The sequence below is a fragment of the Catharus ustulatus genome, chromosome 8 (assembly GCF_009819885.2).
Source record: "Catharus ustulatus isolate bCatUst1 chromosome 8, bCatUst1.pri.v2, whole genome shotgun sequence".
In the NCBI taxonomy this organism is placed as follows: Eukaryota; Metazoa; Chordata; class Aves; order Passeriformes; family Turdidae; genus Catharus; species Catharus ustulatus.
The window spans coordinates 15,144,404-15,278,527 of NC_046228.1; the positions used below are offsets into that span (position 1 = coordinate 15,144,404).

Genomic DNA, 134,124 nt, shown 5'->3' on the forward strand with positions numbered 1-134,124 from the left:
TGAATTTCAATTAAATATAATTTTTCCCATCAGTATTCACAATCTATAACTTTTCATGATCGTGGTCTTTTGAATTTCAAGGAAACAGACTGCAAGAAATTCCATAAAAAAGAATTAAAGCAATGGTCCAACAGAAAACGTTCTGGTGAACCAGCTACTGCGTATACCCAAGAATCTGAGGGTAAGTGAGGGAGACAGGGCAAGGTCATCTGAGTTAACATAAAGTAGAATCTGATTTTGAAGTACCCATCATTCTTACAAAATAGCAATGAATATAGGGCACCTGCTGGGTACACTAAAAAAATTGTATGTGAAGACTGAAAAGTGTTTTAAACAGTTAAACTGGTACTTTAACTAAAAGAGACAAGATGAATATGTCTAATAATGAAAAATTAGTGTCAAATTGCTGTAGACTTTAAAGTAAAACAGAATCTTAACACTTAATGAATTTTCTGAGTAACACTGCATATGATGTCTATGATGATTCTTGTGTCAATTCATCTCCCCTCACTCAAGGACAGTCTTGGTAAAAACACTCTGTGTGTAAGAATAAGACATTGTGTGTTTGTGTGTACACACATATACATGTGTATAGGGAGGAATAAGGCAGGACCTCTTTCCTCTAAACTCATGCCTTATAAATTGTAGAAATACTCACTTACAGTGCATTGTTCTTCTACACACTTTGTACTATATACATTTAACCACTAGTGAATAGTGAGAGAGTGAAAAAAGAAAACAAAGCCAAACATATTTTAAAAAGTACAAACATAAAGTTTCAAAACTGAAATTAAATTGGTCAAATACTTTAGTGCTTGGGTAAAAGTGCAAAAGTAAAAGTGTAAGCTTGAATGTAAGAATAAACCTGTAAATACTGAATCCTTTGAGGCAGAAACCATACTGCATAGTGAAACTACTATGGGACACTAAAGTAAACACAATGAAGAAAAGAGCTCACATACATCACTTATCTGAAATTAAGATCTGATACAGGTGACGTATCCCATCAGTGAAACAGTTAATACCAATCAAAATGTATGAAAATGTGGAAAAACATTCAGACAGTGAGAAGGAAACCTCAAGGGAGTTTACTGTGTCTAATACCTAGGTCCTGCATAATTTTTAGATCCTATGAAGACCAATGATGCACAGCTATCATAATCATATTTGGATTACAGGCACGGAACAATTCAGAATCTTCCACAGGACAGAACTAGAGAACCATGAAAAATAAGACTAAGTCAGCAATAGTAAAAGAATTTGCTTACTGTTTTAAGAGCAACTATGAGAAAGTCTCACAGTTACTGTCTTTTTCTTTTCAACAAATTATGCCCCTCTCTTTCCTAAAGGCAGAAACACAGGACCTCACAGCTAGCAGAGTAGAGGATGAGAGGTTTGTCACTTTGCAATTCTGAAACTCTAGCCCAGATAACCAAAGGTAAGAATGACATCCTAGATGCTCAATTTTAATGATAAATCCCTGCTGCAAAATTTTTAAAAATTTAAAATCCACCAAATGGGTAACCTGGCATTAAAACTTGACATTAAAACCTAGACTCATAGCTCATCTGTCAGAAAACTTCAGTCAGTAGCCAGAAGACTAGAGTTTATCCCCAGGTAGGTCATGAGTCATTTTATAGCTTTCTACCTCACATACACTCAGAATCACAAAAAAAACCCTAATACAGCAGAGTTGCATTACTCTCATACTAGATCAAGCAAATATAGACTGATTCTGTTCCATTTTTCTGACTTCTCTTGATATGAGTGAGTGCACAGAAGGAATCAAAAAGGGGTAGTGAGGAGAGCTTTGGAGAACTGAGGTTTTACATTCTGAAAAAGAAAAGGCTAAAGGAGAACACAGTTATTGCTTTCCAATATGTTAAGGAGAGGTGCAGGTAGGAGTGAAAAAAGCTCCCCTCAGAGATGCACGGTGAAAGGACAGGAGGCAATATCTATCTATCTATCTATCTATCTATCTATCTATCTATCTATCTATCTATCTATCTATCTATCTATCTATCTATCTATCTATCTATCTATCTTTAAGCACTGTAAAGTTTCCATGAAAAGTTGTAGAATTCCCAGTTCCTGTAGCTATTCTAAACTCAACCAGACAAGTGGCTGAACAATGTAACCTGACTTGTAATTCAGCCCTGCTGTGTTCTGGGGTGGGTCAAGGTGACCTTCAGTATATGTCACAACCCAAGTTTTTGCATAAATCTAAGTTGCAGCAGATTTAGACTTCACTACTACTATCATCAAGAGTGAAAATACTCTCTAGGGGCTGAAGAGGTGCATGAAAACAGTTTCCTGACTGAAAAATGTATTTTGAATATTTCTGCCAATTCAGGCACTCTTAGAGCAAGTACATTACTCCGACCTGTGCAATTTGTGGTTTCTCTATCTAGATGACAGACTGCATCTTAAAGGCAATCTCATGACTAATACAGGGAGAACACTCTAGTTGTACTGTCTCCCAAGTGGGACAATATGATTTCTGAAAACTTCCCAGCAGTGTAATTTCTGAGAGAAGGTGTGGACAGCTTCCACTTGATATTTATATCAGTGCAGGCTTTAGATCAGTGGGTGATAGCACCATTTATAATATCTGAAAAATTCCAGCCAGCACTGATCAGATGCTTTTTATGTTTTCTTCCCTACTGTTTTTGATATAGGTAGTGAAAGTACCACTACTATATAAGAAGAGAAAAGAAGCACTCTAAAGTGAAAAAAGATTATGAGCCTGCTCCTTTTACCACTAGCACACGGAGTGGGAAAATAAATGAGCTGGCTATAGCCCTGGGAAATGTGGAAAATGTGGTGAACAACTGGCCTGCATAAAATTCTACAGTAAATGCAAGACAACACTTACTACCAAAAGCCTGTAGGCCAAATTCAGCTGCTCAGTGGTCAGTAGAAATTTGCTGCACAACTCTGGGCAGTACTCTTGGACCATTGGACATATTAATCATCAGGTGAACAGGCAGCAGTGTCAGTTTACTTCTGGAAGTAATATAGAGTAAATATCGATAGAAGATGGAAAAGGAAAAATAAAAATAAAAATAAAGAACACCAGTGAAGATGCATGACATGGATGAAGCCACTGTATGAAACAAACCGGCAGCAGCTCTTTTTTTCATTTTGGAGAGTTGTAAAAAAGTTCAGATTTCTGAAAAGGTCAAGACATGGCTAAACAGAGCACTCAGAGCTAAATACAAAATATTGCAAATTCAGACCTCTTAAAAAAATTAATAAAAATTGGGTCTGTCATCTTTAAAGGGTCATGAGGAGCTTCAGTGCCCTCATTCACAACAGCTGGAAGCAAGCCTATTCATCATGGCCCAGCCAGCCACTGCAACATAGCCAGCAATAAAGGCAGTTCTTAAAGACAAGTGAGCTAGTGCTGCTGGGTTAACACAGTCTTTGTTTGATGAGTTATCAACCCTGCACAGCATCTCTGCAAATCTGTGTGAAAAAAGTTTATCAAGGTGCAGACAATTTTCTACCATTTTGGCAAATTAAAGTCTGATTTAATAATAGTTCTCAGCTACTCAGGCTGGTTTTTTTGCTCATGTTCTTGAGTACCATGGATGTAAATTTGTATTTACATGGGCCTCCTAAATTATAAACTTGTATACAAAGGAAGTAGAGTTCCAATAATTGGGCTGATCTTCTCAGCAGCATGCAATCCAAGTGGGTTTTTAATATCTTACATTTTATTTCTGCTTACAGAGATTTCAACTTTAAAGAGATTAGTAATAGGTTTAAAGAAGCATTTTCCCCCTATTTATAATTATAGCAAATAAGATTTAAATTTTTAATGTTGCAAATATTTATTTATGTATTTCAAAATAACTTGGAAGCAGCTCTCACATCTCATCACAGCTCCTAATTGTCTGCACAGAGGAGAAAGAAGTAACAAAATTCACTCCTTTCACTCCCCAGTCCCACAGGGGCAGCAGAGTGAGTAACAAAAATAGAAGGCTGAGAGCATGGAAGAGAAAAGTGCAATGAAGCACAGCTACTGAAAGAACACGGATGGGTTATCTCATTTCTGCTGAAGTGTCCTGCCAGCTGGTGCTCTCTGGCCTGCTGTCCCTGCCTTCATGGGGGCAGCAGTGGCTGGTGTTTGATGGGCACAAGCACAAACCACAAACCACATGGTCTCAGCTGGCTCACAGCTCAGAATTTGCAGAGGGTCTTTCAGCTCCTGCTCCTGAGCGGAGTCAGCCTCTTAGACCAAAGTGCTACTGCAGGCATCACAAGCTAACAGCTCTAGAGATGGTTCTCAATTCCCTTCAGAGAAGGGACCAGATCAGTCTGGAACCCCCAAAACATTGAACAAAAGGCAACCTGCACTGAAGCAGGGAGTCTAAGAGCCATCCACCGCATTCTGCATTCAGAGCAACCCGTAAAATTGAAACTACCATTGTATTTCAGACAATGTGATCATCTGACTCATCTTTCCTGTTTACAAATAAGTTTAAAGGTAGCAGTCACATTGTGGCCAGTAGGACTAAAAACTCTGGAATTACTCTACTGTACACTGACTCTAATGATGTCAACAAGTAATCTTTAGGAAATTTTGGCTACATCTTTGCCCCTTCTGTTTTTCCTCTACTGTGGCAATATTCTAGGGTTTTTATTAAAAAATAATGACATTTTTAAGGTTAATAATTTGGCTTTCTTCCCAATTTAAGTATGTGAAATATAATACACCATATTTTTCTTAGTTTTTCTTCCTCAAGGCTGAATGTACGTTTGGTACATTGGACAGGGGGACAACACAGTTAAATAGGGATGCAAGTTCATTGTTTTCCCTACTATTATTTGAGGACATTCATTATGAAGGTATGTCACATTAATGAACAGTGTGGTTCATGCCACCTGCGTAGAAACATTATCAGCAACAGCAGCCCTGCAGGTCTCAAAATTTCTTGTCACTTTGGAATGTAGAATCAAATTAGCAAAGCTGTGCTCAAAGGATGAGATTCTGTAAGCTTTTAAACATCTCAGACAGAAATTCGATTAAGATTAATTCAAGCCAAGCAAGCAATTTTAGAGGCGTTGGAAGCAATTTCCTTTCACATCATGGTTGTGTGCTGCTGACATGAATGCCTGGAGAAAAATGTGCTAAGTTACCAGAAACAAGATCTTACTATGGAGCAGTAACTATGTATGTCCTTGTAAGTTTAGCTTTAAAATATTAGTACTAAGGTAACAAAACTTGTAAGAAACACACAAAATATTCTTCATAAATCATAAATAAATTTACTCTAGTGACAGGGCATTTCAAATACCACAATCACATTTTCAAGCTGGTTTGTGTCATCGGCTTCTAAAGGTGAGACTCTTCAAAAGAATTTGCTGGATGAATAAGATTTAATCTAATGCCATTTAAGAAAAATGATAGCAGTGCTCATCAAATTATTAGTGCACTGGTAAAGCATTTTGAATCTAAATCCTTCACCACTTCCATTTATTTTATGATGTTGAAAAGGTTATCCTTCAAAAATTGTCAACCAATTCATATAAAAGATTTAATGTTTTAAGGATAGATAAGACGAAAACATGTCATTATATCTTTGAAAGAAGATTGATTGTAACAATGGTAAAATTATCATTTTTCAGAAAATGGAAAAAGAATACATGGTTTTCACTTCAGTCTCAATTCAACATAGGCAGCCTAAAGCTGTGTAATTATTTCCAAGACATTAAAAAATTCAAGGGAAAAGAGACTGATTTTTTTTCCTATTAAAATAATCTTGTGAATCTAAACCTAGGAATGCTTTTTATCCATTTTCCTTTTGTACACATACCCCCATCTCTTTGGGTTTTGTTCGGTTTTGGTTTTTTTCAGTAGAGAGAAAGAATTCCACATGTCTAACTTAAAGGTACTGACAAGTTGTTCCATTTTCTTAGTCACCATTCAAAGAGTTTTTGAAAGTGGTGGGTGGAACAAAACAAAGGATGAATAATAAAAACCCAGCCTAACAGCCTGACAGTCATTCCCACATAGACATTCCCATTCTTATGCAAAACGGAACTTGCTTCCAAGCAAGGATAAGTGACCATGCAAAGACGAAATATATTGTTATAATGACCCTAGGCAGAAAACAAACAGTGTTTAGACAGAGCCTGGAACATCATAGATTTACACACAAAAAAAAAAATCGAACTGCTTCCTTCTATTAGGAGAGAAAAATTGAGAAAATGAGAGTAACAACCTTTTTTAACCTTTTTTTTTTTTTTTTTTTCAGCTGAAACAAGAGGACATGAGTTACTGATTCATTTGAAAGACAAGTTCAGGCAGCAGCTAAAATGGGCAATGTTACATACTGGTGACCAACAAATTTATGGGCACAAGGAAAGCAGAAGCAGAGGGATTGAGTCCCAGGAAAACATGAATGAGTCAATTTATTGTTTGTATTCCCCTGAATTCTCCTCCATCTTTATTTGATAAATGCTGTTTGGTTGAATCCAATTTTCTTTCTAATTTATGGGGTTTTTTTTACACTGATTCAATATCCTTCAGTTCCACAATGTTACATCTTCTTAAGCAGTGTTAGGAGTGATTGCCAACTCTACCTGTTCCAGGCTCTCTCCTGTGAGATTTTTTTCTTTCACTTCTACAGAACTAAGTAAAACAACAAGGAAAATATAAGCAGGAGAAACAGAGAAGTAAAACCATTAAGTACACAGTCTTAACTAAATAAGAGCAAGAATGAATTATATCCTTCCTCAAACGTTTGAAGGTTGTGAACACCTAAAAATGAAATCCAATGGTGAGAGAAATAGTATTCCTGATAACTTCTTGTGGCAATACTGATCAATACCATAGGAAATACATTTGCTTTATACTAAGAACCAGCAAAGTGTAAAGGAAAACAACTAAAGGATTTCCTGGTTCCAAATTTCTGTGTGCACTCTTTTCTAAATTCTCTACATTTCCTTGTGTGGAAGCTATTCCATCATTTTGGTCATCCTGCCTGTCTCTCTCAGAACCTTTTCCAGGTCTACTAGATTGCTTTTGAAACAGGAGCAGAACAATCACATAATTACCAGGGTGAAAAATGGATGTAGAGTCTAGAACTTTTATGTTCTTTGTTTTGTTCCCTGACATATTCATGGACCTATAATCCCCATTTCTTCTCTGTTGCAATGGCCTGTTCAGAGCCCATTATTTTGAATACTAGGACTTTTCACTTCTTTGCATGATTTTACATTTATCTGGGTTGGATTTCATAATTTTGCTTTTCAGTCTTGTGTCTTGGTTTAATCTTCTGAAATTTCTTAATAGATCACCTTTTTCTTTAATACCATAAATAGCCAGTAACCAAAAAAGCCAACAAAATATTTTCATATAGCAATTTGGGAACACTTTGGAAAAGCACAAACTCTTAGAGGATTCTTCTGGTGTCCTGCCTCTACTGTTAAAACATTTCATGTGGAAATAATTTCAGTAATTCCTACCCTGCAGGTGAATTTTCAGATGGACACAGACTGAAGTCCAAGCTAAAACTTAAATGGAAGAAAACAAATTTTAGTCGTCATATCTCTGTTACTCAAGTCAGCTTTTTCATCAAATGCTGATTTCCACTTGTGCTTTCATTCTTATTTTCATCAGAAAACACAGACAAGCTCAGTAAAACTTATCTGAATACACAGCTTAAGGAAAGGGGAAAAGACAGAATTCTGTACTTGGCATCTTCAGACCAAGATGGAGAAAATGTTAGAGAGCCAAGTCCTTGACTAAAATTTACTCACAGAACTAGATGCCCCCAAACCTCCTCTACTCTATAATGTTTTCATCAAATGTATTGAGAACAGTATAAAAAAGGCAAAAAAAAAAAAGGAAAGTTTTTATTTACAATATACCACATCAATCTTATAATATCACATTAAACTTTGTGAATCATGACATGTCATAATAGTGCTTTGTAATAAAGTAAAGATATAGAAATAGATCAGACTGCCTCAACATATTTCCTTTCAGTAAAAGTGTTCTAGGACCAGAAGCAGCCCTATAACCTTAAATTAACTTGCATGAATTGGAAATTAAGGATTTGAAATTAGATAGGCAACCGAATAAATACACGTTCTGTTTAACATGAAAATCCTCTCTAAGGAGAGTCTATTTTTGAATAAATGTCAGATTAGATGTAACCAAAACCTTAAAAAATTTAATATTATTTTCTGGTTTAATTTTTCCAAGGCCTTCATACTCAGTGGTGTGGAAAAGTGACTAGTACAAGATTTTGATGTGTCTTTGCCTGTCAAAACAACAGAACAGCTCCATGTGTGGAACAGTTTATACTGTAGATACTGTTGATTGAGATGCAGAGTCATCTATGAGAAAAATGATCTGTGATACGTGGCAGAAATCTGTTTCTATTTCGATACATGATGAAAAATCAACATGAGCATCACTTCCCTGATCACACAAAATTGCCAGGTTGATTTTCAAGTCATTATCCCTGTAATCAGATAAAAAGTTTTCAACACCAAATTTGTGGTCCCTTGATCACTGCGTGTCTAAACAATTCTAACAATACATTCTGTTTAGAATAAATACTTGTACCATCTGCACTGTAAATGAATAGGAAAAAATTGTTTTAGAACACTACCCTTCACAAGCTTCCACCGACTGACAGTATTCCTCCAAGAACTCTGCTTTGCTATGAACTCAGGGAAGCATTCCTCAGAAGTCAGTTCACTTACTCATTTGTATTTGAGGCAAAGACTTTGCTCACCACTGAGATAAGCAGTTTCTACTTTAATACAGGGAAAATATGCTCTTCAGCATAAAATGATTCAGACAAAGTGCACAAAAAAGATTGCTTCATATATTTTGAACTTAAAAATAAAGTCTCCCAAGTGTTCATGTTCCTGAGCACTTTTGTTAAACAATGCCACAGTAGATTCTAATCCTAGCTTAGATGAACCATATATTTGTTCAGCAGTCTGTGCAAATTGTTTTCTTTTATGTAAAAAGTTATAGAAGATATAGTAAGGAAAATTCTTGGAAAGATCAGATTTGTTTATAAACGATATTTGACTTTGTCAGGGAATTACTAATTACAGGGGGAAAAAAAACAAAGCAAAAACATCACAAAACCCAATTCCCATTTTTCTCTCATTTCAGAGGCAGGAAGGAATGGCTATTTAATACCCAGAAGTAAATTTAAGCCCTGTGTAAGCATAAACTTCTCTATCCATAGTGGCTTCCATTGTAGTAACTGCTCTGAGTGAATTAGACAGATAAAATTAGATATAAAGTTTATTAAATTATAAATATGTGTTTAAAAGTAGTTTTGAGACGTCAAGTATATTTATATACATTGCAGACTTATATTATCAACTGCTCATCTCAGTTGCAAGAATGAGCTAGATATGGTGGTAGTGGTGGGAACTGGTGCTCAAGCAGCAAAGACATAGACTGGCCTGAGGAGTAAACTGTTGGAAAACTGCTTCAAATACCTTTTTTCCTGCCTTTGGTCAGCCAGAAAGAACTGGGTTTTGGCTAACATGCCATTTTTATCTCTTTCCCTGGTACAAATAGTCTCTTGTCCCTGGCCTTTAGAATTTTCCAGGTCTGTTTAGTCCTATGAACTTCCTCCTGTAGATGTGCTCTGGAAACCACACTTGTTAGGCCTCTCTGGTTGTGGTCAATCAACTAAAAACCCACTCTTGCAGCAAATAAACCATTCCCTGCCATGTCAAAGCAGCCAAAGCCCCAATGCACATGTCAGAACTATTCTTGCTTTCTTCCCTCATAACAGTCTGTAAACACATATAAATTTAAAAAGAATATGTGTAGGTGAGAGAAATGTATTGTGAATTGCAGACATCATGAAACAGAGACATGTAAGAATTCCATTCTGCAGATCAAAGCTCACTCTTGTTGTTTGTTCTTTGCAAGCCAGAAATAAAAATCTAACATTGAGCTTTATTTTGAGCATAGCCTAAAATTAGATGACAATTGATTTCTGCCATTAGAAATGAGCCTTCATGAAAGCAAGGGGTTTCCCAGCAGTTAGGATGCTCAGATATGGTCTCAGTTCAAATATGTTTTAAGCCATTAAATATTAGGTTGATACGGGACTGTGAAGTATTATAACACATTGCCAACCTTACGGTTCTAACTTTTTTAGAAGACCCACTGGATTATACAGAAAAAAGTCAAGAATCACCTTTTGCAGATAATTTAATATACTGTGGTACAGAATGATATACTATATACAGAATATTCAGTGATAGGTAGAATGCAAAATATTCTGTGTAGCTCTTCTTATATGTTGAGACACAACCACGACTGTTTAGGATCATCCTGCTTATGTTAAGCTTAGAATATGGAACACTAACAAAACTGTTAGAGGCACATGTGAAGCACTTACAAAAACTGTAATGTGAGAAAATCTCTAGCCACATACAAACCATAAATGTGTTACCGAAAATTGCAGCATTTGTCTTCCAGCTTTCATTATCAAAGCTGTGATTTTCTCAGCATGTTCACTGGCAAACTGCACTGCTTTGAAACTAATAAAGTCAGTAGCACTCTGCTATCCATGGTATTACGGGAAGAATACTAAAAATACTAACAGAGTAAACTCAGACACATCCGTCCATGAGCAAGGGATTTCTGCCATTACACTTGCCATTTCTAGGGAGAAGGCTTAATCTTTAGTAGCTATGAACAGTATAGATTTTATATCTGCAAATTTCAAAAAATAAAATACCTCTAATAAAACATGTTTGGAAATGTTCCCATCTGCTTCAGCTGACAGTGGATGTATTTCCAGATTTTTAATACGAAATATTTACCAAGAATATAGAATTTGTCATGTGTTCAGGAAATAAATTGTCTTCACTGCACCACAAACCAACTTACAGCCATACATTTAACTGCAGATTACTTGTAACTACTTTTCACATACAATATTTCCAAATGTTGAGAGTACCTACTGTGTGCTTTAACTTTTAGAATATAATTTCTGTTTATGAATAAAGTGTTATTTGAGTACTCAAAGTTACAAGTACATTATTATTGCCCAAGAACTTCAGAAAAAAGCATGCATAAATCATGTCATACAATGTCCAAGACGCAACAAGTCTCTCCTAGCTACTCTTGAAATGAATAATAGTGTGTGCACGCCATATTAAACATTCTCTTTTTACACCAACCATGGATTTCTCTTCCCCCACAGAACAGGACTTTTATTTATAACAGGACATGCAAGTTGTACCAGTGCACATATAAACTAATTCATCCAGCTCTGTAAGATCCGGCCTAATCTCCAAACAGGAAACAGAGTTGGGTTTGCAAGAAAATATTTAAACATTTTCAGAACCTGAAAAACACCATTACTTAAATGAGTGTTTTGTGCAAACTTGCCTATCTCATTTCCTATCTGACAAACAAACTTTATAATGCTTCCAAATACAGTGGTCTAATGCTCAAATTCTAATAGAATAAAAATTTTAATTAGAATATCGTATTTATAGTGTATTAGAGAAAAGTGACTAAAGAAATTGATCCATTAGACCACAAATCTTTGTTGAAACCTTTGCTGAATTTCTTATAAACACCTACAGAAACATTTCCCAAAATATTATTTTGATTGCTTGAAACTAGAAGAACACTTTAGGCAAATGGATAGGAGTGGTTTAGGCAGCTGATGAGGGGGTTTATAGAGAGCTAAATTCACTCAGAGTAATATAACTGGGCAGCTCATCTCCTTACCCACCAGAGGTGATCACAGCTCTGCTGTGTCTGGAAGCTTGCAGTGGAGTTAGTCTTTCAGCCAAGCAGCTGTAGTCTGTCACTGTTACCACATGTCTCCCCGGTATTTCCCAGGCCAGTCCTGGCCCAGACCCTTGCAGAGGGTCAGCCCTTCTGGAAGCACTCAGAGGTGTACTGAACATTCACCTGAATACACACACGATGTTCCTGTCTCCTCCCCTCATTCTGGCCTCAGTGGTGTTAAAAGTGCAAGACATATTGTTGGCTTTTTGCAAACATTGGGATAAATGCTATATGTATAATGTTAAAATAGCTTTTCTGTATGAATATAGGCTTTTTCTTATTTTCTTCTATTAGCAGAAGTTAGACATAAGTTTTTTAGAGATAGTATGCTTACACTACCCACTTAGTTGAGATAACAGCCCTCAACTGTATGATGGGGACCCTGCAGCTGACATGACAATTATCAACACTCACTGGCTGCAAAAAGCTGAGACCACCACCCAAATTAAAAGATGATAAGAAGAAAATTAAAACCCCAAGCCAAGAAACAGGAAAGCTCTAAAAAGGCGGACCCAAGGAGTGGCCATGCTAAACAGTTCCTAGAAAAATTTTTACTATACATAATGGACTATAAATATGCAACAGGTTGATGTATTATAGAAGGTATGTAAAGGGAGGTTCCCAAAGCAGCCCTGTGCTCTTGGCAACTTGCCAAGCACCCGGCCATTTTAACCCTTTGTTTTATGTGTATCTCCTACTGTCTTTTTATTAAACCATTTAAATTTTACCAGGACAGTGAAACGTGTTTTTCACAGTGGAATTACTTCAGCCTGACACAGAACACCATGGCACTGGTAGCTGTGACCTCTTCTGCTCTGCATATATTCTCAGCATGAATACAAATGTAGAAATCACCTTTAAAATTACTGCTCTTTGTAAGCCTTCAACCCACCAGGTTTGCCTAAGATTTGTACTCTTCATACACAATTCACTGCACTGGCCCATGTACTCCTGATTGTAACAACACAATTGAAAACTGGATAGCTAAATTTAAAAAATAATCATCCCCCCTTCTCTTTGTTAAGCAAAGTACAGATATAAGAATGATTTCTGCTAAGAATAAAGTGATATGCTACAACAAACAGAAATTTCAAGTTATGTTAGGTAGAGTGACTCATCAGCTCCTAAAACAGAAAGATTTTCCAAATATTTCTAGAGTCTTAAACTGAGCAACAGATGAAAATAGAGCCCCTATTTCTTTTAAGTTGTGAAAGCCAACCTTAAATGTATCTTAATGGAGGTGCATTTTTACAAAATATCTTCCTTTGTTGTTTTTTGTGACAATTTTATTGATGTTTTATTCAATCTGCATTTATGAATAAGGGTTATGATTCTTTTAAATGGCATTTGACTAATACTTTTATATTGTCATGATAAGAAATAGTTATTATTCTTTTTTATAGAAGAATTACAATGTACTTCTAATTAGCATTATAATTCTTCTTAAAAAGGAACATTGCAATGGAAATTAACCTGTGAAAATACAGAAAAGGACAATCTTCAAGACTGCACATCTACACAGACTTCTCTAAATTTATTTTTTTCTTTGGAAAAAAGCAACAATGCCTTAATAATAATTGTAAAAAGAAGGTTCAGAAATTGTAAAAAATAGGTGCAGGAAAGACACCTTCTCCAAGCATCCTAACAACTCAAGCAGAAGATTTTTAAAATTTCAAAAGAAAGCAGACCTTCTAGATTCATGTTTCTGATCTAGTTGGAGTTTCATGAGCTGAATAGGAAACAAAGTGCTGAAAGCTTCAATGTCATCCATTTTTCAAGAAGAAAACTTTTAAAAGCTATATGAAATAGGTGTTTTTACTAATGTATTCAATCTTTTAGACTCAGTTGAATACTGTGATTATTTATCTTTTTTTATTATTCCAATTTCTGCTGAAGTTACCTTCGCTGTAGGAATTGCTGCACACCCAGGTTTGCAGATTTCTATACATCTTTTTCAGAGTGTTTGTGTGAACCTTCTTCCTTTAATTCAATTACAGACACTGCCAAAATGTGTCTATTTACATGCCAAAAATCAAAATACTCATCACATAATTTCTATTCTACTCTAAAGCTTAGTATTTTTCACACACCAAATTTCAAACAGTGGTATATGAGCCAGACCTGCCTGCAGAAGGCAGAAAAACAGCTGCATGACTGAAACTATTTGCCAAAAAAAGGCCAAGTACTGTCAGCTTGCCAAATTCATTGTTTTTGTGTAACCTGAATGCTTCAGCAGAAGGCTGTGGGAAAATCTGTAGCCAGCCTCAACTGTAAAAAGAAATCACCATCTAGTTTGTAATTTGTCTCCTGCATGCAACTTGCACTACAAAGGAATTGCTCTGCAATCATAACTATTCACTGTCACAACAACTTCATTTCCTTTCTATTTACATGGGAGAAAATCCAATCCTCCAAACACTGTTCTCCTTACAGTGTGACTCCACAGATCCCAACTGTAAAGGACTCCAACCCCCCTCTTCAGGGAGTTGGTATCATCTCCATGAGAAGAGAATATTTCTTAGTTTCTTTTGTGCATTCTAAACACTCAGTGGTGATATTCAACTCTCCTGCAATGATTATTCTTGCCCACATTGTCAGAAATATTCTTCAGAACCCCTAGAACTAAAACTTTCATTTATTGAGCTTCAAAAAGAACAAAAAATGACAGCACACCTAAAGGTCTGAAATTTCTTTCAGACTAGCTCTTGTATAGGTTACAGCCAGGAAATCAGACACCTGTATTACCCTAAAAGTTTTCTCCATTTGATTCTCCAGAATTACTTTAAATCAGTTTTTCAAAAGAAACTTTGCCCAGAAAATAATACTTTTGTCAGTTCAAACTGGTATGACATGATTCCTTGTCAAATTTTCGGTACAAAATAATTGGGTTTACAGTTTCTGTCTGCTGCCTCTACTTTAACAATGATTCATTTTTCCTTTTCAGCCACGGAAGAACAATTTAAAAATTCTGTATGGGTTTCATTTTTTAATAGAATATGTTGCTTTATACTGAATGTTCTTTATCTGCACAGCAGTGATAACAACATCTACTCAAATGTTACTCACTCACTAAGAAGCATTCAAGGCAATGAAGTTCTGCTGGCCTGCATGCTGCTGATTCTACCACCCTTGGCAAGGGGAGGAACTTCTGGCCTATCCTACAAGGAAATGTCATGACTCCCAATTTAGAGAACAAGCAACATCTGGAAATAGTAATTATGGAAAAAGCAAGATGAGTTTTCCATTATAAAGTGTTTCCTTGTCATGGTTAATCAGCAATAGTAAAGAAATAAACATGAACAAGAATGAAGTCTGGCCTGGCTTTAACAGAATGAGAAAACAGCCACTGACTTCATTGAAGTTGATATTTCACCCAGGACATGATTAGACACTGATGACCAAGAAATCAAAGTAGTGTTAAGTTATACAAGATAAATGTACAATGCACTTTAAAAGCTACCCTAAGCCCAGGTTTAACCTGCCCAGTCATTTCAGCTATGCAAAATGAAACCAGCATAACTGTTACCACCAAAACATAGGTCTTTTACCTTATTTTGGCCATCAGGTTTCCCTCATGCTAATTTTCTTTTTGTTTCCCTACCCAATCATATTCCAAACTATTTTTCTGCTCTTTATTATGTTTTACATGTTTCAGACGTTATTTTTTTATAGAATAGTATGTATAAGTACACACAGGTGACAAAATTCCCCAAGTAGCTACAATTCTGAATTGCAAAAAACTGCCTTTTTCTTCACATGTGAACTCTTTACACATAAGACTCATCAAAGCTGATTGACCTCAGCTTTGTTAACACGATTAACTCAAGGTGCCCAAAAAGGGGAGGAAGTATAACCCCAAACAGTAACATGAGGGAGAAGGGAACAACACTTCCTTGAGCAGATGAAAAGTAACTTGGGTAAAGATCAAAGAAATAATTTCTTGATAAGGTCGCAATTAAGTCTTTAATTTCAAAAGCTTTTTTACACAATTTTTCAAATAATTTTTAGTTTATTTTCAGAGTCCTTCACCCAACACGTCTGTGAATAAATTTTTTCATAAAGGAGGTCAGAAACAAAAGAGACAATGTATTACAAATGCCTTAAAAGAATGAAAAAGTTTTCATAAAATCTGCATTAAAAATCAGATCTAAATTCTTTAAGTTCTACATTATTGTGTGACATCACATGCAGCTTGTTTTTCCATTTGTTGGGTGCAACTGGCAATTCACATTTCTCTGGTAATTATATGCCACATAAATATTTTATGCCACAATAATTATGCAAACCCTATTTGCCTGATAGAGGCTGCCATGTATATAAGTACATTTTCCTTCTCTCTGTAGGGTAATTTGAACAACCCAGCATGCCTCGATCAGCATAGGAAATGCATGCATTTTGTATGTATCCATGATATAATTCCTCTCAAAAATTACAAATTTAAATTATTGCATCTTTTTCTAGTTAGGCTTTTGAACAAAGCAGAAATTCATGCCAGTATTTTATATAAATGTATGCTCTGAGCAGTCAAACACTGCTCTTGGAAGTATAAATTTGAATATTTTACAAGTTTTGCAGTTGGTACATCACATGTGAAGTAAATGAATTCCCATGGAAAGACTTCATTATTTTCTTAATTTCTACTGGGAGTCACAGAGGTGCCCTTTTCTTTGTCTTTCACAAACAATTAACCTTTTGCCATGTATGCAATTGGCTGAGAGCAATCCTAAGTGGTTCAGAAAATAATTTACAGCAGAAACTCTACAAAGTTAATTAGTATTAGTCTAAGGTTATTCATATATTATCAACCCAAGAAAATGGTCATCATGACCCTCATGGAACTTTAAGCAACAGCTGAGTCTTTTCAACATCAGCTGCAGAGCATAAATGCTAACAGGCTCAAGTACAGACACAGATCTTTTAACCATGGCCATTTTAAGTCTGAATGTTAAAACTTCTGAAAGTACAGGTATATACAATATTGCAAAGTAGTTAACTCTATGCTATTACTCACTTCTTATGTTAAACAAACCAGAAACAAACAACCAAAACTAGAAGTGCTTTCTCTTCATTTTATCTGAGAATGTTTTTCCTTGTTCTCATTTTTGGAGATTGTTCAGATTTTACAGCTTGATTCTGCCAAAAGATTAAGCCCCTTTAGAATTAATTATGAGCATGACTACTTCTAAAGACAGAATCAAAGCATAAAGAACACAGTCTCAATTTTCATTTTGGTGAACCAGAAAGGGAGCTCTCTATGTGCTTCTTATATTACTTGAAGTGCACATTATTTGATTTCCAAATAGCTGCACTGCTAGCCACGTCTGCAAGAGACTGGAGTGTTATGGGCTAGTAACTCAAAACGTTCCCCAGTTGTGAAGGTACCAGAGGGCTTTAGTGGAGATGGGTTCAGGATGGAGGAGCTGACCTTTTGGGCATTTGTATTAACAGCTAGTCACACTTCCTTTCGGCACCTATGGCAAGTGTGTCCACCAGCAGCCAGTCTATTATATGGAATCACTTTCTACCATTGTATGCCTTAGGTACTCAGTTATATATAACTGACAGTCTCACTTACAAAGTAGACTTACATTCACTATTTGGGGACATACCTGTGTAAGTTTCTGACCAACTAAAGGTCGCTCAGAAATCCTAAAATACATTTACAATGGCCAACAATCTTCCTGGGCTCCCCCCAGACCACAGTGTCCAAACGTGGATATTTAATGGGAGCTCTGATTCGTTGGCTCCTGCACATGGGCACAGTTTTGCTGCTGAGTACAGACAGCAGATGGTCTCCAAAGAGCCATGGCCAGGCCAGGTCCAGACTGATTCCATCGTGGTGTCAACACCACCCACCCTGCTGAATGCTGTAAAGGCCCTGGCACTGCAGGGCAGGAAGGACAATGCTAGAATCCTTGTTGCTAAGGGCAGGGAGGAGCAGGGGAACAAGAAAAACACCTTCTGCGTAGACTGCTCCTGCCATGGCACACAGGCATGTGTGGCAGCAGAGGGTGGGGCAGCCCCTGGAGCACAGAGAGCCATTTCTTCATTTCTTCAAGGTGCCAAACACCAGGGGCCAACCTGGCCTCCTGCACTGCTCAGCCAGCAGTGCCTGCCATTGCCCTAGGGCCAGCACAGCCCACAGAGACATGGCCACATCACAGGTCTGAGCCCTGGAAACAGAAACAGTTTAGGACTGGTTTTAGCTGGTATAAGGCTTCAGATAAGGAAGACATTTGAACAGGGTAGTTATGAAACACTGGGTCAGTGGTACCTTGGGTGCAAGCCATCACCACAGTTTAACAGCAACAGTGGATACCTGACTGAAAAGGTTTTTGTCTTTGGAATAGTGATTTATTCAGCAAAGGTCTCCAGCCTATTCTGGGAATCAGTGGGAATGAACCAAGGTCCCTTTTGGCTTTCTAATCCATCAGTCAGCAAAGTCTAGTTAAATTTTAGCATGTGAAGAAGTGAACTGGGTAGCTGGTCAAAAGAGCTCCACTCTGCAGATGACTTAAAGTTATCTTGTGGAAAATTTCTCACTGCTGATCTGAGAGCCTCTGATTCTTTCTGCAACTCACTTCATATCTCAAAACCATATTACTGCTTAAATAACCTCTACTATAAACATTGTCAAGCTGAGTCAGTATCTCTGTGGTTGCTGGAAAGTAAAAAAGCCTGATCCCCGATTAAAGAAAAACTCAAAAGATCTGCCATATTAAATCATTGCTTTGGAGAAGAATAATCTCATTTTAAAAACAGTGAACCCTCAGAGATATCCTTGATTCTCCTGAGTTTTTAAAGACTAAGTATAATAGGAATTTTTTGTACTTTTTCCAGTTTTAAACTGAAGAGGAAATTGTGATTTTGAAAGTTAAACTTGGAATCTAGTATAAAGACTTACATTCCACTCAAGTTCAAAAACCAAATTAACAAAAAAGACAATATAAAGGAATGAAAATCGAATATAAAAAAAAAAAGAGAGAGAGAGACACAGTAGATCAGCAGAACACAGAGCATGTGAAATGAGAATGGTGGTTTGGAAAGTTGGCAAAAGAAGATAAAATTATGTCTTGCTTATACTTGTGCAGACTGGAGATATTTGCACATGGAATAATTAGGTCTTTTCTTTCTTTTTTTTTCCTAGAAAACTTCTCATTTGTTATTGACTTATAGAAGAATATGAACATTTTAACAACAAATGTCAATGGTTTAACAATTTGACTCAGTGTAATGAAACCCCAATATAGCAACTTTGTCTTAACTTGGTAAAATTTGTTATTTTTCTGGTTTCAGACAGTAGCTTCTTTTGTGAAGCTAAGTGAAAATGTGAAAACATGCTGGTATACCAAAGGCAGAGCACTGGCCAGTTGCAAAAGGACGAACAGCAACAGGATGAACTAAGGAATATCTATTCAGATTTCAGAATAAATAATTCAGGGAACAGTTAGCAGTCACTGTAAGTAAGCATAAGAAGTCCCACTGATGAGGGTGGTTTTGGCTCTAGTCCTATAGCTTTAATCCTACCATTTACAGTCTGAGCTTGGGCCTCCAATCTCCAAGCTCAGCTCTGTGAAAAAAATGAGATTCTACATATGTCCATACATTCTGAGATTATCCATAGTTCATGGAGTTTATCCATTTATATAAATGCCAAGTTTGACACCTGCCTGTTTTGTTCCTCTGCTTTTCTGAGCAATACATCATTGCAGATTATGGGTAACTGTGCTATTATCCACCTAGAAATCTAGGGGGGGTTTAAGCTTCCTTAAGTTTTCATGTTTGCTTTTAACACTCCATCAAACATTTATTTTACCTCCGAGCAAACATATGTTAAGCATAAATGTCTATTTTACATAGTAGTACAAGGGGAAAGTATTATTTATTGATAGTAAAAAAATCTCTTGAGGAAATAACCACATATTATTTCCTGGCAAAATCATGGTAGCACTCTGTCTGGATTACACTGCTAATACTCAGGAAATCCTTGTGAAGTCAATACAAATATTTTAAAATATTTATTAAAATACTCAAACACACTGCAGATTGCTTTGTTCCACCACATTCCACCTTTCAATCCATTCACATCCAGTTGAATCAGATGGAAGGAAGATATGTGTCAGGCTTTCTAAATTACCTGTCAGAATGAGGGAAGAAGACATCAGAGAAAGAGAAGACATGACAAGACATGGCTGGGGAGTGCACTGTAGTCCTTGGAAGAAGATTGAGGCCAAACTACTGAAGTAACAAACTGGATTAAATATCTCTTAATGTCACAAAAACTCTCTTTCCTTATTTGCTTAAGTCAGGGGACAAAGATAACAACAGACAGGAGTTTTTTGAGAGGAAGTCAGCTACAACACAGTGGGAATCACAGAATCTACAGCATAAATGGAGATACTGCTAAATGGATAAAATGTTAAAGGCAATGTAAGAATAAAATTTTCTTCTGCTTAATAGATTTCATAATTTGTGTTTTCTTTCATCAAAGCAAATGTATTCTTGTGCATTGTGGTTTATGTATGCTCTTAGGGGACACCATGTGCAGCAAAATGCAGATAAAGTAGATTACTGTAGAAAAGTTAGTGCAGAAGCACTAAAATGAAATGGAAATGCAGATGGTATTAAGTGTATCTTCAGACAGTTGACTCTGAAGGGAATCTATACTTTTGCTAGAGTTTTGTAAAAGGAACTTGAAATTTCTGCTTCAACTCACCTAAGGAGACTTTCATTAAAATAGACGTTCTGCTGGGTTGTCAGTTACCAGCCAGAGTTTTCTATGGATTCATTGAAATCTGCTAGTTTTAAGAATTCTAAAGTGTTAACTAAACTAAGTATTGTAAAGACTACACTATTATTTAGATTTTACTATTACTTGAAATCTGTGAACTCATAAATTTCCTATTTGTGGCAAAAAATTGCAACTAATTTTTCTTTCTTTCTTTTTTTTTTTTTTTTTTGGTAGCTCTTTCTTTTTTTCCCAGCTGCTTTAACATACAGGTATTTTTTTACTCCCTAAGGCCCTAGGCTCCTAACTTAAATTTAGCATGTCATAGAAATTGTGACATGATAACATTTTGGATGACTAAGCAAAACAAAGCTCCAAGGTTTCTATTCATAACAATGCACACATCTAGGAACATCATGCAGAAAGTTATACACAGAATGTCAGGAGCCATTTAAACAAGCAATTTCTTCCTGGCTCTTTATTTAATGTAAGATAGTTGCCAAGGAGGTTCCCATTTTCTGAAGTATTGTAGAGACAAGCACACTGGACCAACTCCTTCAAAGAACTGGAGCATGAATACTTGATGTCTGACAGTATTTGTACCTCTCTGGTATTCTCTTTCCACCCATCATTATCATCAGTTCATTGCCTCCCCTCAAATGTGAGAGAGTACATCCTTGTCTATCTGCCAAGAAAAAGTCACCCTACAATGTATTCAAAGTGATTTATGAGCTGAAAGCAAAACAGAGGCACTGAATAACAAACACAGATACATGCAGCAGTATCATTTAATCAATTACATTGCCCACTCTTATGGTGCACTTGTGAATTATGTTCTTTTTGCATGTATAATTAGAAGGCAGAACAGATGGTGAAAGCTTAGTTTAAAGGCCTTAGATAAAGTCTTAAAATAACCATTGCTGCCAAGTGATCATTCACTGTACCAGGATATATTTTTCATTAAGCTGTATTTTTGCCATGGTCTAATACACTAGATGGTAATGAGACTGTGAAAACATTACTCTCCAGGGCCTTACTCTACCAGAGTTCATTGTAATGGAATGAGAACATGGAGTGGAAGATTGGGGGTGGCTCTAAGGTACATTGCCATAGCTCATTTAAGTGCACTCTAAGGAATGATGACTGAACAATCAAGAGGATCATCTCTGAGAAGCCAGCACTACTTTGAGAGGAAGGAAAATTATATTCTACTATGTAAGTATTAATGCTTTAGGCATGTTCTCATATATGGACATTTATCAGCATGGAGCAAAGAAAAGTATTAAAAAAGAGAATTATGCCCAATTCAGTAAAGATTCTAATAACTAAGGGCAGAGGATAACATCAACCCATCTTCCTATAACTCTGTTCATATTTTTTTCCTGTAAGTGTTTTCAACACTGTACAGCACAACATTATGTATTCCATTCATGCTCCCTGAAGGTCTTAGTTTTATTATTTATTTATATCCAAAAGCATTTGTAAAAGAGGTTTGGTGGTATTTAAAATACACTAGCTACTTCTCCCTGGCTTCATTTGGAAGCAAACCTGTGCTTCTGTATGCTTGTCTTTTTGTGCTTGTGTGCAGTCCATTCAAAGCAAGTTAAGGAAAGATACATTCTTTCTAGGAAATAAGTAGGTCCAAGAACCCATGTAAAATAGCTGTAAAATAGGTATTTCCTCAATGCCTAGGACAGCTCCTGACTGCTTGACACAGTCTAGCAGCATCACAGAGAGAATCTTTGCACAACTTTTAGATTCCCACAGCACTGCAACACTGATGGACACACATCAGATCTTGCTGGAACAGGAAATTTAAAAATGTAGTAAATTAGACTGCAATTCAGCCGCTGACTTCTATCTAGGTCAGCCTGGTGACATGTGACCTTGTAAAAGATGCAACCACACCCTTGGAAAGTTCTATTATTACTGCAGATGCTGAGTATTTGATCAATGTGTTCTTTTAATAAAGGTTTTTAATAATCATCATCATCATCATCATTACCACCATCATTAAATAGAAGGAAACAGAGAGAGTTGACATGTAGAATTCCTCTGATACCTTTTGAGTCCATGGTTACATTATACTACTGTTGCAGTCCAGCTCTATAGTGACTTTTTGGAGCAAACTTCCTGATTATTCCTACTCACCATATTTCAGCTTGCAGGGGACGCACTCCAGAAAGAGGGCTAATAAATCCCACTTATTAATGCCTATTGAGTCTGAGGGAGCCAAGCAGGCAGAGATAGGAATAATTTTCAAATATATAAAGTATGGAAGAAAAGAAACAAAAAACAACTGGAAAGTACTTGTGGACTCCAACTGAAAACAGTATTTTACCATACTGAGACACTTCTCTATGTTAGAACAAAAATCTACTGCATTCTTAAAGCCAGAAGCCCTGGAATTTCCTGTGACAACTAGAATGCCAAATAGCTCATAATAATTTAAATTTAACTACTTGCTGTAATAAACACACAGTTTGTATATGTATGTAATACTCTCACCACAATAGTACAGTTTCCCTAAAATATCTTGGTAAACAGGAATTGTTGTTCTGAGATAACTGCTGTTCTGTTTCTTTACCAGCTGAAAATTATACACTGTATTATTTATGTTGCATTAAAAGTAATACAAATAAAATGCAATCAACCTGTCATCTTTCACATTTAAGATATCCAACACTTTATTAGCACCATGATCTTCTGAAAAATAAAAAATTAAATTCTAAACAAAAATCAAGGGAGGTAGCCAGCACTCATGACTTCACTGCCATTGGCATGATACCAAGAAACAGAAACTGTTGCCACTTCTTTTAAATAAAAAATCTCTTTGCAGACCTTAGAGAATCAAGTTTTATGCATGCAATAAATAATGCAGCATTTTGAAGCGCTAATTGTAACTAATATGAAAGCCACAGAAAATCCTCCTCCATAACTAGAGGTAGATTGCATAAGGCTTATCAATTCCTTTGATCCCATTTTAATGCTGCATTTGTCTTTGCAATGGAGGGTTCTTGAGAATCTTAGATCTGCTTTGACTTTGCAATGTGACATTTTAATCTTGAAACAGATTGAGAAAATAGAAGGACTTTTGTGATCACATCAATGAAGACACTGCAACCTGCACCATACCTAAATCTCATCCTACACTGCAAGAGAACTCCCACTCTATCCTGCCAGTTGAAGCTTTGCAAAATAGCAAGGTTGACTGCTTGGTGATTTGAGATCTGGAGAATCATGGCCATTGCTTTTGACACTTTATAAGCCTAACTTTGCATTTTTGTTTGTATTTAGCTTTATAGCAACTTGCCGTCTTCAGGCCTAATTTATTACGGCATTGTTTTAAAAATTTTCATTTCTCCAGCTCTTCTATGTCCATTTCCTGGTGTCTATCATATAAAGACAGCCTTTCATCTTGGCCTGTCAATGGCCAGCACCTCCACTCACTCCCCAGAAGGAGTAATTTTTAATGAATTATATTATTGCCTCACTATGCACATCCCTGTTGTTCCTTGAATTTGACTCTCTTTTCTGTTTTCCCATACCTTCCTCCTTCATTTTAAGGATTGCCAAACAAAATTTGTGACATATTCTACAGATTCCCAGCAATGGAGATGTATTTGGCATCTCCACAGCATCACCAACACCTAGGATTCAACACACACTTCTGTTTCCTGCCAAGTGTAAAAACCTAAGGTTCCAGATTTACAGAGTGCAACTTATATTAAGTAGTATTTTAAAAAACCCTGGTCATATAGCTACACTTTATTTTTTGTTTCCTCAGGATGAAGTGTTGCCTTAATAATTTAGAAACTTTATTGCTGATACCATTTTTATACCTTTTACATTTTTGTCAAATGGGGTGAGTGCCATTTTGCTTTTAATTGCTGTTAGGACAATCATTCGATAAAAAGTCTCCTACATTTTATAAAATTTCAATTAGTTGTCTTTTGTATCCAAAAGCTGTATTTCCTTTATATATACCTAGACTTATTTCAGAATTACATGCCTGAGTAAACATAAACATTTCAAAATTATTTCCAAATTTTTATGCATTTCTTTGTGTTCTTTCAGTCATCACTGCAACCTAGGACTCAAATGAGGAGATTTAAAGTACTGGTTTTTCCTACACTGTCTATATTAGTCTCATTTGGCTGTAAGTTGGAGACCTGTGGTCAGTTTCTGATCTTAAGCTGTTGTGGGATTTTAGATTTCTTACAAAGCATAAAGCTTAGCTCTGATGTCTCTCAGAGCATTCCATTCCTGGCCTAGTACTGCTTCTAATCTTTATGCTGGCACTTGGAGGACAAAGTCTTTGGCAGCATTTGCATGTCCTTGAATGGATGCTGATACTCCACTTATCTTTCTTTAACACCTTCTATCCCTCAGGCACTTTTATTGTTCTTAGATCATTTGTCCAATCTCCACTACCAGACATTTTTCCATCTAAATTCAACCAAAAAACATGAAAGCAGGTTTATTTTTTCTGCCAAAGGTTGTTAAGCTTTTATTTTTCTCTTTAGTACATAAGCAATCCTGTATCTAACATTCAGTCCAAATATGAAAAGGAGAAGAGAGCTGCCAGTCTGGTTATTAATATTTAAAGCTTAGGTCCATTCGGTTAACTGATCTTTATTTCTGCTAAGATAGACTGTTCTTTTATTATCTTGATATTGATACCTTGGGCTGTGCTTTTATTTCTTGCAGCAAGATAACTGTGAACCTATTCAAAATCTTTTTTTTTTTTGACAAATTGGAGCTCATAAAAAAGTATTGTTGCCTGTGACTTCTCTGGAATATTTTAAACTATTCATATTCAACAGTCGAGTTCATCTCTGGTTATACAGAGGAGAACTGAAAAAATACCTGCACCCCAATTTTTAAAAACAGGGTACAGAATAAACCACAAGTCCTGAGAGATTGAAGCAAAACCTAAAGCCAGGTCTGTATGACAAAATATATGGCTCACTTACGTCACACAAAATGGGTTACAAGAAGGTGCTCTTGCACAGGTAGTACAGCTGGAGAAACCATATGCAGCCATTTAGTCCCTTTTAGTGCTTTGAATATCAATACATAGGATATTTTTCTTGCAATGTTGCACCAAGAGCTGCTATATCCACCCTTTTTTAGTGCTTGTTCTTGCGAACGTTTTTCACTTTGCATTGGATCATTCAGTTCTGCCGTAGATAACTAAATGTGTTAAAACAAAGATTTGTGAGGCTTGTGTGAATTACCAGGCTTAAGGATAAAAACCTCTCTGCTAATGGATACATGGAGTGAAGGTACATGCTCACAGGTGTGAGCAGTACCACAAAGAACACTAGACTGATGAGCTTGGTCCAAAGAGTTAAAATGTGTTTTGTCTGTAGCATTCATCCATTCTTATCTGTGGCCTGAAAATGGATGAGAATATGCTGGAAAACTGAAGAAAAGAAATAATGGCATGCAAGGACAGCGCAGAATAAAAAGCTAAAGAGCTGTTCTAAAGCAATGCAGAGACCAACAATGAATGTTCTTGCAGAGAATTACAGAAGCCCAAATCTTCTTGAGCAAGAGTTCCCTTTTTACTTCAGATTATTCCACAGTGCAGAAACATCAGTGCTGTGGTAACCTCAGGAGGGCTTATATTCCCTTGCAAATAAACACTGCCTTTTAAGATACTTAAACAAACAGAACCTGCAAGTTATCATTAGCACAAATGTTATTTTGACTTGTTTAACAACAGATTATGATAATTTCCTTCTCACAATGTGGAGAAAAAGAAAAGGTTTAAACTGAAGTAGAAATACTGACATTTTGAACAAGTTTCCTGACTTTTTAGATATATGGCCAAACATACACTTCTGCATACTTAACACTTGGTTAAATATGTGAAAACCTCTTTGAGCTTTCCGTGAGCTGACAAGGAATGAAAGGAGAGTTGTCAAAGAAATTTCTGCAGTACAGTAAATTACATATGGATGCATTTCCCAGTGCCATTCCCAGACTTTTACCTCTGCCTCTGAGCTGTCACACTCAGTGTTGGGTAAAATAAAAAAATTGCTTTCTCTAACTGCTTAGAATGCATTGAACAAACAATGTGAAAACAGGATACTCTAAATCAGGAAAAAAATAAAACATTTTATTTTACAAGGGCTTGATTTTATAAGTTTGGATTAAGATCTTGCAAGGGCTATCATGGCATTTAGAATTCAAAAACTAGTGCCTATTTTTCATTTTTATATCAATGCAGCACATTAAAAATTAAAAATAGCATCAACACAAGATTACGACTATATTTTTAAAGATGCAAGTCTTCTTTATCATACATACATGTGAATATACATTTTTCATGTGCATGATTTTCATCCTACAAGCCAGAAAATACAGCCAATTCCAACAATGTCACAAATTGCAGCATCATCACCATCACGAAAATTCAAGCGCAGAAACCTCTACTGTAGAGAAGTTTATTCAGCTATGCTCATGCTGCTTTGAAGCATCTCATAACTGTTGAGGATGATTGCAGCAGCCTGTCAGTGACTGGCTTCAGCAAAAGCCATCTGGATGGGACATGGCACAATAATTTTCCTCCACCATCTCAAAACATACTTGCAGCTGAGCTTTTCCTCTTTTCAAGATAAGAAAGTAGTTGAATGCTTCTAACGTAATAGATTGTCAAAGTCCAATTTATTTATTCCATACAGTATCTGAACATATTGCATACCACATAAGCTCCACAGTTTACATTTACCAACAGATGTTTTTCTTCCTGGAGCAGATGGTATATTGAGTGTACTGTGATATAATTCACATTTGCATTCTCAGTTGTGAATGCTAATGCATTCCATAAACAGAGGTTTGTGTTTTGATAAGGTATTTTTAATAACCATAGCATCTCTGTATAAATCAATTTGTTTGATAATACAATCAAAAAAAGCAAATTTCTCTTTTCACTCACACAAAAATATAAGATTTTTCTTATTCAAAGGTAAGATTTAGAAAAAAAACCCTAAGAATAAAAAGAAAGTGGTCAGCAAGATAACAATTTTTTATTAAATTTGTCTGATCTGTGCATACTTATTCTGGTTTTGGTTATCAAATACTAAACTTCAAAGTTAAATAATTCTTACTTTTGAAAGAATTCTAAATTTTCTAAGCTGTGAGCTAATGTTGAGTAATACATCCTTATCAACAAAACTAGATGAAATTTCTTTATGAAGTCCTCACAGGCATTAATAAATTTAAATAACTGTGAGTTGAAAAACATGTAACCAGATAATGCTAGTAAATTCACTATTCTTGGACATGATGATGATCCTGCTAAATAAAAAAAAAAAAAATTTAAAAAAACCAACAACAACAAAAACCCAAATTATTTTGGATTTATACTCAATTTACATTATTTTCCCATTATTTTCTAGAATATCACTAACAAGCATCTAGAATGCCCTGCTAAATAACTTCCTAAAAGGAATAGAACAGATAATATGTGCAGGTCCCACCAGTATTCTCCTTTTATATTATCTAAGGTATATTTTCACATACATTAATTCTCTATTTGTTTACTTTCTGACCATGATTACAGGTTTATCTCAATTCTAACAGATCCTATTTTCAGGTTACTTTTTTCTTCTTCACACAGACATTGCAGGCACAAAGCAGTTCTTTTACTGGCACAAACATGCCCAGCCTCCTTTAAGGGCAAGAGCTCTCATTGGTTTAAAATCAGCCCAGAGTGGCTGAAATGGGTCTCCTGATTCAGAAACCCAAAGCCTGGTTTGTGCTGGGTGAGAGCAAACTCATCCTGCTAAATGCAAATCAGTCATTGCCAAATACCGTGCTGCTGTTGGGTATCCTAATAGTTCTTACACAGTTTGCTTGGTTTTGCACAGAAATGCCTAAAATGTTTAATTGAAGACTTAAGGGCTAAGAAAGTGTTATCCAAATAATGAAAAAACCCGGATTAAAGAAAGGACATAGCAGTGAAAAGACCTCTGCTTGGATGAGGCACTGCAATTGGTAATAATGCTTTCTTAATTAGCTTTGTATGGGGATCAAAAGCTAAAATGTGACCTGTCTTACAACCAGAAATCCATACAACAGCAAGAAAATGAATCACACATATAAAAAGCTAAGAATTTTAGGCTTAAAATTCTGTTGCCTTAGAGAACCCTGTGGCATACTATGATTGATATATCAGCATAATTTGAGATTGTTGTCTCTGTCTGCTTTTAGATGAATTATTTGCAGTAAAATTCAACTAGCACTCAACATCATATGCCTGTTTCTGTGATCTTTTTGAAGAGCTAAAAAGGGAAAATGAACAGTTGTCCTGTTGCAATAAGAGTAACTGTCAATCTTCTTTGCTTCTTTTAAAAGGAATTGCTGAGATTACAGATTCTGCAAGATGGATACTTTCAAAGATACTATTCCCCTTTCCCAACAGCAAGAAATCATTATCCATAGTAATGTTTTTTCACAACTAGACCTTTGAGATAAATGCTTCTCATACTACAAGTCCTTTGTTTTTCTTGACATCTATTAATTTAATATACTTCAGCTCTCAGGTGATCCTCCATTATTGTTTTACAAATCTTATGACCCTATCCTAAAACTTGTAAGAGTTCATCATTACTCATTTCTGTTATTCTTTCCCATTTGTCTGTGGTAATTTGTTCTACCTTGTGCATGAAAGCTTTTATTTCAGAGATTTTTTGGTACCCACCTTATTTAGCATGAGAAATATTTGCTTCTAGGGGGATTTAATACAACTCACTGAGGTTCTTCTTTTGACTTCTTAGGGACTGGAATAATTGTAATATTAAGTTCATCACTGTCAGCTCTGATAATCTTCATATCTATTCATCCCTCCCTTATATTAGAAGAATGTTTATTCTCTGCTCAATCCTTCTTTTTAAAAGCTTGTGATTCTTGATTTGCTGGTAATTTTGTATGATCATTAAACTTCAGTTCAAATGTTTCTTGGAGGCTTTTTTTTGTCTTTTGAAAGCTTTAATGTGTAGTGATTTGTTATCTAGTGTAGACTGTCTTAGCAACCATCTGTCACTAAATTTCAAAGGGAGTGGCCCACCCATCTACAGTTTCCTTCTCACTTGGGTGTTTTCGAAAATCTTTCCCTGTATACATACATGTACCAATGGGGCTTGCATCACATTTTAAAAATATATAGTTCATTAGGCCCCTTTATTTGTCCTTCAGATATGTGTCCTTGTCCCCCCATGAAATCAAATCTAACTGGGGGTAAAGGGTGAGATTAATGGGAGAAAAACCCCGATCTTCCTTCTGTGATTATGATATCGTGTCTGAAAGGACACTGATATTTATGGTATTTGGCTTCTTTTTCAGTGTTGGTATTGTGAAGGATTTAAATTAAATCATCAATCATTTGTCAAGAGCTCTGCAACAGCTACAGCCCTGCAACCAGTCTGTAAGGGTTTCCAAAACAACCATTCCCACTCTTCCAACGCCAACACAAAATATACTTTCTAGCAGTCTTTAACAGCACATGGTAAAAGGACAAAAGGCAAGAATTATGTCTCTGATATCTTAGTTTAGTTTAAAACACAAAAATCCAATTCATATATCTTAATATAGTTTAAAGCAGAAACAAAGGATTTCAGGATCACCAGAAGCAGTCGATCCCAGTTATCTTCTGAATATATTTTGATCTTTTACATGTCAGAGGAGTGCAAAGGCAAAATTTCCCCATCACTACATGTTGAAGTGTGGGACTTACAGAGCAGACTTATGGAAGCCACAGGCCCAAGTGATCTTTCAATCATCCTCCTACCTAGTCACACAATTACATAACCACTTCAAACTCCATTTTTGAAGTTAGATCTGCCCAGCTGTGAAGAAAATTCCAAATAATCTCCCTTTTAGTGGTTAGAAAAATGCAAAAATCATTATTTTCTTTTAAAAGTGCTGGGATATGATTTTTTTATTATTTGCTTTTTTCCCCCTAAGTGTTGCAACCACAGAGTCTGGAATATAATCTGCACATCCCCAGCAGAGAAATCATTATTTTTTTAGAAATAGAGACCTTTCTTGCTATTTTCGTTTGTATCTTAATGCACAGCTTCCTTAAGACACTGAAGCTGACAGAGGACTTAGAATAATTTGGACATAGTATGAGTGTGTATAGCAACAAAGACATGAAATTATGCTACTCTTGCTAGAAAGGCTTAATTTATTTAATAAAAATGTGCCTCAGTTGGTTTCATATAAATATTGTTCTCTTAAACCTCATAATGGTGGGAAACGGTCAGGAGAGTTTGCCATTTCCAAAAATCCCTTTGAATGAGCATGTTGATTTTGGCAAGAATGAAACACAAAAGGAAATATACTATTTACTATTATTTTTTGCTGCACAGTCATGAAGGAACTGGAATCAAATGTCCACAACCATTAAAAAAAAAAAAAAAGCAGCTTGGTTTTCAACCGGTGTGTTTATATACTAAAACACAAAACTGGGAGACTTTGTACTTACCCAACACACGTTCTGCCTCCTTCTCTCCTCAGAGTCAGTCATCACATGCAGATGGGATTGATTCTCATCAGCCAAGTGACTTCCCTGAGACACCTGGGCTTCTGGGGTGTGGAGTCCAGCATCACTCCCTCACATGTGGAATTTCTGTATCACCATTAGTACTTGAGAATAGTGTTTGTTTGTTTGGAGGCACCCATTGAAAAATAGTGCTAGATTTTGCCAATAATACACATTTATTGAAGGAGGCATTAAACAGCTTTCTAAGTTAAGTATTCTGAAGGGGGTTGAACAGCATTGATGGGGAAAGCCTTTTCCAGTTACTGTTTGACATTGTGCAAGGTGACATGTCTGGTTGGCTCTAGTGGAGGCCCTTAGCTTAGGGTGGCACTACATAAATTTTCACAGTATTCCACATAATAGCTGGTGCTATCAAGGATGTCCTATAGTACACCTAAGGAGCCTCTCCAGCAAAAACAAGTTACATTTGATGCATCCTGATTAAAGTAAAAGACACTTAGTGCATCTGCACAGCAGGGCTAAAAGACTGCTTGGTCTTCATCTTAGGGAAGGTTTCCAGAGCTCTTTGTCTTAATTTACTTATGTGACTTCAATTAACCTCTTAGACCCAGGACCTGATTATTTTAACTGCAGTTGCCAAAGAAAACTGTATAATAGGAAGTAATAACTTTTCAAAAAGTGAAAATATATTTCATACCAAGGAATAAGATGGTCTCACCTGAGAAAGCCAAACAATTCTGCCCATAAACTGAACAAAAGACATTTCATTTGGGGAATCTAACATTTGCAAATCTCTGTGTTTGGGTTTTTTAACATTTTAGAGTTATTTATGCAAAGTAGCAGCAGTTCTCAGTTTTCCAGTTATTTTGCAGAAAGTTCATGTGGCTTCAGTTGTAGGAGTATTTAGGTTGCCCAAATTTGTAATTTTGTAGAGCTGTGTAGATAAAAATAGCTTTTACTTCAGTACATTAGTCCTTTAGACATTAACTGCATTATTACCCACCAAACTAAATACATCTCATTGCCTTTGCCTTAAGAAATTATTTGATCAATCATCTATTACTTCAAACCATGGAAAAAAAAGTCAGTGGCTTTACTTTTCCCTTTCTTCCCCAGAGACGGAATTACTTATTAATTCTTAGAGAGTTAGTTTGTAGCTACTCATCAAACCAGTGATCCTTCTTTACTCACTGCTTGCCAAATTGCCTTGGTGTAGAAGCAGAGGAGGGACAGACATTTTTAAAAAACAGCCTCCAGGGACTTTACAACTGAATTAGTTTGACATTATTTGTTTGTGATGAACAATAACTTACCACTTTATTTTCCTCTAGGTGCATTAAAAATACAGTCTATTAATCATTTTAGCAATTTAGGAGATATTAAGTGCACTGATCTGAAATTCTATCTTCCCTTGTTCCTATTACAATCGTTGGTGTGTTCTTGTTACAAGTGTTTGCCCTTTCCAGCCCCTCAGGCCTCACCTGTCCTTGATGGGTTCAGATTTGCTACCATTGACCCCAACAGTTCCATCACACTGGAGGGACTCCTCACTAGCACACGGATCCAGATATGCTCAGCTGATAAAGGCTTTATTTTCTTTAACCTGTTCCATCCCAGCTCTGCTATGACTCTTATCTTTCCTAATTTTAGTCTCAGCTGACTGGTTTGGCAGATGCTATCAGGGATGATCCTGCACACTAACTGGGGTAGCAGTTCTCCAGGGAGGGTGTGCACAAGAGAAGTCATCTTCTTCATGGTCAAACCATTCTGGTCATCTAAGATGTCCTTCTCTTTAACACAACCCCTCATTTATCAGGTCCATATTATTTTATAGTAGCTGATTCAGTGAGCAATCTGTAAGATGTATTCTAAATAAAGTTCAGAAAAACTGGGGGAAATAAAAGAATAAAGTGATATGCTGATTTCTTCTAGTCTTGGAGGAGCTGACAGAACTTGTGTTGGTATCTTTTTCTCTCCCAGGTGGTATAATTATAAGCAATGCATAGGCACCCAAGATGTGAGTTATTTATTTATGTGGAATTCAGAACGTTTGATATTTTGTGTGTGTCCTGAAGTTTGCAGAAACAGCACAACTAGAATGTATAATTTCTGATAAATGTTGGCCAACTAGAAAGAATATTCAGAGAGGCACTATAACTTTTGTTTTCTTCCATTAGGACTGAAAAATGTCACTGCTACTCAAGTGCCAGCATCCTGATGCAAAATACAGAGAAGATACTTCATACATCAGCACAATAAAGCAGGAAGCAGTCTCAGTGCCTTATAGTTAGAGCAGTTTAGGAAGCAGCATTGTGTTTTCAGCTCAGTTAGCAAAACTGCACTTAAATAGGGTGGTTTTATTGACACAGGCAAGAAGCAAATTTCTGCCATTAACACATTTTTCTACCATCCTGACTGAGGTTCTGGAATAGTTTACAACATACAGTCCTCTAAAAGTCTATTCCCCAGTTGAAAGTAATGAGTAACAAATAAAGCATACTTTTTTTACAGTAACAAAGACTGAGTATGGAAACCTTTACTGTCAGTAAAAGCTGTTGTGCACAGCCCTGTCATAGCCATTGTTTCCTCATCATGTCAAGAGGTGTAGTCAGCCTCAACAGAGGAAAAAATTCCAGATTTTTAAGGAAGAAAATTTTTGGACCAGTCCTGGTGTTCTTAATTACCTTTACTCTCAAAGGATGAATGATCAGTAAACATCTTCCTTTCCTAAAGCACTGAATGGCTCTGTTTATTAAAGGATAAATGTCTTACAAATACTTCATTGTCAATATGGTCACAAGAGCTACCTGGACATTTTCTGAAACCAAAATATCTCATAGGGCTTTTATCAGAAAGCCCCTCACATCCTAGATGAATTTCTGACTGAAGAGAAGGAACACCACTCTAGAGCAGCCAATAGCCCAACAGCTCAAGTAAAATCCCATTCCAATGCATTCACACTTAATAACAAATAAATTTCCATCTATTTAAATTGAGCAGATCTTTTGTCTTGGAGCAGTCACCAGTCTGACAGTTAAAACTCTTGTTTTCATGCAGGTTATGATTCAAATTCCTTATTGAGGACCCTTTCTCCATATAACCCGAATCCTCTTTATTCCAAATCAGTACAAATAGTATTTTTCTACACAACTGAAGATTGCTACTGAGTTATTCTGCTTTTCCTTTCAAAATCCTTTCCTGTGAAGTGTTTTTTAATTCTCACTGAATTATCAACTTGTTAATAAGTTTTGCAGAATGGTGCCCTACCTGGGAAAATATTACAACTGAAGCCTCAAGTTGCTGAGACTGCAAAGTGGTTACTGCCTAAGTCATTAAGCCTTATATACAGAGCAGTTTTATCCACGGATTCAGCAAAATACATAAGAAATTCAGTTAAAGACCAGCATACATTTCAGTAATGTTTTGACTCAGCTCAAATGTTTTGAATTATTTATGTATTGTTGTAGCTGACTATTTTAAAAAACAAGCACTGTTTGTACTAATGTTAAATTCCTATCATAAGCAAAAATCTCACCAGTTCCATGTTTTCCCCCCAAAACAATCTCTGTCTTACCAGACCCACTAGAAACTTCAAAACCAGAAAAGACTGGAAAATATTATGAAGAACTTAAACTCTTCTAGGAACATTAGCATGTGCAAATGGCTTCTAATACTTATTTAATTTTTTTTGTTGTCATAGAGACACATTATATATGTATATATAACTAAATCAGACTGCAAGGTGGGCAGAAACATTGCAGCTGATGAATTTACACTGGCAAATAATTTTAAGCATTCCTTTCCCATGGTTCGACATAATCCAAGCCAAGATGCGCAAAGATTTCTTCCTCACTTCCAGCTTTGAGAAAGATCCTCTGTGAAAAAAATGAAAAAGAAAGTCAATAAGGGTGTTAGAAATTTCAATTGATGTTTTTTGCTATTGAAAAGAAGCTAATTTTTGAGAGTTCTACTCATTGTATCCTCTGTAGAATACACTGTCTTCATCAGTGTGCCTACCCTGAAATGCAAAAGCAAGCTAAAAAAGAATTTTAATGCTGTTTGATGTTTTCACTTTTAATGACTAGCTTACAACTTTGTTTTGAATTACTTTTTCAAGACCCTCAAATCCAACTTGCATTTCCCTTCCATGAGGGTCAATAGCAAAACTTCCTTCATAAAATCATAAATGTTTTTTACTTACTATAGTAATGTTCTATATAAGTGCATTCAAACTGATTTGATGGTGGCAGTCATTGTGTATAGCCAAGCGTTAAAAGCATCAATTAAAAGCCAAGTTTTCTTTTTATTCACATACACTCCTTCTGAATGTTTTACAGTAAAATGCATTTTTGTTTTTCCATGCCTGCACTTCTGATACTACAGGAGATTATTTTTGCACAGGAACACTCACAAGCCTACCTCCTGTATGATGGCTGATTTAATAAAGTACATAGCCTTATGAATTCCCTCCGTCAGTAAAGTACAATATTAATTAAAAACTGCTAAAGTAGGTGAATATTAAAACAGTGAGAACCTCACAATTTGGCAAGAAAGAATAATTACTATTTCAGCAATTCCTGAATAATTTGAAGTCTAAATCAGTGTTCAACTCTGAATAATCAAACTCAAGTGTTGTGAAAACTTCAGGGTTGTTTCTAGATTTACTCTACTCTGAAAGAGGAGATGCTGTCTAGAGAACCCACTGATAAATTTCTTTGAGTAAGGAGAATCTCTGGCAACCACAATGTTTAGGAATATGTGCCAGGTGCCAAGCAGTGCCTCCAGGAGGGCTGAGCTGTCCAGCACACCCATGGGAATGGGTCAGGAAGAGGAGTCCATAATTAGATCAGAGTAGACCCATGGTATGGTGGAACAGATTTTAGCACCAGAGATTCACAGACGAGAACTGAGTGATTAAAGTTGTCCCTGCAACAGCAAAGATTACCTACAAAGCATAGAAAAATAATATCCCTTTTTTTCCCTAGGAAGTTCAAATGTGATATTCTGGAATAAAAGGAACCTACAAATAACACTGAACAGCAGAAATACTGAACTTTTTCACATAGAAAGGAGAAGAAAAAAATGGTAGAAAATATAAATTGAACAGAATAAAAGAAAAGGAAAGAAGACATCAACAACTGCCCATTGAATAACAATACTGGGGACATTTCGCTCCTCAAGTGTCTCCCAGGATGACAGGATTTTAGGGATTTTTTTTGCTATTTATTTTTTTTCTTTTAGTATTACTAAGAAAAAGAGGACAATCCATACACCTACATTACAGAAAAAAAATGAAACAAGAAAAAAAAAATCTTACACTTGTAGACAGATGTTACAGACACTCTTTAATAGAAGCTCTTCATATCTCTGGGACCCCAAATTATATTCCATTTCTTTTGTTCTGTCACTTTATGTTCTCCTGCAAGCTAAACTCATTTCATTTGCTTGACAGGGAAAATTTCTAATACAAAGTATTTGATGCTGAATACCATTCTCAGTAGCTACAAGCAGTGTTTCTAAATGAATCTCTGGCTGGTATCTGCCAACTGCTTCAGCAATGTAAGTGTTATTAATGTTAATCATAACCTATGATTTTCCTTCTATGTCAATCTATGCAGAGCTTATACAGTGGTGCAAATTTGATTATTGTATTCACTACCATTCTTTCTTGCTTTTTTCTTTTTGCTCGAGAGAAGTAATGAACTGCTTGCCTAGTTGTGATTTTATTTCATCTTCTTACTAATATTCTGCAGATCCAAAACATGCCCCATCAGCATCCATCAAATTTACAAAAAAACAATGCTCTGGAGCTTCTGGTACACTCTTCTCTTATCACATTTAATCAATTCTGTCATTTCAATGCATGCAAATATTACATTTGTGGTTGTAAACATTAACTACACCTAATGTAGAGCAATTGCCATCCAAATGTTTTCTTAAATGAATTGTTACCTCTTATTTTTCATTTTGGCATTAACGACCAATAATACTTTCGATGCAAGAGAAGCAGAGAGTGAAGGCACAGAGCTAGCATAGCTTTATGATTTCCTAACTATCATGGCCTAAGTTCATGTATGTTATACTTCTACTTGGTTTCATATCACATTTTAATATGATTAATCCAGCAAAACAAAACCATTACTTAATAAAGCAGAATTCTAGTTTTAGTTAAGTAAATCAGCATTAGCGAACAGCACAACCTTCTTGAAAGGCACATATTTCACTGTATTCCAAGCAGACTGATATCCTACTGTTTATTACCAAATTGCTTGGCAATAACTGTGTGTTGCCCAATACCAAAATAAATAATCTATTACACTTGAGTAATACTATGAATAAATCTTAGCCAGTCACTACAGCATTTCATTACTATGTAACCCATCTCAAAATGAACTTCGAAAATTAATTTTCTAAAAGAAACCTAAATATAAAAGTCAGTCACATATTGTCATTGATGAAATGGAATTTGATGGTTCTGAACCAGCAGAATCTGCTGCAGAGTGAAGTACTCCAGGTTTGTATGTATACATGAAATTCACTATTCCAAAGATGAGACATGGTGGAAATTTGATTAATTTCTTTCTTTAAATCCTTCTAATCCTTGGTATTAGCTGAAGAACAAGAATTAAGTATGAAGTTTCCTAATTGATTACTGGCATAATTCTGTTTTATAAACTTTTTGAACATTTGTTCTTGAATAAGTCACAGCCGAATTGTGCCCTTAAAGACAAAGTAATTTCCTTCCATATCCCATTTTCCCTACTCTTTTCAGAGTCCTGTACAGCTGTAATTCACGAAGAATGCAGTCTTACTCTAGCAAGATTTCATGATCCTTTTGAAAATTATAACATTGTGTACAAGGCACATCTCTTCCTTTTGCAAATTACCCTGAAGGACCATAAACACCACGGTCTGTCTGGACTCCTGATGTACAGTAATTTCACTATTATAAGCCGCACTGAGTATAAGCCGCATCTCTGGGTGTCAGCAACTTTTCATTCTTTGTCCATACATAAGCCACACCTGATTATAACCCGCACATTACAATACAGAGTGTGATAAAAGGTATCTATTCTATCACCATCTGTTGAGGGTGGGGGCAGTGATCCTTATCTCAGTGGCAGATAATCTGCTAACGGGCCATCCATTGAAACCAGGCGGGGCATTGTTCTTTATCTTTTCACAACCCATCCTTCCTCCAGAGAGTCATTTTCTGCTAACGGCCCATTGAGTCCCACTGTGTGACTGATAAAATTACTGCATCCCATTGGAAGTTGCTCCAGGGGGAAGAGCCCAACATTTCTTAACAAAATAAAAACAGAGGTTTTGGGACACTAAGGGAGCCCCTTTCTCCACTGGACTCCAGAGGAAAACCGGATTTCTCCACATCACCACTGGACCTCCAGAGGGAAACTGCACCTTGTACAGGAGCACTGCTCCAACTGAATCACATCTGCAGGAGGATGTAGCCACCATTTAATGGGACTGCTGCCAACACCCTGCCTGACGGGGCGTCAGGTTGTACTCTGACTTTGTCAGGGTTTGGCGTTTGTTTCTTTGTAGTACTGTATTTCTATTTTAATTTCCCTAGAAAAGAACTGTTATTCCTAATTCCCATATTTTTGCCTGAAAGCCCCTTGATTTCAAAATTACAATAATTTGGAGGGAGGGGGTTTACATTCTCCATTTCAAAGAGAAGCTCCTGCCTTTCTCAGCAGACACCTGTCCTCCAAACTAAAACAGCAACTTTTCATTCTTTGTCCATATATAAGCCGCACCTGATTATAAGCTGCACTTTGGGTTCGGACCAAAATTTTAGTCAAAATGGTGCGGCTTATAATCGTGAAATTACTGTACTATTACATTAAATAAATTGGGGAGGGGAGGAAGCGCATGAAGGTTATTGCCAACAGTATCTTGTTAACAGTTTACAAAACACTCTTTGATACTACTTTGCTTCTAGACAAGGACCTGGAATGTCATTAACATACACATTTATTCTAACCTTTGCTTTGTGTCCAGGATTATGTTGCATGCTTTAAAATGGCAAAATCTTACAGAAGATGTTTAGGGATTTTAAATTGAATTTTTGTCTTCTATCACTGATTTTCATATTGTTTAACATGTGACACATATTCAAATCAGTTTAATTTACTTAATATTTCCTTTTCTTCTAAAAATTATTAAAGTGGAGATATAATGACAATATGATCATATCTAACTTTTTAGCTCTACCAGTACACTGAATGATAAATACCAAGCAGTCTAAGCCCCCATCACTTTACATCTCACATTATCGCAGTGGCCGTAAGCAAGACAATGATAAATGAATAACAGAAAAGAAGAGGACAGAATGTCATTTGCAAACTTGGAACTTAATTGTTCATTGTGCTTGGACAGAGTCCATTCTAAAAATAAGATTTATGAGGAAAGTCAGTTGTAGATGAATGATGAGAGCAACAAGACTTGCTTAATCAGCCGTGGTTGAAGATACCACAATGCACCTTAAATTTCTTACACATGTATTTGTCACTTTAGTGACATCTTCACAAGTCATCACTTAGTCAATTGAAGAGTTTTAATTAAAGATAATGGGGATAAAAGAAAAGATGATGATGCTTACATTCCTTGCAACAGCTTCTTTAGATATGAAAGGCCATGACATTCAGTGAAGCAGTGCACCATAACATCAGACCCACAATTGATAGAACATACCTCAATGGTTTATCAGACTAAATGTACAAAGTTATTAAATTGGTCACACTCCCTTTTTCTCTGATCCCATTTGTTCAAACAGTATTTGTATCCTTGAAAAAACAATTAACAAAAGGGGCTTACAGGAAGAATTGTGAAGGCAGAAACATAAGTAATCCATCATATCTTCCACATGACTGCCAGTGGGAATGTAATATGTGTTTACCAGGCCTGAGTGTTACCCCACCTGTTCTCTGCCCCTGGGCCAGTTCTCCAGTTCAGGTGTTGATGCACCACCAGGGCACACGGCACAGCAGCACTGCAGAAACTTTAGGAAGAAGCTGTGTTTACTAAATCAACCTTTTATGATGTATACCTGACAGTATGGCTATACATTTAATTATTTTGTGACTTTTGGATTATTTTGACCTAAACCCCTTCATACCAAACCAAAAAGATTCAGCTTGGCCAAGCACTACATCAAGGAAGTCTGTACAATCACATATCCACAAAACAATGCACTGCAGTGTTTTTGCTTCATCATTTCCTGAAATTCTTAGATTGACTGCAGTTATCTTCTGTACTCAGTAGTCCTATTTTATCGAGTTCAGTGAAAGGTTCTGACAATAAATGGGTACAATATTAAATCAATTCTCATCTATAAAAATGTTGAAATAGTCATATACTGAAATAAGACCAACAAATGCAACCAACACTTTTATGGAAGAATGCTATAGCAACCACTGTTAAAGTATTTTTAAACAAACAACTGTAATATATACAATTTTTTCTTGCTATATGAATATTAAATGTAATATGTGACAATAGCCTCAAGCAACTATTTCTAATCCACAAAATACTGATGAGAAAAGAAATAAAAAGACATATGGAAGCTTGTAGTCACATTTTAATTCATTGTATGATCAGAACTGCAAGAAAATTTTGGGGCTTGCTCTACATTATTCTTTAAAAACAGAAATGAGGCCTGTCTGAAAGGTAAGAAAAGAAAGAAACAAAAAAACAGAGACCAGAAAACAAAAAAATAAGTTGTTCCATCAACTGCTCAAATTTTACAAAGCTAAAAATGTGTGGGCACCCACCTAGTGCTTTATACCTGTATAATTGCATTTGCTCACTATTTTTGAGAGTTACAGGTGCTTGTGACTGACAGTACACAAACCCAGTGAGAAGAAAAGGACGTCTCAGTGCAAAATTAAAGACATCCTAAAGGCTTTTCCATTTGGCTACAATGAGCTGCATGGATTTTTGGTGAACCTTAGCTAACAAGCCTTAGGAAGTCATAAAAGTTCAATGCTGTTTTCCACTGGGATGCCTGAGCTGCCTCATGAGCCTGAACACCTCCATTAGCTCACAATAAAAAGTAACCTTGAAAACACAGAGGTCATAAAAAGTTATCCCCTAGAAAGGGAGGCATAATTTCATACAAAACCTTGAGTTCCAAAGCCAACCACTGAAAGTGTTGAATGGTGATGTCTAAGTACCCTTGGATGTGACAAGTTACAAGCACCCCTGCCAAAGCAACTGAGTCAGGAAAGCCCAGGAGAGGACAAGACAGACAGGCAGAGCATATGTTTGTTTCAGCTTCACACTTACATCTTCTCCCAGAAAGGTCAATCAGAAGAGAGGTAATCAGATTACACAGACTGATTGATGAAAAATTATCCAAATTCACTCCATGGGACAACTAATTGGGCATTCTATTTATTGACAATTAAGTTATTGCAAGTCCCAGAATAAACACTTTGAGCTCTGTATATCCTTGATCCCCATCAAATTCAATTAGGCTTATCCTGGAATCATAAATATGTAGATGCTACTAATATTTTCTAAAAATAAGCAAAAAAACCCCAAAAAAAAAAACCACAGGAGAGGACAGAATGGAGGATAGAATGGAGGATCTGTAACAGGGTAGAAAAAGGCTAAAGCCAAACCTGGATGGGTGAATTATTGAATGATTGATTGGGCATGACCTCCTCCTCATGTGCCTCCTATGTTCACAGTTCTTACCATACCAAACATGCTGATGAGCTTCTGCAGTTCAGCACTTCCATATGGAGAATGAATCCAACACACATAACAAAACAGGGAGGTAAAACTGAAGAAAGTAGTGAAGAGAAAATTTCAGTGGAATTTGAGTTCAGACATTTCTGAATTGATTTTTTTTTTCAGGTAGATGCCAACTCAGACTAAAATATCTAATACAATGACTCAGAACATTTTAATCAAGCCAAGATTTATAGAACCACACAAATTTACTCCAATCACCAATCAGTAAAAAAGCAAACAAGGACACCTAGAACAGAGCAATAGTCTGGATAAACTTATTAGGGTCTTAGTTAAGACTCACAGCAGGTTGAATAAAAAGCTTAACCTGTTTTTGTTTCCTCTGAATGGATAAGTGGGTTAGTGGGTTCTGACAGGAAGGTGCAGGCAGTGCCTGGAAAGTGACTCAGCAAAAGGAGAGGCTGCAAGGAAGGGAGCAAAAGGATGTTGCAAACTTTGAGCTTTTCAATTACTCCCTGTTAAAAAGTTGTTTACTTGCAAAAAGATATTCCCACCTTCCTCATTATCAAAAGGCAATCACTTTCTGGAGTGATTTTTTACAGACCAAACTTGTTGATTAACTGGTGCAGACAGGAGCTTGAAAAGGTATAAGCCAGAAGATCTGAGGAAACCTATCAGAAAATATATAACTCTCCATAACAATAGCTAGGAATGGATTTCAAGGAAAATAAGCATTTTGCTGACATAATTATCATGTGTTTTAGTCTATATTTGAGTTTAGTAACCTAAAGACAAACATCATTCCTTGGTTTATATTGATTATTCTATCACTTACAATAATACAATTAATGTGAATGAAAGCTAGCCTCTCCCAAGTATATTTCTTTAAAATCTTCCCTAAATACCTAGCTCCATGCTATTTTCTACCCTTACCATGTGGAAATTGAGTCACTGAGCATCACCTTAAGCAGAAGAGTGGGCTGTGTTTTATATGCTGTATGCCAAAAAGGAATACATATGGTAACAGAGAGAAATTTTTACTAAAATTACTAAGAGGAGCCCAGAGCCACCATTGACACTTAAAAATCATTGACATCAGTATCAGAATTTAGTGGTATCAATGTTAAGCCACAGGAACTATAATTCCATTTCTTTTTAACCAAGGAAGGTGAATCTCCTTGATCTCTCCACAACCAGGTGCAGCCCATGCACCAGATTTCCATCTGTCATTCAGGTCTGTCATGCTGTGCCAGGCAGCTTTAACTCCAGCATCACAACCAGCTCCACTCCCTCTCTGCTGACCTGCCATGACCAAGGTGAAAGCAGGCTCTGAAAACACTGAGTAGGAAGCCAGCAATTTTCCCTTCCTTCTCTATGCTATTGTTAACTTTACAAGAATGAATGTTGTACATCTTTGGTGGAAAACATAAATCTGCTCTGAGCTTCAGCACAGCAAATAGCTTTGCAATTTTACACCACTTACAGACCCAGAATTTTGTAAAGCAACTGTGGAGAAAGCTTTATGGAAGATCCATAAATTCCTGCAGTGCACTGACTGACAGGAGGTTGAGTGCCTTCAATGGACAATCAAAGTATGGGAATACAATATAACACTGATCTGTAAAGTAGTGGCTACTTCTCTGAAATCTCCAGCTGATCATCAGGTAGACAAGGTGCTCACAAGAGTCACTGTGTTCAGTAACCCTCACAGCAAGCAAAATGATTTTAAGGAGAGGGTGGAGAGAAAACAGAGGAAGAAAAAAAGGCTAATTAAAGCAATTTCCATATAAAAATGCATACAATCCTGTCATTATGCAAGAGCTTCCAAGTAATTGTACTCAATGCTTGTCTTACATAGTATGAACACTGCCAGAAAGTACCATGGAAAAATGAAATTTCTTCATGGTCCTGATATTCATACTGCTATCCAGCCTGAGAGGGACAGCAGCTCATTCCCCCAGTACTCTGTCAGACAACACTCTCAACATGAAACATTGCTTAATGAAAAAAACATTACAGAATCAAGCCCCAAGGAACTGTGTAGTAATTACCCATCAGAATTTAGCTTCATTATGGTCAACACACATTGTTTATACTTTGTGGATAGTTATAACATCTGACAATCTGCCTCCTAGTCCTTTCCTAAACAACATGGTTTTGCAGGTGTTTTTCCTTCTACCCTTTTCCCAATCTTTTTCATTTTTTTGAAGAGTTTTGTTTTTAAGACTGGCTATTGGTGATTTTTGCTTTGCTTGTAATAAGACATTTTACTAAATTTTTAAGCTATGTTTATGAATGAGACTATCAGCAGCACAAACAAATTTATAATTATAGAACACAAATGCTGAAGTACTAATTGTGCTAGAAATGTGAAGTATGTCAACAAATTCAATAATAATATCCCACAACGTTTGCAGACACTGTGCATTTTTCATTTGACAGTATCATAACAGTTTTCAGTAGCAATAACCTGAAGTTTCTCTGACAATATATTATCTCCACATGTAATTTTAATGTTTAACTGGTATTTTCTGCAGTAATATTCACATCAGCATGCCTGCCTTAAAATAAAAACTAATCTGTTCCTAAGCCAGCTACAAACAAGATGATAAATAAATCAGAGACAAAAAAATTACTTTTGAAATGACAGCATAACAAACCATGATTGAAAAAGCAGAATTGCAAGCATTACCATTGACTTGATACCCCCAGGCAAAATCATGTGTAATGGTACTGATGCAAAATAATGCAGTGGAATTTATTCTAATAATTCTGGGCATGAGTAATTTTTTACTTTAATAGAAGCCATAATCATAAATTCTCATTTCATTTTACCACTGGACATGTCCTGTGCTTTTAATCAGAAATACCAGACTGGAATGTTTCCCTTAAATTCATCTCTGGCTCTCGTTACAGGTTTATTGATATTCAATTCTGAACAGTAACAAGTAAATTAATCAAGTAAAATAGAATAATCAGGCTAATATTAGAATATTCTAGGCAACTACCCAAGTATGTCGTAAGACAGTGTAACAAAATATCTTCATGTTTTTTACCTGCAATCTATTTACTCCAAGTAGTTTTAATGAAGGAGAAAGAAAAAGACCAATGCTGAAGCACTGACAGTTTGAAAAATAAAATATTAAAAAACATTATCAGTTGACTTAGCAGAACTTACTGAAATTTAGTTTGTAAACAAAACCATGTTGTACATGAAATGGAACTACTGTCTGTTTAAAATGACAGATCTGTGGTTACTTTCTTGCAAAACACCACATTGTTATGCATCCAATCTCCCATTACAATTTTCACAATAAAAAACATTCCACAATACTTTGCCATCCAGATTAAAATGTTTTCAGTTTGGGGCACAAAAGTGAAAGGAAACTTGGAACTTCCTATCTGACAACACAGGCAAAAATTTTAACATATTAAGTAGCACACTGTTGTAAACAAATACAGATCAAAAACTTATTGTCCCTGCAGTTCTCCAACAACCTCTGCTTAAAAATATTCTCAGGGATTATTTCCTTTTTCACTTTAGCAATACTCACATTTCACTTTAGGCCTGTGCTATTTACAGCAGCTTTGTAAAATACTGTTGGATTTTTTGAATTTTACCTTATAAAGCTTCGTAAGAGTGAATTAAATTAGAAATATGCAGAATCCTGGATTTTATGAAACTCAGTTGTGAGTAATTCATACGGGGGTTACTATAAACAAACCACTTCAGAAGAACTTTATTGGGATTGCAAAATCAAAGACCTGCAGTTTAAGAAATCCCAGAATGTGGTAGATTGAATTTTGACCTCAATTCAATTTTCCTATGTTTATGCATAGAGATTTCATTTCTTCAAAGAAATGCTGCTTACTTCAAATCCTGTAAGACACTTAGGCTTTGTTCACTAGGCAGGAAATGTACTGTGCCACAGGGCTAACAAATATTTGCTGACAGCACTGACACAATCTTGAGTTGCAGCCCAATGTGGGATCAATCAGTCCTAGGAAACTGAGCTTTTATAATCTGCATCTGTTCTAGCTCTCTGTCTTTGCTACTCCCCTATGCTAAATTGTTGATGTCTGCTCTCAGATTTCCAATGTAATTCAGCTCCTCTCCCACCATATCTGGAGTCTAGTGAGATGTGCATGGTTTGCTCAGTTATTTGGGCAACAAAACCTTTACCTACTTCCTTTGCCAGCTTAGAACATTAGCCTGATGAATTTAATTTATTTTTCAGTCCATCAAACTTCCAGTTATATCTTTTTTCTGTCATTCAATTTTTGTGCCCCTTTTCAGCTGTCTCTACAACCAATATATATTCCTTTCCACAATGGAGCTGCTAATTCAATCTACCCTTTCCATTCCCCATGCTTTTTCCAGCCACTCTGCACTTACCAAATTTGTACATCCACCGTCCCTTTCTGATTCCCAGTTCCTATGCCATTTTCCTCTCTGATCCTCAGCTGCTTCATTTTCCAGTTTCCTCTCTACATAGCTTCTTCTCAAATTAATTAATTTTTTCTTTTGACAGAAAATATGAGACTCAGTAACCTACCCCACATTCGACAACTTACCCCAGCATACTGATTGAATAATTGAATAATTGAATTAAAACAATTGAAAATTATTGGTTCTGTACTGCCCTAGAAATTAAAATTACTAAAAAGGAATAGTCAAAATATTCAAGACCTGCACTTACTTATGCATTTTGAGAGATGTCTTTTCATTAGCAATACAGGTTTCACTGGACTTCTCAAAAAACACACCGAGCATAGAAAATGACAATTAGGTACCTTTATCTGTGTGTTAGATGTACAGCTTGGTATTGCAACGAGATTAGATTTAGCTAATTACATGAAAACTTTGTAAAAATGACCAATCATATGCTGTATGAGAAACATTTAAAATGCTGAGAACACTGAGAAGAATGCTTTGTAAGAAAATGCATAATCATTTTTTAACTTACCAAGAGGTAAGAAAAGTAGATTATTTTAATTCTTAATTTTAAAAAATAGACCAGGTGTAAAAAAAAAAAAATCACCCAAATTACATATGCAATTTCCACTTCCCTGAGTGAGAAGAATTGAAATAAATGGAAGTATCTGCATCTGTTTACAATGACTCAGTATTTAATTGCAGTAATCTTAGAATCACAAAATCAATAAGGTTGGAAAAGACCTCTGAGACCATCAAGTCCAATCTGTGACCCAACACCACCTTGTCAACCAGACCATGGAACTGAGCGCCACATCCAGTTTTCCTTCAAAACACCTCCAGGGATGGGGACTCCATCTCATCCCTGTGCAGCTCATGCCAAATCACCCTTTCCATGAAGAAATTCTTCCTGATTTCCAATCTGAACCTTCTCTGATATAGCTTGAGACTGTGTCCTCTTGTCCTGTCACTTTTGCCCAGGAGAAGAGGCCAAGCCTCACATGGCTGCAACTTCCTTTCAGGTAGTTGTAGAGAGCACAGTGGAAATCAATATTCTAAATGTTGGATCTTTATGTTTACTGTAGCTTTAATCCAGTCATTGTTGCAGATGTCTAAAGCAAACTTTGCAGCTGCAGCATGTTTAATTCATCAAGATGTTCTCAAGGCTGATTATATCACCATTATAACTTTATAATTTTAGAGCAGCATCTGCCAAATAAGACTATAACTTCCAGTTTTTACAGAACCATAAAAAATATCTCTTTAACTGTGCAAGTAAACTTCTGCAAACATCTTTTTCAATGTAAGGTAGTGAGGAGTAGATTCTCTTAGATTATACCAAAAAACAGGCTCAGAGACTGTAACTACTGAATACGCAATTAAACACTGAATATCACACAAATTTATGTAATAAAATGAGGTCATAAAATCATGGACAGCTCTTCCTGATGATACAGGTTTTTGAGAAATAATGTGTTGGGCAGTGAAAGGAAAGAATACCTGCTTGAAAAACAAAGCTGGCTTTTTATGAGGAGACACATTTACAAAGTTCTGGCAGTGCAGGTGACCGCCCAGCCACCTGCAATCAGTCTGGCTCAGAGCAGCTTCTGTCCTCTGAGCCAAGCCACCACAGGAACATATGAACATTACTTTTTGCAGCAGCATGGTCACTTGTTTCAAAATAAAGGTCACAACACAGATGCAGACCCAACCAGAGAAAAATTTGAATATTATGAGGGAGGCTAGAAGCTCAAGGATGTTGCCAGGCATGGCTGGACAGGCTGCCTCTGCAAACAGAGGTTGTTTGTGAAGCAGGTACTTGGGCAGAAGATGAGCAGTAGCAGAACTCAGACACTCTGAAGCCAGCTCACCAGAGCATTACTGTCATAAAATTGTCATTTACTGGGGCTGTAATCACACCTTCATTTGGCTTTACAGATATGTGCTAAGGCAGGCAGGACAAGCCCTGCCTGAAGAGTCAGTCAGGTATTTTGTAGACAAGAATTCACTCTGCAAGTGGCAGAGTGATAAAAGACTGTGAAATACTTATGGTGACAATTGAGTGTCTGTGAGCTTCACAGTGTGAAAGAAATCCCAGGTTAAATTTCCCCTTTCATCCTTATTATGGTTTCCCAAGAAAAAGTAAACTTTCTCTTAAAAAAACTGGGATCATAGAGTCTTACTAAATTCAATGTAACTGCACAGCACTTAATGGTTTGCAAAGCTGGGTCCCTTTATGAAGTTTTCAGAGCATCTTTTGAGAGGTGGTTATTCAGAACAGTTATATAAACCACCTCTCTTGTTATTCAACAACTAAATAACATTTCATGCCATTCAAATTCACACAAGGTTTTTTAAATGCAAAATTGTCATCAATCACCAATCAGTCATCTGTATAGTGTCATATTTTTTTCAATATTTCTCTAATGGAAAACATTAAGTGACCTATTTCCCATCTTAAATTTACATAGGACATAAAATTAATAACTACTTTCTGCCTCGATGACTCTTCAAAATAACACTGAGCTCATGATCCTTCTCTTACAAAAAGAAATAAACCTACAATGTCAGTGCAAGAACATTCATATGCTAATAATTCAATTAATCTATTTTACCCTAAGAACTCCATCTATTCTTCAACCAAAAAAAAAAAACATTTTTAAAATGCTAATTATTTACATCACTTCATTTTGCTTCCATGAACTGCATAAAGCAATAATTGGACTTGAAAGGGATTTCCTGGAATATTTTGAAAATATATGGGTTTATACAAGCTATAATTCAAAATTTACAAGACAAATTCAATTCTCTGATCTCACACCTGGCTTGAGAATTTCCATTGGTGAGTGGTGTATAAAATGCAGGAGAGAGACACTTTCTACATGGCCACAATCCAGTCATGAAACCATTCTACATGCCATCCTTAGAAACCTCTTGACAAGAAACAGGAATAGAGAAAAGTTCCTGGAGCAGTTTAAGGCATCCAGCCCACCCCATCCCACTGCTCATTCAGCTCATATGCTCCCTTCCATGCCCAAAAGATGGCAATTTGAGGAAATTTATCACTCAGAATTTCTAGCATGGAACTGTTGAAGTTAATTCCTGTTTTATGCTGATTCTATGTAGCTGCAGAACAACAAACAGCATCAAGAAAAATAAATATACTCTGAATGAAAGCAAAGAGCAATAGGGAGCCCCACTGCAGCTGAAACTGTAACAGTGAGGAAGTTTTAAACCTCAATCTTTACTGTAACTCCAAGGAATAGTTTACAAATAGTTACCAAAATGTACAAACAAAAAGATGTTTATTTTCCTATGGATTTTGAAGTATTTGGGAATGGTGCTGATTTTTAATTAATTAAGATAAGGAAGTTTGGTTAGGAAGCAATAGTGAAAAAAAGTTCATCCATATAAGTGGTAGGGCTGGGTTTTGCAGAGAACAGTAGATTTTTCAGAAGCATCTTCTGTAGTTAAGTTTAGAATATCCTCACAGCAAGCTATACTGAGAAAGATGATGTATGGATTTGGCTGGCTGAGAATCACTAGAGTGCAATTTCCCAGGATTCCCTGAGAACAGAGAGTTCTAGGGAAGAGTATTTCTACCTAACACATGTATAGTCACACAAAAATTATATCTCATTGAATTTTGAACAGATCTAAACAGCAAAACACTCATGAATTTCACTTTGTTGGAATTTTCCTAGTCACTCATCCTGGGTGTTCCATAAAAATTATGCAATTACCAAAATATCGCCCTGAAAAAATGTCACAATCCAGGCACTTAAAACAAACCTAAGCTTATTTGAGCTCCTGCCAGCTTGTACATCTTCTCAATAACCTGTCTGACAGGGTACTGAGAGTCTGAGTTCAAATAAGACATTTTAAGTATTTCAGAGCCAGTGTCCCCAGCGCTCATTGGCTCCATGGGCCTGGAGCAGCCAGCCAAGTGAATGCCTCAGAGTTTGCAGCCCCAAGAGCTGTCTGAGCTTTGAAGGTTTGGAACAGTCTGATCCATGGATTTTTTTTCAAAGCAGAGATTCAGAAAGAAATTTCTTTAGCAGAAAGTGCCAGCATCTTGACTTTTCATACAACAGACCAAGCAAATTTTGAATAATCAAAATTCTCCATTAAATCTTTGTTCTCTCTTCTAGTTATAAAGACAAAACACAGGGAGATCAAAATTCTTCATTAAACTGAAATAGCTTTTTCTTCAGTGGTTAACTACTTACCATTACTGCAGGTTTCCATCATGAGAACCAGGTTTTACTGCTGTGAAGGCTAAATGACTGCTTAAAACTACAGAGAAGATTTGGCTACAGAGTGACACAAGTTGCAATCCAAAAGTCAAATCTCTGGACCATCCTCCTTCCCCTCTATTACAACAACATGTGGACACTTAAGCTCACACAATCATGACTTCATGCTAAATGTCACAATTCCTTCTTGTGCTGCCTTTTCACAAGCCAAATTAGGGTTACAAGAGGGATCAGAAAACACTGAGAGAACAGAGAGTACGACAGCCTGAAAGATGCTTGTGCTCTGATGTCACACATCTGACCTGGTACGTGACCCCTTGGCTGCCTGCAAGCTTGTCATTCTACCAGCCAGAGTCAAAGCCCAGTAACAGAGAGCCCAGCTTCAGATACCCTCCACAGGGCCCTTCTGCATGAAAACGTGTTCTACTCCAGCTAACAGCACCACAGCTGGTACAGCCACCAACAACCTCTGTTCCTGCATCTTATTCCAGGTTGATGACATGGAAAGAGGGCATTCATACCACAAGGAGAGTTCCTTTAAGAATAGAAAGCCTTTGGTTTGCCAGCCACTTTAAAAATCAGTTTCAAGATAACAAAAGATTAAGAGAAAGTAAATCACACATTTCTTGCATTTTCCTATAAACATATGATAATTACTAATCTAAAACAGGTTTTTAAAAATAAAACAGGCTTTGGAGCTGTATCTTCTTTAGTTAGATCCACTAGATCTCTCTCACCCAGGTAAAAAGCTGGCAGGATGTTGTCAAAACTTGCTAACAATGCCCTAGTATGCACACTGCTAGTCCAAAGACAATGCACATTGCACCCAAACATTTTTTATTATGGGTTAAGGGATAATTGCCTCCTAATCCAACACAGGAGTGTCAAAAACAGATGTTCTGGTTTACAAACAAAGGACCTGAATTTTTCTGAGGAAGAGCTTACTGTTCAGCTGACCTAACTAATGCTTCACACAGAAAAAATATTTTTTAAAATTTTTTTTAAAACCATTTCCATTTTTCTTACAGAGCATATTGTTCCTTCATGAATAGGGAAATTTTTACAACGAGAATTTTATTCTCCCGTTCTCAAAAATGTCATGCCATTTGTAGCAGCAATAATACCATAAGACATGGGGAATGAACAACTTCTCTCTCTTCCTTGTAGCTGATCAATGAACTCCATTCTGTAAGAGTGGGGATCTTAGTAAGGTTTGATCTCCAGCTGCTGTAAATCACAGGAACTACATACCTCAGCTTGGTACATACAAGTGCTGATTTCCATACCTTTAGTACACAGGCTACAGACACACAGATTCGGACATACACTTATCTTTTTTATGTAAAAGAGGATGACAGATAATTGGTAGAAAAATTTCAATTTTTTTGTCACAATTTTCCTATTAAAATGAGATCTACAAAATGCCCTTCTTATTACAGAACTGAAAAAATCATTAGTTTGATAATTGCACGCTGTCTTCCAAAACCAACAAATATATGAAAAACGAGATTTACACTAGAAAGGAAAAAAAAAAAAAAACAAGGCTGAGGAATAATTTCACAGTGTAACTTTGTAACGAGTCCCTGGAGAAAATTCCTCTTCCTTTTGTTCCCATCTGCAAAGCTATGTAATTGATTCCTAACTGCTGTGTTAATGCTCCCATTCCTGGCAGAATCCCTTTGGAAATACATTAAAGTAAGCAGGACTCTCTCCTGCTGCAACCCTTTGAACGCTGGAATCTGGGATTCTGTGACACGCGCCACATTTCAAGCAGTGGGCTACAGTGCAACCATCTGTGCCAAGGGGCTGATAAATATTAATACAGAAGAATAAAGTATACTCAATTATATATTGAAATGTAGAGTAAATCAGAAAATTGTTTTCTTTTGTAATGAATGACATTCTCTCACAAGAACAGTTACATTCCACCACATAGAAATTAAGTAAGAGCAAATAATATTTGCTCTAGCATAATTTATTAACTTCTTTGATTTGAAAAATGTTAAATTATGACAGACAAGTGTCTTTTAAGGAAAGGACTTGGTCTCCTGCAGGATCAAGAAATAGTTTGACTCTTACTGATCATCTTATCCCTTTTGTTGTACACGCGCACAGACTAACAAAGGAAAAAGAATGAAGCAAGAAGGCTTTGGTCCAGCTCCCAAATTGCCCCCCAGTCAATACCACAGGGACTGTTGGGGTTGTCTGCCAGGACAGGGCCAGCACCATAAGATAACCTCTCCAGCAGACAAGGAGAGAAACACAGAAAAGATGAGTTTCAGCTTTCACATATAGTGCCTAATTAACCTCAATTAAGGTTGTGTTGAGGGATCTTGAGCAGTTTGCACAAGGGATATCTGCTTCCTGATTTTCTTAGCTTTAAGAAAGGAAGATCTCCTCTCATAAAGAGAAATATATTTATGAAATACAAACGTTCATGTTCCAATCCAATTTTATGAGACAGTATAGATAAAATACCCATGTTTTTAATGTTCCCTACGAGTCAAATAATTTTAAAAGAAAAGCACAAGGATTTCAATTAATTAGATTCTCTGCTCTTCATAGTTTAATGTAGAAAATAACCAACAAAACAAGTCTAAACATTTTACAATTTAGCCATATGTTCCCTTGTGTAAAACTACAAATCATTTTTATCACTTACTTTAAGCTTACTACTCTGATGACCCTAAAAATGAATCAACCTTGGCAGCCATACAATTTACTGCAAACTTCTCCTCTTCCACTGTGGGCCATCAAGTTTCACAGACAGATACCATTTCTGTAATCTGCACATTTCTGATCTTATTACACACTGGGTGGCAGTATGGAAAGTTTTTGTTCAAACTGTCATTTGTGGGAAAAACTTAATACAAAATTGTAAAGTTAAAAATCATTTTAAAATCTATTTTAATGTAACACATAAGATTATAAATATTAGTATACTTGGTACAGAGTCATCTCCCTGCTTCTTGTTAGAATAGCACCACTTGAAAAAAAGAGACCGTGTTAAGCAGGTTATTAATTCAGTGATGCCTGGTCTGAAATTTTTCTTATTGCATATTTGCCTTAGAAGTTTCATTCTTTGTGGAAAAAGTTAGCTAATGTAATTTAGCTATTTCTGAGACTGCAGAAGAGACAAGAACAGTATTCTGCTGTGTCAACATATTAACACAACTTCTTGTGTTTGAAATCTGCAGTGCATCTGTGGTTTACAGAAAAAAAAAATTTGGAAGCAAACTAGCTGTGTTTGGAATTAAATGAGAAATGGCAGACCTAGATATTTGGGGGCAAGGTGGGTGATGACAGACATTTGAAAGCAAAGTCCCTCCCTAAAGGGACAACTGACCCTATCCTGTGCCTCATTTGATATATGGATATCACAGATTAAGGACTTTGTGGTCAAGACAGTTGAAATTTTCCCTGAATATTTGGTCTGGATGTTTTGGGTTTCATTCAGTCTGATTTTTGGTTTGCTGATTTTTCTTCTTTGCCTTTGCCAAGAACTCCTCCCTTATGATAAATTTTCTGAGTTTTGCTTCTCAGCTCTCTCTGTAGGTCCATTCCTTCAGTTTTTGGGCAGTACAACTGAGGAATTGAGGAAATGTAAGTTGAAGCTCAGACATGTAGACAGTCTGGAGATTAAGTTACAGCTGATGGTTTGGGGAACCACAACATGGGTATACACATTTCTCTATATTTTTCAAATTTGCATGGCAAACACTCAACAGAAGAAACTTAAGGCTGGACACTGAAAATGCAGGACTCCTGAAATCAATGGATGTTTAAGACCTTAAATCTTTTTCTGCCTCAGCTCTTTACTTGAAAATTTGGGATGACAAGAGGACAAGTTTATCTTCCCAGAAGACACTGTGAAGATAAACTTATCATTTATCTGTGAATCATCCTGGTTAATCTAGTCAAAAACACATGTAAACTCACTTTTTTTTCCCAGAAATATTTTAATGGTATGTTGGTTATAAAGCCTAAACATAATCAAGAAAAATTAATACTGGTTGATGTTGTTCATGAAACAACAGGGATCCATTTTGCATCCCTGAAAGCCTCAGAGTTCTGAGTAAAAGTAGCAGATATAATGAAACATACTTGTACATCAAGAGGCAAATTTTGCTGCTTACAAAAAATAACATTGGCATTCCTCAAATTCTTTGGTTTTCCCTAGTGCCATTTTCTGTTACACTCAAAAAGCTATTGAACAGAGCACACATTAATGTGCAGATAATAACACCAACCATATTATCTTAAGGAAAAGAGTTTATAGTTTGAATACTTTCAAAGACAGGCAGGAATACACTGACATCATCCCTGGGTTTGTGAAGAAATGTCCTCTTTAGACACATGATAGCATATTTATCTACTATTGATTTCATGTTTTCTTCTGAAGCATCTAGTATTGACAGTAGCTGGCAATTTAGTCAGGATATCTGACTAAATGGATAATTAGCCCGATAATTTCCCCAGGTTTCCATGTGAACTGAGGATGCTAGAGCAGCATCTGGACCTGACAAGCACAATGGAGAGAGCTGAAATGGAGTGATGGCTTCTAAGATGCACTCCTGAATCTTAGAAAGAAGCAGTGAGAAAATGCTGCATGTAAGCAGAGGTGCTAAAAGCAGTCTCTGTTCTATAAGGAATATATAGGAAAGATTAATGTAAAATCTTGACATGGTACTTTTGCCTTTCCCTGTAATGACATCAATAAGTATCTTCAGTATTGATTTTTGCTTATTATTTAAATGGCCTAATACAAATACAGACATTAAGCCAGATAGATGCAGAGATCAGTATAACTGCAGCCAAGGGCTTTTATACCAGAAGTTAGACCAATTACTCCCCAGGCTGCCACGCCTGGCTAAACAGAATTCCACACAAATTTCTGAATGCAGGGCTTCAAAAGCAGGATGATCCCTAATCCTACTTAGTGTCATACCCTGCAAAAACTTCCTCAAGCCTTCTAACTGAGCCTGTACCACTCAATATCCCCTCTTCCTTTGCAATGTCAGAGCAATAAGAGTTGAAAATGTGCTGGGGACACAGAAATTATCTCTCTTGAAATGGAACAGTGAAGTACCTCTTTCAAATACTCAGATGGGTTGTTCTCAGTTTTGTGAAGGCTGCACAGTTCCTATCAAACACAAATGTCTAATTGATGTTTCTTGTTACATTTCAAGAATTACCTCACAATTACAAAAAAAAAAATTATTTCCAGATTTCCTTGTTCAGATTTAATCAGGCTGCTCCAGTGAAACTACATCATGTGAAGGAGGAACTGTTTAACCACCAAATGGATAATCAAGCTAAAATATTCTATATACTTGAATATAAAAAATTAACTGGAAATGCGCACTCAGAAATAAAAACACATTAGCTTTATCTCTGAGAATAAACAGTACCTTTCTCCTGTCATATAATCCATGGTTATCCAGTATCATCTTCCTTTCATGGGCAGCATACCTCCGCAAATCACGTCCAAATTGCTGTCAAAGGCATAGCAAATGTCAAACATATGCAAAAATATCAAATGCATGCACAAACCAAAATTATTATCCTTTGCACCTTCTAACACCAAACCAAATAATAAACTAAGGAGTAAAAATTACCTCTATTAAAGGAATATAGTCTGATAAAATCAATCATCTGAAAGGAAATGTTTTGATAGGGAATCATCCATCATTTCAGTCAGTTTACTCTGAAAGTAGTTGGGCACTGTACAAGAAAGTAAAACCTGTGATGGGCTCCCACAGTCTGTAGGTGAATTAGCTCAACGGGGAGCAGGAGCTCAGTGAGGCAGAGAAAAATGAAGTCATTGCCTACTCATCCAAAGGGCCTCACACTGTGTGTTTTTAGTGTAGGCACCTATCTACAGAGTTGAGAAGGGCTTTTAACTTCCAAACACTTCCAGGATAAGAAAAGACCCCAAAGTCTGCAGAACTTAATCCAAAGTCCAAATAAATACATTTTGTTATCTCAAAAAAGTGACTGAAGTAACTCATAAGCTCAGCAGGAGAACACATCAATTTCAACATTTTGTCTGGTCGAAACCATCCTGCTTCCAATTAACCTGAGCAGGAGAGTGGCAAAGCACCAGCACTGCTTCCAGCACATCAAAAAGATAATTCAGAGCTGGCTCTGAAGTTATCCATTGTAGCATGTAAACACTCCCTAAAAAATGAACACCAGAAGGCAAGCATGTAGAACAGATTAAAAAATAATTCTGTCTGGAGAGAGATTAATCATTTATCTTTTAATCTTTTTTTTTTAAATAGCATATTATTTTATATTGTGCTGGCTAACTAGTGCCTATTGCGAAAGTAGCTATCATTTCAAGTTCTCTTATTAAAACATAAATTAAAATATATTTTATTCTAGTTTAAAACTAATGTCTAATTTTAAATTTTTTTCAGTTTTTTACAATTTAAAAGAGTTAATTAAAATGCACCTGAAACAAAACATTGATCTAATCCAAAAAGAAAGATGTCAAATCATTTTCAATTTCCTACAAAACAAATTAAGTTCCAAATCAGAACATCTTTTCCTCAAATGTTTAATTTCCTGTAAAATTATGTGGCGCTTTCCAAATCATCTCTCTACTCAGTAACCATTTAAATTTGTCAACAGTATCGTGATGTAAAGAGACAACACAACTGACCAAAAACCTAGATCTCCAGTTCATAAACCTAAACACTAAGCTTCAAGGGAAACAGATCTTAACTCTCCTAGAGAGACATCTATTCATGTTAGTGATGAATTCATCAGCTCCAACCCATGATCAGGGGTGGATGACAGCATGAAATGTGATGCATGGACATCGAGAATATTTTTTTTTAAATCCATGAACTCTGAATAGTCCTGCAACAACAAAAATGTGTTTGCAATGCTAAGAAAGCGTATACTGTTGTGGTTACTTACCCTGGAGCCTGTCCAGCCTAACAGAGCATATGGATATTGCTCAAAGGGGGTTATGACCAGATCCACACGGATTGCCTTCCAGTCTTTGACTTCTGCCATTCCCAATTTTTTTGACATGGTGCAAGTGCTGTTGTCTACTCTTGGCTGATATAATTTTAAAATTGCAAAACACTTCTGAAAATGATCCATGGCATCAACTTGTCTGCTTGGCAGCTGTTCCTTTACAAATGTTGATTCAATGATATCACAATAAAGGAGTAAGCCCTAAAGAGAAGATATTGTTCACATTGAATTGCTGAACTGGTTTTACTGTCATTCCAGAGTTTCTAGACAGCTGTCTTAAAAATTTATGTGAAATGTAATTTCAGTAAACAAGGAACTGTGCCAGCCCAAATCTGGGCTAAAGAGAGACATGAAACAGCTTCAGATTTTGGAAAAATTTTTGAGGGAAATCTGCACTGGTAGATATCTGACCAGAGGTCCTGCCCTGTGCTGAAGAGATAGTATTTGCAATTTCCCTCCCTCCTTTTCTCCTAAGCCTTTTTCTAGTTAATGTCAACAGAGATTACTGAGTAAGGATTGATGTGTTCCCATGCGACAGATATCTAGAAATAAATATTAGTCCTGAGCACAGTCTTGGTGACAGATTCCAAAGTGGAAGATTCCATTTGGGCAGTACCTGCTGCATGAGATTTCCTTGAGACAAGGCCTGAAGTCTACAGAGAGACAGAAGATCCTTGCCCATGTATTTTACTCAGAGGGAATGCCCATTTATTTAGGTCCTTGGATCACTTTTTTGTTTCTGCTTTGAAATCACTCAAATGTTTACACATTCTCCTTCCTCCAGACTAGGGGCTTTTTTAAATAGTAATGTTGAACTGAGAGCATCTAGAAGTGGTTTTATTTGATGGCTGTCAGTTGTTAACTACAATGGTGGTGTAGTTTAGGAATAGTATTCTCCCATTAGTAGCCCAGCTAAAATCACTCCTCTTGCTTCCCCACCCTCCCTCAACTGAAAACACAAAAGGCAAAGATCATGGGCTGAGATAAAAACAATTTCCTGGAAAAAGCGACGAGGTGAGAAAACAAACAGTAACAGCAGCAATATTATAACAAAAGGTATAAGACAAAGAAACGATTCACATGTAAAATACCAGACCATTTCAACCTCCACTTTCTCCCATTGGAAGGAACATCCTTCTAGAAAGAGACAAAGTCCCTTTCCCCCATCCCTGGAGATGACAGGAAGTCGAATTGAATAACATTAGAGCCTGGCCACGCCCCTTCCCTCTGATCTGGACCAAAACCAGGATAAAAGATGTCCAGATAAGACCACTCAATGTCCCAGGTAACTATGAATAATTTTTGGAAGGATACCTCAGTATAAAAAAATCAGATTTTGATTATTTCTTTATTTAGCACAGGTATGGTAACTCCACATGACAATATTTTAAATGACTTAGAGAATACTTTACAGTAATAAAATTACTTTTACACTCAGAGCTATAATTCTGGCTCAAAAAAAAAATAGCATAACAAAAACACTTAACATTATACAATTTCCATGAAGATACACTGATAGGTATTACATTTTTAGCCTCCAGCTTTTTTTGTTGATGATAGTTCCAAATTAACAATCCCATTATTTTACTGGAAATCAGTTACAGGCTTTTTTATGGGTCAATGAGCCAGCCTTTTTACTAACTATTTTATTTGAATTGGCATTCTGTCACTTGTTTGGAATTTTTCCTGATTATGAAGATTTATTACAAACTGATATGAGAAAATTCCTTATGTAGTTTCTTCTCTTGGATTACTAGTTTCCAAGTCTGCTGATTTGAAAATGCTTAAATTTAGCAGGTGCTCTGTAACATCTATCTTTAAAACAGCAATTTTTTCTTAATTTTACCCCAGTGTCACAAGCCACTGATACTGCTCTTTCCAAATATAGACTCAAAACAGCTGTTGAATGCTAATGCATAAAAGATTATTTTCCTGCTCTTTTTTGATGAAACTATGTTCCCCTGAGGTTATTTTTGTTGCTTTTAATGCTAATAAAAATATTTTTAATATCATTAATCATGGACTATTAATTGATGACTTCATGCTTTCATTAAGCACCAATATTCTTCCCATTCTCTATAAAGATCTGTTTGCTACTTAGCAGTACTTTCTCATCTTTTGCTTCATTTTTCTTTTTACTCTTGGAGATTTGGGACACGCAGTATATACCAAAAGTCAGGGCACTACCATAAAGTAAGAGCCAAAGCCTAGGTCATGTGTATTGGGATAGTGTTTCCAATTAAGCCAGCATAATTAGGCAGTGGACACCACCATCACCCCATAAAGTAAAGGTGAAATGGCATTTGGGTGCATTTGGAAAAAGCATTGCCTGAAGGGGTAGTCAGCTATGAAGATTGTGTGAAGTTCTGGCCACTTCTAGCTGCAGAGCTGCAGCCTTCTCATTACTCTGTGTCAGGCAATCTGCAGTTCTCTGCACATTTCAGATTGATCCATACACCATAAAGTGCTGTAGGTCTTGTTTACACAATCAAGTTTTAGTGTGTGGGCATTTTAATTTCTCAAATTTACAACACCATCAAAACTAAATGTATTTTTTAGGACAGTTATGTTAAGACCCTCAACAATTTTCCATTTTTAGAATGTCTGCACACTTCTACTTAAATATGCTGAGTGCTGGCACATCAATAGCATTGATATTGGAGTAAATCCATGTTCAAACTGAGGAAAAGTATGACTTATTAGAAAAATATTAAATCAATCACTGAAAAATCAATCAAATATGGTCACTAGCATTCTCAGTCATTTTTAATTAAATGGAATTCTATTCTATATTTAGTGTTGCATGCTGTCATTATTCAAAATTGTTGCTAGCTGGATTAATTCTGTTACAGCTATGTAGAATAACTTTATATCATCTGAAAAATATTGTAATCCAATATGTTTGTCTGAAATGTATGAGTTGTTGCTCTAAATTTTCTTCAGAGATAGTTTATAAAGTGAAACTGGATTTTTTTTTATCAGTGAAATTTCTATATCTAATCCAAAATAGGATGTAACATGTTAATTTGGAAAAATCTCAACCTAGATGAGACAGATGGAATTTTATAAAGTGGAAGAGCTAAAGGAACTGATGCCTGGGAGAAGTCAGACCTTTCAGGATAAGAAGTCATTAGAAAATGGCATCAAAGGTTTGATCCGCAATGCAAAACTCGGCAGCTGCTGCATAATCATAACCATGCCTTAGTCCCTTTTTCATCTTGAAGCTCCCTGTGTGTTGGAATGATCTATCTCTGAGCATGTCTGGAGTAGCCTGGCTTTGACAGGATGGACAATGGACAGATCAGCACTGGAATCCAAGAATGAAGGTGTTTACTTCTCTTTGCCATGAGCATTTGCACTGCTGAGCAAGATAAAGAGACAGACAGACAGACAGGGACTCACATACAGCTTACAATGCACCCCAGAAACATCACACATCTTAAGAAATGCCTCTATTGCCTGGATCTTCACTTTGAACACAGCAGGAAATGGAACACTTCTGCCTACCTTATACTGTAACCTCACAAGCAGGATAATCAGATTTAGCCCTACGCTCTCTAAAGGTATTTAAGCCGAGATCTCTCATCTTCAGGGCTCTCTCTAACCACCTTACAACAGTCTATTTTAGGTAAGAATTTCCTTGTCTGAATCAGAATGAAACAAAAAAATTCATAATGCATTGGGAAAAAAGCTGAGACAAAGGAGCTCTGCATCCTTATACACTCTTTCACCTGAAACAAAAGGTTCTTTCCTCTGGTTTCTTGATAATTTCTTAGAAACAGGTTTTGTTGCTGGCAAAATCCAGCTGTCACTTAATAATGAATGTGTGCCTTTCCTGTGAACCCTGTTTCCAAAAATCTGTTTCCAGCAAAATAAGAAGTATTACTTGCTCCTCTCCATCCTCTTTAATGGGACATCAAGAGGATGCCCCCTTCCCCTTCCTGATCACCTCACCAAGGGTGAATACTAGAGTTTGAATAAGACCAGTAATATATTAAAATAGGTAAGCACAGGCAGGCCTCTCCATTAGCCATTTTCTTAAAGCCAAAAGAAAAATGCAACACTATAACATGAATACAAAGGGAAAAACTGAAGCATGCAGGAGTGCCTGTAGTAAGAGTATCTCTTCCATTGTTGAAAGTATATATATATATATAATAGGAACAATGCTAAATATAGCTGCATAGTTTTCAGCAAAAAATGAAAGCAATTTTTCACAGTAAGTGAATGAAGCTACATCGACACAGATGGCTCAGCCTGTTTGCCATAGACTTTCAAGCTCTCACCCACAGAAGTAATTTCTTACTTTCTGAGGCTTTTTGGAACCATTAAGACCATAACCTGTGTACTGCTTCACAGCTTTTCCATTTTGCTACTCTGCTTTGAAGAGTTTGTGTTCTCTGTTCCTCAGCCTGTTTATCCCTGGTGATGCTGCATCAAAGAGCTTGATGGTGCTGATTTAGCCACTTCATTTTCAGTAGTCTTCAATGGAAGGATCTTGTAACACTAAACTTTTCACATAAGAAAGAGGCCCTTTAAACTATTTAAAGCTGTGGTTCATAATTTAGAAGTTAAGCATTGTGGAATCCTTCACTCAGAGCTGCCAAAAGGAAGTCAACATCATGACCTCCGTGAAGTATATCGATTAATTTGGGCTTAGAAGCAGAAGCACACAAGTGGCAAGCTGTGAAGCAGACTACTGCAAAAAAGTTTAAAAGTGTTTTATTTGGGGTTTTTTTTCTGTCCTCCCCTCTTACTTAGAAATCAAAGATAATAAAAAGGCAAGAGGTGTATAAATCTTCTCTTTCTTTTTTGCATTTTGATTTTGCTGGCAGTTTGTTTTTCAGTAGGGCCAGTAAAAGCCTGTATATTACAAATGCCACAGTAGAGAGGTAGTGTAACTAGCAGTACAAACCATGAAAAATCTGGAGGACAAACAGAACAGAGGAAATAATTTTCCATAGCTTTAAACTGCATCCAGCTTCTTTGAGCTTGGTTTCTATGGCCATTATGCTTCTGACATGTTCTTCATGCTGGGATTTCCAGAGGAATCCTAATCTTTTTATCAAACTCGTGGCCATCCTTGACCTCCCATACTTTGTCCACACTCCTTTCTGCCAAACAGCCCCCTTAACAAGAAAATCAGTAAGAACAATTCATTTTCAATTTCTTTCCTTTCAATTCCTTTTAATGAAAGCAGCTCAAAGTGAACTGAAAAACTTTAGTGCTTGTCTGACTTCTCAGATCACAACCATTTTTCTCAGTAATGTAAGTGGAAAAGAAGGAATGAAAGGCTGCACTCAGGGCAGGCTCTGGCCTTGGTCTGTTGTCACTTTTCCCTTCTGCTCTATTATAATGAACATGATTTTGGGAGGACCCATACATGGTTTCCTAGAGATTCAAGTGTGCATTAGAAGGGTAAAAGACACCTTCTAAGAAGAAAGGCAACTTTTCTCATAGTAAAGGGAATATAATAACCCTGAAAGAACCTATACATTAATAATAAAATTATAAAAATAGAGTATTTCCTCAGCACTCATTAATTGCCATGGCTTCATTACTTTTGAGTAGTCTAAATAGTACTTGCTATCAATCTACTCCAACACATGCAGCTTCCACAGAGTAATGAGAAAAATCTAAAAAATTAATAATAGTTTCTTAACACTTCAAAGACCAAAAAGCAACTGGAAGAAGAGAAATTCGGGTAATGTTGTATTTTACCAGGAAAAAAACGAGTTTGAGAGCCTTCCATTAAAGCCACCTGGAAGATTTTGACCACCTTGCAACAGACAACTTCACACAGTCACATAAGCTTTTGTGTAGTTGGATGTTTTGAATATTTCATGTGTTACCCATTAACATATAAGCCATTGTATGCTAATTAGAGCATGCAGCTCAAGAATCAATTCAAAAGCATTCTCTACAGCATGTCTGCACTGAAAGCTGCCTTGGCTTAGCAGTGAGGCACTTGATTCACCTCAGGGTGCTGGCCTTTTACTTGTTGAAACATGCTCCATTTCTCTGAACAGTGCTGGCAGTAAATGTGGAAAATTATCTCAGCTGGCTAGAAAAGTAGAAGAAAAACAAAAGTTTATTTGTCCCAACATACTATATCTTTCTGACCCAGGAATATTTTAGCTACCTGCACCTGTTATAACTGAGACCCTTCCAACTTGAAAACTGCTGGAAACTGAAGAGCTGAATAGAAAAAATAATATACAACACCAAAAAAACCACAACCAAAAAAATCACACAAAAACAAAAAACACACAAAACCAAAACACCAACCACAACAAAACAACCCAAAATCCATCCCTTAGATGAGCAATTCCTCTAAGAAATGACACAATTGTCTAGCAGCTTGGGTTGGAAGGGACCTTCCAAGATGTGTGGAGTCTTCCAAACACAGACATCATGGAAAACTATGTCAATTATTCAGTATTTCAATGGAAGCTGGGAAAATTGCTAATTAATGGACTGAAAGGAAGCCAGAATTCCACAGCTTTGGTGCCTAAGCTTTCAGACTTGCTCACCTCACACCATGAGGTCACCCAAACCCAATATACTTAACGCTGGATGTCTCTGGATCAGCTTTCCCAGGAAAACCTACTCCCACATCCAGAAGAAATTAAACAAAGAAACAATTTTTTGACATATAAAAACAATTTTCTCTGATACTCAAAACTCTGCCTAGGTTGATTTCTCACCTCTGACTAGCTGCATATTCTTGGGGTAAGATTTTACAGAACATTTGTGCACTTCTGATATAACCTTGAACTGTAGCGTTTGGGGCTAGAGGATGCACCTACATCATCATGGTTAGTAACCAAACAGAGCAATATCCTGCTCCAAAATATTGCAGAGCCATGTGTAAAAAGGAGTATGACATTCTTTTAGTCGTATATAGGCTTAATTCAGTGGAGTTAGAACACGTCTTTTTTGGCCAAGTGTTCTTTAGTTCATACCTGTTTTTTCCATAAGTCAGTGACTTTATGCAGAAGTTCATCATCTTCTCTTGGTCCTGGATTTGTGATCAAAAAATCTATGTCATGTCCAATATTCTTACCCCTAGAAGAAATAAATAACAAGGATATATAACAAAGAGTTAAGTTACTGTTGAATTTTGCTCTGTTTTCAGAGAGTAGTTTTGCTGCATTATAAAAAACTTTTGCAGAATAAAGTGATAGCAATGTTGCTTAAAAATAACCAAAATTGATTTTTTTTATTTCTATTATGAGGTCTGTTACTGTTCTTTATAAAATAATAATTACCATTTTTTTATCTATGTCCTCTGTTTTTCAACTAGATACTACAGATCCATTTTCAGATGTTAAATCTCTCCCTTTCTTCCCCTTAAGTCCCAGAAAGAAAGATTTTGGTCATCTTTGGATTTAAAAAAAAAAAAAAAAGCATACTCAATATACCATGTTACATAATATGAATCCAGTGCAGTAACAGCAAACTTGGCAAACTACCACAGATGAAAATATTCTTCTTTGCTTTTGATGGGCATTTTAATGTACAAAACTGTGACTATGAACATTTTTATTGTTTCTTTTAAAAGCAGATATAAATCCTCTAAGAATTCAGCTTGCCTTGCATTTACTTTTTGGAGGTGTTAAACTTAATCTGATTAAGACAAAGCTATCATTGAAAAACAGGCCAAAGCATGTTATTGAAATGTTTCTCTTCAGAATTATAAAATGTTTGAGAACTCATGAAAATGTATCTCATAGTGCAGTTCATCTGAGTATTGCAGAACCAATACAAGGTTTTAATTTTGGTCTCAGTACTACAACGGGAACTACATACACATTCACAGAGTTCAATCAGTCCAGCCAAAGGAGAAATGAGCAGAGGAGAAATTTCTGCAATGAGGATAATTGTCCTTTATGGAGTTGGTGGAGTAAGCACCCAAAATTTGGAGTAGTGACACTTAGGTGTAGCACATCCCCAAATGTTGTTCATGTGTTTATGGGAAAAGCCTGTTCTTGATAATGTTCACAAGGGCATGTGATGTTATAGCTCAGGAGGTTTTCAGTCAACACTGAGTCAAGCACTCAGAGAACTTGTGAACTGCTATTCAAGCAATGAAAATAAAACCGTGTAACCCAAAAGATCTTTTTTTTTTTTAATTTCATTAAATAATTTATTCTGCTAAAATAATGCCTAAAACTGAACCTGGTTTCTTAAACTTGGAAATTTGTAGGAACAGAACGGATAGGCAGACTTGTCAACTGCCATTTGTCTGACAGGAAATCATCTCACTGATGGATAGTTGAACAGCATTAGCACAAAGTTGTAAGGAGATGAAAGTCTGGGGTTTGCATTTGACAAGCAGTCTAACTCACTATAATGCAACTATTGTGCCGTGTCTGCAGCAAAGTCAAAATTGCTTAAACAGGTGGAAATGATTTCAAAAGAGGTTTCAAACAAAGCATCAGTCTAGGCTTCAAAACTGAACAGCAATTCAAACTCCAGAAGTTAGAAAATATTTAGTATTCCATGTAACACTTGTTATTTTGTAGGATGCCATTCATTATCTCTAAAATTACAATAATAATGCAAAGCTCTTATGTAGCACTTTTTACTAACATGTCTCAAAATATTTTTTCAAAGGGAAGGAATTTACTATTCCTATCTTACAGATGCAGAGTGGCATAAGAATATTTGCTTAAAATTGTTTTTTAAAGAAATCAAAGGAAGAAATTGGAAGTTGACGAAATTGGGAGCGGATTCCAAATGTTTCCTCAGCATGTACATATTTTAGGTTAACAACATCTACAAAATCCAGCATCAATCCAGCCATAAAATCACAGGAAATCCAAAGTGCTTCATTGGCCTTCTATTTCCCAAAATAGAGAGTATTTAATGAAATGTTCCCAGGGGGATTTTTTTTTTTTTTGGTGAGATTAGAGAGTTAAAAACTCATATTAGCACACAATATTAGTTATTGTCAGAGTCAAATTTCAGTTGGCTAATTCACAACAGATACATTTCTGACTGAAATTCTTAAGCTGTTACTGGGACGTTTAGTCCAATTGCCATTAGTACTCTCTACCAAACAATTTATTTCAGCCTAGAAAAATATATTATTTTCCTTAAAATAGAAAAACAAAGTAGTAAATTAAAAAGATGTATAACATACATTGCTCACAGCTTGTAAATCATGCAAAAAGGTGCAGTAAGGAATACATGGATTCAGATCATCAGTCTATTGAAGCTGAAGGTGGCAAATTATTTCAGCAGAATAGGGTTTTTCACATATACACATACTTGTGTGTGCATACATACAAACATACAATCATGGGTACTCAAAGTTACCTAAAGGGCCAAGTTATTTGTCATTCACTGGCTGTTAAATACAAAACACAGAATCAGAGCTTGGTACAGGGAGCAGGGTCTTAGTTCTCCTTACAGAACGGCATCCTAGTCAGCATGCTACACATTACTCCCTCTGGATCTACAAATCTCCCATTTAATATCTCAGGGTAGCCTGAGAAAAACCCAGCTGAGCTCCTGCTTTTAGCACATTAATGAAAGATGGGAGACACAGGTAATTGATTCTGGCACACCACAACTTATGTACGCTAATCACAAAGACTTTACATAACGTGAGAGTACTTCTTTTAAAATAAAAAGAGTTGCAATGACATTTTAGTAAAAATAATATACACCCTCTTAACATGTGTGAGAACTGCACTGTCTATTTTCTAGACCTCCTATGAGATGACAGTGATAATCTGTCTAGTTTCTACATTCTACCTGGGCACAAGCAGGATCTGGAAAATTATTTGCTTATACCAGGAATTGCTGAAGCTCGGATAAACCAGGAACATAGTTGTACCCCAGGAGCAAAGTAATCACAAACGGAGCTTTGAACATGAAAATATTCAAGTTTTGGATTTCCTATTCAGATCCACTTATATCTTTTTCTTCTCTTCAACTTTAAACCTAAATCTTTGCTGGGATGGAGCTATGAGAAAACCAGCACCTTATCGAATGGAAATTGCAGCTTACTTTTTGTTCTAATAATTTATTCAAACCTGAAGACAATAAGAGACAGTGCACTATTAATTAACTGTATTCAATTCTTGGCTGACTAAACTTGTATAAAGCTGGTAAATGTTTCTTAGCAGTCAATTAGGTACCTTTAAGGTTGTTGGAATTATCTTTCTTGCTGCTATTAAATTCCAAATCATCAAATATAACTATCATTACAAAAACTGAAATATATGAATGTACGGCAAAGGATAATTACATTGTCTTAATCTACAATGGCAACACCTGCATGATCAGCTATTTAATTTTGTATGAGTGCAGACTATTTTGAGGTACTGGAATAGTACATAATGGCTAAGCCACATCAATGACAATTTTGATTAAATTATTTATTATTATTTATTAAGAAAGATGGGCTGACATTTCCCTACTACTCACAAAACTTCAGTATTGGATGAGAACAATTACTTCTGACTTTAAAACCTTAAACACTATGCTACATTTGTCTTTGGGTTACTCCAGCTATTTGGTAATGGGTTCCTCTGATGTTTTGCTTACCAGACTATATTTTCCTTGTTTCAGAGATTTCACACTCCATTCAGAGTGAGATTGTAATAGTTTTTGCAAATCCTTCTCAATTTCTTACTTCATTTCTGTGTGAAAACAGCTTTCCAGTTAAGCAATTTACTTCAGAGCTGTCCTTGTCAGGTAAATAACAATTTTCCTGACTTTGGAATAAAAATGGAAAGATAACTAGGACTTTTGGACCAGGAATCCAATTTAGTACCATGCTTTCCAGAGCAGAGTAAAATACTGTTTCTTTACAGCTGCCCTACTGTGTAATTCAATTGATTCTCAAAACCATCTTAGGAAGGGAAGCTCAACATTCTCTTTGTGAAAGATGTCGCTTAACATTCAGAAGAAAATTATTTTCAATAGCTACTCTAAAAGACCATCAGAGATTACTGTGTCCCACTGGTTCTGCAGTATCAGAATCTGGACTGGAAACAAGCTGGACAACTGGCATTATTATCTCTCAAAAAACACAGATGGAAAATTTCCAAATAATTTTTTTAGTTACTTCTTGTTTTGGAGATTTTTGGTTTCGTTTCAAGGTTTTTTGTGTTGTAACTGTCCCAGCATAGCCATGTCTACATTTACTAAGCAAATACTATATATTCCTTAATCAGAGACAATTCTTGTTGGCATGATAGAATTTAAAGTGTTGAATGAACTCCCAATGTGTGTTAAATCCTTCAGTGTTTACACAAGCACTCTGAACCTTACATGAGAACATTGCCACAGATAATCAGAAACATTAATTGTTTCCACAAAATCAAGCATATATATCTAAGAACCTGGTAGACTAACAACTACCAGGTGCTTATTTACTATGTCTAATCACCTATAATAAATACCAAAGAAGCATAAATTTTGTGGGGTTCCTGGAATTCAGCAAATTCATTGCATATAATTAATTACATTATAAATCTTCAAATCCTACACTCATTTAACAGCAAAAAATATTAGCAAAATGAAGTGGGTGCAAATAATAGAGAACATAAACAGATCGGGAACAGGCATTTCAAACTTCTTTCTATGTGGCTGAAATTTTTATTCCTGTCAAAATTGTGGAAAAATAATAATTGTGGAGGAAGACATGAACCCTCAAACACTGGGTGTTGGTTTATATTCCAAGATAATCTGTTTGATGAAACTGGATTGCATTTACTAAAAACAGTATATTTATGATAATATTCACATGCTAATCAATATTTTAGCCATTACATTTGCAGCCTATACACTGAACAAGAAAAAGCCCATAACTCTGAAATATGTTATGAAGAGTGATGGCTATCAGGAAAGACAGTGAAAAAAACCAATCCATCAGGAATTGCTATCAGGAATACAGCAAATATTCACCATAAGACTGGAAAGATTTTTTTATTATCTCTTTCCTGAGCATTTTATTGTACAGCTGTGTTTTGATAGAGAAAACTAAGAAAATCAGTAAAAAGTAATCTCAGACCAGTACTATGTGGAGTGGGCCTTAGACAGCATGTGGACAGTCTGCACAGAATATCAGAGGATTTCACTCTCTCTTCCTTCCAGAGAGCTCAGATTAAAAGCTATCCAGCTGAAATTCATTTGTATAGCAACCTGAATCCTAGGTAAGATGCCAAAAGTTGATATTAAAAAAAAAATGACAAGCCCTTTATTTGTTGAAAGAAATACGGGAATTCATTATATGTTAAATTAAGCATCATCTCTGCATTCTTCTTTTGGGAAATGAAGGGAGGACAGCTTCTAGACAGACATCCCCAAGGGATCTGAAAATACGTGAGGATATTTGAAGATTTTCTTGAATATAGAGGAGAAATATGTGTCAACATCTAAGAAGAACAGATGCAATTGTTGAAGTGATGATTATGTGGCAATGGAAAAGGAATTAAATGTTGCAGAAGGTTGCACATAGCTGAAGCAATGAAAATACTGTGATATAGCACAATGATCTTTTGTTTGAGCAGTGAACACTTGAATACATAGCAGAATCACTTATTTTAGAAACAGCTAACAAAGAATTTGTAAGTACCATAAAATGCATGTTCCTAGTAGCCTTAGTGTGTGCACAGTGAAACAAGTAATTACAGCTCTAATGGAACATGCACACATATGTACACATAATGCAAACATTTCTTTCTGTCTGTTCTGATATCAGTGCCATATTTTTACTCTAGGGAGGTATCCTCTGTGCTGGGTCTCATGTAATTCCCACTGTAACAGCAGCATAGAATTATTGTTTGACATCAGTTGAGTTTGACCAAAAAGAAGTGGCACAGGAATTCTGTCTAATAACTGCAGTCCAGCTTAAATTGTATCTACAACCTATCTCCAACCAACGTGTGCCTTTCAGGAAAAGGAACAAACATTTATATTCCAAATCCCAGGTAGTCTGCATGCCTGTGGATTTGCTTATTAAGCATTCTTGGCCGCGATGTCAAAGAGGGGATATACAATTTCTTACAGCTAGATATTAAAATAATTCTGAGTTACTGTCAGTCAAACTGTGAAGAACTACATATTTTCTTCATATAAACCCCTTATAAAGAGAAAAAACATTCTTTAAGCTTGAAGTACTGGAGTGTGACAGTGCTACAACTATTACAGAGAAAGTAAAATCCTGGCTGTTCAACAGAAGAAGAATTCTACCAATTACAAAATAGTTGAAGAATAATTCTTGGCTCTGATACTACAGATTTTCACAAGTTTGTTACATAATGTCCCATCCTCAGATATAAATTACTAAGTTTTATTTATTCTGAGTTTTAATAAAGCAGAAATGCAGTGGTCTACAAAGTACACAAATAAGTACAATTCCCTGAATATTTTGCCTAAAGATAATTTACTGAATTCAGAATTTAATCACAAGTTGATTATCCCAGTACATTTTTTCCCCTGACGTTTTTTTAGATCTGAAATCTGGACCCAGAGTAAGTGGCTTTATTGACTCAGAAGGACATTAACCTTTGCTACTTATGCAATTAGTACACTGGCAGGAAATTAGCAGAGTCAGAACTGTGCAAGGGTTTCTGAAACACTGATTTCATGTTGAAGGAGTTTGTTAAATGGAAGAAGTTATTATGTTTGCAACATGGTTGTTTCATGTTCAACAGGAACTGGGTAACAGTTAAGAGAAGTTAGAAAGTTATTTTGTTTGTGACAGAAAGTGTTTTCAAAATTACAATAAATTGCTGTAACATTTATTTGAAGTTATTTCCTCAGAAACTCTTACATATTCTGACTAACAGAGGTTCTGACAAATTCTGTAGAGAGCATTACCAGCCTAAGCAGCAGCATTAACACTGAACCAGCCCATTGCTACCATAAATGACCAGCTAAGCCCTGTACACCACACATAAGCTGTTCATCAAATCACTTCCAGCTTTAGCTCAGGAGTTTTCCTTAATATTCAGGTCAGCTCCACATTTCCAAAACAACATTTAGATTCAACAATGTCAGTGCCATGGTGGTTCACATACATATAGAGTAGGCAGCAAGAAAATAAATGCTCACTGAAGTGCAAAAGCAGCTCAACCAAAGTTAACAATCCAAAAACACTGACAGAGAAAGCAGAGACAGCAGAATACAAAATGTAAGTGTTGGCAAGCCTGACTCGCACTGTGCAGTGACCACTTTGTCAGCCAAGGCAGAGGGGAACAGGGAATATTCAGTCAGAATAAACCAGGGGCTCTCAAACATGCCAAACTCTAGCACCAGCTTCATTTGTTCTCTGTGCTTGATCCCCACCTTAAACACGACAAAGACATAAGATCAATGAGGATGCCTAAAGCAAGATGCCATTTTACAGCTCGTCAGATCAGACAGAAGGCTCATCTTCATTATTTATCACATGAAGCCGTATTATGCTTCTTTAAGTTTGGAGTTTTAAGAGCCATAGATGACTCTGATTCCAGAATTAAAACTCAGGAAAGCCTTCTAGTGCAGGACAGGGTAGTAAGTAGGAAAACAAAGCTGCAGAGATTGCTGGCTTACTTTATGCAAAAACTAATGATAAGTACTACATGACAATTTTGAGCATGCTCATTAAAAAATAATAACCAAGAAGATTCCTCCCCATCTTAACAGTGCAAGTATCTATGGCAGTCATTTGTTACACCCCCTGATCCAGTGAATGCCAACACAGTCAGAACCTGCTTTTTAGAAATAAAGTAACATGCCTGAAGTAATGAGGAAAACAATAAACCAAGATCTGATCAGGGCTCTGTAGAAGGTAAATATGGGTTGGGCTTCTTGAGAAAATTTCTGTTCTCCTGGTTGTTATATTTGTATTAGATTCTAATTGCCTTTAAAAGTAGTTTGACACTAGTGGTTCCCAGTCAGTGTCAAAATTAATTCCCTTTTCTTTCTAATGCTACATAGGTGGTTAGGTACAAAAAAAACCACCTGTGGAGATGAAAAGTGCCAGTGTGGGAAGATACTTGTGCTAACACTTTATAGCTGAGTTCAAGGCCCAGCCTTTCAGTCACCCTACTGCACTTGTTTTGCACCATCTGATAAAAACTATGAGTTGAATATTTCCAGAAATCTCAATCCAAACTGGCTGAGAGTTTTTATTATATATCAAAGGAAATTCTGGAATTCCTGCCCCCTGGGGGCTAATTCTTCCCTGATTGTTCATTACAGAGCTCTTCTGGGGTATAATTAATATCTGTAAGATGGTTTAATAGGATGCTGAATAATGTCTAAAATAGCAATAATCTAATTAAATCAACTGAAATAAATTTTGCCACTAGCAAAGACAATTAAAATTAAAACTGAAATAATGATACATTTAACTGAAAAGATACCATACAGTTATGAGAACTACCCTGATTCATTTCGAAGGAATTTGTGGGTAAAAAAAATTGCTGTCATAGCTTTGTCTGCAGAATTACTTTTCCCACTAATTTAAGAATATAATTATTTTGGTTACACTGTCTCTGGAATAAAAATATAGTGAAAACTGAGAACTGTTCCCCTGGGCAGCTATAAATCAGGCTTCTACAAAGGTTTGAATTGCCAAAGGTAGCATATAGCAGCTTCTTCACCCAGCCAAGTAATTCAACACAAACCCAGCTGAACTATGTGAGTATTTGGCAAAGATTCACAGGTATCTCGTCTGGAAGAAGTGCTTGAGGGTGGACACTTCATTAAAATGCTATTTTTCTTGCCCAGTGTAACAGTAATTCTAATTCACTTGAGGCAGAACCCATTTTCCATGGCTGTGGAATATATTTATTTTATTCTTGAAGTTAATCCAACTCTGCAATGAAGCAGCATTGGGTTTCTAATCCTTTCCCTTTAGGATCACAAACCTTACTAGACAGCATAAGGGAATACAGCTTTGACACAGGATACACAAAACAAGCAATTTTGGTTTCTCATTTATTCAGCAGGTTAATGCTGTTATTGTGCATCAGTAGCTTCTGCTCAAGAAATCTTTTAGGGAAAGACTTAACAATGCAGAGAATTAATTACTTAAAAGATCTTCTTGTGTCAAATCAGGAGAAAGGAGCATTACCTGCTGCAGCAGAAGGGACCACATCACTGATTATTTCTACAAGTTTTGCTCTGAGGGTAAAAATCACTGAAGTGAAGAGAACCAGTGAAAAACCTGTGCAATAGCACTTAAATTTACTTGAAACATAATTTCACCTTCAGTGACTACACTGCCTCAAAAAAAAGATGGCAATGCATGGCACTCACCTCGTCTCATTAAATGCACTTTCAAAGACCAAAGTTTGTCATGCTATGCTTGACTATATCTTTTATGACCCAAAAGAAACTCAGACATTTCTCAGAGTACAAGACACTCAAGTACTCCTTTTCATGTCATAATGATAAGTTTTGCTTTAACAGATATTTAAAGCAAAAAAAGGAAAAGCTCAGAAAACAGTTATTCAACTGAGGAACTTAAATGACCAGTGTAGCTAAACTTAGAGCTGTTCACTGACCTTAGAAATCTTTCTTAGATTATTTGCATTTAAATTATTCGCATTTAAATTATTCATTTATTTGATTATTTATTTTTAGTTTAATTGTATTACTTATTTAAATTATTTAATGTGTTAAACATATTCTAGGTAAAACCCTGGAAATATTTCCCTGCCCTGTGAAAACAATGAATGGTGAATGGTGTGTTTATATATTGCCTTCTATGGACCTTTTTCCAAATTGTTGTTTCAAAGCATATTTGGTTTAAAATAAGACTGTGTAAGGATTCTCTTATACACTAGCATCTACAAAAACCACAGCTATGGAACAACATGAAAACTTGAATAGAATTCAACATTTGAAGAACTGATTTTAAAAAATGATCACAAACAAAAATATTAAAACCAAAGTGAGTCACCTATTTTTGTATGCATTAACTTGAGGATGGCCACCTGTTATTCACATGCTGAAACTACTTCTCTCCAACCTCAACTTCAGATTTGTTAAAATCAGAAAAGTAATTTCTGTGAAAAAGTTGAAAATGGTATTTCAACCAAATTTATTGTACACTATTAAAACAGTTCATAAAGCTGTCTTCCACCAGTCTGGTTCCTACTAAGACAATAAAATAGGATAATGGCCAATGCAATACTTGTTATTTAGAAAGTATGGTTCTCTCTAGGGGCTGCAATAGTTGCACAGCCTGGATGCTGCTGCTGTCCTCTGGCTTTCACGGGATGGCTCAGGTTGGAAGGGACCCCAATGGGTCACCTGGTCCAACCTCACCCTCAAGCAGGGTCAGCCCAGACCACTCTGCTCAGAATCACATCCAGATGGTTCTTGAATATTTCCTGTGAGAGAGACTCCACAGCTTCTCTGGGCACAGTCACTCACACAAGTAAGAAATTCTTCCTTTATGGGAAGAACATTTTTGTCTTCCTTCCATGACATTGATGCCTGAACGCGGCTGTCACCAATTATACCCTGATGCTGAATATTTATCAATTTTGGCTTGCACACAAGATGACTTTTTGTTGCTAACCGCTTTACCCTCTCTGAATCCTCTATTTGGAGTAAATTCACTATTCCACCAAGCAAAACAAAACTATGCTTAAGCTTTGAATCACTGCAAGTGCTGTCTCAATTTCATATAAATAGCACAAGTGTACCTGGAAGCTGTCCATGTAATTTCAAGCTTTAAAGCTTATGAAATGCACCATACCAATCTGTCACATTTTTATTTAAAATCATGAAATACATTGCTGAAGTTTTGCTTTTGCTGTCTTGGCAAATCCTTTAAATTATACTTAATTTCAATCAAGCATTTCAAATTACATCATAGAAACTTCCTGTTTAAATGGATTTTGCCCAGTGCCAATCAATGACAAAACAAAATCACTTCAACACTGTTTGAAAAAATATATACACTCCAATAAGTATTGATGCAGATTTTGGATCTCATATATTCAGCTGAAATGTGAAGTATGCAAATGAATGTAGTCTTAAAACATCTACCTAGTTTTGCATGTGTGAACTCTTCTGTCAGCACATTCTATGGAAACAAGCTTCCTCACTCTTAAGAAACAGCCTGTAAAGACAGTGGTACAGCATCCTTAGTTGCTAATAATTTTACAGATTTTAATTGTTCTGAAACCTGCAGGAAAAAAGAACATATTTCAACATATAGTAAGTACTGAGGAATCAGACTTGACTGGAGAGAAGATACATTTTTATTATTTATAAGAGGAGGCATCTCAGTCTAGACCTGGTCAGACATCCTGAAGTATCTAGTTTCTTTTGGCCTAATTAAATGCCTTAAAAACAACTTTAGAATTATGCAAACTGGGAGACAAGGAAATACAACTGCTGTTACTACCTCCAGTTTTGAAGAATACAACTAAGAGATCAGTGTACTCAGATGCTCCATATTTTGGTGAATAATCAGAATATTATGTACTTTAGGGGAAAAAAAACCCAAAAACACACACAAACAAATACAAACCAACCAAACAAAACCAACAACAAAACCAACCAAACTAAATAAACAAAACAACAGCAATAGCAACAATCACTAAGAATGTAAAGGAACGTAAAGAAAATTACCTCTACCTCTGTCCAAGAATAAATTAATATGAGAGGATGAAAGAGAAGGTTAAGGTTCTTAGGACTTCTGTCTTTGGAGGCAATTGGTGACTGGCACTTTCCAGGACAGACTCCCACAAAGTGGGAGAGCACTGGACCGTTCCAGATCTGGATTATCCATTTTGAGTAGCTATTGCTTTGTTTCAAGACCAGTTCAGGTACACTGTCCACATTCTGCTGGTGTTCTACCAGAGAAGAAATTTGGCCAGAGCTGACTATAGATTATATATGTACTCCAGGTACCTAAAGGCAGGATGGAATGCTTGCAATGCATTCTAGACTTAAAAGTCAGAAAGTTTCCCAGTTTTTTGCTTCCATCTCAGCTGGTGCATAAGCTGCTCAGGTGTCATGTTTCAAAAAGCATTAGTTGCAAACCAAAACCTCTGCTAAATGAGAAATATGTTGCTAGAACAATAACCTAGTGATCTTTTCAACATCAATAATAATGCAGCAGAAAAATCAGAAAGGCCAGCTGCATTCAAATTATCTACTGAAATAAGTAAACAAAACTCTGCGTTATTAATTATGAAAGGTGTATATTTAAAAATGCTTTCATTAAACTATTTGTCACACCTTTTTTTTTTGCAACCAGTAAAAAATTATTTTACAACTAAGGCGGTTTCCGTTTACTAGCTAAGATATTTTTTTTGTCCAAGACAAAATTGCTTGGTTCAGAACTATATTTTAGTTACTCAGAATCTCATAAATATATATAAGTTTATATTTAAGATAGAGTATTTAATTTTAAAAAAGAAGGCAAAAGTTATTTTTCTATACTGATACTTTAGCAACATCATCAGCTTTATAGCAACAATTTGTCCTGAAGCTTTCTGGCAGTAGATTGAAAACGTGAATTCAAACCCCATCCATTTTAATTCTCTTTAGCTAATTCTCTTGGGTGTTTCAAAAGGCTTATTCCTTTAACATTTCCCTCTGTCACAAAAACTTTCATCACAAAGTACTTTTTCATGCATGTCTACTTTGGCATTTCTAAAAATCAAAACGTTCCCTTTAAACAATTTAAAAGACAATATTAATGTTCATGCGAGGAAGGAAATCTGCATTTTCAGAATGCCTGAATGTTATTAAATGTTCAGCCTGGGTTTCACTTACTTGGCAGTGATGGGACAATCCGCAGAATCAACCTACCATAAAAATAAAGGTTTCTATTTGCTTCCTGCTCAGCTGTACTGGAAGCTACATAAACATGACAGTTTTTCTATTAAAATTCCTTGAACTGAGAAATAGATTGCTTGCATCCACAGTGGGGGGGAAAAAAAAGACAACCAGAAATAAGACATCTCTCAGAAATTCTAACATGAAATAGGATTAACACTTCTGCTTGAGTTGATAGTATAATGGTCAAGGAGTGCAGGTAATTGTTCAATCATTTGGATTAGTTACAAAGACATAGGAAGCCAAATTTTGAAATCTAGCATTTTGGGACAATATGTGTAATTATACTTTAGTTGTGATTACTTTAAGGTATTCCATCAAAGGAGATATAACACATTTAAACATTTGTGTAGTTGCCAGCAGAAAGCTGCAACATGGTGCGTTTGAGTCTAGCCTTTCTACCAAGTTTTAGTCAAGTACTTATGAAAAAATATGCACAATTTTAACTTCGAGCACATGTACTATCTGATTAGATTTAAGAAAATTGCTCACTCACTTAAATTTTTAGAGTGAGCTATGAAATTTTTCCAGGATTGAGATGACAAGCAGATTTTCAATAACTGCACTTGCAGTAGTAGTTACCCCTACAGGAAGTAAGGTAATTAGGGAATTTTGCAGAAGCATAATGCAGAGAAAATGAGATTGTTCCCTTCCAATAACTAATTCGGATTGCGTAATCTACTAATTTTGTCTAAGGGAAGAGAATTTTATCCCTAATTTATGGGATATACTTAGAACACTAGATTTTTGCGGAGAAGAAACAAAAGTTCAAAACTTGTCTACTTGGTTTACATCAGTGGTTTGCCGAGATAGCTCTGCGGTGTGAATGTTCACTGTTTGCCAGCATCTCCCGGAGCTGAAATAGTTACAACCTTTGGGCCAAAATAGGTTATTCCATTTGAGAAAATAATTTAAACTATGCTATCAAAGGAACACTGCATCTCCACAGAGAAAGGCTGCCAATATATTCTACAAGTATAGGCATACCAGAAAAGCCTTTTAAAGTGTGGACAAGCCTGTCATTAAATCTAACTTCTAACTTGAGTAAATCCCTCCATTGTGAAATCTTGTTCTCCTCCTTTACAAAATTCCCTTGCTCTGCTTCAAGATGTGATTCTCCATCAGCCTAAGGGGCTCATTAAGTTGACTTAGTCAATTTACAGTAGTTTCACGAATACAAGCCGCACGGATTATAAGCCGCACCCCCGGTGCCTCGACAATGTTGCTGTCTTTGTCAATAGATAAGCCGCACCCCGAATATTAGCCGCACTTTCGTTCGTCGCGAGAATCCGTGCGCAGCTTTCACAAATTGGCCAATTAGTAAGAGGATCGCGGCATAGCGGGCTTTACTGGCTCGGGGCGGGGCCAGGCAGGCTCGGCCCGCTCATGGTTGCCGACGGGGCCGGGTGGCCCAGCTCAGCGCCACGGCTCGGCGGGGCTGGCCGGGTGGTGCTGCCGCCGCCGCCGGGCTCGCTGGCCCCCCTCTCCCGTCAGCACCGCCCCGCTGCCGCGTTCGCTCGCCCGGCTGGCAGGGCTGCCGCCGCCGGGCTCGCCGTCCGCCCCGCTGCCGCTTTCGCTCGCCCCGCGCCGCGCCTCGCGAGCGCCGCGCCCGCCCCGCGCCGCGCCCGCCCCGCGGCGCTTTCGCGGCTCGCGGTTCGCGGCTCGCGGCGGCGCTTTCGCGGTTCGCGGCTCGCGGTTCGCGGCTCGCGGCTCGCGGTTCGCGGCGGCGCTTTTCGCGGCTCGCGGTTCGCGGCTCGCGGTTCGCGGCTCGCGGCTCGCGGTTCGCGGCGGCGCTTTCGCGGCTCGCGGTTCGCGGCTCGCGGTTCGCGGCGGCGCTTTCGCGGTTCGCGGTTCGCGGCTCGCGGCTCGCGGCTCGCGGTTCGCGGCTCGCGGCGGCGCTCTCGCGGTTCGCGGTTCGCGGCTCGCGGCTCGCGGTTCGCGGCGGCGCTTTCGCGGCTCGCGGCTCGCGGTTCGCGGCTCGCGGTTTGCGGCGGCGCTCTCGCGGCTCGCGGCTCGCGGCTCGCGGCGGCGCTCTCGCGGTTCGCGGCTCGCGGTTCGCGGCGGCGCTTTCGCGGCTCGCGGCTCGCGGTTCGCGGCGGCGCTTTCGCGGCTCGCGGCTCGCGGCTCGCGGTTCGCGGCGGCGCTTTCGCGGCTCGCGGTTCGCGGCTCGCGGTTCGCGGCGGCGCTTTCGCGGCTCGCGGTTCGCGGCTCGCGGTTCGCGGCTCGCGGTTCGCGGCTCGCGGTTCGCGGCTCGCGGTTCGCGGCGGCGCTCTCGCGGCTCGCGGCTCGCGGCTCGCGGCGGCGCTCTCGCGGTTCGCGGCTCGCGGCTCGCGGTTCGCGGCGGCGCTTTCGCGGCTCGCGGCTCGCGGTTCGCGGTTCGCGGCTCGCGGCGGCGCTTTCGCGAGCGCCGCTTTCGCTCGCCCCGCCGGCAGGGCTGCCGCCGCCGCCACCAGGCTCGCCGGCCGCCCCCTCCCGTCTGCACCGCCGCCGCGTTTGCTCGCCCTGGCCGGCACTGCAGGCCCCCGCACCGCCGGGCTCCCCCACGCTGCTGGCCCCGATTATGCTGGGCTTCCCCCGCTGCCAGGCAGCCCCACCCGCCGGCCTTCCTGCTTCTGCCATGCTCCCCTGCACTGCTAGCCCCAGTTCTCCCGGGCTCCCCCGCCCTGCTGGCTCAGGCTCTGCCGCCCTCCCTGCCCCGCCCTGCTGGCTCAGGCTCAGCCGCCCGCCCCCCACACTGCTGGCCCCGCCTCTGCCAGGCTTTCCCACCTCAGCCGGGGCCGGCCGGGCTCCAGCTTGGCTTGGGGCTGCCGCGGGCTCTCACTTCCGTGTTGGCAGCTTTTAGAATTTTGTTAATAGATTAGCCGCCCCGGAATATTAGCCGCACTTCCGGGTTTCCACCAAAATTTTGGTCAAATTGGTGCGGCTTGTATTCGTGAAATTACTGTAATTCTAGGCTGAAAACTTCTCTGGTTATTACTAACCAACTTCCATAATTCCCAAACCATGGCAAGGAAATACTCTGTTTGAGAATGTAGCTTCTTAGAGCTCTCTCTGTGCCCTTCATCCTAATCCAGATATTGTAAAGCCCTAGCCATATGTGTTCAGAGACTCTTTCAAAGAACAAGTCATGTCATATTTCTTCTATTATTCTTGTTCTGACTTCTTTCTGAAAACAATCCTGACTTTGTCAATCTGAACAGTTTTGTCACCTCAGGTAATGAGATATTTCAAGGTCTCTTCAATATAGGTACATATTTTAATATTCAGATGAAATGTGAAGATGCACTCCCTGGGTCACCATTACTTGCCAGTTCAATTTTTCGAACAATCAATTGAAAATGACCCCTTATTTTGTCACGATTCAAGTGAAATCAATGTCCAAGCTCCCACCGATCTTTCAGGATGGATGGGTCGTTCACATTTCATTTATGAGATAAGAATGGTGAGGGTAAAATCTACATTGGCTAAGTGTAGGTGCAGCATCATTGATTGTAGTGATACAAATGCATATTATAACAACATCAAGACATTTCATAAACAGCAATTAAATAAGGATATTATATCCAATATGTAACATCTCCACTGGATATCATATCCAATGATGATATTAGCACCAAGGTAAACAAATTAGGTGCAACTGGACACATTAACCATTGCAACAGGACCAAATAATCAGGTGTGTTCCTTGTGTTTATCCACTAGACCTATGTCTAGATATGCCAAGATAAAAGGAAAATATTCTGCCATCTTAGATCAAAAAGATAAAACATGCAAGGTTAAAATTACTCTAGAATGTACAAATTACTTTATGAACTAGCATGAGTTTATAAGCACATATATGAGAAGAAGCAATCCGCAAAGCTTCAATGGGTTTGGGTGTTTTGTTCTCCAAGATAGCCCCCAGTGGTATGAAAGAACAGCTATCACAGCAAATTATTATAACCAAGTCTATCATATCAGGTTTTGATGCTATTTAATGCTGATTTTCCATTCTTCAAAAAGATTGCCTGAAACATTTTCATCCACCTCTCCCACAGTACAGCAACAATCCATAATAAATTCCACCACTTCCAAACTAACTGAAAGCAACTTAAAGGACTATTTCTGACTATATCTTTTCATTCATGCCTTTCATACATGATTTATTGCAAACCTTTCTAGTCTTTTCCTTGTTATCTGACAAGTAGAAAATATCCTGTCTGACTCATATTGGAACAAAAAAAATTTAACCAGCAGCTACCTCCTTGTTATCATGTCACCACACCACTAGCAAGATCACATCACACTCAATTAAAATGTGGCTACTCTTGCTCTCAGGGATCTGCAAAATTTATCCCCTAGTTGCAAGGTCACCAATGTTTGCAGCTTTTCTCATGATTATCTGACAGGAAAACATCATTCTTAGCTTGTGTTGTCAACCATCTTTACAGCAACTAACCAGTCTACAATAAAATTTGACTCCTGCTAAAGAGTCTATCAGCAATAAGTAAACTCTGCTATAAATGTCCTTTTTTCAAGCCATGTTCCTGGGAATAAAACCATGGAAAAAATATCAAAGTACAATATGTACTGTACAGTAATTTCACGACTATAAGGTGCACCCTTTTGACTAAAATTTTGGTCCGAACCCAGAAGTGCACCTTATAGTCCAGTGCGCCTTGTATAACGTACAAAGTTGCGAAATTTGCAAACCCGGAGGTGCGAGCTGCGAGCTGAGTTGGGAACCACGGGAGCTGCGGCCGCCGGGCAGGGGGACACCGGGACGGAGCACGGCTGCCGAGCGGGGGGATACGGCGCAGTCGCTGGCCAGGGAGAAGCGGCGTTGCCGCTGACCACGGGAAAGGGGCGAGAAGCGGTGAGAAGCGCTGCCGCCGTCGGCTGGGGGGAAGCCGGGACGCAGCGCAGCCGCGCGGTAGGAGCCGTGAGCCGTGCCAGCCGGTGCAGGGTGGGGCGGGAATGCCGGGGCCCGTTGCCCAGGGAGGGCGCCTGGGGCTGCGTTTAAAGGTTACACCGATCTTTGAAAAATGTTTGCAAATTCAGCACCTGCCAGTAATTCATTACTTTGTTGTGCGTCGCGCGGTTCCTCGCTGCAAAAAAAAAGTGCGCCTTATAGTCCGGTGTGCCTTATACAATCTACAAAGTTGCTAAAGTTGCCGACTCCCGGGGGGTGCTCCTTATAGGCCGGTGCGCCTTATGGTCGTGAAATTACTGTAATTAAAACTGTTGATCTCTTGACTCTTAACATCAGGCATTTCATCCTGTCTCTGAGTCACCAGGCATCTGAGCCTGAAAAACCTCTTTTGCACATGGTGAACCACATAACACTATTGTTTGTTGTAGTTCACTAAGAGAATGCAAAATTTTCAGAACTTCATCTCCAACACAGATGCCCTGAGACACTCTGGAGTAAAGCACATTAATAGTAGGAAATATACTCAAAAACACTGAGGCATCAGAAACTTCTCAAAGAACATACATCCAAGAAAGACTGCACACAAAACAAAATATATTAAATCATTTCTATTTCTGTCCTGAAATAGAACTGCAGTTCAGAGGTAAGAGATGCTTAAGTACCATTGTCTGAAACAAAACAAGAAATAGACACTTGTGTCCTGGTGCACCTAGATAGGGCTAACAGAAAGCTGGTTAAGCATTATTAGCCTTATTCTGTCTGTCTTAGCACATTAATTAAGTCTCTTAATCATAGCCAAGCCCTATCCTTAGCCTATTAATGCTACCTTACTGTGGACTTTACTGCTGGGAACTTAGTCTAAGACTGCTGCCAGAGTTTTGTTTCAATTACCCTTTATGCAGAGTTCTGATTTGATTTTGCTTTGGAAAGAATACCACTTCTGCCTGTCTCTTAGTGTTACAAAGACAATTGTTTTGTCTTTCTTTATTCCATTCCCACCTTGAGTGGCCTTGATTTTGTAAGGCATCCTCTTCTTAGCAGGTGAACCCCAATGGAACTATTTTATAGATAACATGTAAGGAAAAGAACTATCTATCAAACTAGGCATCTCCATCTCATCAAAGCCATGTATGCTTTGATTTGACCTCTTGTGCTTCACGTTTCTCTTTTATCTTATTACTTTATCTGAAATCTCCTCTGTCTTTTTTTAATCTTGCTACTTATTCTTTTCCTGAGTATATTCCACTGTCTTAATAGTCCTCGTTGTAACTAATGCTCTATAACTTTTAGATTTTTTTACTTGCCACTTTTATTAGTATCATGAATATATTTTACTTTATAGCTGTTTACTTGTGAGACAAGTCGTAAGATACTTGACACTCATCCATATAAGGAAAATATTTTTCAAGTAGCATATTTTAAATATTATCTTTGAACATACTTCTTGGCCTAAGTCTCAAAATTGATCCATTTAAATTCTCTGGCATTTCAGAAATCAATGCGTGGTATTAGTTGAATTCATGTCAAATGCCTATAAGAGACTCTCCAATTATTGTGACTCTTCAGAGTAGTACTTCAAAAATATTATGCTTTCCCATAATATCCATGTGAAAGAAAAAAACACACACATTTTTTAAAAACCCTCACTAATGACTTGAAACATTTGGTTTTGCTACTAATTCTGAGTGATGATTACAGTTGATTGTTTCTTCTCTCTTTAATCACTCCATCTATTATTCACAGTGAGGATTTAGTAGAGCTGGTCAAGAAAATGAGAAAAAACAAAAGGATTTAGATGGACAGTTGAAAATAAATGAGATAGAAATGTTCTAATACAAGTTGTCAATTCAATTTGTTGTCTAAAACCTCAATCAAAATATTTCAGTGATCTTGCAAAGGCATTGTGATGCTTCACAGAGGTTTCTCTGCCTCTGACTACCAGATGCATATACCCTTGTCTTTAAAAGAAATGACACCACATCAGTATGAAATTTCTATGGCTGAGGCTAATAATGAAAGAGAAATTCTGACTGGAAAATTCATTTTGCTAAAGAAAAAAAAAACATTTGAATTATAGACTTTACCAGGAAAAGAATTACATTTCTGCACAGTTCTTCATTTTCAGAGAAAGTAAACAATACTCATAAATATTTTGGTAGATATATTACAAGAAACCCTAAACATAAATGTATGATTCACTTCATTCACTAATTTAGTTTCTGGACACAGAGCTGTTCTATAATACCACTGGTATGTTTTGGTCTGCAATACCTCTTCCCAAACAGCAATATACAAATTCTCCTATTCCCCAGAACTAAAAAGAAAAAAACAAAATCAACAAACCAAACATCACTGAAAAGCCACTAAGTAAAATTCCAAAAAGAATAAATCAAAACCTCACAGAATATAGACTTTCATATGCATAATGAAGCATATAATAAAACTTAGTGGAAATTACTTATTCATATTCACCCTTTATCATATTTCCTATGTACTTATGTCTTATGCACTTCAAATTCATTGCAGCACATATAACATGACTCTGCTAGAGAATAGTCCTCTGGTTACCATCATTGACCTTGCATGAGTTTTTAGAATAAAGAATTGCTTGTCCTTCTTTCTACACAGTGTGAAGATGAAGCTCTTTCAGTCTGTGAATACATCTCTGGACATGTATATGTTAGGTACCAATTATTTGTACAGCTCACTTTTTAATCATAAGAGCTTTTATTCCCCCATGACATACCATACTAACCTCTTCCCAAACTACCAGAACATTCAAAGAGCAACAGCTCAATCCTTATGCAGGAAGCAGGTTTTCCAGCTTATTAAATTATACTGATATATCAATTTCAGTACATGCTCTGTATCATGCAACCTGTCTCCCTGCCTCAGCCCAGATCACACATTACTGTAACACCTGAGGCGGTCAGACTTGATGTGGCTTTCTTTTCTGAATGATGTGGTGTCCTATGCAGACTGTCTCAGCACCAGTGCCTGTGTTGTGTACACAGACCTTTTATGAATTTATTTAACATATCCTTTATGCTCACTGAAAATTATGTACTTGTATATTGGAAGAATTGTGTCCAAGGAAGGGCAAAGCATTTCCCCTTCCAAAACACCAGAGGAGTGTTTTGAAGTCATACCAGAACTTAGTAATTTACATGTTTAATTTCCATAATGCAAATAGTAACCACTACTGCATATGTTAATTGTTCTAAAATTATAAATGAATATTTTTCAGTTAACCTAGCATAATAAAAACCACAGCAATTTTTATTGCTAACCTTTTTTAATGGGAATGGTCAGTAGAATATGCATTATTAAGTACATTTAATTGATATAGTGGGACTATAAACAATTGTATCATACCCCTTTTATAACTTTTCAAAACATTGGTAAATCTTGTGCAAATAATGCAAAATCCATTTTTACATTTTTGGAATCCTGATGGTATATTATCTTAAGGAATGGCAGTGCAGAAGCCACTGCAGTTTGGAGCTGGGAGTGCTGTAACTCGTACTGACAGCTGTCACTGCTCCTTTCCACTTAGGTGGGTCTAATGAGCCCGCCGTCAGGAGAGATTGCTATTTGTTTCAGAGCTGGGACTTCACTTCAGGAGAAAGCAAGTTAGCTGCTAGTTATAATCTGACACCCACACAAGCTCCCAAAATGGCAAAACAGAACTCAGCGCTGAAATCCACTCTAGCTAATGACAACACCATCCTCTTGCATTTCAATAAGCAGAGCCACAGGAGAGGATACATCCACAGCCCAAATCAGCCAGCCCAGCTTTCTGTACATCAGATGCCCAGATGGCTTTTGCTGTATCCCATGCTGAGAAGTAAACCCAGAAGCCCCTTTCTCCATGCCTGCCCTCGCACACAGAGAAAGTTTTATCACAGTGAGTCGTCTCTGTTACATAGTGAAGGTTTTGAGACACTGTCATCCAAAAATGAGAACAAACATCAAACAGAATTATGGAAACATCAAACATGCTTTTGAACAAACTATGGTAGATTTCTAACAATTTCTATTACTTTTTGTGTAAGTAAAAGCACACCATGTTGTAAACACTAAATCCATGAAAAGATTAAATTAAAACATTTTACATTAGTACAGAATGAAAGAATTTAAAAAACATTGGACATCTACTGTTTAGGTATTAGATTATTTGTAAGATCTCAGAATAAATTTGAGGGGAATGTGCATTGTTAACTGACTATTCTTCACACCATTTCATAAAATGCTTTTAATGTGTAACTTCTTGTCAAATAATTTTCATCACTTCTCAGTCATGCACTTTTCTTAAGACTTAAATAGATCTTTTGAGTTCCTCTTCCTTAATTTCCATTCACTGACAAAACAAAGATGTGAATTTTTTTGTCTCATCTCTGCACATTATCACTAGCATTACACAAAAAAAGGTTCTTTTTTTGACATTGCTTCTCTATAAATGGATTAAATGAGCTGTGAATATCAGCATTTAACCAATAAAAAGAGATCTTTATTTATTTAGAATGTATCAGATCTGCTTCATCTAAAAGTCTAATTGAAAAGGCTATTCAGGTCGGCTGTGATATTAGAAGACAACTGAATCACATTTAATGCTGCTTAAAGGATGTGAATGGGCTGAAAGAAAAATTAAACCATGGCCATTAAAATTTAATTTGACTTAGTGAAGCCATTAACATTTTGGTTTTATGCAGTAGCAAGCATTCTAAAAATATTTCCATATAATTTAGAAACCTAGAAGTGCCAAATGGCTGACCCTTACATAGCAAAAATGATTGAAAGTGACCTTACAGGGCAAATCAGGGAAAAAAAGCATAAGGATAAAAATTGTTCGAATACCATTATTAGTTGTCATTCTGTTCTTCCTTCAGATATAAAGTGTCTTCTATTCTAGTAATTGCTCACTTTGTTTTTCATTTAACATTCAATTCATTTCGATATCAAATGAACATGACATGAAGATGTGGAAAGAAATAACCTATTTTTAAGACAATGCCCTGTCTTACTTCTAGTAGTACACCTGCAGTATGCTGCTTTGTCACCACAAGTTTGCCTTTGCAGTTTGAAAATGCCACTCCAATATTCCTTATACATGGTAATGACAAATATTTTAATAGCACAAAGCAGTCCATCAATGCAGTGACTAAAAATTTTCATCAAAGGAAAATTTTGTCTAGATTAAAATGATAACAAATCTGATCATGTATCATAACTAAAATTTCAGACCGACTATGTGACAAGGAAATAGAAACCCCTAGTTTTGGTTTTCAGTCTCATTTTTTTCCAATTAAGTTTAAAAAAAATAAGAAAACACCAATACAAGATACTTCAACAGTCCCAAAATAATACAATCTGAGATTTCATTATTTGTATTGCTCTGGCTTACTTACTAGCAGTCACCATCAGACTTGATAGGAAACAGGAAACACTACACACTGTAAGGGTTCAAGCAAATGCACTCCAGAAGGTATAGAATGATCACAGAAACTGTAAGACCAAGCCAGGGAGTTTCCTGGTTCTACAGAGTGTAAAACTTCTGGCTTTGCAGCAATCAGCCACCTCCATCCCACTTGAACTAGTTTTAGAGATAAGACAGGCACATGGTTAAACAGTATCCTTCTAATGAGTTAAAACATCTGTGAAAGTAAGGAAGGGTCAAGTAATGTAGGGCATGTAAAAAACATTGAATCAAGTTTTTGAAAGACTTTTAAAGTATATGCTCTGCTGAGGACTCAATTTTATTAAGTTCATGGGTTCTTACAAAGTTCTTCCTGTCTATGACTCCCAAATACCTTATTCATCAGTTTCAACTTCATGATTCATTGTGGCTAATAATAGATGAAATGACTGGAAAAATAATCAAAGCTCTAATGACAAAAGGAAGTATCTGAATTACTCCAATAGATTATCTTTTAAATTGACTTGGATAGCCATTAATTTGATTTTCTCCTTTCCCAACTTAATTTTTAATGGATTACAGAAAATTAAAAGCAGAAACTTGTGAAGATCCCTGAACTTTCACAGTTGCTGTGTTTCTAACTCCCTCCAGAGAATATTTTCACTTGCAGCGTATCAATACCTTAAGTTTAACATTTCTAATCTTAGGGAGTTGGGGAAGGCAAAGCTGTTTTACTAAGCTTTACAACCAGGCAGATCAGATTAGAACACCTCCAGGTTAAAACTCTCATCCAAACTAGGCTACAGTTTATCAGAGGAAAAGTTGTGCTCATGAATGATAGCCAGGCAGTCTCTCCAGTCTGTTACTAGAATAATTGCTAGATTATTCCAGGAACTGCTCAAATTTAAGTGTGTGCAAACTACCATATCAGCTTCAATGTTCAGCAAGTAGCTTGCCTCACAGCTCCTTTATAGCAGATTTCCCCTGGAAAAAAAAAATTAAATACCAGCATATAAAAAATGTATTTCTTTTAATAGCAGTAGAAAAAAGTGAGTAGAAATTACAGTTTGGACTTGAGTACCTGGATAAAATTTATATCTTCCCTTACCACAGTTGGTGTTTTGGAGTAAAAAAAAGCATAGAAATAACTGTACCTAAGAACAGTGTAATGCAAAGGTACACTGTAGCAACAAAATACAAGTAGAATAAGCAATCTGTGCTTAGGAGTTTACCTGAAAACTTAATGCAAGAATCTTTTGCAAAATTAATTCTATTAGTTTAGCAAGTAAGTCCAGCACTATTTTAATCTTAGATCTGAAGGGAAAGAAAATAATTTGAATAATAGTACTTCAAATACATGTGCTCTGAGAATCTAAAAAAATTTGGTGTTATGCCAGGTATTGTAACCTCATTGCAGAACATCTACAGCCTCCAAAATAATATTCTTATTAGGAATATCCAATATCAAAAGGTCAAATAGATCTTTTTATCAGGATCAGAACTTGTGATCAGATGTTCTATAATTTATCAAGAAGTTCAGCCAAAAACCACATGACAAGCTTGATTAAATAAACCTCAAAGTCTTGCATATATTCTAAAGCTTGGAAAGCATAATATTCTTCAGACATTCAATCTCACAGTCTCTCCGTTATGAGCATGTGCCAACACAGTTAGATTAATGTGATTCCACATGCCATATAGAAGTCTTATTTCTGAAACAAAGGTGCCACAATAACCTTGGTTATTTATCACTGCATGAACCTGTAAAATAATCTCTCAAAGTGTTTCTTTGTCTCAGTTATTTCATCTTATCTCCAAGATTGAAAGAAGAGATATCTTTAAATTATTTTCTTGGTACAGAACAGGAAAGGCCAGAATCTTGTCCCGTGACATTACTTTATGCATTCCTTTGCCTTGTAGGAAATGTCACTGCACACAGGAAAGAATTTTTTGCATTGTAATATACAAAAATATGGCAGTGGTACCTGACAAACAGAGTCACCCTGTCCTTTGCTCTCTTCATTGCTTTTCTATTAACAATTCTTATCTACAAATTTTAGAGAGTATCAAATCCTCATTTCTGAAAGATAATATAAAATTCAAGCATGGAGATAGTGATCTACACTCAGGTTCATGTTAGAACTGAATTAGCAATAAGAGAGACTGGGAAAAATCTTCCCTGAAGACTGATACAGCATGGAAAAATTAACCTCCCACAATGATAAAAAAAAAAAAGACAAGATACACAAATTATTCTTCATTATGCAATGCCCAAGACACTTGAACAACTTCTTATGAACTGCTATATTAAAAATTACCTAAAATAAAGCCTCTCCTTAATCTACTTCACTTTCTCTAATGGCTAACGTAGGAGAAGCCAACAAAAGCGTGTCTAACTAAATATTGGAGAAAGTGAGAAGTGAAATCATAATACTAAGAGGATCTCGAAATAATTTTCAAAAAACTAAGCACTTATTGATGATATAGTAACCATGTCCTCAAAGCATAGAGGTACAGTTCTGCTGCTGCAGAGCTACCACAACTGTGTTACATGCAACACCATAAAATTGAATCTTAATTTGTAAATAATTTGTGAATCATATGGACAGAGCACACAGAAAACCATTCTGAAAATTCAGTTCTTATATATATATATATATATATATATATAAAATATTTTTATTACTGTATTTAATTCTTATTCCAGATCCTTTTAGTAACTTCTCCAGTCAAATTTGGAGGTTGTGGATCCATGTATTGAGAAATGAATAACCAGTAAAGAGACTGAAACCACAAACTACATATAGGATATAGTGTTTCCTCCAAGCATTTTTGCTCTTATGAAACCCTTAATTTAGATCACATCATGGGGCAAAACCAAGAATCATCAGCTAAATCAAGTTAGGTAAAACCCAGGATCTTACAGAATATCATGATAATGCCCCAGTGCATGGCAACGTCTTATTGTGATTGCTCTGAAACCATATACTAATATGGAACTACAGGAAAAAGGGGAAAATCCCTCCAGTTTCAGTCTCATGAAACTTACTGTGAAGTTATTTTTCTACTTGTCATTACTAATGACCCTACTACAATGTTAATATTGCTATTAATGACATTAACATACTGCTAACAGGAATAAAATCTTCTGTAACACGCAGTGATATACACAAAATGAGATAATGCCATTACTGCAGAAATCTCTTTAACTCTCTTCGTGGAATAAAATTACTCTTTTAATACCCACAGAAAAAGTGTTGTCAGGTCCACAGTTTAACTCATTTAAAAATTATAACACACATTAGCCTGAACTACACTCCTGCCTTGGATATAGTTGAGAAGTGCATTATTAATCAGGGAAGTTGCTTATTAGAATAAGGGATTTCTTCTCCCCACCCCAGGGCCTCTGTTTCTATAGGAAGGGAAACTTCACCCTCAGTGGCTTTTGTAAATTATGAGGTGCTGTTCCCCACCTCAGAATTTGTCTTATTAACTTAAATCTCAAAATAAGAAAGGTTGAGCACTGAAAATAATACTATGCCAATTCAAACAGGTTTTGCATGGCAAATTCAGGCTTTCATATAAATCTGTCCATGGTGTGATTTATATTGCAACATCAGCATCTTTGATTCTTCCTTCTCTGCTGCCACCCTCCCTGACACTTTCCCTGAACAATGAAATACATTCCACACCACGTGGGTGTGATTTATTTTATAACTACAATTGCTCTATTTCTGTATTTCCATGCATTTCAGTGTTGCAATTTCTGTTTCAAAATGACCCAGATAAGTGTTGGAAAAATTGAAAGAAAAATAAAAACTCTCCCAACACCTCAATTGAAACTACTCTCACTGAAACCCAAGGAATGTTTTACAGTTGGTTAGCCAAATGCTCCTGTAGGAAAGCAACAAGGGATAAGCTTATTTATTTCTTAATTTTTGCTCCTGAATTATTTCAAATTAGAAAGATATGAAGGGTTGCCATCATGATTCTTTCATTTTCTACAAGACTAGAAAAAAAAGCCATACAAAGGACCAGAGGTGAAAGATGAACCAACCCAAAGAAAAGTCCATGAATAAGTTCAATGGGATTTAAAATAAAGCAGAAAAAAACCTATTACAGTAATTTCACGATTACAAGCCACACCGTTTTGACTAAAATTTTGCTCCCAACCTGGAAATGCGGCTTACACTCAGGGGCGGCTAATATGTGAATAATTTTCTGACATTTCCAACCCCAGAAGTGCAAACCGAGGTGCCAAATTGAGCAACTGCCAGTAAAACCCAGCTTTTCATGATTGTTACAAATTGGTTACTCTGTTTCGCGGCGGGTGGAGCCGGCCCCGTGCTGGCAGTGTGGGGGGCAGGGGAAGGCGGGGAAAGGCGGAGGACTCCCTCCTTCAGGCAGCGCAGCCTGGGGAGAGGTGGGGGGCTCCGTGCTGCCATCCCCGCGGCCCAGGGGGAAGGCGGGGGGCACCCGTCCTCGCCTGCCGCGGGAGTGGGAGGTGCTCCTTCCCCTCCTGCCACCGTGGGTGCCAGCAGGCTCCATGCCCGCCTGCTGCCACCGCCGCGGGTACCGGCAGGCTCCGTGCCCCGCTGCCACCGCAGCGAGCCCAGCGGCGGGGACGGCCAGCCCCGAGCGGCCCCGCCGAGCGGCAGCACTGAGCTGGGCCACGTGGCCCCATCGGCAGCCCCATGCCCGCACGGCCTGAGCCGAGCCAGTAAACAACCCCCCCGATCCCGCGATTCTGTTACTGTTTGGTAACTTTGTTGCACACGGGTTCTCACTGTGAATGACAGAGTGGCTTATAATTGGGTGCGGCTTGTGTATGGACAAAGAATGAAATGTTTGCCAACACCCGGTGATGCGGCTTATAGTCAGTGTGGCTTGTAATCCTGAAATTACTGTAATTACTTTGCCTTTATACTATGCTTCTTGATTCTGATTTTAAAAATTTCTACATCATTTGATTTCTTGACATTTCAGGAATTTAAAGGAAAATATCTAGTAACATAACAAATATATTCATCCATGGGTCTATGCAATAGATTTAGGGAAAAGAATGCAACTTTCATCTCAACTTTCATCTTTTATTTCTATTGAATCTCCCAAACTGTAGGTCTCTATGGAAGTTCTGCTCACTGTAATTCATCCAGTTATCCTTCATGGTAAGGTTTATGAGACTCATGACTTTCAACTGTTCAATCAAAAATCTGAAGGGAAACAATCAACTGTTCATTTTTTCCAAGTTATGAAACAGGAATACAAAGCCAGACAAACCTGGACCCTGGGGAATCAGTGTATCATTCAGAGCCATCATGAGATATTTTTCCTCTTATGTTAGCAGTGTAGAATGTGTAGTATGAGGGGATGTTTTAAATGATATAACTTGGCTATTTTATTAAATTATTTACATAATGATGAAAGGAACAAAAAATAATTTGGTAATTGAAAACTGTGAGCTACTTAGCTTACACAAACTTCTTGCTGAAGAGCATTGCCACTACAGGCAAAAGGCAAAAAAGAGCAGTTGTAGTCAATCTTATTGCTACTCAGCAATTAAAAATTAGCTAAGAGGAAAGTGGTATCTCAATCCATCAAGTTATCTGCAAATTCTACATTGCAGCATTTATTTTCCATGGGCTGGTAAAATACCATTTAGGACTGACATATTGAAACTTATCGTTTAATATATTCCTGGACATTTAAAGGCATATAATTAGTATACACAATTACCCACTAGTAGGCATCAATAGATACTTAAAAATTTTCTCTTCTGCCTTGATACACCCATTTAGAGATACAAAAGCTTATTTTTTAATTAAAAAGAGAATGACTATCATATCTCCCCACAATAATAAGCAAGACAAAAGGCTTATATTTGATTTGTGAGATTCAAACTGTGAACTAAGCTGCCAACAAAGCTCACAAATACATTCTAATAGAAGAAACTGGGACTTTTCAGTAAATAACCTGTAAGGCTCTGACCCATCTAGGCATGTGTTAATCAGTTACAGTAATTTCATGATTATAATCCTCACCATTTTGACTAAAATTTTGGTCCGAACCCGAAATGTGGCTTATAATTAGGTGCAGCTTATATATTGACAAAGAACGAAAAGTTGCTGTTTCAGTTTGGAGGACAGGTGTCTGCTGAGAAAGGCAGGAGCTTCTCTTTGAAATCGAGAATGTAAACCCCCTCCCTCCAAATTATTATAATTTTGAAATCAAACTGCTCTCAGGCAAAGATATGGGAATTAGGAATAACAGTTCTTTTCTAGGGAAATTAAAATAGAAATACAGTACTACAAAGAAACAAACGCCAAACCCTGACAAAGTCAGAGTACAACCTGACACCTCATCAGGCAGGGTGTTGGTAGCAGTCCCATTAAATGGTGGCTGCATCCTCCTGCAGTGGCAGATGTGATTCAGTTGGAGCAGTGCTCCTGTAGAAGGTACGGTTTCTTTCTAAAGGTCCAGTGGTGATGTGGAGAAATCCGGTTTTCCTCTGGAGTCAGTGGAGAAAGGGGCTCCCTTAGTGTCCCAAAACCTCTGTTTTTATCTTGGTAAGAAATGTTGGGCTCTTCCCCCTGGCTGGAGCAACTTCCAATGGGATGCAGTAATTTTATCAGTCACACAGTGGGACTCAATGGGCCATTAGCAGAAAATGACTTGCTGGAGGAAGGATGGGTTGTGAAAAGATAAAGAACAATGGCCCGCCTGGTTTCAATGGATGGCCCATTAGCAGAATATCTGCCAGTGAGATAAGGATCACTGCCCCCACCCTCAACAGATGGTGATAGAATAGATACTTTTTATCACACTCTGTATTGTAATGTGCGTCTTATAATCAGGTGCGGCTCATATACGGACAAAGAATGAAAAGTTGCTGACACCCGGAAGTATGGCTTATAATTGGTGCAGCTTATAACCGTGAAATTACTGTACATCCAAGTTACCAAGAACACAAGGTCTCTGACTGATTTGCATTGGTGGGGAAAGTCTCTTAAAGACACCCTTAAACAGCAATTCTCTTAAGAGAGACATCACATGTCTTAAACAAAGGCTCACAGAATGAGGTCACTTGATGTTTTGAACATAAAATTTTATCTTGTTCTTAAACCTCTGGTCAGGGTTCCTACTTAATGATTCTTAATGACCACACAGCTTTATAGAAATTATGCAGCTGGCAGCTACCAACATTCTTACAATAAATATGAGATATATAAGGAATAATTATAATTATGATGAAAAGGGGCAAAGACGATAAAAACATTCAGCGCAATCACTGTACTGTAGAAATTATAAATTACATAAGGTCTTCATTTAGTACTGGACTGAGTCTAAGACCTATCTAGGTTTACAATATTAAAACGCACAGGTGATACATTAATTGTTAATATCCTTTTCTTTTGCTCTCATATCTGTTTAAGGTGCTTGAGAATCACAGAATTCTATATTTTGAGTTCTACCAGACTAAATATCTTTGAAAGCTTCTTTCATATTTAAAATTTAGTCAAAGTTTTACAAAGTAACAAATTCAGCAACAAGAGCTAGAGCTGACTACATTTTTTTGTCTAAGAGCATAACATGTAGAGCAAGAACATAATGCGGAATGAGAAGTTTTGCAGAGCAAGACCGAAATTATTTGTAACAAAAAATCAACCAGGAAAGGAATTCTGAGATCATCCCATCTGTACAGATGTTAGTATATATTTCATTTGGTCAGTGCTTTATAGTCATTTTAGTAACTGTTTACTCCAAGTATACTTCTAACACTACAAACTCTGCCTCAGCACGTTTCACTCCTGTGACTAAGATCTCCTTAAACCATGCCCCCAAAAAAGCCCAAACCAAGTCTGCCTTAAGCCTATTTTATCTTTCCTTCAAGCATGGCCTTACAATAGTCTCAACCTTGGGCAATCAGACCCAGTAAAACTGACCATCTACAGCAACAAAACACACGAACCTGGGAGTATCACAGAATTGCTCTCCTGTTTGAAAAAAAAAACAAACAACAAACAAACCCACAAAAAAATGTTGAAAACTAACTCTTTCCCATGAATCTTCTTTGATTTTTCCAACATACAAACACAATCTTTTTTTTATGCACCTGCATATAACAGCCAAGTGACCTCATTGTTTTTCACTCACCTCCTGAAACCACCAGTTATGGTAACTAAAGCATCTGGTAGAAATGAACACACAGTATTCTTGACAATCAAGCTTACTGCATCTGCTTCTGCCTTAGACACACAGCTAACAAGGTCCTCATAGTAGAGAAACCCTGGAAATCAAAGGGAAAAAGTGCTGATCACTCCACAGAAGTACTAAAATCTACATAGCATTATTCAAGGTCTAAAGGTGGTGTGGGTACAAGGCACCACAGGCAGCCTCTTTCTTCCCTCATCTTTGTCCTTAGAGTTGATACATATTTTTGTCACCATAATTTGTCATGTAATTTGTCAACACAGCAGTGGCAACAATTGCTCCACTTTCTTAGGACCTGCATATTTATAAATTATTCCGAATTTCCTCCCAGCTCCCATCAATGGAATTTTTGGATGTACTGTTTCAAAAGGCAGTCTTCCCGAAATAATGGTGCTCTACACAAGTCCAGAGTTCAGAAGTATGTGGAATATCCCAGCTACCTTATTTCTGATCACAGGGCTTGTGTCAAAAGAATCCAGTATGGTAGCTTGCTTCACATTTGAATATGACACGAAAAAGAAAAAGGGATAAAGAAGTATGAACAGAAGAAAGCTGACCCAAGGGATTCTGAGGTGAGGTAAACATGTTAATTTAATGCAAAAATAAAGCTACATTATTTAAATGTCATCTTACAGAATATGTTTTCCTTAATGTAACTAATTTCTTTGTTTCAGTTAGTTCATTTATTTAGGGAAACAGTGCATACGTACACAATCTGTGGGGAAGTAACATTATTTATGTTTAACACTTTAAAGCTAAGATGTGCTAGGATTACAGAAAAAAAATTTGTAAAGTACTTTACTACAAGTCTAGATTTAGCAGTAAAGTAGGGCTGCCTTGAGGGAGACAGATCTCTGAAAAGTAGTTCTGGGCTTTCCAATTCTGTAATTTTTTCACAACCTGTGCAATAATGAAGCATTAATAGTTTTTTGTATAAGATATTTCATTTGGTATCTATGCAAGCAATTTAAAAAATATGTATATTCCTATGATTTGAGTGACACCATTTCTAATTGGGAGCTCAGCTGGTCCAAATATTTTCACCTAATAACTCAGTATTCACAAGACTGCAGCAAGAGAGCAGATGTATAAATGAGCTTTGGCTTCCCCTGTGATTCTGTTATCAAGTTCTTAGAGCACTAAGATACAAGTTTTTATGACACTTTCAGTTTACCTGCTTTCTGCATTTTTGACAGCTTCAGGGTCTTGTCAGCTTTCACCTCTTCCACAGTTCGCAAACCCATTCTGTACCATTTCTCAGATGTCTTCACCCCCACTCCAAAGACTGAAGTAAATTGCTAAGGTCAGTAGAAAAACACTTCAGTGTTGTTTTTTAAAGCAGCAGTGACTTAATAATAAGTAGGTAACAACAAGGCTCCACATGGAAAGCAATGGGTGGAGTCATTGAAAATAAAGAGTGTGATGCAAACATACACATTCAGCTTCCCTTCTCTGCATGACTACATTGAACAGAGGACTGGTTTTATACATGGACAGTTCTCATTAATGCGAAATCTAAACAAAAATACAGTAGTAGACCCAGCACCTTTTTGTAATTCACTAACATGTACCCTTTTAACTAAGGTTTGAAGTAAGGGTAGTAATCTTTATTTTTACTCCATTTCTTAATAGGTAGCTCAATTCCTTGACATTGATTTGATAGAATAATAGATGTCACAAGGTTATCTTCATAATTTGACTGACATTATGCCTTTCTGCAATATGCACTAACAGCTCTCAAAACAAAAAAGCAAAAAAAACCCAAAAAAGCAAAAAAACCCAAAAAAAGCAAAAACAAAACAAACAAAAAAACCCAAAAAACAAAAACCAAAAAAAACCCCCAAACAAATAAAACCACAAAAAACAGAAAAATGACAAAAAAAACCCCAAACAAACCAAAAAACTGACACACAATAAAAACAACCTAAAACACCTCAAAATCTACCAGTCCACCAGAAATGTTTGTGTGATCATATTCCATCTATTACCAAGTAATGTTGTTCACTCACTCATTACCCATGAAAGGATGTAAAGCAAAAATGCCACAGTTGTAAGCATCACTCAATGGATCGATATCTCAGCTGAACACTGATGAAAGCAAGAGGGAAAAGCAAGAGGGAAAACTTCCATGCTTGTTCTTGTTGTTCAGTTTGTCAATACTGTAGTTCTCCACACTTTTATGGAATTCAATGAGCAGCTCTGTTAGACATGAATAACTGCTCTTTTCCATTGAATACACAACCTCTGAATTCCAAACATGCTAGCTTTGTGTTTTTGTGAAGATATTAATTTCTTGGAAATAAAGATAAAAAAGAGAAAAATTAAAATAATAGATAATATTAAATAAGAACTGCCCTGCATTTTGTATATAATGTGTGAAATTACCTACTCTTTGTCTGAAACATGGGAGCTTATAAAAGGATATGATTTTTCAAAATACTTAGATTGTTATCTTTTAATGTTTTTGCTAATGCTGAAACATTTTCAAAAGGGCCTGTTACTGGGTTTTAAATGATTCTAGGAGATTAATTAACACTGAGACAAAGAACTAAAGTAAAAGGATTCTATGCACCCAAATTTTTAGGGAAAAAAAAAAAAGTGGTTTTTTTTTCTTTCTGTACTAAGATCCATTGTTATTTAGGATAGTTATGGATGCTACAGATGCTGCCAGCAGTGCAGCAAAAGTAACAGGGAGCCCATTTCTTCAGTTGTGTGTGGGGTCACTGCTTCTTTTCAACTGGTGAAAAGAATTACATAAACTCTTCCGTAAGGCAGTAAACTGACCCTGTAATTCGTGTCCCTACATCTAAAACATTGACTATAATTTAATTCAGTCATTTGAGAACCATGGTCCTAGGGCCAGCAGTGATCTTTTAAGCCAGGATAAGTAAAGAAGCAGGCACCAGGACAATGCTAAACAGTAAAATCTGGGAATTCACTAATATAAGATTCTTCTTAGAATCTCATTAATAAATTGGTGGAAACAACTGGTTACAACTAATTTAGACAAAATGTTGAGATGTATGCTCAGCTGAGAGCCACCTAAGTTTGTTGCAATTTTGTATGTGAAACAAAGCATAAAGTGTATTTGAGATAATTTGTCTCCTGATAGGCTTTATACTAATCTCCAAGAGATTTTCTTAAACCCTGAAGTGTAAGATTTAATGGTTGTTCCTCAATCATATTGTAATGAAATAATGCATTAATAAGCAAGTCTTCCTCTTGAATCCTGCTCTACATGTGAATCCTCACCTCTTTTTGAGTATTGCTAGAGATGGCACCAACAACTGGCTCTAAAATCCTTCCATACCTGTATTGTAGGTCAGAGAGACTGGAAGAGCCTTTGGATAGCTAAGTGAGTGATGCCAGGGGGAATTAAATAGTCCCATTTGTCTTACTCTGCTTTAATTTTTCTGAAGACAGAGGTTATTTATAGAAACCAAAAATGCAGATAAAACTGGGGGAAAAAAAGTTTGTTCATCTTACATGTTTCCAATGGAGAATTCAATAAATATTTCAGTAATGGGAATTGCAGTATTTATGTGGTTTAGATTCCCAGCAACTATGAAGAAGTGTGACTAAGAATGCACAATCTGCCTAAGGAAGAACCAGCTGCGGTCCTCCTGCATCACACAAAAATGTATTACAATAGATCTGAGTAATCTTCTTCACCTGGCATTTTCTTAATTCCAGAATAAAATGAAGCAGTGTTAAAGTGATAAACAGCTGAGGCAGAAATAAACCCAACATGACATTAAACTTACAGCAAAGATTACGTTACATTACATAAGAGCAACTATGTATACATCACATTAATTAAAAATAGAAAGTTATTTCACATTATTTCTTATCACTGTTCCCCAATTTCCCTTTCTTTTTATTCAAGACCTATCTTTCTTTATACTTGATATTGGTCATCCCTTTATAATAAAATTGATGGCTTTGTCCAAGTTCTATTATGGGTGGGAAGTTTTAAACAACAGCAACAAAACTCAAAGGATTTACCTTAAATGCCTTGTATCGCTCATCATTTAACACTTCTTTAACCTTAGAACTCTCTCCTTCTTCAATAATCTCCTAAACAAAGAAAAATATTACTTATAAAAAATAAATTTAAAAATCTGTTGTAAGACCTTACCACAATTATAAGATTTAGTGAAATAATCTAAAATCAAGTTGCATCAATCTTTATCAATCAATAAAGAGAACTAGCAAGCATATTGTTTTATACCCACAGGATCAAATTCTGCAACCCTTTCAAAGACAGAAAATTACTGAAGGATGAAGGAGAAACTGGAACCACAGAATAAATTTCACAGTACTTACTCACTCATAAATTTACTCAAGGATGAAGTAGAAACTAGGACCATGGAATATATTTCACAGTACTTATTTACTCATAAAGTCACAGACAGAAAGCTGTTATTTATCATAAGCTAGCAATGACTTGTCCTGAAAATTAGATTTCATTATCTGGTTGAGTTTTCTACTCTCAAAAGTAAGATCATTGTAAGAACAAATACATTTTTTTCTGAAGTGTACAATTCTTTTAGTCTTTCTGATAAAAATTAAAAGCAAAACTAACATGTGGGATCATGACTAATCACAGCCCCCCATATGGAAGGTATTAAAAGCACTTCAGAGGTTGCATTCTTAGCTGGTGGCATGGGGCAAACAAGGAGCCAGAGCAAAGCTCAACACTCAGCACTGACCCCTCCAAACAGCTGAGACCCCTGAGCTGGAATAGCAGCACTTGGAGATGTGGGTCCTGGAAAGGGTAAGAACTAAAGAAAAATGCAGGGAATACTCCAGTTCCAGTAAGAATGTGGAGTTCATGCATCACCTGGATAAAAGGCTCTGCTATAACTATATATAACTTGCTATAACATAGCAAGGTAAGATTTAACATTAAAGTACTAAAATATTTACCACTTCCACAAAAAGTAGCATTTCTAATAAAGCATTCAGGTGAGTAAAGTGATGTTGCCAAGGGCAGAAGTCACATGAACAAAACTATTAACAGTTAACCTGTTGTATTGGAATCAGAGTGAGCCCTTAGAAATTCCACGCAAAGCTGACACTGCTTTATTTATTCCCTTGTATTTATTCACTTGTAACCCTCATTCCTCAGAGTGGGGGTTCCATGTCAGAGCCTTGTGTTACAACAAAAGGTTTCCAAAAATCATTCCATTGTTGGAAACGTGGATAACACATTGTTATTACAGGAAATGCAGAAGGTCCCAGTGCTCCTCTCTGTGACCTGGAAATGCTGATCTGTGAAAGAATCAATTGGCAGATAATTCACAAGTACCTCAATGAGATCTCTGACTTGGTCTCCTACGCAGGGCAACCCTTGTATATCTTTCATTCTGGTTACTGAAAATGGAAGAGATTTCAGCAAAGAAGATGCCCTTAAAAATTCCAGGCAGAATATTTCATTTTCTTTGAACTCATAATTTTCAGCCATTACCTCAAAGGCATCCTGGGACAGGGAGAGGTAAAGAAAGAAAACAAAAAAAAAGTTAAAGTTTAATAAAAGCATAAAATATTCAGTATGCTTCTTAGAAAGGTTACTTTGTATGCTAATTCAAGAATTACTTCTTTACACCAGAATGACAAGATAGAATTCTTTTTAAAAAAGTAGACTAATTTTCGAGCAACTTGAAGCTTTACAGGTATCATAAAAATAGTATTTTTAGAGACAAATGTAAAAAAATATTTTGATCTGTAGCAGAGCCGAGCTTGAAAATCTTTTGTGAGATTTGCCTTCTGTATTCTGTGCAGATCTGACAAATCAGTGTCAAATAGAATAAAAATTTTTAGAACTATGCCCAACCATAAGTAAACCATCAGCATGCAACATCTGCATTTTCAGACACAACCAAATGATGGAAACCACCTTCAACTTTTTGAACATGTAGCCATGTTTCTACTCGGTAACTTAGGGAACAAACTCTACTTTTCCTCATTATTCAGATGCATAACCTTGCAAATACAAACACATTTTCTTTATGGTTCTTTAGCTATCCATGGTTTGGTTTCTTCAACATTGCACTCAAAAATACCTGAAGAATGTCCATATAGTTGGTTTTTGGTTTTTTTTCTGCATGACCCATATGGTCTGTTCCCTGCATTTCATTTCTAAAATTTGCTGCTATTAATATATATATTTTTATATATTCTGTGGTGGGGGGTTGGAAACAGACCACACAGTGGTGTAGAGGAATTTTGTGGCTCTTTGCCACTGTAGAATATCAGCTTTTGAGAGAGAACCAATGCTGCAAAATTATTTTGTGAATAACCTGAGAACTTATGAAGGTTTTTAGTTGATCAGCAGTTGGAAAAACAAGTTCTGAGTGAAATCTTGCACAAACCTCAAAAAATTTCGAGGGTGCAAAATTAAGTGATTTCTTCACAAATGCTTAAGAGTTGACCATTACTAGAAGAGACTTTCACTGTTCAGGATATTTACCTAGAGCCCAGAGCAGTGACTGCCAGTGTGCATCTGCCTGCAATTATCACTTTCCAGAGTTGTAGGCCGAGTGCCTGTTCAGAAATGTTTTTGGAACAGATATGACTAAAATCAAGAGACAATAAATGGCTTACCAGAGCAACGACTCCAGTGCAAAGTAGGAAGGAAGAAGATTGTGTCTTTTTCCTGCTCTCACTGTTCATGTTTAGTCTCAAATTACATTTCATTTGTAATGAATGTACAGTTTATATAGTTTAAAGAAAAATAATTTTAGATTTTCCTTTGTGTGCTTTATACTGGAAGACAAAGACCAGTAAAAACTATCAGGCCTCGTGCATCGTAAATGCTCTATGCGTGATATCTCCAGGTGAATCTGTCCCAAGCCCTAACACCAACTGACATGACAGCAAACGCAGTGAAGTCAGCTCTTTATTACCTCTGTGGAATAGAAAACAGCATCTCTCACCCTGCATTGAATGAATACAGCCTCATTTAAACATCAATGAGATTTTACCCTGAGCTGCCATCATTTAGATCACTAAAACAGAACAATTCATTAAAATTAAACATACCTTTCAAAAAGAATGTAGATTATTTACAGGTTACATTTCATTGTTGGGTCAGTTCTATAAAAATCTACCATCTCACATGGTGTGTTGTTTATCTAATAAACATTATAGTCTCATTGAAACAAAATGAAGGTTTTACTCTAAATCTTCAAGAAAACATTGTCTTTGCTAACCCTACCATTTGCAAAACATTCCTCTTAGCAAATCAAAAATATGAGATCTTAATTATTTTTACAATATTTCCTTAGAAGGAAATAGATGCCATAGCTGAACAAAACCACTTCATTTCCTGCACTAACATATTAAAGTGTATAAAACTAGGGCTTGCTACAATTTGCTTTATTTTATATCCCCAGTATCACCTTGGTCTCACTAAGAATCAGTCACCTGGTGTTCTGTCTCACTCTGAGAGTCCTTCCCTTAGTGCGTATTTATTTACCAGCTGTGCTGATTGGTAAGGGCTGTGAAATTCCATTTTCATAATATTTTATGAGAAGGACAGCTGTTTAGCAACATGCCTGATCTGGAAGTTTCAACTATCATTTATATTCAACTAGCCCTTGGGTATAGAATCAAAAAGAGGAAAGAGAATGCTCCTTTGGGGAAAAACAAAATAAAACAAAAACCCCAACCTATTAGAAAAATAATGCACAAGTCTTAGCTTCCTAACATCTAACATCTGTCTCTAAATCTCTTGCAGTAGCTAATTGTTGGATTTATTCAACTGCCTCTTTTTTTTCCACATTTAAGGTCTTTATTTAGTTGACAGATTATGTTGTATGTAATTACAGACTGTTTTTGCAAGACAGGCACATTGTAGTTTCCATTTAGGAAAGGGAACTAATGCAGAAAAAGGTGAAACTACCAGTTTGAGGCCACAAGTAACATGGATTCGTCCCAGTTTGTATATGGAAGAAAAACAGCACAGACAGTACTGCAAAGCAAATGGGGAAATATATTTTACAAGGGGATGACAGGACTCTGATGTTGCCTCTTCTGTGGGGTTTTCTGGATGTTTTCACACTTTTTTATTCTTTATCAGCTTCAAAGATTCTTTCTTACTATGGAATAGAATATGCTAATTGTTACTTCAAGAGAGATCTACAGTTCAGCTCACAAAATTAAGATGACTTTTTATTTCCTTTTCCTTTCTTTATAATCTGTATGCGTAAATACTCAAGAAAGCAGTGTGTGGCAAGAAATTTCTTACTCCAGTTAATACTAAAAGCATGAATCAGGGGCTGAAAGAGCTAAAAGATATAATTGTTACATTCTTGTTTAAATAGTCTATACTGATATACAGAGCCAGAAAAGTGGTTCCCAAAAGCAGCTGCTCAGCAGCATGTGTTAATAATGGCAGGGACTGGCAAAGCCAGCTTCTTGATTAGAGTGCTCAAAAAGTCCTGGGATATTTTTTCTCACTCCCAAAAGGCAGCCTCTCACATGCACATCTGGTAAGTGTTCTACACTGAATAATCAGCCACTGTGGTAACTGTGTCTGCATACACCAAACACCAGCCCTGCTGCAGAGGTGTCAGTCCCTTCCCACTGGCAGGAGGGCAGTTCTCAGAAAAGCTGTGTCACCATCACTGTTGGAAAATACAAATCACATGAAGCATTTTACTCAGAGGCTGTTGATAGTCAGTGAGAAAATATAATCAAAGCATTTTTATGACTCTAGTTTACATTTTTCAGTGTTTTCCTGCCTTTGTGAAGCTCATTAAGCTGTTTAAAATAAACAATTAAAGAGTATTGAATATTCATTATTCTCTATGCAAAAAAACCCTCATTGCCTGCAAATGCTGCGACTCATTACAGATCTGTCTTTTAACATAGAACTACTTTTAACATTCTTTTTGATAAAACATTTCTTTAAAAATAAAAAAAAACAGCAACTGGAATTGCTGTATATTAAATAGTATAGTACATATTGAGTCATATTCTAGAGGGGAAAAGCATATAAAACTCGAATATAATTTAAGAAAAATCTACAATCTAATAGATCTCTTGTGAAGTCTAGTTATGGTGATATAAAAAGGAAAGTTATTGACCATTTATTCTAAACTGTTACATGTCTTACAAGCAGCATCTCACCTCACTTTATCAATCAGATCAATATTCAGATTACATGTTTAAAAAGAAAACTATATTTCCAGAGATTTCCAGCACATGGGAAATTTATTATCTTCAGAGTACTCTGCAGGGTCTGCTCTAATTAAATATGGAACAGATCTGGGCTTAATTTCAGTTCTCCAGTTATTGGAAATTTTACTTCCATCTCTGAAATTGTGGAATGTTTGTTGGTGAGACTCGGACTATGGAAAAATTTGGGGTTTAAATGCATTTCCAAATTCCAGTGGGTGAGATCCAAAAACCTCTAAGATTTTGCTGAATTGTGTAAAAATAGTATCTGGTATTTAAGAACTAAAAAGATAAAATGTCATTAACAGCACAAAGTTACCAGTAATCACCTTACATATGCAAAAACTGCTTATGTAACATACTACAAATGCTAAAAATCATTCATGTGAAACCAACAGAAAAATCCTCAATATATGAGAATGATTCTCAGAAAATAATAATAATTAGTAACACTATGCTAGTTTCTGTCTGCTGAACAGCTGACCCAATAATATCCAGCATGATTATCAGAGTACAATTCATGCAGAAAGGCAAAACAAATTAATGGGCCCATGTGTTATTTCATCCTGTCCTGCTCATTTCAACAACAATGTCAGAGCAGGTCCGTTGCTACTTGCAAAACAGTCTTTAACAAACTCAGTTCAAGACTCTGCTAGAATAGAAATCACAAATATTACACCAAAAAAAGTATTTTAAATCTAATCTTATTTGTAAAGAATTTATTCCAGCTTCATGGAGAGGGCACTTGTCTTACTGCCATGCCTACACTCACAACTTTGCTGGGAGACCTTGGAAAGCTTCACATCTCCCTACCAGTTTTAATCTTGGCATCTTCCATTCACTCTCTATTAGGACTGTGAACACTCCAGGGCTTGAATGCTTTCTCAATGTGCTTGTACAGCATCTCTCGTAAAAAAGGCCCCTATCTTACTTGAGTCTGCAAACAGTGCTGCAGTACAAATTTAAAAGATATTAACACACTCTTATAACAAGCAAGTTCAATCTGCCAAAGAGCTAAATTGCAAATTGTGATTAAAAAACGCAAAAATCTTACATGGTATGTGTTTGAAAAAGTGTTATACTTAGAACAGCAATTTAAACTAAATTGCTTTCCCTCCCAATCACTCTTTTCTGCTTCTTTATTTAGTAGTTTGCAAATCCAAAGGATGGGTCCTACTTCTCACCACATCAGCATCATCAGTATTTGATGACCATGCAAAACTGACCAAAGTTTTAGAATGCAGCTTGCATTCAAATAATTTTCCTCTCTCTTTCACCATTGTAAATCTCAAGTTTGTATTTTGATAGGCAGAAATATCTGGCATGTGAATGGCCTTTGCATAGACTGAGAAAGAAAATAGAGAGAAAATAAGCACTTCCAGGTGCTTATTTCAAGAAAAATTAAGCAATTTAGGCCAACCTGCAATATTGACTAAAGTGACTTCCATATAAATGAAATTACCCCTTTTTGTTCAGTCTGATTTTTCTGTTTTTGTATCTGGACTGAAAAGCCCAACACTTTCCCAGATCCAAAGATTTTATGTTATTTTACAACAGCTAGAAAAAACAAAGGAGCTGAGAAAGCAGCAATAAAAGCATAATGGGCATGGTCTCAGGGTCCCTGCATAAACACTGTTACTAGAAATAAATATGTTAGTTCCAGTTTTGCCTCATATTAACAAACAATAACAAGTTCATTTCTTCAAAAAGGGTGGAATTCATGAGTTTTTGTATTATTTCACATTATGTAAAAGAAAACAATACAAATGTGAAAAAAGTTCTGCTGACACAGCACAGAAATGCAGTTAATCACATAAGAATGGCCTACATAATAGACACACTATAATAAGAAATATAAAATTCCAAATGTATATTACATACATTAATATGGTCAAAGAAAGCATCATAGATTTGAAGTACCATACAAATTTAAACTGCTGAAAAGTTAAGATGTATTTATACTCTGTATTTTAGGAAGCACCTTTCCATTTATCTTAAAATTCTGAATACATATTTACTCAGCCCAAACCATCAATTCATTTTAAATAAGTATACACTCTGCACACATTCACATCATATTTCAGAGATGCAGTCTGGAGAATTTTTACTGAAACAAGCTATGTCTTTGAGACACTGCATGTTATTAAGAGAATCCATTCAGTTAGTGGTTTTCTACTACACAGTTCCCAAGTTCATTATAAAACTAAAACTGAGGCTCTTCTGAGGCATGTTTTAAAATGAAATAACAATAATAACAATAATAACTGCTTGATCCACTGGCATAACTGATACATTTTTCTGTAGATACAAAAGAAGAAGTATTTCTTTTTTATTTTTCTCTTCCATAGTGAAGAGGAAACCAGGCATCTTTCCTGTACTAAACATCCACATTCTCATTACCATGAGTAACAGCCAAAGCAAAGTAACACCCAGTAGCATCAGCAATAAGCCTCAGAATCACAGAACCATTTGCCTCTGACTTAATTAGTTTCTTCTATAAGAATTAAATTGTATTTTCCTCACAGAAGAATGTCTTTCTGAATTTTATTGCAGTCTGGTATTAGTATTCAAATCCAACAACCCCTCCTGGGCACAGCAGAATGATTCCTTTTATTTTAGCACAAGAAAACACAATGTAGCCTCCAAGTGTATATTTTCAGTGGGAGAGGGAAGATAGATCCAAACAATCCAGAGAACAATATTGTAATATTATATTCCATAATAACGTTAATATTTAAGACAAACAAAAAGGAAACTTGCTAAGGTACAGACTCTGCTCAAAAGGATCTGCTCTTTTGTTTTGCAGCTTTACCCATCTGAGCAGCCACAGCTCACCTGTGAGCAGGGTGATGTGCTCAGGTGCATTCCAGCAAAGCCTGGGGCAGGGGCTCTCAGCCTGCACACCCCACAGAGCACAGGGACCCAAAAACTGCACAAAGACTGAGTCTGAAGCAGTTGCATTTCTACTCCATGAACTGAAACATGGCTCTACTGTCTGCTCTTGGCATCTGACATTCTTAGGATATTCTTCACACAACAAGCCTTACTACACAGCAGCTCATAAATTATTTGACTGGGATTTGTCCCATACTGAACAGAGTAATGCAATCTTGACATCTGCAATTTTTGTCAACCCTTCTGTAGCTTCTTCCATGCGTAAAACTGGTTTGTGGTAACATCCTGCAGGTTATTTTCTGGCTATTACAACAGACAGGAAACATGAGACGTTTGAACACAGAAATTGCACTTAGTATATTAAACCACCACTTTTTCCTCATGAGTTCTCATCAAATATCTCTGTTGGGTTTTTTTAATAAGTAGTCTTTCATGATTAAATACATGCAGAACAGGACTCAAGATTAAAAAGAGTCACTAATTATCAATTTCTTCAGAAATCAAGTACCCAGAGGTTCCTCTCCCAATAAACCAAGACCCAAAAATCCTGCTGTACCCATACTGCCCAGTAGTGACTGTTTCAATGTAATTACTACACTTTCTCAAACACAACCACTACTTATTTGGAAGGGGAACTGAATACAACACATCAAGGCAAAGCCCAGTAAAAGGAGGAATCCAAGAGTTCACTGAAGAATGCATTAGCAAATAATAGCTTTGCACCCCTGTTATGGGCATGATCAGAAAACAAGCTAACCAAAGAAAACAGAAAATCTGTAAGAAAAGGGAACAAGCCTGTCTCACAGAATAAGGCCGTTATAACAAAATGCTGCCATCAACACATAACTCAGGATGGTTTGGACCCAATTTTCAGGATGTATGGTATTGACCCAGGGAAAATCTGTCATTTAATGGTTGGCTGCCCACAGCATGAACAATTGAATTATACCAATGCTTCAGTGCATTTGCTAAGTGCTTACACTGAAAAATCTCTTGGAATGCTTTTATTTGAGAACATGAATTACAGGATTAATACAAGGCCAACAAAACAACAGCAAATGTAAAAATCAGGCTCCTGTGACATTAGGCAGACTAATTGGCAGTTGTCCAGGCATGGGCCAGTTCTGGTAGTCCATAAACACCCAACCCTTCAGCTATCACTGCCAGCTTTGGTGGTGAGGAATAAGAGCAACAGCCCTAAGGAGTTCCATTACAACTGTCAAGGCACTGATTCTAGACAGACTCACACAATATAAACTTGGCCAGTTCCACCTCCAGATACAAAACACAGCATGAACTCAGAGAAGTTACTCTGAAAATACACTGAAGATGAAAAACTGACACCTTTGTCACCACATAACCCAGTGTCTACCCAGACTGGGAAATGTTTGATATATAGGGTAACAGAAGGGAATCTCAGTACTGCCATCATCAATCTGCCCCACTTCTAACGTGCTCAGCTAAATTCACTTACCAAATACAAGCTGTACTTTGACATTAAGACTGCTCATTGATAAACTTGGAAGTAATTTGGGGACTCCCTCTGAAACACAGGTATAACAGAAGCTGCTCAATGAATGTGGTCTAAATGCTAATGACAATTAAATCAACAACTTCATGCCTTCCGGGAGCAACTATTTTACTTTGCCATTATCCATCACATTCTTCTCAATTTTTTACCTTTAGAATGTCTGACAAAATGTTATAATACAGAAAATTTATCAAAAAACCAGGTCCCACATTCTACTGTTTTCCGGAGGTGTAGAACTAAGACACTTACTTGCTATTTCTAACAGAAGGCTGGTATTTTACATAATGTTTCAGTGATACTCTGGTTTGACATTTTCCCCTATAGCAGCTTGTATTTGATATTTATAAACAGTGAAAAAGAACTGCTGCTTTCAAGAGGTTAAATGGTTCCAATCATAGCCTTGTTTTTCTAGCAGGAGGTGGGGAAATAAAGCCATTTCAAAAAAAGCAGTTCTGGGAATGTTGGAAACATTGGGGTTGGAAGGGACCTCAGGAGGTCTCTAGTCCAACCTCAGGCTCAAAACAGGGTCAAAACTCAATTCCCACCACATTGCTCAAAACAGGATTTTTGTAAATAAGCAAACAGTTTAACCTATTTGACAACCATAAATAGTAACATGTTTGATGTAATTGCTGATTATTTCAAAGCATAACTACAAGCTGAATTTTAGGTTAATTTTTAACTGTGCAATCCCAGATCAAAACATTTTTGAGTTACTTGTAGGTTTATCTTTAGTTCTTCTAGTATTTACCTTGTAAAGGGTTTATAGTCACAAATAACTGGTATCTGTTGCTATTCCTTTTATTTGGATCTTACAAATAGTATTTCCATGAAATATGTATTTATAGGAACACACAAACTAGAATCATAAAAATTGTAAATAATAACAAAACTGTAGAAAAATGAGGAGGTGTTTGATGTTATAGCTGAAATATAGGCATGTAATTATGCTAGATATATTTAGACTGCAGCACATTAGAGTCTCTGAGAAATGTTTCCTTTTGAATAGTGGTCACTGAGTATTTAGAGTCAGCCAGGAGGAGCCATTAAGCACAATAACTCCAGAGTAATTTAGACCAGAGGACTCAGGCCCTTGATACCCTCTGAAATGTGCAATTTTATGAGCATTAATTAGGATATATGACAATATCCAAGAGTTCTATTTAACTAGACAACTCAAAGGGGCTTTTGTGATGTTGAAGTCATTAAGATGCAGTCTGTTTGCATAAGTGCTCAGTTCTGAAAATCTGAAGTTTAGAACCATACTTTGAAGAACTGAGCATTTGGGCAAACCAAACAGCAGCACAGGAACTGTGAAGAACCTTGGACTCACCTAAACCAAACTTTCGTTTCTCATACTTCCAGTTTGTCAAATAAGACTCTGTTGAAAGGCTAAAAGACATTTTTGGAATGTTATTCTATCATTAGTTTTAAAAATTCATGTGTTTACAAGCTATTAATGTATTTAAAGATCCACTGTGTTAAGCTTTCAGCAATACTTGGAGGATGCAATTAAGCTCACACTCAATTTTAATTTAAGTATGGCAGATTTATAACTTTTTGAATTGTTATTATGCTGCCTGTTTACTCATCAATTTACTGAGGGTGCCACAGAAAATACTGAGGCAAGTATTATAGTAATTATTCTAATTATGCTAGTTTTTATTTTATGGATAGAATAAATATTACCGTGAATTTCTTGTTGTAGTTATTTAAAGTTGTCTTCCTCTGGCATGAATACTGAGACACTTTTGTTGCAATAAATGCTGGCATTTCCAATTCAGGTGTATTCAGAGGAGGAGATTGGCATTGCTCCTAGTAAGGGTAAAAAAAAAGAAGTGTTAGTGACACACATGGCAAATAACTTCAAAATACAAAAACGTACATTTCATGAGCCCAAAATACAAACCTCTGAAGAGCAGGCAAGGAAATAACAGAGCTCCTGTCATCTTCCTATGAAAAATAGTTGATTTCACATTGGCTGGATTGACAGTATAGCTTATCTGGTGATTACTGGGATTTTTGATTTTCTGCAGTAAGATCTTGCAGGAAGTTTTTTATTGCATTGCCATTAAAAAAAAAGAAAAAAAGCCTTCCTAAATTATGTGTGTCTCTACCACTCTTACTATTGCAGTAAGTTTGAAAAACTACAAAGCTTTAAGTGCAGATAAACTCTAAAACATGGACTTTTCACAGAAGATGGATTTTTCAATACAAGATTAGGGATATTAGACCAAAGAGAAATGTTCAACTGACTTTTTCACATTCTGTAGCTAAGTTCAGTAGTGGAGTAAAAATTTTTGTATGAATTGAAAATAAACTTTTCTCCCCTCTTGCAGGTAAAATTGTAGAAAGCTTTTTCTTTTGGATTTAATTCATTAAGCTAAATGTTCCATTTTTGAGTCATTTTAGAGTGAAGGAAATATTTATAAACAGTTACAGAAAAATAATTACCATTCTTTTTTCACCCACAGCCAGTTGGTGATGTGGTTTCTCCCTTAGCCAATTCCCATAGATGTTGATCCGATCCAAACATCATTTTTACACATTCACCAAAGCAAAGCAAAGGAGCCAGATACCGAGACAAGATGGGCATTTCCTCATCTCCAGGCTGCCTCCATGCTCATTCACTTTTCACCAAATTTTGCTCCATGCAAAATAGACCAATGCCTACAGGTCTGTGGGCAACCCACTCTGAAAGATGGGAATTCTCTCAAAAGGCAGGATTCAGACTCATATCCCCACTGGCAAAAGAGAGCCCTGAGCACAGGTCTTCAGCATGTGAATGCCCTGACTAGGGAGCACCTAGAAAAAGGCAAGCTCACACTGGTTTTCTGCTGCGTTATGTACTCAGTCCTTCAATTCCTTCACTTTCTTTAACGTGCCAAATCTGAAATACTTCAGAAATATGAAGTACTTTCAGCAGTGCTCTGTATTTTTTGTTCTTGGTCCTTTTGCTTGAAAACTTTGGCAGATCTGTCAAAAATCAACAGCATTGCACCATCCAAAAGCCACAGGGAAAGGGTTCAACAATAACAATAAAAAATATGAAGATACATAAAAGAAATGTTCATGCCAATAATGGAATGATATGCCCTTTTCCCCCTGTATCCAATCACACAGACAAAAGGCTGGCAAACCTCTAAGCATGCGTATGTCTTCATAACCACACCCTCATTTCACATTTCATGGTAAACTGCCTTTGTATTTGATACAAAGTAGTTGAACAACAGTATTCTCACATGCACAAAAGGTATTTGCTTGCACAACTGAAGGAGCAGTGAATTATATGGTGGTTTTCATAGCATACCCTGAAAGGAACAATGCTATTTTATGTGTAAGACCAGTCTTGGGAATAACCAAAATGGGTTTTAGTCAGGACCACAACACAACTCATCCACTTCTGCACACATTCAAGAATTATATTTTGAAATTGATTTTAAAATCATATAAACTATGATTGATTAGTGCTAATATACTGTTTGAAATGATAGTGCCAGCTGCAAAGACTGTGAACAAACAGAATGTTACTCAACAGAATATACAATAAGCTGTTACCTTCACTAGGACACAGACACACAAAGAACAAGTGCTCTACATGCAGCACTAACTGGTACTGTGGAGGAGGGCAAAACTAATGCAGAAAATCTATGCATTTAAGAGTGACAGGCTGGACATAAAAATCCTGTTCCTGCCTTAACAGAGATATTTGAGCATTCTCCTTAATCAGTAAGAGTTATACATTTAGGTAACTGGATTTGATTATATATAACAACAAAAGAGATTTTGGACAGAAATTAACAGCAAAAACATCTGGCAAACAATAATTACTAAAGTCTGATTTGCAGGGAATATTATAATGCTTGCATGTGAACTATAAAAATGATCTACCAGCAGCAGAACATGAGCTGAATTGATACTGCTATTTGCTGAGAAAATCAGATGGGAAAAAAATTGTTTGTACAGATTACAGGACAAACCTAAACTTCCATCGATAGCAATTACAACGGAGAACAAGGAATCCTGGAAACTCATTACATCTAAAATAATTTCTAGTACTGAGAAGATACAACTACAGATAAGAGGAAAATGGAGAAAAAGCATTAAAATTTCCTTTTTTTTTTTTAGATAACTCTACATTAAAATGAATTTGCAGTAGACTGCACAGGGGCAACCACTGAAAAATACCCAGATGTGTAGGCTACTTAATCACTAGAGGCAGTCAGAGTTTCTACCCCACATCCAGGTTGCAGTGAATGTCACTAGCTACTCTTTCACAATGACATTTTCCACATGGCATAAGCAGGAGAAACAGCCTTTACCACTTGCATCAATTTGTAAAGCAGATAGACTTGGTTGCAGAATTAATCTTGTGGGGGTCTACTTTGCTCTTTGTCAAATTATTTTTTGACACACCAAGAAATATAATGACATAGGGAAATAACAGGGGAAAATGAAGCAGGAGGGAATGAAATGCACAGAGACAACCAGCCAGAAGCTCTGCAAAGCCCAGGCAGCATTGACCAAATAATAAAGTCCTCTGATATCCAGCATTTTATGAAGAGAAGGCAGACAGTTTATAAGTTTCATTTTTATTTCCTGAGAAACTCTGACTGTCAAAATGAAGGATTTCTTCCATTACTTACAGCCTCTCTCTTTCACAATGAAACAGGGTGAGATGCTTCAGAAAATATTGAATATGTTTCCTGACACATGATAAGACAAAGGATCAAAAGATGGCTAATGTGGAGAAAAATCCTTTGTTCAAATAAATAAATCTCTTTTCCTTTCTAGGAAAAACAAAAACAAAACCCTAATTAGCTAACAACTTCAAGGTTCTGACTGAGGAAAAGGCAGAAGAGATGCAGTCACAGCACAGCAACACTCACAGATCTCTTCCTCTCTTTTTATCCCTCTGGAAGCCTCCCCTCTGCCTCTTCCACAGCCCAGGAAACATCAGCACCTCCCAGCGCGTGGGGATGCCCTTCTGTACCTATTCATGGCCATGTCCTGCTGCTGTCAAGGGTACCCATCTGCTTGTGGCAGGAAAGGTGTCTCTGGACAAGGGCTGACCTTTGCCACAGAAATATTTTGCTTCCCTTTTCAAGCAAATATTGGGCCACCATATTTCCAAAGCTTATGAAACTAAATGATGGCTACTAAGCCTAAAAGTCAACTGTGACTGAGTGAATCAAGAATAATTCTGTCCATCTTAAATCTGGTCAACCAACCTTTTAATCTCTATAAATCACTAACATCAGAGCATCTCTTGGATCATTCACTACCACAGAAAGATGTACTTTAATGACAATTGTAATTAGGATGTTAGCTAATGGTCTGTAACTCTGACTTTATTCCCCTTGTTTTGCATGGAGAAGGGCATTTCTTTTTACTAATGCAGTAAAACAAATGTCCTGAATGAAGAATAACCTTCCAAAGAGGTGTAGGATCTGAAAGATGAAATCTTACTGCTATTGATATTAATGGAAATTCAACCACAAAACTACATGGGGACAAGATTTCACCCAAAACATTCCCCCACTGCAATCCATCCCTTTTACTTCAAAACCTTCATGATCTAGCTTGAGTTCAAGGTTTGTTAATTCACTTTCATTTCACATTTTACAAGTCTGACATAACGAACCAAATTTGTCTTCAGTGAAATTCCAATTAAATTACATTATGTATGAGTTCAGCCTAGTACTTAAAAAGAAAATTAACCTTTACTTCAATCTTTCCCCATTTCTCAAGGCAGAAAAAAGAATTAGCATGGTGACACTGCAACAAAAAATATTTTTAAATTTACTACACTCCTAGAATTCTTGTTTTCTCCTTGTTTGCTTTACAAAATGTTTATTACTTCAGAGAAACTATATAATTAAGATTCGTTTTAACTATGAGCTTTAAAAATAACAGTATAGCTGTCACTAGCTTCCTTACTATACTCTACATTTACAAGCATGAAATCTTTATGCTTCGATAAAACCAGAAGCTTTTACTTGCAGAGCCAGTCTCAAAGTACAACAATGATCTCCTGACAGTGCTGATACTTTTTTCAGAAGTTTATGCTCCCCCAGTATACCAAGAGGAGTTTTATAGAAAACAAAGGCAGTTGCCTTCTCATTGACTAAAATTGGAGGAATTTTGGAGAAAGACAAAGGCATTTCTTGCTTTGAAAAAAAAAACAATTAAGAAAACATTTTTTCTGAGCTATCTGAATCCATAGGTCTCCTCATACTGCTGAAATTAAGAATGCACATAAAAGGTAATTTAGTTTACTTTTAATGCTGTTGTGAAATTCTCAGGAAGGTTCACAGGATTTTGTTCATGGTTTTAATGCATTAGTTGTTTAGAGAACTTCTTTGCATTCCCTCTATTTATATTTTTATGGCCTGTAAGATAAAATAAAGCAGTAGTTACAAGGTTTCCTTTTGCGTTAATTTCTTTGCTCTCTTCTGCCTCCAGCAGATTCACTGAAAAATGTACAAATGGATTGCAAAAATATATCCTTGGAAGGATTTCAAATATAAACACACATTCTGTCATGGAATCATGCTGAGTCTGAGAGCGACAGCTCCATCTGGTGTATTCACTCCCCCCTCCCCCCCAGCCCAAACTGTTATTAAACAGTAATTCTTACATGTAAAAAACTGGAAAATATTTCCTAGCAATGAAAATGCAATACAGCTGGAAAAAAATAATCAGGATCTGCAGTTTTTCTTGGGAAAGGATGGTATTTATGAATCATTCTTCATAATCTAAATACCAAAATGAAGAAGCAGCAAACAGCACAATGCTGCTCTTAAATATTCAGGAATTCTGCGCCTCAGAGGAGGGCACATGCTGCACACCCTGCCGTGGTCCCAGTGTGCTCACAGCTCACACAGAGCCTAATCCAGACCCTCAGGAATCAGCAGGAATCCCTCACTTTACCTCAGAGAGCTTTAATCAGATCTGGAGTTCTCCTGACATATGAAGTAATTTCTTTGCCGCTGCACATCAAACCCATCACCGCGAGGCTCGGGCGGGGCAGAACGAGGGCACAGCTTCATCCAGCTGCAGGCTGGGCCTGGTTCATGGCTCAGTGGCACAGGCTGGGCACAGCCCGCCTGGCATCCCCACCAAACCCCCATCACTCAGTCTGTGACGAGGTATCGAGTACCACTGCTGCTCACTACACTCCAGTATGAGAAATTAGCAGATAATTTGTCAGGTATAGATCAGAGGAAACCATCATCATACATTGCTTCAAGGTCAAACACCATGCATCAAATAATCAGCCTGCCATTTACAATATCCTCTGACTTCGCTGCTGCATTGGAAGATAATTGAATATAATAAAACTTCTTTTTCTCTTAGCACAATTTTACTTGATGGTGCCAAGTCTGTAAACACATGTCCACAGACTACATCAATCTTCTTTTCCCAGGTCCTTCAAGGGCCCAGCTGTTAGATGATCACCCTGCAACAGCAAAAGTTGTAATATTTCTGCATTGCTTTGGGAAGGCCAAGTATTTCATCAACAGCCCGTTGAAATGCACTGCTCTCACTGATATATTTACCATTATATTGACATATTTGAGCAAATACCACAAGTACCAGAATGGCAATGAGTGCCTCATTGATGGATAGTGCAGAGGAGTTGGGGCTGTTGAGCCTCTTCAGGCTCCAGGAACACCTACCAGCATTCCAGTAATTAAAGGGGCTACAAGAGAGCTGGAGAGAGACTTGGTACAAGGCCAGTGATAGGACAGGGTGTAATGGCTTTACACCAGCAGAGGGGAAATTTGGATTAGCTATACAGAAAAAATTCTTTTCTGTGAGGGTGTTGAGGCACTGGAGCAGATTGTCCAGAGAATTTGTGGATGCCTCAACCCTGGAAGTGCTCAAGGCCAGGTTCAATGGGACTTTGAGCAACCTGATCTAGTGGAAGGTATCCCTGGCCATGGCAGGGCAGTGGGAGCTGGATGATCTCTAAGGTCCCTTCCAGCCCAAACCATTCTGTGATTTTGTATTACCAGTTTGTACCTGTGATGACACAGTCACTCAGCATTACCAGACACTGATAAAGAAGGCACAGAAGGTGGTTTTAATCTACTAAAACTGTGTGAATTACTCATATAAATTTCACAGAAAAAAGTAAAATTTAATAATGATAACACAACTATATATATATTAGGTTAAAAAAATAACTAAAATCACAGACATTCATTTTGAATACCACTGTATTCACACTGCAGCTGTCTTACCATGAGACGGTACTTCATCTCTGAATCAACTGGTCTTCCTGCTTCCATGCAGGCTGTGAACCAGGAGATGTCCAGTAGTTCAAACCTAGAGCTGTCAGCCACAGCCTGTCCTTTCAGCCAGTCCAACACCTCCAGGTAAGAGTTGTTCTCAGCCACAATATGAGTGACAGAGTCACTGTCAAGAAGTACACAAAAATTATTCTTTTTTTTTTTTAATAATCCAACTGTATGCAGATGCAGAGCTGTTATTTGTGTATTTACTTACCATCCACTTCCTGAAAATTGTAGTGTATATTGTGTATTAGGATGTGGGAAGCACTTAAGTTTTCATATCACCATATATTTATTCTGGTCACTGACTCTGCCTTGAGGAAAGATTATAGTCTGACAGCTCCTGTAAGTGCAGCATTTTCTTTCTTGAAGGATCATTTACCTTCCATAGAGACTAACCCAATACATATTCTTTGCAATTCTGAACATATTTAGCTTACACAAGCAGTACCATAATTAAAAGGTGGTTGACAACACCTGACAGCCTCTTCCCAATATTCCTCATCAATGAGTGCAACATTGAAAAGTCAGTTAACATTAATTATTTAAAACTTTACAGCTAGTAATAACTTTCTGGATACTTGAGTTTTCTGTGCTTGCATGAAGCCATTCATTACATATGGCATTGCCAAATATTCATGAATTAAACCTTATGAATGACATGCTCCTTCTAAACACCATTTCCTTGCTGCTAAGCCAGTATAACAAAACTGATGGTTTAGTGAATACAAAATTTACAGCTTGGATTGTTAATCAATAAGTTATATGGTGTACGTTGCCTAAAAATACAATAGCAAAAAATGTTATTGCAGTACATTTCAGTTGTATAGAACAACATTGGAAAGGATCACCTGATTAAAAGGTGATCCTTTTAAAGATTAAAGACACACTTCTGTACCCATCACAGGGAAGTAATGGACAGGGACAAAGTTACATTTCAAGAAAAGATTGTGTGCACAGTTAGGATGATCTGTAAGTTTCTATCTGGCCTGCTGATATTTCTCAGCAAGTTTAGAAAAATACAGACTTGGTAGGAAATTTTGAATGATTCTGAGTACTCCTGCTCCCTACGCATCCCATGAGGGTGCTGTCACCCACACAAAAAACACGAGAGAACAGAGAAAATTCTTCATTTCCATCAACTTGTAGGACTCAAGCACCTAGAAAACATATTCCAACATTAATTTCTGTCAGGCAACAGATTTCTAAACTCGTTGTGGGAAAGGCACAGACAGGCAGTGTCACTATTTGGCAATATTTTCACAGAAGAAAAGCTAAGTTGGAACACAAATTGCCTTGATGGCAGTCACATCCGTTTGAAAGTCTCTGTGACTTTCTGCTAGCCCCTGATAGTGACAGCCTTTTGCATATACAGTAAATTTCCAATGGACCTGACAGATTACTCAGCAATCCCTCTGTAGCATCTGGAGAAGTTGAGCATCAGCCTGTTGAGGCAGAGAGCACCCCTCTGGTGGAGATTGCTGGTTAGTATGGACTTCAAAACATGATGTGTGCAGTCAAAGGCAGATTGCACAACCTTTCAAAGCAATTTACCTCCCAGAAAACCAAGAAAATCCTTTGGCCTATCTCTTGGTGATTCTTATTCAAATGAGTAATCACCAATTTCATCAAGTCATGAAACCACAATGACAAATACTGGAATCACTCCACAGAAAACTGTTATCGAATAACTTTCCAATGCAATAAACATACTTTATTTTGGAACCATAAGAAAGGTACTGAAAGGACTGTGTTTCAGAAATGCCATGCTATAGTACAGGTTTTTTTCTCTCCATATAGTGGAAATTGTAGAGCAGAGTCCATTAAAAATTAATAAATCCCAATTTATTTTTTTCTAAAAGATTACAAACACAGATTAAAGTGAATCTCCATGAAATACTACTGGGTTTACTATTATTTAACCCTTCTAGGTCGGACTTTAATTAAACTGTCACATCTTTATACTTGAGTTTAAAAAAAACCCAACAGTTAGAGACACAGAACTTCTGCTTCCTGTGGTTTATTTCAATTCATATAAAATATTCATATGTTATGCATTTGTACCAAGCTGCAGAGCTGGGAACTTTGCCATAACTATGCTCACAGCAGCACTTTAGCTGCTGTGCTCCAGTTTCCTCTCATACCTGTACAGCTGTGCTATTTTCTTGGCACAGAACATAACAAATTTAGCATTTCCTCTGGCATTTTCAAAAGCAAAAATCAACAGTTAAATAGCTTTGTTTTTTCCAGTAGCAGTTAAGCTGAAATTAAACATAACACCTGCTTCATAGAGCTTACAGAAAGCCTGAAATACTGGCAATAAATACCTGTGTGTCAAAGCTGCCCAGATAAAGCATTTACACAATCCTCTACACATGATTAAGGTAGGATCCAGAACAGCACTCTACATTTCTTTTTTTCCCAAGAATTCAGTTAGTTTTGGATCAGATGCTAATTGCCTACTTCTGTTCAATACCTGCTTGAATCTTGCTTTACAAATTATTTCACCCTCCCTTCTTCCTCAGAAGTTGATGGGATTGAAAAAAAGTGTGTGGAAATGAGCTTTTATAGGGAGGACCCAGTTGAATACTCTCTTTGTACACATTCAGAGAAATGATCAATACTTGGCTTTTCTCCAGCCTTTCAGAGAACTTCTATAGTGATGCAGCTTTTGGAAAACTGCATAATGACATAAGCAGTACTTATGTACTGCTCTGTTTGGAGCTCATGTTCAGCATGAGCTGGTTTACTGAAACCAGACAAAACTGAATCTGGAGTATGTTTTCAGTCTCAAATGCCATATCTGTAGTATTTTATTCCTAAGATTTTTCTCCAGTGCTCTTCCAGATTGTACCAAAGCATAAGCCATAACTTTGAGACTCACATCAGGACAAAAAAGTTAAACACTACAATACCAGAGATTATGTAGACAAATGCCACCCTCAACCCACCCCAGCTTCCTTTCCTGTATATTTAACTTTTTGTCATTTTCAAAATTGGTCATTAAGTTCAGATTAATCTTAACCTGACTTCAAAGGGAAAATAAACAATGACTGATCCAGATAAGCTAGAGATACAATTGATATGGAGATATATGAAAATTGACAGATTTGAAGTAAATTAGAAATGCACATTTTGAAAGTGAAAAATTAGAAATTTTTAGTTTTGTGTTTTCCCTTCTCTCTGTCCAGAAGACATTAGAAATAAACCACATATTAGGAACACCCACTGAACTCCTGAAACATATTTATAAAGTGCCAAGTATATCCACCAAAACACAGGCAAAAGCTTCAATCACAGTCACTTGTATGACTGTATATATTGAATTAGGATGCTTCAAACAGCATTACTACATGCTATTTCAAAACATATAAACATTTTCCTACCTTAGCTCACTTTCTACTCTGAAACCTTTTCTTCTTCCCAGTTCCATCAAAAACGTCCTTCTGGTCATCCCCATCTTCCTCTCCATAATAAAAATGACAAAGCTACCAAACTTTATTTCATAGCTGCAGGAAAGTTTTGGGGAATACAGCAATTTCTGTCTCTTCCTCAGTGAGTTTGCATTTGGAGCTTTGAACCTGTCCATGATGCAAGGTAGGAATGCTTTCACTTGTGTAAGATAGAGGTAACCTGCTTTCTGCCAGGAAACAGCTGTATTTAAGGTCACCACCCATTGAAGTAATTTTCTTGTTTCCCCTCTGAAATCAAAAGCAAGTGCTACACAAGCAGAAACATCACAGCTGGGACTTCTTCAACAGAAATGCTCCAGACAGGTGCAAAAATGCTTTCACGCCTTAAAACAGCCATCGTCTACAAAGACTATCCAAATAATATTGATCAGCCAAATCATCTCAAAATTTCAACCAGGTCTTCAGCTGATTGAATGGTTCAGTTCCACCTTTTTGCTTTTCAGCACCCAGTGACCTCCAAACAGCTACAGAGGAGATGATGGAGGCCATTTACATTCCTCGTCTAGAGGAGGGGGTTCTGCTCGTTGCAGAACTACACCAAAGTTTTTGCCAGTGTCATGTTGGATCCAGTTCTGCATCTCCCTGAATTTCTATTAGAGCAAGGTGAGCAGGAAGACCCAGGTTTACAGCATCTGCATCTACTTCAGCACAAATCTACTTTAGTGGTAAATACACCTACTTCCACGTCAAGCTGGATTTTTATTTTTAACACAGCAGAGAATTTGGATTTTACCAGTCCTTCATAACACATCAGAAATATTATATATTACAATTCTCATTGCTCATGTTCAGGAGGGGAAGCAAGCTGGAAAAAAATCCCTAAATCAGATCTATCAATTTTATTTTCAGTTATTTTATCACAGATGGATATACAAGCTGAGTTTTAGGAAAATGAGCCAAAACCTGTTTCCTGCAATTATGGCCTTGAATTTAAAATTAAATTGTGAGAGTATTTTTGACGTTTTCTGAACCCCATAACTCTTGCTGCTTCAACTGTATTATTGCAGATATAAAGAAATATTTTTCATCAGAATAGAAAGTAATAATCCAAAATTAACATAGAGCTTTCAGCTCTGGAATCTTCCTGAGGCCATGAAAAAAATATATACATAGTGCAGTATATAGATTAGACTGGATTCATTTCTCTCCTTGCCTAGGGATAACCCAGAAGCCAAAATATCTATTCCTCTTTTGGATTTATAACATTAAAATTGTCAAAATAAATCATTTCAAGGTTATTTTGAAATTATATGAGATATTTTCATAGGAACTGGAAAATGGACAAACTGACTGTAAGAGGCTTAAGCAAAAGACTAGCAGCAAGAAAAAAAAAATAATAGGAATGGATCTGGCATTAAGGCTGAGCTATCTGTTTTGGTTGCTACATGTCTTTTTTTCCAGACTATTAATAAGCCATTGAACTGGTCACTTCTCTTTATAGCTTGGTAAAACACTTTATCTCAATCTCTACAAGGAATAAGGTATTGGATAACAGATTCTTTACATATGTTAAACAAAGTTTTATTTTATGTTATAATTAATTCAGTGCTCTAAAACATGTAAATATAATTTTCCCCAGTGTAGCATCAATATGCTCAGTGCCAGTAAAATCCTTCTGGCATGAATAACAAGTTGTTATTCCTTTGTGTTACTGTTATAACTCTTAAGCCAGATTTTCGAGGGTATTTAGGTGCCAAAAGGCTGCAAACAGAGACCTAGTGGGATTTTCAAAATATCTAAGGCACTCAACTCCTTTGGAAATCAATTTCTGGCTTTGAACCTAATGCAAAGAGATTTTCTCTAATAAACACAGTATAATATGAAAAAGTCTCTGCCAATGATGCAATTTTCTTAAATGTACCTTCTAAAATTAACAGGATTTCCATATCCCAGATGAGTGAATTACTTACTCTCCTACCGTATTATATCATAATATTTTTGACAATACCACAGAAAGTAGAACATGCATTAGAGAGAAAGCAAATACAACAGAGAAAAAGCAAGTCTCTCCTTTATGACAAAGGAAAAGTACAGTGTTATCTGAATCATGACACCACATACGATTCCTGGCCTAAAAACACAGAAACTTGGAGAAATTTTCCATGTCGTTACAGTCTCATGGAGTTCAGAGTATTTCACATTCCTTGAGGGAAATCTGAACAAACTTTTATGTTCTTGCTATGGATCCCTTTTGCACACTATCAAAGATTAAGAATTTGACACAAACACTGATGGCCATTTAAGTAAACATTTTTCATCTCTTGTGATGTGGGTGCCAACAGCAGCATCCCAAACTCCTCTGAGGAGCACAGTATTGATCAGCTCCAAAGGGAGGTTCTTTGAGAGGAAAAGTGTTGCAAAGTACAGGTCCTCTGAATTTCAGTGTTCACACGTTTTCACTGCACTTTCTTGATTGTTGTCAGTCTTTCAGTGCCCTGCTATCACATGAGCTGCATTGTAAATATTTTATAAAATAGCACTTGTCCGTTCATGTAGCTTTCATGAGGAGAATTGTGAAATTTCCTTTTAATACATAGCTACAATCTGCTAACCTTCAGAGAAAGCATCTCTCAAATACCAACAATAAAAATCAGAGAAGTGAGTGGATGCTTTCTTATTTGACCTAGGCTTAACAGCTTCTCATGCAGTATTGTCTCACAATGATTAATTTTCCTTAGCTTTTTCATTCAGCAATTTTTCTTCAGTAATTCAGTATTTTCCAATTAACCAATTCATGGAAACTTTTTAATGCAGCAGGTGGTTTTCCTGGTTTAAAAATGAATACTCCCACATCCCTTTTTATAGTCTCAAGCTACAGCTGGAGAGATTCAGGTTAGACAGGAGGGATTTCTTCTCAGAAAGGGTGACTAGGCACAGGAATGAGAGCACAGGGAGGTGGTGGAGTCACCATCCCTGGAGGTGTTTAAGGAAAGACTGGATGTAACACTTGGTGTTGTGTCTGGTTGACAAGGTGGTGTTCAGTCAAAGGTGGGACTCAATGTGGGAGGTATTTTCCAGCCTAATTGATTCTGTGATATTTTTATTCTTTGAACCACTGCAATATTTTCACTTCTGAAGTATAGGTGCTTGAATTACTCCCATCAAAGATGATAAACTCCATAAGATGCCATTTGATCAAGAATTTCAAAAAACTTATTAAATTATGGTATGCTTTGAAAGTGCTTGCTTGGCTGTATGATGTTATTTGGCATATAAAGTGAAGTAGACAGAGAGGACACAAAATTTTGTAGCTGTGGTCATCAAATGTATAGTATTTCTGACATATATGGTCAAAAGGGCTGGTTTCTGGGGGTTTTGTTGGTTTGTTGGTTTTTTGCTACCTAATTAAAAATCAAAATCTGAATAAAAAGAATTTATTTGGCAACATCACTCAAATCATACCAAGAGCTAACAGCTTGTTTAATTTACTGCATATACAGGTATTCTACAAAGGGGTTTTTTTCTGAGCCCTTTCTGAAGAAACTAGGGAAGAGCAATATCCTAGCTCTGAATAATTAAATAGAGCACTAGGGTTCTCCCTTACAGCACAGGGAAAAAGTAATTGGTGACAAATCCTAGCAGGAGCTGTTTTCTACTCACATCAGTATGCCTATATTCCCTGGAAACTATTATTTTCACTCATCTTTCAGTCTCTGCTCAATAACAAGGTTTAATTGTTCTCTTTAGCTACTCTGCATATTGTAGTTGCTTCTCCTTGTTGTGGTTGTTATTGGACTATTCTTTGATTTTTGTGCTGGTACATCAATGGTTTTCTTTTTACTTTAGTCTCTTGAGAGCCTTGTGAACCTTTAGCAACAAGCAGAGACATATCTGCATAATCCCATCAATACACATGGCCAGGCAGCTCCTTTGACAGTTACACATCTCTTCCAAGCACAGTTTACAAAGGTAAATCTGCCTGGATTTGGAGCAGCATTTATTTATTTAGCTGGTCCCATTTATCTCACTGCTAGCATTAAAGACATTTCCATTAACTAAGAAATACCAAGCCACCTTACAGAGATGAGGAGCTACACAAGCAGGGTTGCAGAGTCTAAATTTAGGTAGCTGCAAATATTATTTATGGCAACAATGACTCAATAACTTTTCTGTGGACATTTCAGAAACTTCTTATATAACCATATAATACTAGAAACAAACATTCTTATAATAAAATTATAACGCTATTGTAACAGCAATTCTTATCATTCTTTATCTATAAAAAATATTTATGTTCTCTTCTGCTTCTCTAGTAGGACACTGCAAATAAAACATCTAAATTGTTAATTTATCTTCTTTTAATTAGTTTTTATAATAGTTACTAGGTGGTAGAATTGATGCACCTTGCAGTGACACTGCAGCATTTCCAGACCTATTACATTACAGAATACACAAATAGCAGTGAGATTTATGCATTCTACATTTACAGTTAGTAAAGCAGGATGCATTAATAAAGATAGATGTACCTAAGCCAAAATAATGGAAACTGGAAAAAGGCTATTGCCATGATTTACAGAAATCTTTCAACTCTACGCTCTATTTTGAGTTGCAGAAGAAAGTTCCCACACCATCAAGCTGAGGAGATAATCTGACCAAGTAATATAAAAGAGAGATGTACCTAACAATAAGTATCATAGATAATGGTGTTGCAAATGGAAGGAAAAATTATGAATAATATTATACAAAAAGCCACCTTCTTAAGAGTTTATGCAAGACAAACCAAGATAAATTTTATCTCAGTTTTTGGCTATTGAGCAAAAGCAACAGGTAACACCTAACAGTACAGCGAGTCCTGACAGAGCCTTTCTGCACACTGCACTGCACTAAGCTGTAGGAAAAAGTCAGAGCCAGCATCAGAGAGGCTGAAGGAATTGCTGATGAGGATTAGACACATCTTGGTGTTATCTACAGAGAGAAAACAAAACAGATGTTCATGCAAGTGATGGGTTGTGAATTCTGCAGGTTAAGGAAAAATCAGTTAGTCCTTTTTTTTATCCTAGAAATTTGAACTGAAGGGAGCTGAAAAGCAGAGTGGTATGAAGCAGAATTCTCACCTTTTTAATTTATTTAGGTGCAGTGTTCCACTAATGCAGAACTAATTACAGCAGAAGTAACCTACCTGGGTAATTAATTCATAGCAGAAAATTTTAGCATCAGACAGCAGGATTTTTTTAACACAAAAGAGCTCTTGACACAGTTTCCACAAAAAGCATATTTTTCCTTTTCTTACTGACTTCACCTAATAATTTGGCAGCTGCCTGGAGTATCACAAAATACTTACACACTTTTTATTTTGCAGTGTGGATTTGATGGCTCTACCTTTAACTACAATGAAGGTTAATTTATTTTCAACTGCATAAAAAGTTATTTCTCCAAGCTATGAGCCATTCTTTTTCCAGGCTGTCTCAAGATTTGTTTTCATTGTTTCATCTTGCAGAAAACTCCGTATTACTAATTCAATTCAAAGTTGCAATTGCCCCAGCCTAGGACTGCATGTTTATTTAGCAGTGAACATGTGTTGGTCAATCTTTATTAAAAAAAAAGAACTGTCTGTAAAACATTTTTGAAAAGGCAGCCTTAGAGTCATCTTTCTGACTCTAAATGATAGGTGCAAGTCTCATGTCATTATTCTATGATGCACACCTTCTCATTAGAAAATTCCATCACAAGTTTTTACACATTTTTATAATTTTCAAAGACACATAGTATAATTGCACCTGAGGTAGTTATGTTATGAGTTTTACTCTTCTTTCCTGTGTTTTCTGCTGCAGAGAGGATTCAGTTTTAAGAAATGGAAGTTAATTTTCTTCTATGTAAAAAGTCAGATTCAATATACTATCACATAACTACTAATCATGCTGGTAATTCAATATTTAAGTGACAAATCAAAAGAACACACCATAATAAAGAATTTTACCTGAAACCTTCAATGTCTCTCTTCCCATAAGGTTTCCTATATCCTTCTGCTTTTCTGCTCCTATGTTAAACTCATTATTGTTGTGTATTATGAACCATGACAGCAGGAAGGATATAAATACATATTTGAAAATGCTGCTCTGTTACAATTTACTCAAAATTTCACTAAAAATACATGCTATTTTTAGTCACTTTGCACTTTGGAATGTTATTAAGGACAAAATTCAATATCATAGTTTTCTTTTGCTGATGGCAGATCATTATGAGGTTTATAGTGCACTAGAATTCAAAATATCATCCATACAAACATGAAAAACAAAATAGGGGCTAAATTTGTCTGTGCAACTGTGTTATTTTACAAAGTTGTAAAATCAGAACAAAGAGGGGAGAAAGGCCTAAATCCTGAGATTGTGCTGTGATTATGGACAGCAGGTACCAGTAGATACCAAAATTATTATATAGCCAAGAAACAGTATTTTGACAAGTACACACATTTTTTCAAAAAAACAGTCAGCTCACTTCCTGTTACTCTGGGCTGTTCCTCTGCAAGCTTGAGTCAAACACCAGAGAAGACACACCAACTTCCATTCAAGCTTTCACTGTCCAAAGCTACTCACTAAAATAGAATTTGGAGATAATCTCCTGTATGTATTTAGGCCAAACCACCAAGTTAGTTGCATGAGGCTCTGAGGAAAACAGTGCTTTTTTCTCTCTATGGCCTTACCTGACAGTCTATGCTCTACAGACTCATCACATAGAACACCTGAATATCTCAATATAACATGTACAGCTTCTGTATAATAACCTTCAAAGAACAAGGGAGCCATAACAATGTACACAGACTGCAGCTTTGACAGCTCTGAGTGAATGTATAGCAAAATTACATCAAGAAGTCTGTGGAGGAAGATACTCAATACTACTGAGCTACTAAAATAATGATATAAGATGCTGTCATGCTTTTTAATGTATGAGAAAGTAATCCAAGATGTTTCTTCAGAGTAATGAAATATTATGTAAACAAAATGGGACATAATATAGAAACTGTACACAAGTTTAATTAAAGAATTGTAAGGAAGGGGTGTGTGTATGCATGTAAGTATCATAATCACTGAACCATGCAGTTAATGTTGATAAAATTATATTTTGCTAACAGTATGGGTTTGCATCTACAGAAAATCTGATCATTCCTTTATCTTGTGTAGGCAGCTAATAAAGTACAAAATGTGCCATATTGCACAACCAGCAGAGGGAAAAATCCATGCATATTTTCATACTTCAGTAAATCCAGAAAATTCCTTGTCACAAGTAATTATATCTATGGTGTATCTTTTCCTTTTATACAGACTCGTTGGATTCCTGGCTCCTTGTTTCAGTTGCATACAGGTTATGTGAGTTTAAATGTCTTCTTGATCCTTTCCTACATATTGTACAAGTGTTAAAGACAAGGAGAGAGAGTGGAATGGGGACACACATGTGACAGGGGTCAGAGAGGACACTCAGTTGTGGGCAGTTTTGCTCAGATGGCTGGGGAAAAAAAATTATTCAGATCAACTTTTCAAGAGCTGTTACTATTTTGGGTGTAAGCAACATGGTGAAAGGAACCAAACATAAGTATTTTTAAATGAATAATGGCAAAGGGAGGTTAAAGAAACTACCTAAATAAAACTGCAAGTGTGGATGTTTCTAAGAGGGAATGAAAATAAACTCACATTTCAAGGAGAAGATATCAGGGGAAGTAATATTCTTCACTTTTAGCAACCATTTAGACTTATGCTCATCACTGCTCACTGGTGAAAACCATGAGACAACAAAACACCAACCCAGCAGCCTTTGTGGTATGCTAGGAAGCCATCACACATGCTCCTCTGCTTCACAGCAAACCACAACAGGGTCACCTCATGTCACCTCCACAGCTGCACTACCCACAAGCAGGTTACAGCACAAATACCACTGTAAACAAGCAGCAGTATAACACAAAAGGGTAAAGGTGAGGGCCAGAAATTAAGGAAAACTCTTTCAAAGGACTAAGAAGGAAAGAAGTAACTATTAGCAATACTTCTACAGACCAGTTGTACTTTATGTATTTGCATTCATAATGTATTCTCAAAGCAATGTTACACAGCTTGGCACAGGAATACAGCACATTCATTAAGTAAAATCATTAGGAAAATAATGGAAAAGTAAACTTGCAAAATAAATCTACTAAATACACAGTACACAACAGATGGAGTTACAATTTATTACTACCTTGTCACACTCACTACTGTACATTTGACATCAAAACTTACAGCTAAGCCTCTCTCGAAAATGTCTGAGCCAGAAGAAGTCAACTGATGAACCTGACTCTGTAAACCACCCAGGAAAATTTGAAAAACCTTGCCCTTGCAAAGCCTGAGCAAACTGAGGTTAGAAGATCCAGCTGAGAAGACATTTCCTACATAGTAAAGCCAGTCACTTTATGAATCACTTTTAAGAAAGGCTGTAGAGCCTCCTCAATTATCTCCAGAGCAAGCAAGAAAGATTTTAGCAATACATCAAACCAATGATCACTCAGGTTCTTCTCTTGTCAAGTTTGAGATTATTTTTTCCTTACAGCAGTGGCTGAAGGTCTGTCCTGTTGCTGCATTTCCCAAGAAGCCAGATTTCATTGACATCTGTTTAAATGGATACATTAAAAACACTCAACCTTGTTAAGATAGCAACAGTACTACAAATAAACCAGACATACCTGAACAGTTCTATATCATGCTGAATATGCCTGAAAAGTAACCAAAACTATTCCACTTCCTCACATTTCAAAACAGGCACACATGTAAGCTTAAGCAGCATACCTGGCACTCTTCAGGCTATTTATTTTCATAAGTGATTAGAAGCTCCAAACTCATCCACCTTCCATTTAGATCACTGCTTTCCAATCTTTTCCTGCTGTGTGACACAAGATCCTCATATTAACAATTAGGTTAGGATAATCATTAGGTTCAAAGGAAACAAAGCTCATTTGTCTATCTTTTAGACTAAGCCTAGAAATGAAAAAATTGATTGAGCACAGATGTGAGCAAGGGTCAGAAAACTGTACTTGGATTTTGGCTACAAGGAAACATTTTTGAACATTAATGAACAAGATAAATCTTTAGAGCTCCAAGTTCACCAGTGCTAAGCACTGAATTCAATTGGATCCCATAGCCTGAAAGTATTACAGGCCAGCAATTTCAGGCATATGGACAATGCTAGGGTAGCAGGAGTCGGATTGCTGGGATTATATATCCACATTATCCAATGGGTGTATGATCAGTTCATTCCTGTGCAAGTAAAGAAACCTTCCTGCTCATATAAGGATGTTTGGTGTGGGGAGGCAATAGCTGTGTTTGGGCTGACAGTGCTCAACAGGCTGGAGTCAGAGCTGATTCAGAAGAAGCCACCTGGCTTGGTTTTGTTGTCATGCAAAAAATAATTTCCCTCTGCAGAACTCTAAGCCAAGCTGTTGCACCTCTTTTCTATTTAATCTTCTTTCTTTTCTTTGTCCTGTAAATCATCATACAAGGACACTAATTAAACAGAGTTCTTGGGCAAAGCAGTGAATTCATGTGGACAATGCTTTATACTGAATGCAAAGAAGGACATGGAGTGTGAGCAGGTAAAGGAAGTGGATTTGGTTCATTTGCTGAACAATTGTTGAAAGAAATACTTGCTTGATTGGAAAAGGTAGGACACTGACCATAAAATGAAACCAGAATGTTTCTCCATGATTAAAAGTGTTCATTCAACCAAAAATTAAACTCCTTGCACCAATTATCCAAAAAAAACCCATATGCAGCTTAGGTTGAACAATGTGTTCCACTTGATGTGAAACTAGGCAACATAAAGCAATTTCAAAATACATATTGTCTTAATTCCTTATTTTATTTTTAAATTTAAGATTATTTTTATTTTAAAATATAATTTTTGAATGAAAAGTAAAAAGAAAAAAAGGTCACCTTATTTCTGCTGGTGACATTTACTGGTTTATCTAAGTTCTGTAAACACTGAGTCCTATATGAGCATAAGCAAAATGAATCCCAGAGCAATCAGTTTAATATCTTATTAGTTTTATATCTTATGTGTTGGATCTCTGGCTTTTGCTAGATTTTGGTAACAGCACTGAACAGTGTTTGGGGTGGGGGTTGACTGTGGTTTGGGTTTTTTTAACATACGCTCTTGTTTAAATAAGTTGCAGACATTTCTCTAAGTATGATCTTGGTTTTTAACAGTCATATTTTGATGCATCGTGACAAGCCCTAATGAGATATACTCAGATATATTTAGACTGATATGATGCAATATGCAGCTATCTTGATAAATTCAAGCTCTCACCAGAAAATCATAGCAAATGTGATCCATTCACCTTCATCAACTACTGTGCATATGCACCAGTGGGAAATTTTCAAACACTGGAACCTCTTTATCAAAACTGAATATTTTCATGAAGTACATTTTTAGTTCAATCACAGTCACAGGATATAAAACAAGCAGGTTTTTTACATCAATCAATTTCTGTAATGCAAAAGGTCACACTCTATAATGACTGTTAGTCATTTGCAACCTTAACACCTATGAATTTACAAATCTATTTGAAGACTTCATGAAAAAGAAGACCAATGCAAGTGCTATGATTTCTACACTGAGTAATTTTCATTTTCATTCCTGGTTTAAAGCCAGCTTCCGGATTATTTCTGCTTCAGTTAGTATGACTGAAACTTGAATAGATGGCAAGGAAAAACTTGTCTTTCAATGAGACTCATCTAAGGTTTTCAGAAGCCTAAATAAGTAAACAAATGTTCAGTAGGATCTAGGGAAGAGTGGTGGTGCCCTTTACAACTGGTGCAGAAGAAATGTGCTTTTAACTTGCATACTGGTGCATTCACACATACACACTTTTCACTTCTATGAATGTTAAAAACATTTTGTCTGTGTTGGAGAGGTCAAATGCTCAAAGTTGAAAACGTTTATCATTCAGTTGATACAACTATTGGAGACAGCAGTCATGCATCAACAAAGACTCAGGACAGATCCTTCTCCTGAGGAATTCAGGGAGTGAGGGAGTACATTAACCAGAGGCACATTTTCTTGCTATCCAACTGCTTATCACTATAGCATCCAGGAGAGCACATTATACCCCCATGTTTTGCATAATGGTTGAATATGATTCATGTCTTTTTAAGGCATGACAAGTCCAGTCTCACTGCACATATGACCCATAGAGCTTTAATTTCATCCTTCAGGTGATTTGTTCTAAATATAGATTCTTCTAATCTAAGCTCATAAATTTAATTGAATCTTAGGCAGATAATACTGTCCATAAAAAGGAAATTAATCATTTTTAAAGCCAGATTCCAGTGTAGTATCTAGCAATATTTTATCCAGAAATATTTGAACAGTAAACTGAAATAAAAAAGAATTGTTCAGTGAACAATTTAGGTCAATTAGTTCAACACAAAGGGATGACATTGCTACTTGAGGACAATTCTGTGCTAAGAACAGCTCAGCTAAAATTCCTGTTCTTGTGATTGCTGTTTTTTGCTGGGGAAGGGAAGGAACATCAAATACTCAAATAGTTCTTCTGAGAAGGGAGCAGTAACTACTGATCCAGACTGAGAACACATTTCTTGTTTCCTCTAAACACAAATTTGCTTTAAAAAAAAATCCTTTCAAAAAATGAAACTATTATTTCTGGCTCTTTAAGACAAATTTCAGTATTTTTTTGCCATTTTCAGAGACTATTTGATAAAGGTATTGTTTCCAATTACTGTTGACACACTTCTTGAACTTGACTTACTAAAGCACAAAAGCATACATGAAATGTCTGTGTTCAATATCACTTATTCCCAAACGTCTAACTCAGAAATCACTGTTTAATCAATCCAAAAGTGGAGAGAAAATCCATTAGGCTTACAATCAATGACTGTAGATCATCTTCAAATAAAGTCTTCACTAAAGAGCTCATTTCAAACTGAGCAAACATTAAGTCCTGAAGTTATATAATCAGCAAACATCTGTTCACCAGAAAGTGTATCAAAGTCTGAACTTGGCATATCATAACACAGCTTTCATTTACAAGGTGATGGATGCTCATGGGGAATATCAGCCCTGGCAGACAAAAAAAAAGGTGAAACTTTAACACTTACCTCCCTTTCATATGCTGGTCAAAATAAAAAGGAATTTGAAAATATTTTCTAGAATTAGCGCAATATTTTGCTTATGAAGGTTCAGTGAGATGTTGGTGCACACTAGTACAGCACAAAATTCTGTATTTTTTTATATTTTTACTGCTGACAAACGGGGGAACATTAAGAATCCTGTCTAACATCAGTAATTAGTACTTGCTTAGATTGTGTAAATAGCATTTAACGAGAACACAGAGATTCCCAAACAAAAGGCAAAGTATAAAATTTTCTTTCCAAAGCATGGCAGTGCCTTGCACAGAAAATTTGCCAGGATAAACTAATAGTCAACTGTCATGTTAAGCCCCCTTGATACCAAGTGTCAGTTATTAAAAAAAAAAAAAATCCTATATCTTGTCATTAATCTGCACTGGGTTTTATCCACAGATCTCAAAACAAGGCAATGAGCTGCCAACCCTGACAGCTGCAAATGTCTTGTGCATGAATGTGTACTGTGGGCTAGATTCCTATCTCAGTTACAGCAGTAACAATAAAAGTTCCTTTTGTAAACAATGTCAACATGAAAGAAATTCATCAATTACCTGTGGTAAAATTACATGTAGAACCTGCATTAATATGGGAAAGAAAATGAAACAGTAATTTTGCATGTATAAATATTCCAAATTTTATTCTTAATAAGTTAACCATCCAGTCAAATAAATGAAGAAACTATTCCAAGCAACAAAAAAAAAAAAAAAAAAAAAAAAAACAAACCAACACCCAAAACCACCCCTCAGTTTTTGAAAACCAAGTATACTAGTTCTGGTTCAGTAAGACATTTGTTATTTGATTTTATGCATACACGGGATGAAAATTATTTTG

At 36.8% G+C, this 134,124-nt stretch overlaps 1 protein-coding gene across 1 annotated transcript; it reads right to left on the reverse strand.

The window, feature by feature from the left end:
• Positions 1-33,207: 33,207 nt before the first annotated feature.
• On the reverse strand, positions 33,208-121,305 carry DNTT (DNA nucleotidylexotransferase). Its single transcript, XM_033066289.1, has 11 exons — positions 121,103-121,305; positions 117,666-117,840; positions 111,106-111,231; positions 101,119-101,289; positions 99,813-99,884; positions 96,982-97,105; positions 95,751-95,883; positions 64,419-64,521; positions 57,391-57,654; positions 55,875-55,958; positions 33,208-34,928 (listed from the first exon to the last, which is right to left on the reverse strand). The coding sequence occupies exons 1-11, from the start codon at positions 121,303-121,305 to the stop codon at positions 34,842-34,844; spliced, it is 1,542 nt and encodes a 513-aa protein (XP_032922180.1). The 3' UTR covers positions 33,208-34,841.
• Positions 121,306-134,124: the final 12,819 nt, after the last annotated feature.

Coding starts and splice junctions, on each gene's coding strand:
- DNTT (XM_033066289.1), bottom strand. CDS start 121,305: ATGGACAGGTTCAAAGCTCCAAATGCAAACTCACTGAGGAAGAGACAG. Junction 95,884..96,981: donor GTCAAAAATGCAGAAAGCAG/GTAAACTGAAAG, acceptor TTTGATTTCCAG/GGTTTCTCTACTATGAGGAC. Junction 34,929..55,874: donor GATTATATGACAGGAGAAAG/GTACTGTTTATT, acceptor TTTTTTTCACAG/AGGATCTTTCTCAAAGCTGG.